The sequence below is a fragment of the Castanea sativa genome, chromosome 9 (genome assembly GCF_040712315.1).
Source record: "Castanea sativa cultivar Marrone di Chiusa Pesio chromosome 9, ASM4071231v1".
NCBI classification, from domain to species: Eukaryota; Viridiplantae; Streptophyta; class Magnoliopsida; order Fagales; family Fagaceae; genus Castanea; species Castanea sativa.
In genome coordinates this window covers 9,784,171-9,905,947 of record NC_134021.1, presented here as the reverse complement: position 1 = coordinate 9,905,947, position 121,777 = coordinate 9,784,171, and the positions used below count along the sequence as shown (strand labels likewise).

The following is a 121,777-nucleotide window of genomic DNA, read 5'->3' as shown; positions in this document are numbered from 1 at the left end:
TAAGGGCTCGGCCTCAACCCATTTAGTGAAATAGTCTGTCCCCACGAGAAGCCATCTTTTGTTTCTTGTAGCTCTCGGAAATGGCCCCACTATATCCAATCCCCACTGCGCAAGAGGCCAAGGGCTGGAGAGAGGGTTAAGAACCCCTCAAGGTTGATGAATATTATGAGCGAACCTCTGGCATTGATCACATTTTCTGGCATAGTCCTGAGCCTCTCTCTGCATATTGGGCCACCAATAACCCTGAGTCAGGGCTCTATGGGCTAAGGACCTTCCCCCAGTGTGGCTTCCACAAATTCCCTCATGTAGTTCCTCCAGAAATGCTTCCGTTGATTCAGGATGCACACACAACAACTACGGTCCTGAGAAGGATCGTTTATACAATTTCTGGTCCTCGGACAACCAGAAGCGTGGCGCCTTTCGACGTATCTTATCCGCTTCAGATTTGTCCTGAGGAAGGATGTCATTCTTAAGAAAAGATATAACCATGTCAATCCAACTAGGTCCCGGCCTTATCAGATGAATGCGAACTGCGCTAACAATGGTAAGAGTTGGCTCTAGCAAATTCTCCACGAGGATAATCCTGGGCAAACCCTGAGCCGAGGACGTTGCTAACGTAGCCAAAGAATCTGCATGGGTGTTTCCACTCCTAGAAATATGAGCTAAGACGAAGGAGTCAAATTCAGCTTGCTGACGCTTGACCTGGGCCAAATATTCCTGCATTCTGGGGTTTCTAGCCTCCATGGTCCCCATGACTTGGCCGACCACTAACTGAGAGTCCGAGAACACATGGATTTCCTTTCCACCCATCCTACGTACCATATTCATGGCCACCAAGACTGCTTCATACTCGCCCTCATTATTAGTAGCCGAGAACGTCAATCTTAAAGATTTTTCGAAGACAATTCCCTCAGGGGACATTAGGACAAGTCCAACACCAGACCCTCTCTGATTAGCTGCCCCATCCACATACACTTTCCAAGTCGGAGGTATTGCAGCTGTGATCACACCAACAGGTTTTTCATCCATGTGTGCCTCTTTCAGGGTTTCTTCTAGCAATGGTTCGGTAAACTCTGCCACCAAGTCAGCGAGGACCTAGCCCTTCACCGAGGTGCGAGGATTATATTTAACATCAAAGGCTCCCAAAATGGTTCCCCATTTTGCCACCCTGTCAGAGTAATCGGCACTGCGTAACACCGCCTTAAGAGGTAATTGGATCAGGACCACCACAGTGTGAGACTGGAAATAATGAGGAAGCTTGCGCATGGCATGAACTATGGCCAGAAGCGCTTTCTCCAAGAGCAGATAGTGCACCTCGGCCTCATTCAAAGACTTACTAACGTAGTAGACCGGTCGTTGCACCCCACTTTCATTCCTTATAAGGACCAGGCTGACTGCGTGGGCGGCCACTGCTAGATAAGCAAACAAGACCTCGTCCGCCTCGGGGCGAGACAAAATGGGTGGCCGAGAAAGATATTGCTTAAGCTGTTGGAAAGCTAGCACGCAATCCTTGGTCCATTGAAACCCTTTCCACTTATTCAACAATTGGAAGAAAGGATGACATCGGTCGGCTGACCGAGAGATAAACCTATTCAATGCAGCAATCATTCCGGTCAATTTCTAGATCTCTTTTGGGTTCCGAGGCGGCTGCAAATCCTGAATAGCCCTGACCTGCACTGGATTCACCTCTATGCCTCTGTGAGTAATCATGTATCCCAAGAACTTTCCGGACCCCATGCCAAAAGAGCACTTTGAGGTGTTAAGGCGCAACTTGTACTTTCTTAGCACCTGAAAGGTGTCGGCCAGATCTTTCACGTGTGAAGATATTGTTTTACTCTTCACCACCATATCATCCACATATACCTCAATGGTCTTCCCTAGTTGCTGTTCAAACATTCTGGTCATCATTCTTTGGTAGGTAGCCCCTGCATTCTTCAACCTAAATGGCATGACCTTATAATGGTAGTTCCCTGTTGGATTAATAAAAGCAGTCTTCTCTTGATCCTCCAATATTAATGGGATCTGATGGTAACCCTGGAAGGCATCCAAAAAGCTCATTCGAGGATATCCGACAGTGGCATCCACCAGTTGATCAATACGCGGCATTGGGAATGAATCCTTGGGGCAGGCCTTGTTTAAATCCGTAAAGTCCACACATACTCTCCACGTTCCATTCTTCTTTTTTACCATAACTGTATGCGCCAACCACTCGGGGTAGAAAACTTCTTTAATGGCCACAGCCCTCTTGAGTTTGAGCACCTCTTCCTTCACAGCCTCGGAATGTTCTTTGGAAGAACGCCGAGGTGGCTGCCTTCTCAGGACAATGGCAGGGTTGACGTTCAAACGATGACAAATGAAGCTCGGATCTACACCCGGAGCCTCATAAGGATCCCACGCAAAAACATCGATATTGTCTTTCAGAAACTCCAACAACTCTATCCTCTCTTGGTGCGGTAAGCGTATGCCGACCTGGAAGAACCTCTCTAGGTCATCTGCTATTAAAAACTTCTCTAACTCCTCACAAACAGTCTCATCTCCTGTCACCGCTCCAGGTGCATCCGGAGCTGTTAATTGCTATGACTCTTGGATGAGAAAAGCTGATAACTCGGCTTCTGACTGATGAAGCACTGCGGCCGATATGCATTGCTTGGCCACTGATTGGCTGCCGAGGATTTCCTCAACATACTCCTCCGAGGGGAACTTAACCTTAACATGCAAGGTAGAGGAGACAGCTCCCAAAGCGTTCAGCCATGGCCTGGCGAGGATGGCTGTATATGGGGAGTACGCATCGACCACAATGAAATCCACCTCAACCGTTTCTGAGCCGGATTGGACGGAAAAACGAATCTGTCCCTTCGGCACAACGGCCCTTCCTTCGAAGCTTATGAGTGGCGAGTCATAAGGAGTAAGATCTTCCAACTTCAGCCTTAACCCCTTAAATAAATCAGGGTATATGATATCTGCACCGCTGCCCTGATCAATCATAACTCTCTTGACATCATAACTCCCTATCCTGAGAGTGACCACAAGAGCATCGTCATGGGGTTGAATGGTACCAACCTTATCTTCCTCCGAAAATCCCAAGACGGGTAAGGTCACCTTCAACCTCTTCGGCCTGCAGCCTGGTTCCTCAGCCTGAGAATGGGAAACCGCCATCACCCTAGTGGGACTTGAGCCAATCCTGCCAGGTGCAGCGAAGATAACATTAATCGTTCCCAATGCGGGCCGAGATGGATTATTCTTCTGATTGTTCGAGCCAGATTGACTGCCCTGTCCAACAGGTTGACACAAGTACAGCTTTAGTTTCCCTTCACTGACCAGCTGCTCCAAGTGGTTCCAAAGGGTCCGACAGTTCTCGGTAGTGTGGCCCACATCCTGGTGGTACTGACAAAAGAGGTTTTGATTCCTCTTCGCAGGGTCTCCTGCCATCTTACCAGGCCATCTGAAGAAGGGCTCCTTACGAACTTTCTCCAGCAACTGATGTACTGGTTCTCGGAACACAGTGTTCACGGCCTGAGGTGCTGCCGAGCCGGACTGCCCAACATATTCTCTCCTCGGCTTGTTGTTGTGGTATCTGTCCAACCTGAAATCCCTTCTCTCCTGCGGGATAACCTTCTCCTTACCCTTTCCTTGTTGCTGGTCTTCCTCCACTCTCTTGTACTCGTCAATACGGTCCATGAGGCGACGTACGCTGCGGACGGGCTTTTTAGTCAAAGACTTCCTCAAGTCATGATCAGTAGGAAGGCCTACCTTAAAAGTATTGAGCGCTACCTCATCAAAGTCTCCATCTATTTCATTAAACATTTCCCAGTACCGGTCAGAATATGCTTTCAACGTCTCCCCTTCCCTCATGGTCATGGATAGCAGCAAATCCAATGGCCGAGGTACTCTGCTACACATAATGAACCGCGAAGCGAATGCTCTAGTGAGCTCCCCAAACGAACCTATAGACCCCGATTTAAGGCCGTTGAACCACCTCATAGCAACAGGTCCCAAGCTAGAGGGGAAAAATTTACACATCAGGGTCTCGTTGTGAGAGTGCACCGCCATCCTCTGGTTAAAGTGACTCACATGCTCCACTGGATCAGTCCGGCCATTGTAGATGGTAAAGGTGGGCTGGGTAAACCTCCTGGGAAGTCTCCCCTTCTCAATCCTCCGTGAAAACGGAGATTTGGAGAGTTGGTGCAACGCCCGACTCATAGCATCGTTCCCTAAGCCCCTTGAAGGAAGCTTCTTATGTCTACGAGCTGGCTGGTCGTCCTCCTCACCAGAGGACATTGCACTGGGGGGTGAGCATGACCTTGAGCTGTAGCTACCTCCCTGTACCTCCTCTGAGGAAGGACTAGATGAGGACGGTGAAGACCTGCATCTGGCGCGGCGTAACTTCCTCTTCAAACGATTAATCTCCTTCTGCATGGCTTTAGCACCATCCTCATGGGTGGTACCACCCCCACCATAAGTATGGCTAGCCCCGGGGTATTCTGTATGGACACTCCCCTCACGATCCCTTCGACGCTCAAAACGCTCAAAAAGATCCTCCGGTTGTGATCCCTGTGACTCTGCATGGTGAGAACCCAGGCCTGCCATAGTATCCCAACTCCTTCTAGACTAGATTTCCCACAGACGGCGCCAATTGTAAGTGCACAATTGCACCTGAACCCAAAGAAGGTTATGGGCTTAGGCCCAATGAGCCTTAAACAATGAAATTTGTAGAGTGTGTGTTCGGAATCTAGATTAAAGGTATTGAGAACTTGATAACGGGCTTTTATAAGCAAACACTTGTAAATAATGAATGATAATTGCAAATGAGTCTCCTCGGGCTTGAGCCGAGGACTATTTCTTTACTATCTCTCTTCCTTCCTTAAAGATTACAATTCTTAATTTTCTTTCTTAATTTTTGATCCCCCCTCTCTTTGGCCTTCACCCCCCTTAAATAATTCCTTCCCTGATACTTTTTGGAAAGTGACTAGAAGTTTCAGCCCTACTGTTCAGGGGTCACTTCCCCATTAATGTGGCCAGGGAGGTAGGTGCAGAGCCTTTAATGCGGAGGTAGCAGCCTTTGCTCTTGATATTCTCTTTAACACTGGTGCATCTAGGAGGTTCAGGGTGTCCCCCTTTAACCATTAGTCTTTCCAGAGTTGTGCCTTGACCTTCATAATGAAGTTTTGAGTTCTCCTGGGCCTATCCGAGGAGAAACTTACCCTCGGACGTGTCCTCGGATCCTCGGCGTATGGGCCAATTCGTAGAGTTTAATTTTGGAGCAGGTCGGCCCTCCATGCTACAGTCCAAAGGCCCATATGCCGACCTGGGTCATTTTACTCCCCACAACAAGCAAACTACAAAAATGATGGTCAGTTGAAATTTTGGACAATGGTTAGTTTTAGTTGTGTTGTGTACTAAACTTCAAAAAAAATTATTTTAAACTTACAAATATGTTGGAAAAGTATCACATTTTTCATGTTAACATGGGTAAATAAGAACTTAATTAAGGAAGAAAAAAAAACTTAAATTTCATGAGCTATAAAGTAACAAGTGAATATATGTGTGTGTGGGCGCGCGCTTGCGCACAAGGGTATGGGTTAGGTCAGGACTTGGTTGTTTAAAAAAACTCAATCTACCACATAACCCAACCTTCCACCTTAATAATTAAACTTGTCTAAACCGCTTGAAAATAAAATTCATATTCATACAACGTAGTGCGAAACGGAGCAAGTCAGGCAATTCGGGCTAGTTTTTGCACAGGCCCACATGCAACAAAATATGATTTTATCTCTTTTATTTTGTCTTTTTAATGAAAGTTTTGTTTTATAAATATAAAATTTGATCATTACGATATTTAATAAAAAGGTATTTATTATAATTGTGTTTTTATATGGAATTATTATATATATAATAGAATTTAATTAATAGATATTTATTGTGATTTTATTTGTATATTGAGCTATCTATTCTATCATTTAATTGAGGGTTTAAATATTGAATAGAATTTAAGTCCAATTAAAAAATATATATTAAAACATTCATGTGTAAAATTGTGAGAACATCAAGTATAGTGACAAAATATTATGAAATCAACCAAAAGTTAAATTTCTTTAACTTTGCTGACTCTAGGCTTTGCTTGTGTTATGTTAACTTATTCTACGAACTGACACGTGTCCATATCTAAGATGATTTGATTTGAACACGACTCCACATTGCACAAATTAAATGTCAACTTCTCTAATTATCTACCCATAATTATCCACATTTATTTGACTATTACAATTTGAGATACATCTTATCTTACCTTTTTACTTATTTATTTTTAGGATTTGCCTCTTAACATCCAAATTATTTAATATGGTTATAGCATACTTTTTTTTTTCGTTTTTAAAAACCCAACATATTCCCTAACAAACTGACACACCATACATATCCATCATAAAATTAACATCAATTTCATTCTTAATAATGATAAGAGGAAACGGAGGATGGTGGAGGATTATTTTACATTCTCCCCTGAAACAGGTATGGAACAAGTTTCCTATTCCCTGCCCTATCTTACTTCTGCTTTAGGGTGGGGTTTCTTCCCCGCCTTGTTCTAGCGAGTACCCGCAAGTACCCTTCTCCCCCCTCCACACTCAATTTTGTTTATGCATAATTTATTTTAGGGTAAACTACGTATTTGGTCCTTATCCTATACACCATATTTCAATTTGATCCCTAACCTTTTAATTGTGTCAATTTGATCCCTAACCTTTCTTTATCATGTCAATTTAATCCTTACAGTTATCTTTTGGATGAAAATTAATGACATGTCTAATGGCCAAAATAAAAAATTGGCTTCTGTTGATGTGATAATAAACTAAAATTTTATTTTGGCTATTTGCTATGTAAACAATTTTCATCTAATATATAATGGCAAAGACTAAATTGACACGACATTAAAAGGTTAAAGACCAAATTGACACAATTGAAAGGTTAAAGACCAAATTGAAATATGGTGTAAAGGCTAGGGACTAAATATGTAGTTTACCTTTTATTTTAAATCTGATTATATCATTCATTAAATTAAAACTCATAAAACATCTAAAAACAAGTTCTAATATTACAAAACATTTTCAAAGCATAACAATACAACAATTCAAGTATTAAAAAACACAAAATTAATTTAAGTATAACAATACAAGTATACAACATTTGAAAAATATAAACAATTTGAACAAGATTTCAGTACAGTACTCAAGTGTTGTTATTTAGGTTCTCTTTTTAAAATTCTGTCATGTGGATTTTTTCTTATGGAATGGAAGTGTATTTTTTAATTAAATAGCTACATGGCTGAATCTTAAGAGTGGAACCTAAAGAACAGCACCTAAGATACTGTATCTAAGTTTTGTCCAAACAATTTATTTCTTGAAACATAAAAATATGAATTTCTTATAAAAAAATCAAAACACCAAAAAACATCATAAATTCAAAATTTGAAAGCTAAAGCACATATATTTCATATTTTAAAATAATAATAATAATAATAATTTTAAAAATATATATATAAACGGGGTGAATGCGGGCAAAAAGTTAGCACCGGTTATTTATTTAGAGTAAACAAATTTCTTTGTGTTATTTTACACCTACTTGTCAAATTGATCTTCTCAAAAAAAAAAAAAATAATCTAATCGAGAAATTATTAATTCACAATTTAAAAAGCCTTTTCAGCTTCAACGTGTTTCTCCTCACCAACGAGCTCTACCTTTCCCTCTAATTTCCAGACTAGTCTCCTTCAGATAACATGGACTTACCCGGGCTTCAAGCACAGCGAAAGGACTCGGTCTAATCCGAGATAACATGGACTTGCCTGGGCTTCAAGCACAGCGAAAGGACTCGGTCTAATCCGAGATAACATGGACTTGGTCTATTCATGTTTGACGAGGTAATTGCATATTCTTAGTATTCTATCCCTCCTTTTTTTTGGGGGGGGGGGAGGGGGGGGATGGCTAAATCTTACTTTGTTTTTGTATAATAATAATAATAATCTGATAAAAAAAAAATAATAATTGGTGTGCTTATGCTAGAGTGAGAAAATTTTGCATTTTTGATTTTTTTAAATAGCTATGACAAGATTTGAATCGCACTATATATAATAATTGTCTTTTATTATTAAGCCTAAATAATAGATATCAATTGATTTTTAGTGTAAACATAATTTAAGCCTATATTCATTTATTCGATGACAAGAGACATTATAATTAAACCGATTAAAACCCACTTTTTTGTTTTGATTGATTGTTGAGTCAACAATTTTGTTCTTAAAACATGTAGCATACTACTTTTATTAGGTTCAAATTTTAATTTTAGGCAAATTGTATTTTCTCACCTTCAATTATGGTGCACTTTTTACATCCAAGTTTCAAATTTTGATTTTCCTCAAAAAGAAAAAAAAAACGTTTTAAATTTCGATTCTCAAAAAAAAAATATATATATATATATATATATATCAAATCAAATTTTAATGAAAACATTCAAATTTTTGTTATACATGTTTCTTTTTTAAAGTTTTTACTTTTTGAAGAATTTGACTTGACGAAAACCTAATGGTGGAGTAAAGACTTAAAAGTACGTAATTATTGCTAATAGTCAAGAGTGAACATTGATCAGTAATTAGCTTTTTCTACGAGGAGAATATGAAGTGTTATTGAACTAAGAGATTCTTGACAATAATATTTATTAAACGCAACAAAAAACATTGTGATGATAGAAAAATGACAAAATGATTTTGGGTGCGTTTGAATATCGCTTATTTTGCTGAAAACTGAAAACAATAAAAAAATTATTTTCAGTTACTATTCACACTAAAAAACTTCATAATGCACTGTTCATGTCCAATAAACAGTGCACCAAGCGCTAGTCCAAAAAAAAAAGGTTGAAACGCAAAACGCTAAAACGTGGACGTGATCCAGACAGTCACTTCCTTTTTTTTAGTGTGTTTTCTTCTTGAACTTTGTCTTTTGGTGTAGTAATTTGGGGAAGATGGTTGCAAAAAATATTTGTCAAGCTAGTAGAGCAGTTGTCTCAAACAAATTATTTGCAAGGTATGTTGGACTAATTTTTTTCTCATATTCAAGTAGGGCTATAAATGAACCAAACTGTTTATAAACAACTAGAGCTCGACCCAAGAAAAAAGTTTGATTATGTTCGCTTGTTTAGTAAACAAGCCAAGCTCAAACCCAACTTTAGGCTCGATTATTAAACAAGCCAAATTCAAACATAATAATGTGTTCATGAACAGACACGAGAACATGAGGGCCCAAATTAACTATAGTACTATATATAATACTCGGCTCGGCTCGTTTACAATATCCTATATTTAAGCTTTGCAAGATGCAAACAATCCCAAATTTGTCGCGGAAATAATCCCTACATTCTGTAATGACATGTAAAGGAGCATAATGGAATTGAGCATATATATGTAATCCTTCAGCTTTAGATGCTATTTTATGTTGTTTCCATTTAAATCTTTCATTTTGTGTAGATTCTGTATTTTTTTTTTTTTTTTTATAGGAAGTAGATTCTGTATTTTGATTATGAGTTTGTGATCTACTTGCAGGGTTCAACAATATGTGGATTTTAGCCAGCTAAATGGTTTTGTGTACCATCTGAAAGGAAGTTGCTCTAGGTCGTAAAATGCAGGTTCATTTCCTTATTAATTGTAGATAATAGCCTTTTGCATAATCTGCTCATGTAATTCTTGCAGCAACTTTTTTCATGAGGTCCACCGTCCACCCCAAGAATGCTAGATTAGGTAATAGGCTTCCTTCCTGTTGAAATTAGATCAGACATTATATGCTAGTAACTTATTTCCTTTCAAAGTTTGATTCTAGTCATGTGTACTATATTACTAACAAATTAACATCTACACTAAGAAATACACACATGCATCCTAAAATTTCTAATGCGTACATACTAAATGTACATATCAGATACAGAAATTTTGAAAACATTTTTATATGTACGTGTCCTTAATATATATATCCGAGGGAAAAAAAAAAATGATTTTCTCTTATTTTAAAATTTAACCTGATTTTTAGATATATATATATATATATATGTTTTTAACATTTTTTATAATAGTTATTTATTTTGAAAGATTAAAATAAACATAAAATTAATTAATTAATTAATTGTCTATGTATATAGAATTTTTCATGATGCTGTATCTCATTTAATGTCTGTATCAATGTTTCTTAGATGACAATCAATAATATGTTTTTGATGTGCTTTCAATGTAATTTCTATTACAGGTGATTGCAGGCCTTAGACAGAATCACACACCAACGTTGTCTTTTGCGTAGCAAATTCCAAGTCCTAAAAATAAAGATACTTTGTAAGACGTGATTATTTTTAGTCTTAATAAAAAAAAAAATTCTGGGTGTCATTTCTGTGTCTAGTGACTCTAGTTCTTGCAAAGTTACATATATTGGTCTAACCAACTTTTACATTTGTTTCCTTGTTGGCCTTTGGCGTGCTATTGGAGAAAAAAAAAAATCTTTGCCATTGCGACCCAAGAGCAATAAATAGATGGCCAGTATTTTTTATAATAGAGTTTTAACTTTGAACTTATGGTGTCTGCTCCTAATAATTATATTTTTTTATCATCAAATTAATATACTAATTGGTTTTTGGTGTAAACAGGAATTGAATCTCAAATATTTTATTAAAAAACTAACAACTGGCCACTATAGTCATAGTCAACATGAAGTTTTAGATCATGGGTTACCACCATCTTTGATAATCAGTAATTCATTTCATTTATTTTTTCCCCTTTGTTTTTTCTTATTTTTGGTGAAAAAGTGTATTGATGAGTAAAGAAAAATCATTAAGGTCATCCATTGATATGGACAACCTTGTGTCATTAGTAGACCAAAAGATGTAACCGCTTAAGCACATTCAACACATTAATGGCAACTGTTACTCATCGGTCTTAAATACCTATCAATACGATAACTGTTATACATGGAAAATAATCACCTCCAATTATGTACAACAGCTATCCAAATCACCTATAAAAGGGAAAGTCCGTCTCACTTGTGGAGGTAAGTCAAAAACCATTGCAAAATGCTATCTATATACAAAAGATATGGGCTGATACTAACTTAAGCATCGGAGGCTCTCCCACCAGGCACAATCCGGTGGTCTCTTCGATCAACCCTCTTTATCTCGTAGGTCCTACAAGATCGACAAGAGCTTTGGATTGGACGAATGACCCAACTGACGACTTTGGCTTCATCACGTATGTTTCCTAAATTCAGGATTTTTTTTTTTCATAGCAAGTGTTCATGAATGAGGAAATGGATGATTCTTTCTCTTTCATTTATCAATAAATCTAGAGACAAAACTTTTTGCAATTTTTTTTTTCACAACTGTTGCATTGGTTAATGTGAAAAATGATGTTACTTAAAGACTGGTAGCCAAATTTGCTTATTATCATCATTGTCGCCCTGTTATTATAACTGCTTGATATCTTCGCAGTACACAATATACAAAGACAATTGACAACCTAACTAGTGCGATCAGGAACAAATAAACAGGACGATCAAGATGATTCAAGAGGAGAAGTAGAGCAAGATCTTTGGCTATAAAACACATTTTTATTATTATTTGGGCAGCATTTTTAGGTAAGGGAGTCTGATTTTGACATTGTCAAAACATTAACAGCATTTCCATTTCCATTAATGGCCATAATCTTCCTTAATTGGAACCTTCATTCGCCTTCTTATCTACAAACAAGCAATGCTCAAACCATGCCGTCGGGCAATTATAAGAGATGACATTTAAGCAAAAAAGAAGTTGGGTTTGAGGGTCAATGGATTGTGTTTACATGTTCTATTCCTTGTAAAAAGTTGGATTTTCTCTAAGTATTCAATTAATTTCTAAAATAAAGTACTACAACTCACATAATATACCTAAATTATATTGCAAATTTTCAAATTTATCAAAACTAATTCTTAATATACCAAACTAAATCAAACTAAAAAGTTAAAAATAAAGGATATAAAATAAATATATGTACATGCATTGGGTTGGGTTGGGTCAAATGGGTTGAAGAAACTATCCACCTAAAACCAACATAATCCAAAATTCAAAATAAAATACCAACCCAACCAACAAAAACAATTTGAGGTATCAGATTGGGTTGGGTTAGTTTTGTTGGATTGATTTCTTATAGATAACAAACAAATAATGCAAAGAAAAAAGATAAGATCCATGTGTAAATATGACTTGTTTGCTAGGGGCTAGAGCTTATGCTTAACTTTTTAAAATTTTACTTTTTCTGGATACAATTGTACTTTTGTCTAATTTATATTTTATATATAAATTTTTGGGTGAAATATATATATATATGATACATCATACATGAAATAATTATTGGGTGAGAAGAAATAGTTACCTGGACTCCAGCAAGGTTTACCCCATGTTCTCTTAGAAAGGATAAAAAGCGCTCAAGGCTGTCATCTCCAGGCTGGTAATGTCCACTATTTCTAGAGATGAGCTGAAAATGTTAGAGCAATAGATAATTAGACGCCACAAAAAAGCACAAATACATAATCGGGCAGCATTAATTACACACCATTTTGCACACCCATCAGTATACAATGCTCTTTGAATTGAAATCGTGTCTTCAACTCACGAGTGTGCAAAATGGTGTGTGTAACACTGTAACAGGTTTTACGTGCAATACATTACAAACCAGATCAACAACATAATTGCCAGTGGCCAAGCCCAGCCCAACAACTTTTCCCATGTAACAATCCCCCTATAAAACTGTACCTTAACAAATCCATGTTCTGCCTCTAGGCTTCCAGCAGCTATTGTAGCTCCTCCAGCCAAGAAGCTAGAAACTTTCCTTTCTCTTTCTGCAAGGTATTAATAGTGTGTTAATTAGTTGTAAAAGACAACTATAGAAGCATGGAAATATGAGAAACTTGTCAAAAAAGAACCAAATACGTTTCTGCTTGTTTAGTCTCTTACTCTTACCTTACCGATATAGAGTCTCCATGAGGGACTCATAACAAATATCCACTTTGTCTTGGGCCCTTCCGATCCTTCAATTGTATGAAGATCATGTCTACTTTCATTGTGAACAATTTTCCCCTCAGCAACCACATATTCGTATTGGTTTCTCTCTATCTAATTAATTTCACCAAATAACATATTCACCAGAAAAAGAAGGGCCTTAATTTGCAATTTCAGTTATAATGCAACAATATGCATAATAGTTAATACTCAATTTCAGTCCAATAAATGTTCTGAATTTGATTTATTGAAGCACATACCGGTCATAGATACTTAACGCATTGTTTCTTAAGATTTTCTCTAGGGCATTCTATGAGGTCAATCTCTTTATCAGCTCCATGATCCAACCTGCATTGTAAAAATACCAAAACTTCAAGCAACAAAAACTAATCTCAATCCTTACTAAAATAATTGCTCCAATACTTTATTGAGCATAACCATTGTCTATTACCTGTTAAATATATTTGTTAAAATTATGGTTTTAATTATTAAATTTATTTTTGTCTATTATTTTTTTGGGACAAATAATAATTTATGATAATGTCAAGTAAATGATCCTTTTTTTTTAAGAAAAAGGACCATGCTGTTTATATTAAGAATTTGGGAAATCAGAAACAAAAAAATGTAAAACATCTTGAGGAACAGATTCTGTCCAAAGTAACAAAGGAAAAGAAAACGTAACTCTCTTAGCCAATATTTCTTATCCAAATGTTAACATTTCTCAAGAAATTCATGAGACCCATATTATTTGTCAGATATATGGCATATATGAAGATCCTATCTGATATGATTTAACTCCACTTTCCTAATAAAGCAAGTTGCAACCATTAATAATGTTGAACTACCATTCAATTCCTACTAGCTAAAGCTTAATAGTTCCACTTACAAAAAAGGGGAAATAAAAGGATATACACAAACTGTCCTAAACATCATTTCTTGTCTTCACGTATGATACATCAATGGTGGACTCGAATCAAATCACCAACCACTCTAGCTAGTAGTAATTGAAATTATTGAATGGTATTTAGACTTTTAAGTTTTAAAAACTCATTTTTTCAAGTCCATTTCATATCTAAAACCTAGACCAAGTGTTTAGTCTTTTATGATTTTGTGATTCGAATTTTTTGGTGAAGCAAAGCATCCAAATCCTTAGCCCACAATTTATTTTTTTTCAAAGTACTCTAAAAGTCTCAATACCCAAAGTTTTAAAGTCAATTTTTTTTTAAATATTTGTGGTACGAAAAGTTCATTTTAAGTCCTTTTTCACCTAAAAGTAAAACCTAGACCAAGTATTAAGACCAATGATTTTGTGATTTAAATTTTTCAGTGAAGCAATGGCAAAGCTTCTAAATCCTTAGCCCACATTTATTTTTTCAATGTACTCTCAAATCTCAATATCCAAAGTTCTAAAGTCAAACTTTTTCTTCTTAATTTCTATATTTGTAGTGCTAAAAGTTCCTTTGAGCATAATTTGCTTACCAATAAAAAAATGGCTGACTAGCATTTGATCTATACCACTGGGTGAAGTACAAACGTAAGCAACTCCCATATCGATGCCGTGGATCAATCTATGTGGTTCAAAATACAATGAAGAGTAAAGTTAAAGATAAAATGATAAGAAATAAATAAAAGGATACAGTTAAAACTAGCAAAAAAAAAATCAAATTAACATGATCTATTATTAAGCAGAGAGGGTTTGGAGAAGAAGCTAGTACTGCTTCAATCCAATGCTAAAAAGCCAATATTTGTGCTTCGTCATCTTCTGAGAAACCTCTGCCTACCTGCCCAAGAAGTTAAATTTTTCATGTTAGTAAATGCTAATTATATTTTTCATGACGATTATTTGTTATTTGTGGAAAGTTGATAAAAGTATAGTTGTATTTAGAAAAAAAAAAAAAAAAAAAAGAAGAAGAAGAAGAAGAAGAAGAAGAAGAAGAAGAAAAAGTAGAATAAGTTTAAAAAGTTGTTTATAAACAAATAAAATAACAAGAAAAAAAAAAGCCATCTAAACACATTTTAAATCAGTTTGAGTTCGAAAATAAAATATGCGCATTTTAAATTAAGACATCTTGAAATCCATTATGAACTGTACCATATATGAGTATTAAAATTTTCATTATTTGATCAATTTTCACATAATTTTCTGATAATTTTATGACTCTCTACCCTATATAATAATTAAGAAAGACTGAAAAAGTTTACTTCAAATTCAAAGAAGGGTACTGTTTCAAAATATATCACTTCCTATACTATAAAATATAAATTCAAAAGAAAGTGCTTCTCTGTGAAAGCTTCCCTCCATGTAATGAGTTATTATTTGAATTATGAAAAGAAAAAAAGCGGAATTAGAATTTCCGACTAAACAAATAAGTCTAAGAATGATTAAGATAAACTTCTAATAAATGTTGTGGTTATGATTGAAAAAATGACTACATAGACAAGAGTAATTCTTAGGTACTTCCCAAGTATAGAGAATGGTGCTCCCTCCTCTCACATTCATGGTGAGGTCCACTCATTAAATTTATGGTAGGGTCCACCATGAATGTAAGAGGAGGGAATATCATTTCTCCATGTTCCAGGAGTACCTAAGAATTTTCCCATAGACAAGACAAAAAAGTTAAGTTATCATTATAATATTGTTTTGGATCAGGTTGACCTTGTTAAGTCTTTATGTTATTGGCAGGCCCCCTTTGTTTTCTCTCTTCCTCTTTTTTTTTAGGCTCTTCATTGTTAAAAGGAAAATGTACTTTTGTTTTTTCGGTGCATTTGCAATATTTCCTCAACTTCAAAAGTGAACAATGACCATATGCCCTTAGTCGCAATAATCAATTCATAAGTATAAGTTCGTGTAAGGTACAAGGAAGGAGTAAGAAGGGCCAAAATTTAAGTCTTTAAAAGCATCCACATTGGTGGAGCTATAAATTTAGCAATATAGTTCTACAAAAAAAATTATTTTATCTACTTTACCTTCTCACTTTACAAAATACCGAACATAAGTGGTTTTATTTTAGATTTCAACACAATAAAATAATATAAACAATACAATAAAATAATATTTCTACTATAAGGTTGACCTTGTTAAGTCTTAATGATATTGGTAGGCCCCTTTTGTTTTCTCTTTCTTCTTTTTTTTTTTTTTGGGCTCTTCATTGTTAAAAGGAAAATGTACTTTTGTTTTTTGGTGCATTTGCAATATTTTCTCAACTTCAAAAGTGAACAATGACCACACACCCTTGGTCGCAATAGTCAATTTATAAGTATAAGTTTTTGTAAGGTCGAAGGAATGAGTAAGAAGGACCAAAATTTAAGTTTTTAAAAGCATCCACATTGGTGGAGCTATAAATTTAGCAATATAGCTCTACGAAAAACTATTTTATCTATTTTACCTTCTTACTTTACAAAATACCGAACATAAGTAGTTTTATTTTAGATTTCAACACAATAAAATAATATAAAAAACATAATAAAATAATATATTCACTACAATAAAATAATATATTTGATATAAAGTAGTGTGAATACATAATTTAATAATACTTGTTTTTTTACCTAGGAGTTACGGTGCACAGCCACATAGGTTTCAATGCAATAAAATAAGATAAATAACACAGTAAAATAATATATTTACTACAAAGCAATGTGAATACATAAATAAAATAATATATTTAATATAAAGTAGTGTTAACACATAATTTAATAATAATTTTTTTTAACCTATGAGTTACTTAGCAGTGTAGATGTGGAGCCAAATTATTTGGCTTCAGCTTCACCAATGTAAGCATAAATTTGTATTTGGCGGTGTGGTGTTAAAAATAGCAATATAACTTTTTAGCACTACCAATACTAATGCGGAGAGAGTTTCACATACATATACACTTAGTTTATGCTTAGAGTAGAATTCTATATTAGATAAGGAAAAAAAAAAGTGTGAACAATGACCTCCATAACTATTGACAATAAGTATTTGGCGTCTGTAGAATTTCAAAATAAACTAAAAATTTATTTTTCTATTAGATACCTTTTTGGGAAAACATTTATGTTAAATTTGACACTTCTAACAATATAAAGTGTTTTTTAGCAACAATTAAAGGAGGATATTACCAAATTTTAAACTTTAGGGAGGATATTTAATTTGTACCATAATTGAAGGAAGAAAATGTAATCAAACCTTTCTACAAATAACCTTACCCACTTCACATAGCTAGATGGGTTGAATTAGCTTATGACATGTTTGGCAACCCCTCTCATCTAAATACGTATTTTGACGATAGTACCTCTCATATTTAGTTTTCCTTCGTCTCAGTAAAAAATAAAATAAAAAATAAAAAAGACTTCACAACGGATAAAGATCTAATAAAAACCAACTTATTTAATAGTATGCTCTTTGCACATTTTATATATGAAAGAAAGACTCTTATTTCTTATCCAATTAAAATATCACTCGTTTTAACCAAATGTACTTGTAAGGACAATTAAAGTTGCTCAAGCATCCAATCCACTCATCCAAATCGGGCCAATCCATTCTATTTTGGGCTATTTCAATCAATGGTTTGGTTAATATTGGTTGAATATTAGGTTTAGGTAAGAGAACTTAGAGACCCGACTGACCAATCATGATTATGGTTGAAGGAGGCCAAAAATCTATTGAGATACATCCATGGGAGGCCAGATCAAGCAACCATTCTCCCCTTCTTGCCATCTCCTCCTTGCCATTGACTATGATGTTTGGTCAACATTTCCCCTTTCTCTCATTGTTTATTGAGTTGTTATTGTTAAGTTAATATCAAATCTGAACAACCACTCAAGAAAATCTATTAGACCCGAAAAGTAACTATGATTTGCTCTTTTGTACTTCTAATGGTAGTATCTTACCCCTCACAATAGGTGAACCCATAGGTGGATAGGGTTCACGTGCTATGAGGGAACCACAAGATGGTTATAAATTTTTTGTTCTTCAAATCCTAACCAGAAAAATTAAAATCAAAATAATAATCACAATATTCAATCAAGAATTTAAAGGTTATGTTACGTCAACAACCTAATTGGTATCGGTTTGCGGTAGGTGTAGTTTTTTAAACTCATCGATGTTCTCGAATCGAGTGATGAGTTGAGTATCAACTTAAACTTGCCTAATTGCCTGCCACTTGATGGATCCATGAATACCCTCCCCTACTTCTCAAAAAGGGAGGTGAGGGAAAAGACAATAAAAAATCCTAAGAAAATCAAATCTCAAAAATAACAAGAAAATTCATTAAATCCCAAAAGTAATTATAACTTATTTTTCTTCTCTCCAATACTTTTTTAACCAAAAAAAAAAAAAGTAAAATCAAAACGATAAGCACAATAATAAAAGAAAGATTTCCAAGAATTGATAATCAAACCATAGAAGCATTAAAGCCAATCCGAGTCCAGCGAGTATTGGAACTTCTCTCATTCAAGCACTCGAAGAAGAAAGTCGTACTGATATTCAGTATAGCAAAGTCTATCGCGTGCCCCTTCATAATCATCACCATATTTTCAATCCAACATTCAAGTAAAAAACCAAATAGCAAGATAAACAATAAGCAAGGATATTCCAAGAACATATACATATAGAGAGAGAGAGAGAGAGAGAGAGAGAGAGAGAGAGAGAGAAATACCAGAGCTCGGCTATGGGGGTGTCGGCTATCTTGCGCGTTGCGCCGGTCACGAAAACTCCGATACATGTTCTGCAACTTCACAGCTGCGTGAGTTTTAGCCTGCAGAGAATCAATGGCCATTTTGTGTCGCTGAGAGTTGAGACTTTGACTTGAGAGTTGAGGGAGCTAAGTACTTTGGTTCAGTTGTGGCTTTAGTGGGAAATCTAACATGTCAATTTATAGTATGAGAAAACATACTATAAATTTATTGATTCCTTAGTTTTCACGTGGTCCACTTCCAAAGCACATTCTCACTAGTATCCTTCGCGGCAACAGCCAGTGTATTGTGAGTGACCAAAGAGGAATCTTTAGCTTCAAATGGTAAAAGAACAAAGAAATATTCAACTGCCTTTATCATTGATACATACATACCTAAGGAAAAAAATTAAAAAAGGGCTAGAATCTGAATTTATAAAAGAAGAATAATGTAGTCAGTGTCAGTCACATCAAAAAAATTGAAAAAAAAAAATTAGACATCTCTAAGGACATAAGATTTAAGGGTGGACAATTACAAAACTTGATCATCAGTTAGGAACAATGTATCCTCTTTTTTAATATTTTTAATTTGGTAAAATAAGTTTAGATCCAACCTAAATTTGTTTCATGGTTTCTCAAATGAAACACCCCCTCAATATCCTTAAGTTTTTGTATGCAATTTGATTATTGAAGATAAATGTGGATCTCTTTAGGTTCGTTTATTTTGCCGAAACTGAAATTTTTTTGCTTAAAGTACAGTAGATAAAAGTAAAAATTAGTTGAAATAGTATAGTAAGACCCATTAATAGTATCAAAAAGTGTAGTGGAACCCATAAATAGTAGCAAAAATAAACTGAATAGTAAAATAAGTTGACAAAATTAATCATGTCAAACGAACATATAATGTAATTATCTTAAAATTATTCCGTGTATTTAATGTATTATGCTCTTGTTTTATATAAATGTGGATCTTATCTGCAGATTCCACACATGTGACTCACACTTTATGTGAGAGAATAAGATAGGATATACTGAGAGTATGAAATAATATTTTGATGAACTTTCGAGTTTTGGACCCTCCTAAGCAAAACTATTAAAATGAGAACGGGTGGACTTGCCCCTTCAAAGTCGTGTTTGTGAATAAGTGGAATTCCTCCTTCAAAGTCTTCTTTGTGTTTTTGGTTATAGAAGCACATAGAGTTGACTAACGCTTAGTCTTGTCCAGTAGCCCTTGTGGTTTTTGGTCGTTGTCTCTATCCACACACACACAGCATAGCATAATAAAATACAACGTGTTAAGTGAGGAAGGCCACCTGTAGATGAGAGCATCAAGAATTTAACAATGCTTCTTTTCTAAATGAGAATTCAGTTATATTGATTTTCTTAATAGCATTTTTTCAGTTAGTTATTAAATTCATATTTTATGAACAATTAAAATATTGTAACCCTTCATAAGTGGATTTCTATTTTCAATCCTAACCCAACCTTATACTATAATGAATTGGGTTAGGGTTTGTTAAGGATAAAGCTGCCATCCAAAATAGTGGTGTCGTATAGCTGTGATGTAGCTGCGGAATTTCAAATGCCGTGTAGCTGTAGCTGCATAATTAAATGAAATTATGCAGCTACAGCTACACGGCATTTGAAATTCTGCAGCTACATCACAGCTATACGGCACCACTATTTTGGCTGTTAAGGTAAGGCTGCCAGCCAAAATAGTGGTGCCGTATAGCTGTGATGTAGCTGCAGAATTTCAAATGACGTATAGCTGTAGCTGCATAATTTCAAGTTGAAATCAGATCCATGTGACCAACTGTATATAGATATTTCAGTTCTTGATTTAAATTGTAACAAAGTTCTAGTTTGAGATATGATAAGATAGGATAGGGTAGAGTTATTTGTATTTTGAATTTCCTTTGTATTTGAATTTGTATAGTTGTATAACTCTATAAATGATAAGTCCCAAATCAGATTGGATTGGGTTTTGCAAAATATATCAGATAATATTGCTCTTACATGGTATTAGAGTTGTTTGTAACTCACGTTTAATTTTTTTTCCCTCATGTCCTCTTCCTCAACATCTACTACCTCAACCCTAAACACAATGACTACACCTTCTCCCACCACACTCACTCCTATTCATCACCTCATTACCATCAATTTAACCCGTGAGAACTACCTATTATGGAAAGCTCAAATTGTTCCATATCTCAAGAGGCAACATCTCGATGGCTATCTCGATGGAAGCATTCTTGCTTCACCTCAAGCTCTCACTATTGAAGCCGATGGTGACATACAAGTCATCCAAAATCCGAACTTCGATCACTGGTATTTACTAGACCAGATGATCCTCAGTGTCATAATCTCCTCCCTCTCTGAGCGAATTTTGACTCGTGGTCAAATTCAACACATCAAGGGACGTGTGGCAAGCCTTAGAGAAAATGTTTACCTCTTACTCAAGGACTCGAACAATGCAAATCTACTATCAACTCGCCACTTTGAAGAAAGGCAATTCCTCCATTGCTGATATTTTCACCAAGCCGCTTTCTTCTTCTCGGTTTGCTATGCTTCGGACCAATCTCAACATTCTTCCAGCACGGTTGAGCTTGTGGGGGAGTGTTAAGGATAAGGCTGCCAGCCAAAATAGTGGTGCCATATAGCTGTGATGTAGCTGCAGAATTTCAAATGCCGTGTAGCTGTAGCTGCATAATTTCAAATTGAAATCAGATCCATGTGACCAGCTGTAGATAGATATTTCAGTTCTTGATTTAAATTGTAACAAAGTTCTAGTTTGAGATATGATAAGATAGGATAGGTTAGAGTTATCTATATTTTGAACTTCCTTTGTATTTGAATTTGTATAGTTGTATAACTCTATAAATGATAAGTCCCAAATCAGATTGGATTGGGTTTTGCAAATTATATAAGATAATATTGCTCTTACAGGGTTGACATAATAAAAATGAAAATAAATTGGCCAAGGGATAGTCAAATTGGCACCTCCTCATGCACTAAGTGCTTTTTTTCAAGTTTTGAGGTTAGCAGTATATTATAATTATCTCTAAAAAAAATGGGTATGAATTGGACTAATGTGTTTAGGTTGGATGTTGCCACCACATGGGAGTGAATTGGACTAATTTGTTTGGGTTGAATGTTGCCACCACTTTTCTTTCTCTTCAAAAGCAACCATGACCCTGCTATGCCGTTTGGAGTTAGGACTATCCTACAAATTCTATACCCATAATGATTTTGATTTTACAAACAACCAACCTTTAGTTCAAAAATTTTGAAGTTAGTTATAGCTCTTCACTTTTTTGTCATTCTATTCTATTCAAAATCATAGACGGTTGATTTTACCAAAATAAAATAATTTCATCTTCACCGTTTTGATGTTTTATCTGCTCGTGTTTGCCATGTGCTATACACAATCTAGGAAAGTCAAGATGTGACAAAATATACTTATACACAATCTAGGATGTCAAGATGTGACGAAATAGGCCAAGCGAGATAATTCACATGATGAGAAAGCACGGGAAGGAACACCTTCAACGTATGGCTAAGATAAAAGGGCACGTTTTCTCTTTCCATGGGCAATGAACTCTTAAATATAGTAGTTGGATTCAACAGGAGATTATACAGCTTCTAGCCTCTACAATTTGCCTCAAATTTTTTGTAAAGTTGTAATTTACAACTATTTTGTTTTGGCTTTAATTCCGTGCCAAATTTTATTGTAATTTTGTTTAATCTTTTGTACCCTCTAATTTATGTGGGATTTATTTGTAAGGGTTGTGTGTGAGAGAAAGTGTGAAGACTCAAGGCATCTTTGAAGACAAAAGAAGTTTTCGCGGGTAGTTCGCAACTGGCCATCCCACGAAATGAAGTATGTGCTCATTACATGACTGGAATGCGAAGAATCAAGACAAATAGTCACAGCTGGTTTTCGCGAGTGTCTGGCGGGTAAGGCCTTCCCGCGAGATACCCGCGAAACAGTCTATTTTGCTATTTTGTCATATCTGCTCCACTACATCCTCATACACACTATATATACCATCATTACCCACATATTGAGTAGAGAGCATTTTCAGAGATAAAACCCTAGCCACAAACTCTTGAGAGTGTGAGATTGTCATACCCACAATTCTCTACATCATCCATTGTGGTTTTCCTCTACTCCTACCTCTCTATTTCCAAATCATTGAGAGGTTGATAGTCCAAACAATTACCACACTCATACTGAGTGTCAAGTGAGGTTTTGGTGCTGCTGGGAAGTATTGGAAGAAGCCAAGCTAAGCTTTGGCGGATGCAATCGGGCGCATTGCAGGTTTCGGAAAGCTAGACAAGACACGATTCCAAAAAGCCTTATTGAAGTAGAAACTTGGAGGGCTTAGGTACACTGGATAGATTAGGCTTGGAGGGTCTCTTGCTATTCATGTATCCCAACTTATTGTCTAGTGGATCGATTTACCGCTTGTATGGCGGTTGAGAGGTTTTTCGTCGAATTCTTTGGTTTCCTCTTCGATAACACATCCGCGTGTTCAGGGACGGAACTAGGATTCGAAGTTGAGGGGGGCAAATATAATTTTTCTTGGACTTATTTTCTAAAATCTTAAATATATACCTACTATTTAATATTTCAAAAAAATTTGGAGGGGGCCACAGCCCCCCTCAACTTGTACACCGTTCCGTCTCTGCGCATGTTATTTTGTGTTTGCATCTCTCTTCTCTACTCTTTTAGCTTTCATTTACTGCTGTGATTTGTTGAATATGACTTAGAGTAGTTTTATTATTTGTTCGTTCGCATTTACTCTATTTCGTACTTAGTTTGAGTTAGAGTAAAATCAACTGAGCCGTAATTTATTAATTTTGGGTCTAAACAGCTCTTGTATTTTTAACACAAGTCCGAACTTTCATTTTTTACCACCAATTGGAATTCCAATATAGTGGGTCAAACAGAAAATAAGTACAGATTATGGAACATGCTTAGACCTAAAAAGCATTATTCTCTTTTTAGGTAACATAAAGAATAGATACGTACACTAAGCATTCGTTAGGCAGAATGCAAAAACTAAGTGATATATGAATTTAATCAGCAGAGGTCCCATCACCATTACTGATATCCGACTCGTTGTGACTTGTGAGGTATAGATGATGCAGTAGGTGATGCAAGACCAGCCATTCGCCTGAACGCTGATGGTGTGGGTAGAGTTCTTGGAGACAGGTTAACAAACTCCAAGGCATGTTGCCACAGTACTTCGGGGTAGTCAGCAACACAACCAATTCTTGGTCCAGCTCCACTTGACCACTTGCATGAGAGCTGATTGCCTAATTGGTATGATTTTGCTCCCTTTTTGGAATTGATTCGTGGCAATATTGCAGTCTTGGGAATCTCAGCTCTCGGGCTTTGGAGACCACCAGACAGTGTCCTTTCGTAAATGGTTTTGGTTTCAGTTTGAGGAAATTCAGTTGATTCTGGGGATGGGGGTTTCTCTTCTTCATCTGGAATATCGAGTTCTTGAGTTTTTGATGTCATCGACCCTTCAACTGAAGTCCCATTCCCATTGAGTTTGCCCTCGTCATAGGCATCCGAATCTTCATTGGCTTTGCATACCTGAAAACAAGGTTGCAAAAGTTTGTCAGGCAATTACAGAAGGCATTTTAACTTTGAAATAACCAGACCACAGACAAGTAATGTGATCAGAAAAGACACTCCGGTTCTAGTACGGTTGTAGCTCAATCCGCACCTCCTGGTTTTTCCAAAAGAGACGTTCAGGGTTCAAACCCTCCCTCCCCATTGTAACAATCTAATCATCAAAATAAAAAAACCAATCCATTTGACTGCTCTGTAATCTGAAGTTTAACAACGCAGAACTCTCAGCCCATTGAAATGCCATGTTTTTTGCATCGTTTTAGAAAATCTTCTTTCCTGATATTAGGTTGATTTGATTTTTTACCCCCCCCCCCCCCGCCCCATTCTTTTACACTATCCAAACTTTTCTTTGCCAAGTAAGCACCAAGCTTTTTTAGAATGACAATTATGAGCAATGTGGTCAGACAAATGAACAATTACCTGAATTTCATCAAGGTTCAGCCCATTTTCCTTGAGAAGGGATAAAAAGCTGTGAAGGCTGTCATCTGTTGGTCGGTAATGTCCACTGTAGGAGATACGGACTGAAAATTAAAGCAAAAGATCAGATGCAAGATGAGCGCATCTTACCAGAACCAGAACTTTGATTTGGCATTCTAACATGTAACTTTTGTGCGCATGTGCGTAGGAAAAGAAGAAGACAACAAGACAACCATCTACTATCGCTCTGTTTGTTTCAGTATTAACGTTATCTGAAAAATGGTTCATTTTCCAAAGAGTATTTTCTAGAAAACTATATCATTTTCCAGTGTTTGGTAACGACCTTGAAAATGAGCTTGAGAATGTTTTTTGGTGTTTGGTATGCAAATTTTAATTTTAATTTTTTATATTTCTTGTGTAATTTAAAACATGCGTATTATGTAAACTAACTAATGTAATCAATATTAAAAAAAAAAAAAAAAAAACCAAGAATGAATTTAGTTTTCATACTAAAATTTTGACAATAGATATAATAAAAATTAGTTGTCAAATTTTCATGATCTCTACCACTCATCTTGCTCATATATATAGACAGAAACGTCCACACACACACACACACACATATATATATATATATCAATTATTTGTCTATATACATAAAATTGACAGTGGAATACATCTTTAATAAGTACAAAATAACAATAACTTTTCATTGTCTACTTTTTTTGCTGGTACACTAATTGTCTACTATGGTCAACCAAAAGTCTTTAATATTACTCAAAATTATGTATTTATATAATGTATTTACATAATATATCATTACTACATGAAATCTGCATAATGTATCTATCAACAAAAAAGATTATCTTATGTAAAAGCAATTTAGAGCCATATAGGCATTATGTTTAAAGCTTTCGTCTTTTACTTCATTCATTCCATATTTCTTCTTTTTTATTTTTTATTTTATTTTTCTAGCACTTTTATGTGAAAAAAAAACTTATACATGGAATCCATCAAACCAAAAGTTTCTTAGAGAAAAGAATAAAATCAAGTTTGTAATTCAAAATAAAGAATTGGGATTTTGGTAGAGAGGAATGAATAATTACTGCTGCAAATATATTCTCTTTCAAGTTAGTAGAGAGGAATGAAATAATTACTGAGCAATGAGGGAAAAAAAATTTACTCAAAGAACTGTGTTATAAAGGAGAAGAGAAATATGGAGAGAGAGTGAGGGAGAGAGATCTATGGAAGATGAGAGACTAGAGTGAGTGACAATGAGGGTGTGAGGAAAGAAAAAGAAAAGGGAAAAGAGAAAGAGTGAGAGTGAGAGAGAGATTGTTTTCCAAAAAAATATTTTAGAAAACAAGCTATAAAAAACAAGCCTTCTTTTTATTAGGATTTTCCATTGACTAAAGATAGTTTTCCGTTGACCAGTTTTTTTTTGTGCTACCAAACACTGAAAAATGTGGAAAACTATCTTTACAGAAAGTTTTCCAGCAAAACAAACAGAGCGTATATCCAACAACGCATCAGTGTACAGTGTACAGTTATTATGAATGGGATTTACTAACGGATATACATTAGTAAACTATCTTTAAGAAACATGAAAAAACAAAAATGTAATTAATTGTTTTAACAGTTTTTTTAATTTTTTATAAAAAAAATTTAAAAAATAAATAGTTAATGTGTGCCTTAAACAACAAATATGAGCACTTGGTTTAGAATTTCTGAACATCACAGCCACAGTTCAAATATAAAAATTAAGCATATTATCAATGAGTAGAGCCATGTGTAAGCTTTAAAAAAGGACACCTGGAGCAGTCTTGCCAAACACCCCATAACCTTTTTAAATATGTATTGTGTTGTATTGTTTAAATACGAAAGTTGTTGCTTAAATATTATTGCCAAACACCCCGTCACCTTTTTAAAAACTCATTTATTTATTGTATAGATATACTCTTATCTAATTTTCATTTAAATAAAATTAATTAATTAAAATAATTAATTATTCCTAACGTACGCATAGTACAACACTACAACGCAGACTTGGGTTCCAAAAGTCGTGAGTGATATCAAGGACAAATCAATTGCACTTTTTCTTTTTTGTGGAGAACAAAAAACTATGGAGTCAATTGTGGAGACTGCAAGGTGTTATCTGGTTCTACAAAATAAATGGTGTTTTATTATTATTTTTAAGAAGTTGAAAAAAAAAAAAAAACACACACACACACACGCAAACATTTTCACATTTGAGTTTATTTAGAAATTTGTTTTAAAATACCTAATTTGAATATGAAATACACCTTTTTTCGGTTTAGCTATTATTCTCTATTCTAAGAAAATTACTTTTTTTTATAAAAAAAATTTACACGGGTCACTTTAGTAACTGTGCAGGTCTGACTTGATGGAATTTAACAGTTGATGACTGATGAGTCCTTTAGTCATTTATAAGAAATTAGTGAACATGTCACTTCACTCGTTTTGACTAAGACCCATTCGTTTGGAGTAAAAATAAGAAGAAATGAAAATTAAGGGAGGAAAATAGGCATTTTTTATTGTTCGCTTGGAGAGAAAACATAAGAAAAACGGAAAACCGGGAGGAAAATTTTCCTCCCTGGCCCACAAATATTTTCCTCCCAAATTGGGAGGAACATGGTGGGAGAAAACATTGGGATGGGGGCTTTTACTAAAAAGCCCCCATCCCACCTGATGCTTCTCATCACTTTTTTTTTTCCCTTCTTCAACGTTACGTTCTGTTCATTTTTCTTCTTCTTTTTCTTTTTCTTCTTCAACGTTACTGAACGTTTTTTTTTTTTCAACATTACCTGAACATTTTTTTTTCAACTTGACCTAATCAAATTTTTACATTATAATAATAAAAATAATAATAATTTATATATATTGTAAGTGCACAATTGTACCCGGACCCAAAAACGAGTGATGAGCTCAGGCCTAATGAGCCTTATACAATGAAATTTGTAGAGTATGGGTTTGAAACCTAGGTTTGGGATGTTGGAAGTTGATTAACAGGCTAGAGTGTCATAATCTATGCAAGTGATAAACAAATATGACAAAGAAACCTCATCGGACGTAAGTCGATGACGATTTGTATAGTACTTCTCTTTCTATGCCAAAGTTTACAATTCTTAGTTCTTTTTTAGCTAAGAAGCAGGTACCTCTTTCTTTCCTCTCTTGTCTTCTTATATACTTCTTCTTCTTCCATGTTTCATCCACGTGTCACACAAATCTTCCTTTTAGATACTTATCCCGTCTACCACCTTCTTGAAGTCTTCAAATAGTGGCAGGAAGGTTGAATTCTACTGTTCAGAGGTCATTTCTCCATTAATGCGACCAGGGAGGTAGATGTATGGCCTTTAATGTGGTGGTAGCAGCTTTTTCCTCAGATATTTCTCACATGCTTCTGCTTCTAAAGGTTGCTTGGATCACACTTTTACCCACCAGTTCTTCCAGAATTCTGCCTCTAACCCGTTTAGCAAGTCCCAGGGCCATTGCTGGGCCTGTCCGATGATATACTCCTCCTCGGACTACTGTAGTGCGGACTGACCTGTGGGCCTATGGACCCTGACCAATCAAACTTGCATCAACCAATCAGGCCCAAAGCCCAAACATCTATTCAAGCACTTTTACCCCCCACAGATATGATGTGATAAATTTTATATTATGTAATGAGTACAAATAAATCTATTTCTTACATATGATGTAACAAGGGTATAATAGTCAATCTATATAAATTACATTTTCCACCCTCCCACTTTTCCACCCCTCCAACCGGACACACAAGAGGGAAAACTAAATATTTTCGATCCTCCCACTTTTCCATCCTCCCACAATTTTCCATCCTCCCACTTTTCCACTTTTCCAACCGAACAAACCTTAAGGGTCCATCCGTTTGGAGATGAAAATAAGGAGGATGGAAAATATAGAGAGAAAAATAAGGTGAAAAATGTTATTTTTTACTGTTCATTTGGGGAAGGAAAATAGGAATGAGAGAAAACTCGGGAGAAAGTTTTCTCTCCAGACCCACATTTTTTTTCCTCCCGATTCGGGAGGAAAATGTGGGGAGAAAAGTGTTATAGTAGCACTTTTACAAAAATGCCCTCTTCCCACTTTTTTTTTTCAACTTTTTTTTTTTCAACGTGACCTGATCTATTTTTTTTTCAACATTCTCGTCTTTTTTTTTTTCAACATGACCTGATTTTGTAACCACCTTTTTACTAATTAAATTTATATGTACACTATTATAATTTTTACATTATAATAATATAAATTTATATATATGATGTGATAAATTTTATATTATGTAATGAATACAAATAAATCTATTTCTTACATATTATGTAATAAGGGTATAATAGTCAATTTATATAAATTACATTTTCCATCCTTCCCTTTTTCTCTCCAACTAAACAAAAGAGTTTTCCACCTTTCCACTTTTCCACCCCTCCAACCGAATACACAAGAGGGAAAACTAAATATTTTACATCCTTCTACTTTTCCATCCTCCCACAATTTTCCATCCTCCCACTTTTCCACTCCTCTAACCGAACGGACCCTTAGGGTGTGTTCGTTTGGGGTGAAAATAGAGAGGATGGAAAATAGAGAGGGGAAAATAGGGTGAAAAATATTGTTTTACACTGTTCGGTTGGGGAAGGAAAATAAGAAGGAGAGAAAACCCGGGAGAAAGTTTTCTCTCCGAACCCACATTTTTTTTCCTCCCAAATTGGGAGGTAAATCTAGGGAGAAAAGTGCTAGTATAGCACTTTTACAAAAATGCCCTCAAACTTATTTTACTTTTTTTCCTCCCAGGTTCTTTTCTCTCTCTTTTTTTTTTTCCTTTTTTTTTTCAACGTGATGATCTCTTCTCTCTCTTTTTTTCAACGTGACGTTCTCTTCTCTCTGTTTTTTTTCTTTTTTTTTAACGTGACGTTCTCTTCTTTCTTTCTTTTTTTTTTTTTTTCAACGTGACCTGATCTATTGTCCTCATTAATCTTTTTTTTTCTTATTGATTTTTTGTTTTTTTTTTTCATATGACATTAATTTTTACATTATAATAATAAAAATTTATATATATATATATATATGATATGGTAAATTTTATATTATTTATGTAATAAGGGTATAATAGTCAATTTATATAAATTACATTTTCTATCCTTCACTTTTTTCTCTCCAACCAAACAAAAGAGTTTTCCACCCTCCTACTTTTCCACCCTTCCAACCAAACACACAAGAGGGAAAACTAAATATTTTTCATCCACCTACTTAGAGATGGCAATTTTGCCTTGCCCCGCTTAACCCGCCCCTCCCTACTTCGCTCCGTGCAGTTTTTCTCCACCCTGCAAAGGTGGTGGGGCGGGAATGGGGCAAGATTTTAGTCCCACACCACAGGGCGGGGTGGGGATGGGTTTAGACTTTTTAGACCCGTCCCGCCCCTCCCCATCCCCACCCTATCCCGCCCCGTGTTATAATTGTAAATTTTTCATACCCTAAACTCCTACTATTTAAACAAATATATTAATATTAACTTATTTTATTCTACCCAATGTGATTCTTTGCCTTTATTTTGTTATGTGTTATACTATGAGATTTTTTTTTTTTTGTGTGATTGTCTTGTTAAACACTTGGATATTTTATTCAATCTTTTCTAAAAATTGATTTGATTTGATGGGATAAATTTAGTTATAATTTCAAGTATATTTTAATTAATGAAATATGTTTCATTAAAAAAATTGTACTAGTCGTAGGGAAAATTAACAAAAGGTAGAGTTTTACGGGGCAAGGCGGGGCCCCAAGGGGCAAGGATGGGGTGAGAAAGTTTTCCCTGTCATGCGGGGCAGGGCAGGGATAGGGCAAGACAAAATCATGCGGGCCGGGGACGAAGACTCCATCTTTCAGCCCCGCCTCGCCCCATTGTCATCCCTACTTCCACTTTTCCACTCCTCTAACCGAATGGACCCTAAATGAAAACGTAGAAATATAAATTCATATTTTTTTTTGAATTCAAATCTAAAAAGCAAAACAAAAATAAAACAAAAATAAAAAGGAATTCAAAGAATATGTAATATGCATCCCTCCTTCGAAGTCCCCGACTTTGGAGTTCGAAGTTTATTCAAAGACGGTGAAAATGAAGTCAAAGTCATATAATCTGTGTTGAAAACAAAAGCAAAATTTGTTTGGTCATAGCTAGCACTTTGAGACCACTTTTTGTTTGTCAGATTCTTTAATTGTATCTGAAGAAAATAAGGATAAAGTTGTTTTAGTAATATTATTTATATTTTCGCTCTATTTGTTTCAACGGAAAATATTTTCAAATGTAAAACATTTTACATATAAATATTTTACTTGTAAAACATTTGCAAGTGTTTGAAAGTGTTGTGACATAAATATTGAAAATATAAATCAGCCGTCATCAGCCACTACATACCCAGCCACCACCAACCATTGCAAAAACACACCCTGTAATCCCATCCCATCGGCCACCATCATCCACCTACCCAAACACCCACTAGCCACTACAATCACCACCAACCACCAAATCACTACCAACCACTCAAAAAACAACCATCAAAACCACCACCAAAGATTCAAAAAACTGCCCCCAACTACCAAAAAAAACAACCACCAACCACTCAAAAAACAACCACCAACAACCCAAAAATCCATATCAGAAAGGCAAAACCACCCACAAATCCAGATCAAAGACCTGAAAAGAAAACCCACGAACAAAGAATCTAATCTGAAAATCCAACAACCCAGCAAAAAAAATGCAACAACCCAGCAAATCTAGCAGCGGCGAGATCAAAACAGTCACCAGCAAGATCAAAACAACCACCAAAAACCCAATCTGCCGCTCAGTAGTCAGATCTGATTCCGTGAGAAAGGCAAGAGGAGGGAGGAGGTGTGGAGTCGGTCTGTGGGTGGCGCCGGTCGAGGGGTGATGCCAATCGACGGGTGGCGCTGGTTGGTGGATGGTGCTACAGGTAGGTTTTGAGTGAGATGGATTAAGAGGTGAGAGGAGGAACGTTGGGTTGTGAGTTGTGACTGTGAGAGAACTGAGAGTCTGAGAGGGAGGGAGGGTGAGAGTTATCAGAAGGAGAGCTAGTTAGCAAATGTAAAATGTTTTACCAAAATTTTAAGTGTAAAATATTTTACACAAATTTGCTTAAATTGATTTGGTTGACTGAAGATAATTTACTTTTGACTAAATATTTTACTGCAAAACAAACATTGTAAAATAACAAAATATTTTTCTGCAAATATTTTACACTGAAACAAATGAAGTGTTTTTGAAAATAAGTATGGATGAAAAAGTGTATAGAAATACGTGTAATGTTGTTTAAAAATTAAAAACTATTGTTTGAAATGTCATACCAAACAGCTCCTAAATTTTTTGCGAACTGTTTTTTTCAAAGAGCATGAAGAAGACTTTAAAAAGTTTAAACATGATAACTCTGTTTTTGTTGTGATTTTACATTTTTCTTTTACCAAAAAACAAAAACACAATTTAGTATGCATTTGGATACTCCCTGCATCTGGTTTTTTTTTTTTTGCGTTTTCAGCTTTTTTTTTTCTTTTTTTTTGGGACCAACGCCTGGTGCACTGTTCATGGGACATGAACAGTGCACCAAGGCATATGAACAGTAATCACAAAGTGATCAGTAACTTTTTTATAATTTTTTTATTGTTTTCAGCAAAATAAGCGGTATCCAATCAAATCCTTATTAAGATAATATTTTCAATGGTTTTTCCTTTTTTCTTAAAAAAGCCTCATCTTAAAACAGAGTACTCTAAAAATTAATGCTTTCATATACGGATAAGGGTAAGTACGTGTTTTACTTACATTTGCATTTGAATAGCAAAAAAACTTTGCATTTGCATTTGACCTTTCAAAACTAAGAAAGACTCAGAAAGAGTGTCATTTGAGTATGCTATGCACTTTTTGAATCAATCAACGGTGTTCATGAGGAAGATATAAAGGCTATTTTATTTAATCTTTAATGCTTTCCTCTGATCTTTTTTTCAAAAAATAAAAAATGATTTGCTCTGATAGATTGTTTTAAACTTTAATCAACCTCCTCTAGGCTTTTTTTTTTTTTTTTCTTTTTTGGGTAAACCTCTCATCAAGTATTTTTAGTACCACATAAAATGCCACAATTTTTTTCACAGCTATTCTACATGTTAGATTATGATTGGTTACCCGCTATTTTCACATAAACCTTTTTCTCCACTACTCACAATCTATTATAATTGTAGCATTTTATGCGACATTAAAATTTTTGGGCGAGAAAATTGCGGTGACAAACCATTTGAGTGGATATATGATATACAGGGACGGTCCTAGGATTTCAAGCTGGGGGGCCGGAGATAAGTGAAAATAAAAATTCAAATACGTATCCATATAGTATTAATAAACTATCAACCAAGACAAATACCCAAAAATCATTGTTTCTTAATATATTAAGATGCAGTCATCTACCAACAAAAACAAAATACACAAAACACTATTATTTCTTAATACAATCATCTATGAAAAGGGAACTTGACACTGTTTCAAATCATCTATGATTCATTGAATCCAAACTAAATGTCGAAGCAATATCCTTTTCAATGTATAATATCAAAGAGTCCATCAAAAAATCATTTTCCATTTTGTTTCGAAAGTTAGTTTTGACAACTTTCATAGCTGAAAATGCTCGCTCTGTAGTATCAGTAGAAACTGGAAGAGTAAGCACAAGTCTCACAATTCTATAAACAAGTTTGTAGTATTGACAACTTTCATAGCTGAAAATGCTCGCTCTGTAGTATCAGTAGAAACTGGAAGAGTAAGCACAAGTCTCACAATTCTATAAACAAGTTTGTAGTATTGACAACTTTCATAGCTGAAAATGCTCGCTCTGAGTTTTCAGTTTTCACTAACCATTGACACAACTCAGATAAACTGTTCAATTTTTTGAACTCTGGATCCTGGACTACATTATGCTCAAAATGATCTCCTTCTCCAACACTTGTTTGTCATAATCTGTAAAATCTTGAGGATAGAAATTATTTACTAACAAACAAAAATCACTACAGATTTTAATGCGTCTCGAGGTTCTAAATTTGAGCTAAGCTTAAGTAACTCCATTCTATTTCCACATTATCGCTCGTATAAAAAAAAATTTTAAAAAGTAAATAAGAAAAAGAAAAGAAGAATAGGAAGCATTATTTTGCATGATGTGGTATAATAAAAGGAAGCTTGTAATTTCCAACAAATCCGATGTCTCTCTTATTCGAGCCATTGTCATAAAAACTAATCACACAGGAGTCTTGTGTGATTAGTTTTTTTTTCTTTTTTCTTTTTTGAAAGTTTTAGCTACTAAATTTTTTTTATTTTTGGGCCCGGGGGCTTGGCCCCCCCTTAGGCCCCCACCTAGGTCCATCCCTAATGATATAAATGGCATCAATTACACTTGGTTACATTGATAATAATGCAATAATGATGGAAAAACGACAAAAAAATAATAATAATAATAATAGAGAGGTGGCCGACGTGCCCATAGTTAATTGAAAAATAGTACATCAATTATAGTAAAAGTCTTTTATGTGCTTGAATGGATAATTACTTTACCAAGAATATCTCTCTTTTTTCCCCCTAAATAAGAATACCGCATTAGAAATCAAAGAAAAAAGAAACCAAAAAATAAAGACCAATTCACAGGGAACTAGCCTAGCTTCCTTACCTCTAACAAAGACCCGATAGGACATGAAAGGAATAACTAATAAGATTAGGTCACTTTGATATGAGAAGAAGCTTCCCGGGTAGCTACGTTGTGGACAATAGAGAATATATGTTAGGATTTGAATCTCCATTTCATGATATATGGTTTTTGTTGTATAAGACAAACTGTTTTCAAAGTGATAGAGAATTTCCTATAATAGTGATTGATTGATCCAGCTAGTGTCGACCATATCATGATGGTCCCTACATATACTTTGAAATAATCTTTGGGTCATTATTATTATTATTTTTTATTAATCCTAAATCTCAAGTTACCAACCCCTCCACATGCTCCCTACTTTCTCTCTCTATCATCTTTATTTTTCTCTACCTTCCATTAAAAAAATTGTTTTAACTTGAAATAGAATATGAAACTCATTTCCCATTAGAAGGTATGAAGAGGCATCAAAAGGACTAAAAACGTGCATGCTTGTAGTAATTGTTAAGGTCAATACTTAATTTGTCCTTGTGTTGACAAAAATAAAATTGCAAAGATGTACAAAGTAAAGATAGTTCATTGTAAATGGCACATAAGTAATGAGTTATTTACCTTTTTTTCTCTACATTAAGAGTTTTATTGGGTTGATGGATAGAACCCTAGACGTCCCCTATGGAGATGTTTGGAGGTACCACTCAAATCGAATTGTTCAAAGGTGATTATTTATTTCCTCCTCCGATAGATATAATGATATATACCTTCATAACTAAAGCATGTTGCCTCAATAAAAGGGAGGTCTAGAGTCTAAACTCAATTCAAGCCTACATTCCATAGCCAAGGGCTGTTTCAAATGCTTCTTCCTAGTTTTTTTTTTTTTTGGTTAACATAAGTATTTAGAACTCTTAGAATACCCAACTATTTTCCTAGGTGTGTATATAGTTCCCCCGTCGGCACGTACACTATGCAAGTAACTTTAAATATATGATCTCATGAACCTATATCATGAGAGTAACTTTAAATATATGATCTCATGGACCTATATCATGAGACCCTAAAAGGTAAAAGCTACTAGGATAATCTCATGGAATTGCTTTTTGGTAATATTATTATGAATAACTTCCAACAGCCCACTTGAATTGAGGGTGAACTTCCAAATTAATGATGAAGGATACCATGGACCATAAGATTGTGTAGTTAGTGAGTAGTCAATTGTAATTAGTAAAATTTCTTGTCACTGAACAAAAGACAAGGTATGAAAATTCCAACTACATTAAAAATAAGTCGGTGATTTGATTATAAAAAAAAAAAAAAAAAAGTGATACGTCCACAATATTTTCACAACAAATCATAGGTATTTAGTTGTTATTGGTTCAAATTTGAACCTAACACTAAATTTACTTCTTTACCCCAACAATAACAACCAGTAACAACCTGCCACTTAAAATTTGTTGTAAAAATGTTGTGAAAATGTTATGGACATATCATTTCTTAAAAAAATATATCATCATAAAACGGTTTTAACTTTTAAGGTAGCTATAACTTTTTAACACTTAAACTAATAATTCTATAATAGGGAATATCTACTATAATTGAACACAAACTCTGACCTAGTCAGGAATGCAAATTCTCTCAGAACCTTTTCTTCAATTAGTGGCAAAAATTAGTCTTCCGATTGTTATTAATTGGCGCTATAGTGGTAGTTTTAGTCATTACCTTTATCTTTTTTGTAAGTTTCACAATATTTTCCTCACATTTAAAAAATATAACCAATTTATTTCTTGAAACTTAAACATATAAATTTCTCATAATAAACAAAACACCAAAAAACATCATAAATTCAAAATTTGAAAGCTAAAGCACATATATTTCATATTTAAAAAATATATATAATAATAATTTTTTAAATATAAACAAGGCGAATGCGGGCGAAAAGTTAGCACCAATTATTTATTTCTATAAGAAGACCTAGCAATTTTATTGCAACATGAACTGAAATTTGGGAATACTTACAGTCACATGGCAGTGAACGCATGTACCTAACTCCTGTTTTTTTTTTGAGGGCAATGTAACTCCTGTTCTTTAGAGTAAACAAATTTCTTTGTGATATATCACACCTACTTGTCTAATTGATCTTCTCAAAAAAAATTACTTAGTCTAATTGAGAAATTATTCATTCACAATTTAAAAAGCCTTTTCAGCTTCAACGTGTTTCTCCTCACCAACGAGCTCTACCTTTTCCCTCCAATTTTCAGTCTAGTCTCCTTGAAATAACATGGACTTACCTGGGCTTCAAGCACAGAGCAAGGACTTGGTCTAATCCAAGATAACATGGACTTACCTGGGCTTCAGGCACAGTGCAAGGACTTGGTCTAATCCATGTTTGACGAGGTAATTGTATATTCTTAGTGTAAGTTTGGACAGCACTGATAAATGGGACGTTTGGCATTTAGTATTTTTTTTTTTCTGGGTCTCATGTAGTGTTTACAGGACCCGCAAGTACAGAAAAACACAAATTTTGCTTTAAACTGGGTCCCACGGCACTATTCACACATTTAAAATTATTTTGCTACAGTTTTTTCAGCAGTAAGCGGTATCTAAACAGAACTTTAGTATTCTATCCCCCCATTTTTTTTGGGTATGGCTAAATCTTACTTTTTATAATAATAATAATAATAATTGGTGTGCTTATGATAGAGTTAGAAAATTTTTTATTTTGATTTTTTTAAAATAGCTATGATAAGATTTGAATCGCACCATATATAATAATTGTCTTTTATTATAAGGCCTAAATAATAGATATTAATTGAATTTTAGTGTTGTAGGGATGGAGGGCCCAAATATAGGTATTGGGCCGTGGGCCGTGCTCGAGGACATCAGATAGCCCGAGGACAGGTAAATACTAATGAAGGCATACAGGTTAATGGGTCGTGGAAGAAGTCTGGTCGTAAGGAGTTGGAAATGTTGTCCAAGGAGAAGTACCTCCTCGGCTAAACAGAATAAAGGTCAAAGGTCCGACCCTTCATCAAGAACAAGGCAATAGGCAATCGTGTTGGCAAGGATAAACATCAGATAGGGATAAGACAAAGGAGAGTTGGGAAATATATGAGAAGAAAGCTGCTACCACTGTATTGAATGATCTGCAGCTAACACCCTGGCCGCATTAATGTGGAGGTAATACCTAAACAGTAACATTCAGCCTTACAGCTACCCACAAAGATTTCAGGAATGTGCTGATAGGACAAGTATCAAAGCCAGCAATCTGATCTACACGTGAAGGGCTGAGATGAAGGAAGGAAGAGGAATATAAAGGAGAAAAACCCCATTGCACAAGGGGATCATCAGAAAATCTAAGGAAAAATTATTGTAGACTCAAGAATTGTAATTTTGTATAAGCTTAAAAGAGATATATAAGAACAAACCCTCCTCGGACTTGGCCGATGAGAACTTTTCTTGATCAAAACTATTGTTTTATTCTTTCGAACAATAACTGGCCTACTGTGATTACTATCCACCTAACTCATTGAAAGTTCATCTTTAAGCCCACTCTCTAACAAATTCATTATTTCGAGCTCTTTGGGCCATTGACCCTTCATTTGGGTTTTAGGAGCAAATCGTGTCCTTACAATTGGCGCCGCCTGTAGGAAATTTGAACATTCTTGAGTTCATCCAACCATGGTAGGTTTAGGGTCAAACCGTGAAGAATCTGTGGGATTCCAATGTCAAGATCAATTTTTTAATCTTGAACGAATGAGAGACCATAGGGTTAGTGTGCACACAACTCATCACAGCAGAAGTCATTCCAAGAGTGGGAGCCATGTATCTCATGGAGAAGATACCAAGCACATGCCGCTAGATATTGCTCATTTAAGAAGAAAGTTGCACCGTAGGCAAAGGAGAGAGACTCCTTCCAGCTCGGGGTCTTAGTCTAATGACCATGATAGTTGCAAACCCAATTGGGAAAGGCTATAACGCATCACTTCTGTGGCTGGTGTAGGTGCTTGCTTTTTGGAAGATTTAGATGAAAATATTGTATCACGTCCATGGAATATAAATAACCTACGAATGTACTCTTATTAATGAAAGGCAATCCTGCCATATTTTCTTTCTATCGTTATATACTGTGTTTCTTATTCATCCAAGTGTTAAACAGAACCTTGGTCGTGCCTGATTCCTCAAACCACATACCTTAGGTAAATTAATACTTCTTATTCATCCAAGTGTTAAACAGAACCTTGGTCGTGCCTGATTCCTCGGACCACATACTTTGGGTAAATTAATACTTCTTATTCATCCAAATGTTAAACAGAACCTTGGTCATGCCTAATTCTTCGGACCACATACCTTGGGTAAATTAATACTTCTTATTCATCCAAGTGTTAAACAGAATCTTGGTCATGCCTGGTTTCTCAGACCACATACCATGAGTAAATTAATACTTCTTATTCATCTAAGTATTAAACAGAACATTGGTCATGTCTGGTTCCTCGGACCACATACCTTGGGTAAATTAATACTTCTTAAACAGAACGTTGGTCATGTCTAGTTCCTCGAACCACATACCTTGGGTAAATTAATGTTTTTCTACTATGCTAAGTACTAAACAAAACCTCTGTCAAGCCTGATTCTTTGGACCACGTACCTTCGATAAATTAGTACCTGATCTATCTACAATGGATAACCAAGACACTTGTTGTAATAACTTGACCGAAGAAATGCCCCTGAGCATCACTTAAAGCATTTGCAAGTATATCCATGATATGTTCTTAGGTAATAAGCCTGATTTCGTGAGGTCGTGCTCTTTGGACTAGATGCCTTGGATAAATCAATGCTTCACATCTACTGGAAGTCATTAATGGAGCTTTAAACCACACATAATCTTTTTAGCCATACATCTCAGGTACGCAAGGTGTGTTTTTAAGTTAAATTGCAACATGTTAAGCGTTAGTTGCCTAAAGGGTTAACATTACATTACCAATTGCATGAAATATAATGGTTAGATTGCAAGTTGTATGGACATCTGTCAAGGTCAAGGGTAAGTTATATTTTAATCAAAGGAAGTTACAAGTTATGTCTACATCAATTAAACAGTGATCATGGATAAAATAATGTTTTGTTTCATGTAAACAAGATAAAGAATAAAGGAACTTAATAACTCTTCATTAGACAAAGCCTCGAAAAGGCGAAGAAAGTACATGTTTGAAAACATAAAATAATAAATACATGTAAAAAGAACACTTAAAAAAGAAAATTATTACAAGGTCTAAATAGAATCCTTAGTGGACTTGGGAGAAGGATTGGCCTTTGCCACAATTCGGGAAGTAGCCTTGGACGCCGTTGCTTGGGCCACACCCTTACTCTTAGGGTCTTCCCTAGTAGTGAAGGGGAGCATAGCCAGTACCAGTATCTGGCCCTAGGATGCCCCATTTTCCTTGGAAGAGTCCTTAGCTGGTTCTTTAGCTGGCTCTTTGTCAGGAACTTTGTCTTTGGTTGTTTCTTTGCCTTTGTCCACATCCTTGGCTTGGTTGGTCTCCTTGGAAGGGACAGAAGACAACCTAACTAGGTTCAGGTGTTAGAGGAGCAATTTCAGCTTGGGAACTGGAAGGGCCTGCCACATGGAGTGCTAGGGGTAATAGGCATTTTCTGCCCTCCTTAGTGGGGAAAAAGTGTCTACCTCAGCTTAGTTTAGCACTTCATTCCATACTTGAAGGCAATAACTTCTACAGACCCTAGTGACCTGGGCCCTAAGGGTATCCTCAATTTCTATTACCCCAATATCATACCCCTTTTGCTTGGCCTTGGCAACAACTTCCTCAGCCTTTTCCAGCTTCTTCTTCAGAGCTCCTATTTGCTCTTTGGCTATGGCAAGCTAATCCTCGGTCTGGCGCAGTTGCTGGCACTAACTCTCTACTTGCCTCTCAACCCCTTCCAGAGCTGCCTCGGCACTCTTCCTCTCCCGATTTGCCTCAGTCAGCTTGATGTTGAGGTCTTTAATCCTCTACTCTGCCAAGTTAAAGGCGTCAACAATAGCTATGCGTCACGCCTCATCCTATTTCATGTGCTTGTGGGCATCATCTACCCACTCCTTGGTGAGATGCGCCGCCTGGATCGCCTTCAAAAAAGGAAAGAAAGAAGGAAAGTTAAATTCTTCAAGGGCAGGAATAGTATAACTACTATGCAAAAAAAAAAAAAAAAAAAAAGAAATGAAAAAAGACTTACCAGGGCTAAATCCTTTTTCAAGGTTAGAAACAATTCATGTTTCTTAAATGTCCTCAAGTCGGCCATGTCCTGAGGTAGTAGTAGTGGTTGCTCCAAAGCATTGGCCACATAGCCTGCCTTCCCCTTTTGGAAGTCCCTTATGGAGGAGTTTAAGGGAAGAGGGGCTCCATTGAGTATCAAGGGAGGATCCCAGACCTGGACCCTGGGACGACGGACACGTCCTCTCTCTATAAGTGCCCCCTCACTTAAGGATCTCGTCTGTGCTTTTTTAGCTATTTTGGCCCCTTTTTGGAGTTCAGACTCCTTGAAGGGGATGACCTCCCCTTCCTCCACCACGTTCTTGCCTTTCCCATCTCGTTTTCTTTTTTTGTCTGCATTTTCAAGATGGGAAGTGTGGGTAAGAAGAGGGGTAGAGGGCCGGTGTTGGATAGCCACATCAAGGATCAAACCTCCTGCATAAGTCTTGAGGAGGGCGAGCAGGTTTGGCTTCAGCTTCCTCTATAGCACCATTGCATCGGTATATCAGGGGTTTCCTCGACACTACTAACTTGCGTAGGGGGAAGTTGGTTGAAGGTAGCGCCTAAAGGCTCTGGAGAGTAGGGCTGGTCAAAAACTTGGAAATCCTCCTTAGAATCTGAAACCTCCACTACTCTGGCTACTTCTTCAGGATTCAGATGGGAGGAAGTTGCCTCTTCCTCGGCGCTGTGCTGGGAAGGTAATTCTACTGGATGAGTACCTTCAGAAGGAGGACCAAATAGGAAACTGGGCACAACGATATTGATTTGGTGCAGTTGGTGATCCTTCACCTTAATCACGTACGTAGGGGCTTGGAAACTGGTGGATATTGGTGTGTGGCCGAAGATGACGTGAGCCACCCGTAGTTGTCCATCGATATGGACGAAAATTTCAGACTTTAGTATCCTCGTCAAGTTGGGCTCATTGACACGATTGAGGTTTGGAGCTGTAGAGTATTTATCTGCAAAATCCGCCATGACCAAAGATATGGTTAAATATAGGACATTGTTAAATAAAGAAAAACAAGTCACAAATTAGGAAAGGAGAAGGGAGACTGTTAGTGAGAAAATTGGTAGTGTTAAAATAGTAAGCCTAAACCTAAGCACCCCACCTGGTGTCCCGTCTCATGTTGGGCAATGAAGTCCATCATGTCATTCCCTCGAGACAATTAGGAAGTCTTTGTCCATGCCTTTGTTAGTATCAGGGAGGCACGATATTAGCCTAACTTCAGGGACTCTAGTTTTCAAGTTGTAACCCTGACCTTTTAGTTTCTGACAATTGTAAACCCAGTTAACGTCATGATGGGTGAGGTTCACATCCATCTTCTCGTTAAGGGCATCTACGCTATCTAGTATCCTAAACACATTAGGCGCGCACTAGGTCGGACAAAGCCTGTGGGCAATTAGGTAATCCCTAGTTACTCTACCCATAGGAACTCTCATCCCTCCCTATATAAAAGCAATCATGGGGATTACTACCTCCCCTTCTGATCTCAAAGCATGTCATTTCCCTTAACGGCAATACTAAATCGAAATCCCAGCCGGAATGTGGTAACGGACCTTAAAGTTCTCTATGCCCTCCAGGGTGTCTACTAACTTAGCGAATCTACCCATTAAAGGTGTAAGTGTGGGGGATTTGAAAGGGTAAGGTGTAAAAGGAAAGGCCGAGGAAGAAAATGTCCTAAAATTAAGAAGAAATACTAAAGGTAAATTGCGAAAGTATGGAAGGGCTCCTCGGACTGATTCTTGAGAGTTGAAGATGCAAAAAGTGGAACAGCCAAAGTCTTCGAACCATAAATATAGGAATGGGAAAAGTAAGCGGGAGAATTCCCACCTAAATCCCCATGAAACTTCTCCACCGTAGGATCTTCATCATACCGTAGAACGTGGGGGACAGGGTGCCATATAAAATAAATGCTAAAGCATCTCGGATACTGAAACATTAGGAGCGTACCTCTTTGCAGTTGAAAAGACACCTGCACAAAAAGAAGTGACATAAGAATGGGAAGGGTGGTTGCCAAAAAATCAAAATCCCCCTTTTTCCCAAGGAGTAAAATAGTGAAATTTCTAGGGACTATTGTAGGGATGGAAGGCCCAGATATAGGTATTAGGTCGTGAGTCGTGCCCGAGGACATCAAATAGCCTAAGAACAAGTAAATACTAATGAAGACATACAAGTTAATGGGCCGTGGAAGAAGTCTGGTCGTAAGGAGCTGGAAATGTTGTCCGAGGAGAAGTACCTCCTTGGCTAAACAAAGTAGAGGTCAAAGGTCCGACCATTCATCAAGAACAAGGCAATAGGCAATCGTGCTGGCAAGAATAAACATCAGATAGAAATAAGACAAAGGAGAGTTGGGAAAAATCTGAGAAGATAACTGCTACCACTGCATTGAATGCTCTATAGCTAACCCCCTGGTTGCATTAATGTGGAGGTGATACCTGAACAATAACATCCAGCCTTACAACTACTCACAAAGACTTTAGGAAAGTGCTGATGGGACAAGTATCAAAGTCAGCAATCTGATCTACACGTGGAGGGCTGAGATGAAGGAAGAAAAGGGAATATAAAGGAGAAAACCCCATCGCACAAGGAGATCATCTGAAAATTTAAGGAAAAATCACTGTATACTCAAGAACTGTAATTTTGTATAAGCTTAAGAGAGATATATAAGAACAAACCCTCCTCGGCCAAGGCCGAGGAGAACTTTTCTTAATCAAAACTGTTGTTTTATTCTTTCGAACAATAACTGACCTACTGTGATTACTATCCATCTAACTCATTGAAAGTTTATCTTTAAACCCACTCTCTTTAGGAGCAAATCGTGTCCTTACAAGTGTAAACATGATTTAAGCCTATATTCATTTATTTGATGACAAGAGACATTATTAATTAAACTGATTGAAACCCACTTTTTAGTTTTGATTGATTGTTGAGTCGACAATTTTGTTCTTAAAACATGTAGCGCACTACTTTTATTGGGTTCAAATTTTAATTTTAGGCAAACTGTATTTTCTCACCTTCAATTATGGTGTAGTTGTAACATCTAAGTTTCAAATTTTGATTTTCCTCAAAAAAAAAATTAAAATTTGATTCTCAAAAAAAAATATATATATATATATATATATATATCAAATTAAATTTTAATGAAAACATTTATACACGTTTCTTTTTGAAATTTTTTACTTTTTAAAGTATTAAACTTGACAAAAACCTAATAGTAGAGAGTAAAGACTTAAAGTACGTAATTATTGCTAGTCCATTTGGATACTGCTTATTTTTGCTGAAAATTGAAAATAATAATAAAATAATAATAAAAAAGTTAATGTTCACAAAATTTTTACTGTTCATAAGCCTAAATGCACTGTTCATGGACAATGAACAGTGCAAGAGGCGCTGGATTAAAAAACAAAAAACAAAAAACGCAAACGCAAGAGATTTCATCCATATCCAAACCAACACTAATAGTCAAGAGTGAACATTGATCAGTAATTAGCTTTATCTATGAGGAGAATATGAAGTGTTATTGAACTAAGAGACTCTTGACAATAATATTTATTATTTTAAAGCAACAAAAAATATAGTGATGATAGAAAAATGACAAAATGACTTCCTTTTTTTTAGTGTGTTTTCTTCTTGAACTTCGTCTTTTGGTGTAGTAATTTGGGGAAGATGGTTGCAAAAAATATTTGTCAAGCTAGTAGAGCAGTTGTCTCAAACAAATTATTTGCAAGGTATGTTGGACTAATTTTTTGCTCTTATTCAAGTAGAGTTATAAATGAACCAAACCATTTATAAACAACTCTAGCTTGACCTGAGAAAAAAAGCTTGATTATGTTTGCTTGTTTAGTAAACAAGTCAAGCTCAAACCCAACCTTAGACTCGATTATTAAACGAGCCAAACTCAAACATAATAATGTGTTCATGAACAAACACGTGAACATTAGGGCTCAAATTAACTATAATACTATATATAATACTCGGCTGGGCTCGGCTCGTTTACAATTAAGCTACACAAGATGCAAACAATCCCAAATTTGTCACGGAAATGATCACTACATTCTGTAATGACGTGGAAAGGAGCATAATGGAATTGAACAAATATTTGTAATCCTTCAGCTTAAGCTGCTATTTTATGTTGTTTCCATTTAAATCTTTCATTTTGTGTAGATTTTGTATTTTGATTAATTATGAGTTTATGATCTACTTGCAGGGTTCAACAATATGTGGATTTTAGCCAGCTAAATGGTTTTGTGTACCATCTGAAAGGAAGTAGCTCTAGGTAAAATGCAGGTTCATTTCCTTATTAATTGTAGATTATAGCCTTTTGCATAATCTGCTCATGTAATTCTTGCAGCAACTTTTTTTCATGTGGCCCACCCCAAAAATGTTAGATTAGGTAATAGGCTTCCTACTCGTTGAAATTAGATCAGACATTATATTCTAGTAACTTATTTCCTTTCAAAGTTTGATTCTGGTCTTTTCTTTTCTTTTTCTTTTTTTGAGGGGGAAGTTTGATTCTAGTCATGTGTACTAAATTACTAACGAATTAACGTCTACATTAAGAAATATACACATGCATCCTAAAATTTCTAACGAGCACATATAATTTGAAATGTTCAAAACATTTTTATATGTATGTGTCCTTAATATATATATATATATATATATATATATATATATATATATATATATATATATATATATATATATATATATCTGAGGAAAAAATTATATGATTTTCTCTTATTTTAAAAACTTAATTTGACATGTGTGTGTGTGTGTTTTTAACAATTTTTATAATAGTTATTTTTTTTTGAAAGATTAACATAAAATTAATTAATTAATTGTCTATGTATGTAGAATTTTCATGATGCTGTTATCTCATTTAATGTCTGTATCAATTAATGTTTCTTAGATGATAATAATATGTTTTTGATGTGCTTTCAATGTAATTTCTATTACAGGTGCTTGCAGGCCTTAGACAGAATCACACACCAACTTTATCTCTTGCGTAGCAAATTCCAAGTCCTAAAAATAAAGGTAATTTGTAAGACGTGATTATTTTTAGTCTTAATAAATTTTTTTTTCTGGGTGTCATTTCTGTGTCGAGTTCTTGCAAAGTTACGTATATTGGTCTAACCAGCTTTTAAATTGTTTCCTTTGTAGGCCTTTGGCGTGCAGCTGGAGATATAAAAATCTTTGCCATTGCGACCCAAGAGCAATAAATAGATTGCCTGTAATTTTTGTGGGGAGTGAAAGAACCTAAGTGAGTATTTGGGCCTTGAGCTTTATTCATGGGCGCTAGTTCGTTCTTGACTAAAGGCTTTTAGGGCTGCGAGTTGGCTCACAAGCCGAGGGCCCGAGGATTCATCCGAGGAAGAGTCTCTCCTCGGACAGACCCGTGATTACTTGGAGATTCACTAGAAAGATCAAGGTAGAGTTCTGGAAAAACTGTAGGTTAAAGAGGGGATCCAAATACCCTCTAGACATGGCGGTGTAAGAGAAATATCTCAGAAAAAAGGCTGCTGTCTCCACATTAAAGACCCTGCACCTACCTCCCTGACCGCATTAATGGGGAAGTGACCCCTGAACAGTAGAATTCAGCCTTCTAGCTAGTATTTAAAGATTTCAAGAAGGTGGTGGAAGGAGATTTTGGGTGACACATGGATAAAAGGAGAAGGAAATGAAGTATTTAAAGAGAGAAGGGGGTAGAAGAGAGGGAGAGAGGCCTTTTTGAAAAGAACTTGAGAAGGACTAGAAGCTGTAACCTTTAAAAGGAAAAAAAGAAATAATATACAAAGGGTCTTCGGCCTACGTCCGAGGAAGTTCATTTTGCCCTATTTGTCCATTGTTTATAAATACTGTAATATTCTGGCCCATTCATCAAGTTTCGAGCACCATCGAATTAGATTGCGAACCCACATTCTACAAATTTAATTGTTTAAGGCTCATTGGGCCTGAACTCACGTATGTTTTTGGGTCCAGGTGCAATTGTGCACTTACAATTTTTTTTTAATAAAGTTTTAACTTTGAACTTATAGTGTCCGCTTCTGATAATTATATTTTTTATCATCAAATCAAGATACTAATCAGTTTTAAGTGTAGACATGAATTGAAACTTAAATCTCTTATTCAACAATAAAAAACTAACAACTGGCCAGTATAGTGATGAGCCAACATGAAGTTTTAGAGCATGGATTACCAACTTACCACCATCTTTGATAATCAGCCATTCATTTCTTTTATTTTTCCCCTTTGTTTTTCTTCTTTTTGGTGAAAAAGTGTATTTTCTAAACTCAGGATTTTTTTTTTTCACAGCAGTGTTCATGAACGAGGAAATGGATGATTCTTTCTCTTTTATTTATCAGTAAATCTAGAGACAAAACATTTTGTAATTTTTCTTTTCACAACTGTCGTATTGGTTAATGTGAAAAATGATGTTACTTAAAAGACTGGGAGCCAAATTTGCTTATTATCATCATTGTCACCCTGTTATTATAATTGCGTGATATCTTCGCAGTACACAATACACAAACACAACTGACAACCTAACTAGTGCGATCAAGAACAAATAAACAGGACGATCAAGATGATTCAGGAGGAGAAGTAGAGCAAGATCTTTGGCTATAAAGCACATTTTTATTATTATTTGGGCAGCATTTTTAGGTAAGGGAGTTTAATTTTGACATTGTCAAAACATTAACGGCGTTTCTATTTCCATTAATAGCCATAATCTTCCTTAATCAGAATCTTCATTCGCCTTTCTTATCTGCAAACAAGCAATGCGCAGACCATGCCGTCAGGCAACTACAAGAGATGACATTTAAGCAAAAAAGAAGAGGGTTTGAGGCAGGGACGGAGCTACAGTTTGGCATTGGGGGGCCATTGCCCCCCCGAGATTTTGAAAAACCAACAGCCATATATATGCAATAGGCTTGAGTTACAATTTAGGCCCAAGAAGAATTAAACCTGCCCCCCATCTCCAAACTCTTGGCCCCTTAAAAAAAAAAAAGTCTAAGCAACACAACAAACCAACCCAAATAATAAGACAGATCAGCCCAAACAATTTAGTGTACGTGAATAGCAAACATTTCTTTTCACTTCTTCCATGCCCATTTATGTATTTTGTTTATCTCTTGGAATCTCCCTCCATACCCATTTATGTTATTTGTGTCTTTGTTTGTGATTGCATTGTTGTTGTTTTTTTTTTAATTTTATTTTAAATTTTTCTTTGTGAAATATGTTGCAAAACTATGAAGTGTTGAGTGTGTGTGAGCGTGACCTATTATAACTTATAAAGAGAATAGATTGAGTGAGTAATTACTAAAAAGTTACTTAGTAAAGTTAAAGAAACTTATTAAAAAAAGAAGTATAGTTAAAGAAAAAAATAATTGTACAGTTAATAAAAACATTTGGTTGGCTATTGGGTTGTTGAGGGAAATGTGTTAACTATAACAAGCTAATAAATTTATAAATTGAAAACTAAATTATGAATTGATAAGAAATAAATTTATAATTAATTTCTTATGCATACTATCCGCATTCTTATATTTTTTTTTTATTTAGTAATAATAATTAGTCCTTTTGTTCTTATAAAAAAATAAAAATGAGTCCTTTTGTGAGATTCAATCTTAGAAGAATTTTGCCCCCCCTAACTCGAAGTTCTGGCTCCGTCCCTGGTTTGAGGGTCAATGGGTTGTGCTTGCATGTTCTATTTCTTGTAAAAAGTTGGATTTTCTCCAAGTATTTAATTACTTTTTAAAATAAAGTACTACAACTCACGTAATATACCTAAATTATATTTCAAATTTTCAAATTTATCAAAACTAATTCTTAATATACCAAAATAAATCAAACTAAAAAGTTAAAAATAAAGGATATAAAATAAATTTATGTACATGCATTGGGTTGGGTTGGGTCAAATGGGTTGAAAAAACTATCAACCTAAAACCAACATAATCCAAGACTCAAAATAAAATACCAACCCAACCAACGAAAACAATTAGAGGTATCAGATTGGGTTAGGTCGGTTTTGTTGGATTAATGGGTTTGATGCACAGTTCTTATAGATAACAAACAAATAATGCAAAGAAAAAAAAGATAAGATTCATATGTAAATATGACTTGTTTGCTAGAGTTTATGCTTAACTTTTAAAAAAAATTCCTTTTCTAGATACAACTGTACTTTTATCTAATTTATATATTTGATACGTCATACATGAAATAATTATTGGGTGAGAAGAAATAGTTACCTGGACTCCGGCAAGGTTTATCCCATGTTCTCTTAGAAAGGATAAAAAGCGTTCAAGGCTGTCATCTCCGGGCTGGTAATGTCCACTATTTCTAGAGATGAGCTGAAAATGTTAGAGCAATAGATAATTAGACGCCACAAAAAAGCACAAATACATAATCGGGCAGCATTAATTACACACCATTTTGCACACCCATCTATATACAATGTGCTTTGAATTGAAATCGTGTTTTAAACTCACAAGTGTGCAAAATGGTGCGTGTAAGAGCATCTCCAATGATGTAGCTAAAGGCAAAATATTCTCTATAATAGAGAATGGGACCATAAAAATGGTCTCCAATGGGTTCTCTATACCTGAAATTTTTTTTTGCTCATGAACAATAGCTCATCAAATCTGATGGGCTACTGTACATTAGCAATTACATTTTTTGGATTAAAAAATTATACAAGCTTTCTCTCTCCTCCGGATTTCTTTCTCATTCTCTCTGTTGCTTCTTTTTTTCTCTCATCTCCGTTGCTTCTTTTTTTCTCTCATCTCCGTTGCTTCTTTTCTTTTTTTCTCTAATCTCCATTGCTTCTTTTCTTTTTTTCTCTCATCTTTGTTGCTTCTTTTTTTATCTCATTCTCTTCGTTGCTTCTCAAAGAGAGAGAGAGAGAGAGAGAGCTAGCTGGAGAAAAAAAAAAAGAGAATGAGCTGCTGGATCTCGAATGATCTTGAATGTGAGGGAGAAAAAGGAAAAAGAAGAAAGGGTGGGGTGGGTGGAGATAGGTGGACACGTGTGTGGAGGAGAAAAACAAGAAAAAAGAAAAAGAAATAAAGAAATAAAAACGTGGGTGGATGAGAATGAATTGAATGAAAGGAAAAATAATATAAAAAATCTTAATTGAGAAATGCTACCATAATATTTTCATAATAAATTTTAAGTAATAGATTGTTATTAGTTAATATTGGTGAGTAAAAAAATAATTTCAGCAGTGGGTTCAAATTAGAACTAATAACAATTTTTCACATAAGATTTTGATGTAATTTTTGTGAAAATATTGCGAAAAATATTGTGAATATAACATTTTTCATTGAAAAATATAATCGTTGGGAATGAAGATAGGAAAAATAAATGATGATAAAAAAAAAAGAATAAAAAATGAATGAAGAAATAATATTTAAATGAGATAGAGAATGGGATAAAGAATCTGTTGGAAAGTGTATTTGAAAAAGTGGGTAGTTAAAATGTAAAAGTCATTGTTCATTCTCCAAACATTACAAAAATTTGATGAATCTGCTGGTGATGCTTTAACACTTAAACAGGTTTTACATGCAGTACATTACAAACCAGATCAACAACATAATTGCCAGTGGCCAAGCCCAGCCCAACAACTTTTCCCATGTAACAATCCCCCTATAAAACTGTACCTTAACAAATCCATGTTCTGCCTCTAGGCTTCCAGCAGCTATTGTAGCTCCTCCAGCCAAGAAGCTTGAATGATGGAACTTTCCTTTCTCTTTCTACAAGGTATTAACAGTGTGTTAATTAGTTGTAAAAGACAACTATAGAAGCATGGAAATATGAGAAACTTGTCAAAAAAGAACCAAATACGTTTCTGCTTGTTCAGTCTCTTACTCTTACCTTACCAATATAGAGTCTCCCCGAGGGACTCATAACAAATATCCACTTTGTCTTGGACCCTTCAGATCCTTCAATTGTATGAAGCTCATGTCTACTTTGATTGTGAACAATTTTCCCCTCAGCAACCACATATTCGTATTGGTTTCTCTCTATCTAATTAATTTCACCATATAACATATTCACCAGAAAAAAGAAGGGCCTTAATTTGCAATTTCATTTATAATGCAACAATATGCATAATAGTTAATTCTCAATTTCAGTCCAATAAATGTTCTGAATTTATTTTATAGAAGCACATACCGGTCCAAGATACTTCACGCATTGTTTTTTAAGCTTTTTTCTTGGGCATTCTGTGAGGTCAATCTCTTTGCCAGCTCCATGATCCAACCTAAATTGTAAAAATAACAAAACTTCAAGCAACAAAAACTAACCTGAATCCTTACTAGAATAATTACTCCAAAACTTGATTGAGCATAACAATTGTCTATTACCTGTTAAATATGTTTGTTAAAATTATGGTTAAATTATTAAATTTATTATTGTCTATTAATTTTTTGGAACAAATAATAATTTATGATAATGTCAAGCTTTTTAAAAAAAAAAAAAAAGGACCATGCTGTTTATATTAAAAATTTGGGAAATCATAAACAAGGAAATGTAAAACATCTTGAGGAACGGATTCTATCCAAATAACAAAGGAAAAGAAAACCTAACTCTCCTAGCCAATATTTCTTATCCAAATGTTAATATTTTTCAAGAAATTCATGAGACCCATATTATTTGTCAAATATATGGCATATATGAAGATCCTATGTGATTTGATTTAACTCCACTTTCCTAATAAAGCAAGTTGCAACCATTAATAATGTTGAACTACCATTCAATTCCTACTAGCTAAAGTTCAACAGTTCCACTTACAAAAAAGGGGGAAAAAAAAGGATATACACAAACTGTCCTAAACATCATTTCTTGTCTTCACGTATGATACATCAATGGTGGACTCGAATCAAATCACCAACCACTCTAGCTAGTAGGAATTGAAATTATTGAATGGTATTTAGACTTTTAAGTTTTAAAAACTCATTTTTTTCAAGTCCATTTTAGATCTAAAACCTAGACCAAGTGTTAAGTTTTTTATGATTTTGTGATTCGAATTTTTCGGTGAAGCAAAGCTTCCAAATCCTTAGCCCACAATTTTTTTTTTCAAAGTACTCTAAAAGTCTCAATATCCAAAGTTCTAAAGTCAAACATTTTTTTATTAATATTTGTGGTGCGAAAAGTTCATTTTTTAAGTCCTTTTTCATCTAAAAGTAAAACCTAGACCAAGTATTAAGACTTTAATGATTTTGTGATTTAAATTTTTCAGTGAAGCAATGGCAAAGCTTCTAAATCCTTAGCCCACATTTTTTTTTTCAAAGCACTCTCAATATCCAAAGTTCTAAAGCCAAACTTTTTCTTCTTTAATTTCTATATTTGTAGCGCTAAAAGTTCCTTTGAGCATAATTTGCTTACCAATAAAAAAATGGCTGACCAGCATTTGATCTATACCACTGGTTGAAGTACAAACGTAAGCAACTCCCATATCGATGCCGTGGATCAATCTATGTGGTTCAAAATACAATGAAGAGTAAAGTTAAAGATAAAATGATAATAAATAAATAAAACGATACAGTTAAAATTAGCAAAAAAAATCAAATTAACAAGATATATTATTAAGCAGAAAGGGTTTGGAGAAGAAGCTAGTACTGCTTCAATCCAATGCTGAAAAGCCAATATTTGTGCTTCGTCATCTTCTGAGAAACCTCTGCCTACCTGCCCAAGAAGTTAAATTTTTCATGTTAGTAAAAGCTAATTATATTTTTCATGACGATTATTTGTTATTTGCGGAAAGTTGATAAAATATAGTTGTATTTAGAAAGGAAAAAAAAAAAAAAAAAAAAGCCATCTAAACACATTTTAAATCAGTTTGCGTTCGAAAATAAAATATGCGCATTTTAAATTAAGACATCTTGAAATCCATTATGAACTGTATCATGTATGAGTTTTAAAATTTTCATTAGCTGATCAACTTTCACATAATTTTCTGATAATTTTATGACTCTCTACCCTATATAATAATTAAGAAAGACTGAAAAAGTCTACTTCAAATTCAAAGAAGAATACTGTTTCAAAATATATCACTTCTTATACTATAAAATATAAATTCAAAGAAAGTGCTTCTCTGTGAAAGCTTCCCTCCATGTAATGAGTTATTATTTGAATTATGAAAAGAAAAAAAGCGGAAGAAGAATTTCCGACTAAACAAATAAGTCTAAGAATGATTAAGATAAACTTCTAATAAATGTTGTGGTTATGATTTAAAAAATGACTACATAGACTAGACAAAAAAGTTATGTTATCATTATAATGTTGTTTTGGATCAGGTTGACCTTGTGAAGCCTTAATGATATTGGTAGGCCCCTTTGTTTTCTCTTTCTTCGTTTTTTTTTTTTAGAGGGGGGCGGGGGGTCCTTTTCATTGTTAAAAGGAAAATGTACTTTTGTTTTTGGGTGCATTTGCAATATTTCCTTCACTTCAAAAGTAAACAATGACCACGCACCCTTAGTCGCAATAGTCACTTCATAAATATAAATTCTTGTAAGGTAGAAAGAAGGATTAAGAAGGGTCAAGATTTAAGTTTTTAAAAGCATCCACATTGGTGAAGCTATAAATTTAGCAATATAGCTCTACAAAAAAATATTTTATCTATTTTACATTCTCACTTTACAAAATACCGAATATAAGTGCTTCTATTTTAAATTTCAACACAATAAAATAATCTAAACAACATAATAAAATAATATATTTAATATAAAGTAGTGTGAACACATAATTTAATAATACTTTTTTTTTTACCTATGAGTTACGGTGCATAGTCACTTAGGTCTCAATGCAATAAAATAATATAAATAACACAGTAAAATAATATATTCATTACAATAAAATAATATATTTACTACAAAGCAGTGTGAACACATAAATAAAATAATATAATTAATATAAAGTAAGTGGAGCCAAATTATTTGGCTTTAGCTTCACCAATGTAAGCATAAATTTGTATTTGATGGTATTAAAAATAGCAATATAACTTTTTAGCACTACCAATATTAATTCGAAGGGAGTTTCACATATATGTATATTTAGTTTATACTTAGAGTAGAATTCTATATTAGATAAGGGAAAAAAAAAAAAAGTGTGAACAATGACCTCCATAACTATTGACAATAAGTTTTTGGCATCCGTAGAATTTCAAAATAAACTAAAAATTTATTTTTCTATTAGATACCTTTTTTTTTTTTTGAGAGAATTTTAACTTATGGCATCCACTCCTAATGATAGCTTTTTATCATCAGACCAAGACACCAATTAGTTTTTGGTGTAGGCGGGGATTAATCCCCAGATCTCTTATACAACCATCAGAGACTTTACCAGTTGAACTAACTAGAACTCACCTATTAGATACCTTTTTGGGAAAACATTTATGTTAAATTTGACACTTCTAACAATATAAAGTGTTTATTAGCAACAATTAAAGGAGGATATTACCAAATTTTAAACTTTAGGGAGGATATTTAATTTGCACCATAATTGAAGGAAGAAAATGTAATCAAACCTTTCTACAAATAACCTTACCCACTTCACATAGCTAGATGGGTTGAATTACCTTATGACATGTTTTGCAACCCCTCTCATCTAAATATGTATTTTGACGATAGTACCTCTCATATTTAAGTTTCCTTAGTCTCCGTAAATAAATAAAAAATAAATAAAAAAAGAGAGAGAGAGACTTCACAACGGATAAAAATCTAATAAAAACCAACTTATTTAATAGTATACCCTCTGCACATTATATATATATATATATATATATATATGAGAGAAAGACTCTTATTTCTTATCCAATTAAAATATCACTCGTTTTAGCTAAATGTACTTGTAAGGACAATTAGGGTTGCCCAAGCATCCAAATCGGGCCAATCCATTCTATTTTGGGCTATTTCAATCAATGGTTTGGTTAATATTGGATTACTTCTCATCAAACAATCCAATTTGGTCGAATATCAGGTTTAGATAAGAGAACTTAGAGACCCGACTGACCAATCATGATTATTTTATGGTTGAAGGAGGCCAAAAATCTATTGAGATACATCCATGGGAGGCCAGATCAAGCATCCATTCTCCCCTTCTTGCCGTCCCCTCCTTGCCATTGACTATGATGTTTGGTCAACATTTTCCCTTTCTGTCATTGTTTATTGAGTTGTTATTATTAAGTTAATATCAAATCTTAACAACCACTCAAGAAAATCTATTAAACCCGAAAAGTAACCATGATTTGCTCTTTTGTACTTCTAAAGGTAGTATCTTACCCCTCACAATAGGTGAACCCATAGGTGGTAGGGTTCACGTGCTGTGAGGGAGCCACAAGATGGTTATAAATTTTTTGTTCTTCAAATCCTAACCAAAAAATTTAAAATAAAAATAATAATCACAATATTCAATCAAGAACTTAAATGTTATGTTAGGTCAACAACCTATCCAAAAAAAAAAACCTAATTGGTATTGGTTTGTGGTAGGGGTAGTTTTTTAAACTCATCGATGTTCTCGAATCGAGTAGTGAGTTGAGTATTAACTCAAACTTGCCTAACCGCCTGCCACTTAATGGACCCACGAATACCCTTCCGGCTTCCACACTTCTCAAAAAGGGAGTGAGGGGGAAGACAATAAAAAATCCTAAGAAAATCAAATCCCAAAAATAACACAACAAAATCCATTAAACCCCAAAAGTAACTATGACTTATTTTTCTTCTCGAAATAAAAACTCAGTCTTTCACCATAGGTGAAAACCCGTAAATGGATAGGGCCCACATTTATTATTCCCTAGGACTGGCTTTGGGTAACGAAATCTTACTCGAATCAAAGAGATGATATATACAAATAGTTAAATATGGTTTACTTCCAGTACTTTTTTAACAAAAAAAAAAAAAAAATCAAAACAATAAGCACAATAATAAAAGAAAGATTTCCAAGAATTGATAATCAAACCATAGAAGCATTAAAGCCAATCCGAGTCCAGCGAGTATTGGAACTCCTCTCATTCAAGCACTCGAAGAAGAAAGTCGTACTGATATTCAGTATAGCAAAGTCTATCGCGTGCCCCCTTCATAATCATCACCATATTTTCAGTCCAACATTCAAGTAAAAAACCAAAAGGCAAGATAAACAATAAGCAAAGATATTCCAAGAACATATACATAGAGAGAGAGAGAGAGAGAGAGAGAGAGAGAGAGAGAGAAATACCAGAGCTCGGCTATAATGGTGTCGGCTAACTTGCGCCGGTCACGAAAACTCCGATACATGTTCTGCAACTTCACAGCTGCGTGAGTTGCAGCCTGCAGAGAATCAATGGCCATTTTGTGCCGCTGAGAGTTGAGACTTTGACTTGAGAGTCGAGAGAGCTAAGTACTTTGGTTCAGTTGTGGCTTTAGCGGATAATCTGACATGTCAATTTATAGTATGAGAAAACATACTATAAATTTATTTATTCCTTAGTTTTCACGTGGTCCACTTCCAAAGCACATTCTCACTAGTATCCTTCGCGGCAAGACCCAGTGGATTGTGAGTGACCAAAGAGGAATCTTTAGCTTCAAATGGTAAAAGAACAAAGAAATATTCAACTGCCTTTATCATTGATACATACCTAAGGAAAAAAATTAAAAAAGGGCTAGAATCTGAATTTATAAAAGAAGAATAATGTAGTCAGTGTCAGTCACATCAAAAAATTTGAAAAAGAAAAAAAAAATAGACATCTCTAATGACATAAGATTTAAGGGTGGACAAAACTTGATCAGTTAGGAACAATGTATCCTGTTTTTTAATATTATTAATTTGGTAAAATAAGTTTAGATCCAAACTAAATTTATTTCATGGTTTCTCAAATGAAACACCCCCTCAATATCCATAGGTGTACATGACTGTACATTCTCAAATGAAATACCCCCTCAATATACATAGATATGAATTAAGTTTTTGTATGCAATTTGATTATTGAAGATAAATGTGGGTCTGTTTAGATCTGTTTATTTTGCTGAAATTGAAAATTTTTTGCTGAAAATACCGTAAATAAAGGTAAAAATTAGTTAAAATAATATAGTGGAACCCATTAATAGTACCAAAAAGTGCAGTTAGACCCATAAATAGTAACAAAAATAAGTTAAATAGTAAAATAAATTGATAAAATTAATCATGTCAAACAGATATATAATATGATTATCTTAAAATTATTCTGTGTATTCAATGTATTATGCTCTTGTTTTATTGTTTTATATAAATGTGGATCTTATCTGCAGATTCGACACATGTGACTCACACTTTATGTGAGAGAATAAGATAGGATATACTAGGAGTATGAAATAATATTTTGATTAACTTTCGAGTTTTGAACCCTCCTAAGCAAAACTATTAAAATGAGAATGGGTGGACTTGCCCCTTCAAAGTCGTGTTTGTGAATAAGTGGAATTCCTCCTTCAAAGTCATCTTTGTGTTTTTGGTTATAGAAGCACATAGAGTTGACTAACGCTTAGTCTTGTCCAGTAGTCCTTGTGGCTTTTATTCGTTGTCTCTATCCACACACACAACATTACATAATAAAATACAACGTGTTAAGTGAGGAAGGCCACTTGTAGATGAGAGCATCAAGAATTTAACAATGCTTCTTTTCTAAACGAGAACTCAGTTATATTGATTTTCTTAATAGCATTTTTTCAGTTAGTTATTAAATTCATATTTTATGAACAATTAAAATCATTGTAACCCTTCATAAGTGGATTTCTAGTTTCAATCCTAACCCAACCTTATACTATAATGAATTGGGTTAGGGTTGACATAATAAGAATGGGTATAAATTGGCCAAGGGGTAGTCGAATTGGCACCTCCTCATGCACTAAGTGCTCGTTCTTCAAGTTTTGAGGTTAGCAATATATTATAATTATCTCTAAAAAAAAAAATGGTTATGAATTGGACTAATCTATTTGGGTTGAATGTTGCCACCACATGGGAATGAATTGGACTAATCTGTTTGGGTTGAATGTTGCCACCACTTTTCTTTCTCTTCAAAAGCAACCACGACCTTGCTATGCCGTTAGGAGTTTTTTTTTTTTTTTTTTTTTTGATAAGCTTCAATCTATTGCTGGAAAAAAAACGAGGAACAAAGTTGGGACTCTTCCTTACAAACTGCAGAAATCGCTGGGGAAAGATAATCCTTGAAGAAAAGGAAAGACAAATAAGAACTTGAAGCAAATTTAGCAGCTACATGTGCTGCAGCATTACAGCACCTCCTAACCCAAACAAACGAACAACTAGCCAAAGACTTTGCTAACTCAGCCACGTTGGAGATGGTGGTACGAATGGACCACTCCAGTTAGGACTATCCTACAAATTCTGTACCCATAATGATTTTGATTTTACAAACAACCAACCCACATAAAAATAAATAAAAAAACAAACAAACAACCAACCAACCAACCTTTAGTTCAAAAATTTGGAGTCAATTATAAATCTTCACTTTTTTGTCATTCTATTCTATCCAAAATCATAGTCAGTTGATTTTACAAAAATAAAATAATTTCATCATCACCGTTTTGATGTTTTATCTGCTCGTGTTTGCCATGTGCTATACACAATCTAGGAAAGTCAAGATGTGACAAAATATACTTATAAACAATCTAGGATGTCAAGATGTGACGAAATAGGCCAAGCGAGATAATTCACAAGACGAGAAGCACTAGAAGGAACACCTTCAACGTATGGCTAAGATAAAAGGGCACGTTTTCTCTTTCCATGGGCAGTGAACTGTTGAATATAGTAGTTGGATTCAACAGGAGATTATACTGCTTCTAGCCTCTACGATTTGCCTCAAATTTTTGACCACCAATTGGAATTCCAATATAGTGGGTTAAACAGAAAATAAGTAGAGATTATGGAACATGATTAGACCTAAAAAGCATTATTCTCTAACCATTCAAAAGAGTTTTAGGTGACATAAAGAACAGATATGTACACTAAGCATTCCTTAGGCATGATGCAAAAACTAAGTGATATATGAATTTAATCAGCAGAGGTCCCATCACCATTACCGATATCCGACTCGTGGTGAGGTATAGATGATGCAGTAGGTGATGCAAGACCAGCCATTCGCCTGAAGGCTGATGGTGTGGGTGGAGTTCTTGGAGACAGGTTAACAAACTCCAAGGCATGTTGCCTCAGTACTTCGGGGTAGTCAGCAACACAACCAATTCTTGGTCCAGCTCCACTTGACCACTTGCATGAGAGCTGATTGCCTAATTGGTATGATTTTGCTGCCTTTTTGGAATTGATTCGTTGCAATATTGCAGTCTTGGGAACCTCAGCTCTCGGGCTTTGAAGACCACCAGACAGTGTCCTTTCGTAACTGGTTCTGGTTTTGGTTTCAGTTTGAGGAAATTCAGTTGATTCTGGGGATGGGGGTCTCTCTTCTTCATCTGGAATTTCAAGTTCTTGAGTTTTTGATTTCATCGAACCTTCAACTGAAGTCCCATTTCTATTGAGTTTGCCCTCATCATAAGCATCCTGATCTTCATTGGCTTTGCATACCTGAAAACAAGGTTGCAAAAGTTTTGTCAGGCAATTACAGAAGGCATTTTAACTTTGAAATAACCAGACCACAGACAAGTAATGATCAGAAAAGACACTCCGGTTCTAGTACGGATGTAGCTCAATCCACACCTCCTGGTGTTTCCAAAAGAGACATTCGAGGTTTAAACCCTCCCTCCCCCATTGTAAACAATCTAATTATCAAAAATAAAAAACCAATCCACTTGATTGCTCTGTAATCTGAAGTTTAACAACGCAGAACACTCAGCCCATTGAAATGCCATGTTTTTTGCATCGTTTTAGAAAATCTTCTTTCCTGGTATTAGGTTGATTTAATTTTTCTTATCCCCCCCCCCCCCCGCAGCGGCTCCAATCTTTTACACTATCCAAACTTTTCTTTGCCAAGTAAGCACCAAGCTTTTTTAGAATGACAATTATGAGTAATGCGGTCAGACAGATGAACAATTACCTGAATTTCATCAAGGTTCAGCCCATTTTCCTTGAGAAGAGATAAAAAGCTGTCAAGGCTGTCATCTGTTGGTCGGTAATGTCCACTGTATGGAGATACGGACTGAAAATTAAAGCAAAAGATCAGATGCAAGATGAGCGCATCTCACCAGAACCAGAACTTTGATTTGGCATTTTAACATGTAACTTTTGTGTGCATGTGTGTAGGAAAAGAAGAAGACAGCCATCTACTATATCCAACAATGCATCAGTGTACAGTTATTATGAATTACACTGTTTTCCAGGTATAAACAACAAATATGAGCACTTTGGTTTAGAATTTCTGAATATCACAGCCACAGTTCAAATATAAAAATTAAGCATACTATCAATGAGTAGAGCCATGCATAAGCTCTAAAAAAGGACACCTGGAGCAGTCTTCCAAAGGAATCCCTATGTAGACAACTACTGCTCAGAATTTTGTTGTAAAAATCATTACCCATTCCAGTACTGACAACTTATGCCATGTATAAATCTGTAGGATATTTACCTTAAGAATTCCTTGCTCTGCCACTAGCCTTCCAGCAGCTAACGTAGCTCCTCCAGCTAAGAAGCTAGAATGATGGAATACTCCTTTCTTTTTCTGTAGAGGATTAACAATGTATTAGTTTGTTCTGGAATTTTATCAGAGCAATGGAAGTATATAAATTATAGAAATAGGTTCCCAGTTTTTTAAATCTCTTACCTGACCAACATACAGTTTCTTGGAGGTGCTCATGACGAATATCCACTTGGCTGATTGTGAATCTTGGGTAGTATCAAGGAGATCTCCAGTTTGCTTGTGAATTATTTTCCTTTCAATAATGATGTATTCATAATGTTCCCTCTCTTGCTAATTTCAGCAAATAAAAGCCACCAGGAGAAAGGCAGAAAAATTATAAGGGGAAGGAAGGAGAAACAATTAAAAATAAAACAAAACAAAACAAAACAAAAAATGCTAGATCCTTAACAATCTCAGTTATTATGCAGCAAATCACTTCTAATTTAATTCAATTCATGCAAACACATACAGGTCCAAGATACTTGATGCATTGTTGTCGCAGCTTTGATCTTGAGCATTCTTTGAGATCAAGCTCTTTGCCTTCTCCAGCATCCAACCTGCAGAGAGTTAAAATAATAAAACTTTCAGCAACTATTTGCCTTTACAACTAGTAAAAGACAGTTTTTTGGCATATGAAGGCTGTATCAAGAACAAGAAGTCAACAACAGGCAAAAAGTAATTCCTCACCCACACATTTTGTAAGTTTTCTAATACACCCCCCCCCCCCTCTCCCTTTTCCCCCAAATTTTCCCTTATGTAACTCTATAAAAGCTCTATTTATCTATCATCTCTAGAACATTTTAAGGGAATATGTGACTTTCAGATCATATGAAACATATATGGCATGGAGATACTGTATGACCATATCCTTCTAATTGAATATAATACTACTTGAGCAATAAACCAGAAACCAATATCAACAAAATGGATGAAGAACCTTTCCATGATGTTGAGCCGTCATTACATATAATAGATAAATGAGAGACGCAAAACTCACAAGACTACCATCAATTAATTTCATAGTTTGTGATAACTGAAAAGCACCTTATCAATATCTAGCACAATCGAACATAAAAATAAAATATTTTCTGAGAAAAATATTCTTTTTTTAAGGTACATAAAATATTCTTGCCATATCCACGCCATTCGTTACAAAGGCATCAGAAACATTATATACCCAGAATTGCATACTAGGACAAATTTGTCCATGTAAGACAACTCGCCTCATAAAGCTTGAGGAATCTGTTTCACTTCTAAGAATTATGCTCATTTTGATTCAAAGTATCAATATCATGAATCTCAATACCATAAAAGAATAACTTTTTGCAATGCCAACTTATTTTGGAGCAAAATATTGCTTACCAGTAGAAAAATGGCTGACCAGCATCGGCTTTGCACCACTCTTCATAGTAATAATGCAAGCTATGCCCATATCGATGCCTCGGGTCAATCTACAATTTCAAGTAATAACATTAACATAAGTGAATACAAATTATAAAACAAAAACAAAACTCTAATTATCAGATAAATTGCAAAGGCTTTAGAGAGAAGAAAGTAAATAGTACTTACAGCTTCAATCCAATGCTGAAAAGCTAATTTTTGGGCTCTGGCATCTTTGGACAAACCCTTGCCAACCTGCCCAATAAAAGTCCAAATGTTAACTAAATTGAACTCACTTCATTCACACCCAACTCGTCTTTATCCCAAATTACTATCAAGCACATGCCAAGTATTCCCTACAGTAACTAAAAAACTTTATCTTTTCTGATCCAATAAGAAAACTTAAAAAAAAAACCTTTATTCAAAATAAATAAATAAATAAATTACCCTTGCAGCATTCAAACTGATCCGATTCCACTTGGAAGCCAAACTTTCTGGCTTGGAGAAATTAAAAAATGATATCGTATTGTGGCTCTGTCTAGCAAAGTCTATCACTTGCCACCTACACACACAGTTTACACACAATCACACTCTCATAATAGTCTCATGATCCTTCAGTCAAATATTCAATTCAACAACAACAAAAAATAGCACAGAGATACGGTGCACCCACCAGAGCTCTTCAGCGACAACAGCGGAGTCCGCTAACCTACGCCTCGTACGGTAACTCCGGTACACTTTCTGCAACCTCACCGCCGCGTCCGACGCGGGACACGCGCTTCCCGGCGCGTGAGCCTCAGACCCCTCCTCCTCCTCCTCCTCCCCCACCACTGCGAGCGTGGACTCCACGTCAGACATCGTCTTCTTCTTCTTCTTCTTCTTCGGTGACTCGTCGGTGGTGGAGGAGGGTGGTGTGTCAGATGGGTCGGAGCTCCGAGAGTCCGAGTGAATGAGACCCGAAGACGACGAAGATGACACACCCATTTCGCCGAAAGAGTAAGGAAATGAAGAAGAAGAAGAAGAAGAAGAAGGAGCTGGCTTTGACTGAAGCTCCAAGCTTTGAACTTGAACCTTCATTTCAAAACCCAAAGACTGCGTCAAGATAATGAGCTCTGAAGAGTCTCTGATTATATGCTATAAACAAAGACCAAACAAGAACGCAAAGAGAGAGAGAACCTCAAATTCTTGGGAATCAAATGAAAAATAATTTTTCAGAGAGGCAAAGCATTGAGCTTTGGAGTTTCGATACTATATATATGGTTTTACCGGGAAACACCTACCTGTCAATTTAATATTTATGTAAGTAGCGGTTTTGCTACGCGCTTTTTTTGTAGAGCTAAGGCTACTCGCTGTTGCAGACAGAATCGACTTGTTGAGTCGAAACCCTGAGAAATTTTATTTTATTGCGGCAACAGTACAGAAATTCGTAGTATATTTTAGTATAAAAACCTATTTTATTTTTTCTGTTTTATCCTATTTTTGCTGTTTTATCTTTTATGCAAACTATTTTTTAAAATTATCCGTATTAAATTATCTATTTTACATTTTAATTTAGGCGTAAATGCACTTTTAGTCTTTATATTTTGACCCGATTTCTATTTTGGTCTCTACATTTTATTTTTACTATTTTTAGTCCCTAAATCAATTAACGCATGACGTTTAAGTTATTACCGTCACCAACTAACAGAAAATGCTGACGTAGCTAACGGTACAGTAAAATAATAATTAAAAAATCTATTTTGGCATTAAAAAATTGTCACGTCAACATCTAAATTAAAAAATTAATTAATTAATTTTAACTAAATGAGAAAAATTAAAAACAAAAAATCACATGAATTGAGATCTAAGAGTGCCTTGAACAAGAACAACAAGAATACAATCTCAGACCTAAGAACACAAACCCAGAAATTTATAAAATAAAAAAAAATAAAAAAATAAAAAAACAACAACAACAACAAAAAAACAACATTCAAGACCGAATTCTCCAGCAAATCACTAATCCACATGATCAAGAATGTAATTACATTCACATTCTCATTCTCATTATTTGATTCTAAGATCCCAATCAAATACGAGTAAAAAAAAATGTCAGCTTCCCAAACCCTAGGCGGTCCATCCAGGAGCGGGCATGTGATAGGGCCATCATTAGACAAGATCATCAAAAATGCGGCGTGGCACAAGCACTCTCAGCTTGTCTCCGTCTGCAAATTTGTCTTGGGTTTTTCTTTCCGATCTGGGTAGTCTCGGATCGAGCGATTACTTCAGCAAAACCAGCAACAACCCAATTCGCTTACCCAACAACTCAAAGATTCAAGATTGTTATTGATTACCCAACAGCCACCTCTTGCATTTGCCTCCAAATCCGCTCCGCATCGACTCGAAGAAGCTCCGGCTCCTACAAGTTTTTGTATCAAAATTTTCTCACACAATAAAACAAAAGCAGAGAGAGAGAGAGAGAGAAAACCAAAACCTTTTGGAGACAATCGAGTTTGAAGGAGAGGAGCTCGGAGAAGTAAGGTTGTTGAGCGGAGGAGGAGAAGGCAGAAGTGAAGGCGAGAGAGATGAGGCTCGATAGCGACGACAGCGTTGTTTCCTCTGCCGCATTTTTCGAGTCCATTTCCAAAGAAGACCTGCTCCGATCGATGAGCTCTGAGAATTGGATATGCCTTTTAATATTTGAGAATCGGATTTGCTCAAATTGGCGTCGTGCACCTCTTTGGATTTGTGTTTGTGTTTTTTGGGTTGTTGCTAGTTTTGCTGAAGATGGATTGATGAGTTTGTGTTTGTATTCTTGCTGGATTTCTCAGCATCTGTGTTTGTGTTTGTGTTGGTGTTCTTACTGGATTTGTGTTTTTGTTCTTGCCTAATCTTCTGTTTACTTTCTAAGAAAAAAAAAAAAGAGAAAACGTCAAATAAAGGAAAATGTTCTTATTGGTTTTTGTTCAAGGCATTTTGTTCATGTTCTTAATGGATTTGTGTTTGTGTTCTTATTGTTTTTGTTGAAGGCATTTTTAGATCTCAATTCATGTGATTTTTTTTACTTAGTTAAAATTAATTATTTATTTATTTTTAATTTAGATGCTGATGTGGCAATTTTTTAATACCAAAATAGATTTTTTAATTATTATTTTACTGTACCGTTAGCCACGTCAGCATTTTCTGTTAGTTAGGTGATGGTAAGAACTTAAACGTCACGCATTAATTGGTTTAGGGACTAAAAGTGGTAAAAATAAAATGTAGAGACCAAAATAGAAATCGGATCAAAATGTAGGGACTAAAAGTGCATTTACGCCTTTATTTTAATTCAATAATTATTTTTCATTCTTTATTTATTATTATCTTCTTAAAGCGAAAAAGAAAGTAGAAAACATAAAAATTTGATAAGATAAGAGGTGAAAGAAAAAAATTAAAATAATAATATAAGAAGTTACAATAATTATGTATGGCGCCGTCTATGGAAAATCTTTGTGTTTTAATGAGTTTAACGCCCAGTTATGGTAGGTTGAGGTCCATACCAGGCGTAGTTTATGGGGTCCCAACGTCAAGATCATTCCCTTAGTCTTAAACAAAAAAGGGACCGGGAGGGGACTGTGCACCACACCCATACTGGCACGAGCCAATCTCAGGGTGGAAGTTGTTGGATAAGTACATGTTTGTATCACATACAATATACGTAGCAGAAAATTAACGAATCTACTTCATTCGCAATTGATAACATGCACTATGTAAGTTTCAGAATTTAAGAACAAGAGAGTATACCTTAGTGTGGTAAATTTCAAAACAAAGATCAAAAACACTTGGGAACACTTTTAATCTTTACTCCAATTCCACTAACACCCAAGAAGTGTGGTCTCTCAATCAGTTCAAGGGAGAATAAGAGATAGTGGTTTACACTCACACATACACCATTTCACAAGAGTGTTTATCCTTCATAAAAATTTTGTATGTTTCACCCTTTGTATCAAATTGATTATTTAATTGGGCTAACTTTTTTGGCATTTTCAATTGGGTTTAAGTGTGTGACTTGAAGTAGAACCAATAAGACACTAGTTTCAATGGGCCTTGGGATTTTTTATCAATTCTTGACAAGTCTAAAGTTACTATTAACTATATTTAAGGCGTAAATGCACTTTTAGGGTCCGTTTGGATACAGCTAAAAACTGAAAACACTGTAGCAATATAATTTTTAAATGTGTAAATAATACCGTGGGACCCACTTTTAATTAAAAAATTGCTGAAAAGTACGTGAACAGTGCGTGCACTGTGCACGCACAGTGACTTTTGTCTCCTAAAGGACAGATGCGGCAGTGAAAAAAAAACAAAAAAACAAAAAAACAAAGAAAAGAAGGGAATGCTGAACACTGGACGCATTCAGCGTTACCCAAACGAACGCTTAGTCCCTACATTTTGGTTTTTTTCCATTTTAGTCTTTACATTTTAATTTTACCACTTTTAGTCCCTAAATCAATTACCGCATTTTATTTTGGTTATTTCCATTAGCCCACCAACGAAAATTGCTTAGATGGCAAACGGATGCTGACGTGGCCAATTAAAAAATAATAAAAAAATTTAATTAGCATTAAAAAAATTCCATGTCAGCTTCTATATAAAAAAAATTATTAATCCATTTTAACAAAATTAAAAAACAAAAAACAAAATTAAAAACAATAAAAAACATCAACGCAAATCTAATTAATTTTGACTAAGTACATAATCACAAATTTAAACACCAACGCAAGAAGATGAAGCACAAACCCAGAACAAAACAAAAAAAACACAAACATTAACGCAAGATCACAAACACAAATAACACAATAACAAACATAAACTCTTCTCCCTTCTCTTTCATCATCCACATTTCCACACTCTCTCTTTCTCTCCCAATCTACTCTCTCTTTCTCTTTAATTTTCGGTTCTTTTTTTTGGGTTTGATGTGATGAAGAAGATGGAAGGGGTTGTTGCTATGGAGTCTTCTCTATAAGCTGCGTGTGAGGACCCAAGAACCAGGTTGAGGCATCAGAATCTCTTACAGAAGGTAATTTCTTTTGTGGGTTTTCATGGATTTGTAATTTCTTTTGTGGGTTTCACCAGATATTTTGATTATTTGATCCTCTGGAGGTATGTATTTTTTTTTTCAGCGGTTTTATGGATCTGTAATATGTGATTTTTTGGTGTCTGGTTGCTTAAAAAACTGATTTTGGATCAAACCCAAGACGCTTTCACAAAGTCCACACAAAACCCACATCTCCAACCAACTAATGTTCCCAAAAACAAAACATCTTCAGTTCTCTCAGTCAATTTATCAAACACGCATTTGAAACTCGAGCTTGGTACTACCAAATCAGATTTGATATGGCTTTGAATTAGAGATCCAAAACTGAGAGCAAGCTATAACTGACGATGATGATGAAATTCTGGTGGCTGTGGAGGAGGAGTTCATGCTGACCACAACGATGGCCATATTGAACATATAACAACATGCCACCGCACAACATTTTGACAACATTTTGTTGGTTGTGATATGGGTTTGAACTTTGTTGTGGTCAGATTAGTGGGTGGGTACGGCGTTGGCGTTCTGGGTTAGTGTTATGGGTTCATGGGTACGGTGGTGCGTTTGGCCATGCTTGATGGTGTGGCAGAGGGTCTCAAGTGAGGTTTCGTGGGTTGCAGATGGTGCGGCCGTGGGTTTCAGGTGCAACTCAGAATACAGGATTCATGGTGGTTGAGGTTTTATGGCGTTCTGGGTTTGTGCTTTCTTGCTTTGGTGTTTAAATTTGTGATTGTGTTCTTGGTCAAAATTAATTAGATCTACATTGATGTTTTTTACTGTTTTTAATTTTGTTAAAATGGATTAATAAATTTTTTTTTATATAGAAGCTGACATGGCATTTTTTTAATGCTAATTAAATTTTTTTATTATTTTTTAATTGGCCACGTTAGTATCCGTTTGCCAACTAAGTAATTTTCGTTGGTGAGCTAACAGAAATGATCAAAATGAAACACGTTAATTGATTTAGGAACTAAAAGTGGTAAAATTAAAATGCAAGGACTAAAATGAAAAAAAGCCAAACTGTAAGGACTAAAAGTGCATTTATGCCTATATTTAATACCACTATATAAATATAGTTGCACTCTAGGCCTTATTTATAAATTATATTCCAAGATTTTATTGTACATGCAACTCTTTCATAAAATATTCATAGTAATACAAAATCATGAATATAGACTGTTACTTTGAAAATTACTACATCTTAATTCCTTGAGTACCTGGTTTAATTTTTTAAGTTATTCATCATATATTTATGAAAACTAATTCCATAAATATATACTTTAGTAATTCTTTACTGAAGTGGTTAAGCCTAACACTTTGAATAACCAATCCCATTAAACTTATCTCAAGGGAATATTTTGTATCTCCGTTAAGAGATTATGAATTCCATCTTAAGAATATATGTTCCATCAACACTAAATGTAGTTGCCCAACATACTGAGGTTTTGATCGTATCTTTAGACCTCACTCATGATATATCAAAGTAATCTACACTTCATGATCATGTCCATTATCCTCTTAAGATTGAGAGTTTATGTAAATAGAAGTCGCGAGTTTGTTATTTATTTAACAGTCATTAGGAGAATAATAAAATGTCAAATGAATAATAAATTTCACAGCGATCCAGTTCAATATGTCTTAACTCGTAAAACATATCAACATACCAATTAGAAATCTTCATTTCTATGATCAAGACAAATCATCTTAGTTACTATGTTATAGTCTTCGCAAACGAAATGCCCAATTTCATCACCGACTACGAACTAAAATTCTGAGTTTACAAAAAACTTGTGATTTATATCTTCTGTGACTAAATCACATAAATCACATACTATGCATCTCATGGACTATAGATAATGTCTCAATATTCATGTTACCATTATTTTAGATAATAATAAAACAACTTTATTAATCACGACATAATGTTATACAAAATGTCATACACAGTATTATACAATAGGATTTAAGGGCACACATCCTAACAGAAGTCATGTCTCTCATAAGAATAGTGCTAAGGACATGCAATTGGAGATTGATCATTTGAAGAGGAAGTTGCGCCACGAACGACGAAAGCGAACTCTTTCCATTTCTGACCCTTCTTTTGATGATAGTGGGGATAGCAATTACAGGCTCAGGTCAAGGACTCCCCCTAGTGAGTCTTTCTCGTATAAAGAGGACAATCCTCATGGCCGCAGGAATAGGAATTCGTTTTGCAGAGGCCTAACCTATTTTTTCTATTTTATCCAAACTGTTTTTTAAAATTATTCACATCAAATTATCTATTTTACATTTTATTTTAATCAAATAATCATTTTTTATTTTCTATTTATTATTATTTTCACAAAGCAAAAAAGAAAGTAACCATTTTTAAAAAATTATTCACATTAAATTATTAATTTTACATTTTATTTTAATCAAATAATCATTTTTCATTCTTTATTTATTATCATCTTCATAAAGTGAAAAAGAAAGTAAGAGATAGAGAAATTCGATAAGATAAGAGGTGAGAGGAAAAAAAGAAAATAATAATATACAAAGTTACAATAAACTGTGTGTATTTACATAATTACTATAGTAATTTTGCAAATTTACGCATTTTAACTTCATTGACGTGGGTAATTTTGGGACTTAATTGTAAAAGTTACATTTTTTTTTTCTATTACACACGATACAAATGCTTTGTAAAATATAAAGGCGACATTTTTGTCGTGTTAAAAGAATGGAAATGGTTAAGAAGCTAGAAGGGAGACTTGAATGAAAGAACTAGTTTGACAAGTTGGTGTTTTGCGAAGAATGAAAGCCAAATGAGAAAGACTTTGACTTTGTACGTGCTTGTCGTGGTACACTAGTGAGAGTAAAAACATTATTGGGGTTGGGAGGTCATTGGTTTGGCTTTTCCAAGGCGTGAGCCATGCGGAAGTGTGAGAACCATGAACTACTGGCCAAGATTGAAATTTTTAATGATAAAAATAGAAACAAATTAGTAGAAAAAACTGATTTAGTATTAAGAAGGTAATATTGGGTTTGATTACATTCAAGGAGGTTAAGATGTGGCCCTGGATTTTAGTTTAAGAACTACTTAAGTGCTTGCCTCATGTTTTAGCCTTTTAGGTACAATTTGTATCTTTTGCAATGAAAGTAGATTCTTTTTCCCATGAGTTAAGCTGAGGATTACCGAGAGTTCTGTAAATGAATTGGCTCTTCCTTATATATAAAGTATTTAGAGATTTAGAGAGAGAAAAAATTTGAACAAAAAAATTAGTAGTATATTGTAATTAGAGTAATTCTTAAGTACTCCTAAAGCATGGAGAATGATGCTCACTCCTCTCATATTTATGATAGGGTCTGCTCATTAAATTCATGGTAGAATCCACTATAAATACGAGAAGAAAGAGCACCATTTTACTATACTCCGATACTACTTTAGAATTTTTCTTGTAATTATCTCTAAAAATAAAGAATTAAGCTGAAAATTAGCACGATAATTTTTCTTTTTGTTTTCTTTACGGAGAGTTCATCACTTCATTGACAATATTGTCGTGCTGTTCAAGAGTTGTTCACATGCCAGAAAAAGCTGATTGTCGGTCTAAATCAGAAGTACATGAGTACTTACCCATTATCATCTAGTTATTATATATGCTGGAGACCTACCTCCACTAGTTTAAATCCTATTTCGCTACCTTCACTCATTTTACATGGAGTCAAAGTGTTGAAATAATCAAATAACTACGATGATAAAAAAAAAATTATAATTATTTTGTTGACTCAATGTCACACAATTAGTTCACAAAAAGAATGCTCCTGTACATTTTCTGTAACCAGGCTTATAGTTGAAAACTACTCAAGAATTCTGCTGATTAGCAGTAGAGATAATTGTATTAGATGATGCACTAGGGCACTCTTTTTTTCCTTCTCTTTTTTTTTTTTTTTTTTTAGGAAGACTATAAATTTCATTCAGATAAGAAGTGCTTGTTCTACACTAGGGCTCTCTTATGTTTACTATGTTTGATAATTGCCAATAAAAATAACGAAGGACGCTTTATATAATATTTTTTTTAAAGATAACATTTTTTGCTTTTTTTAAAATACACTAATTTTCTTAGAGGAACATTATGCTTAGAATGTGTTCGGTTTGATATCCGTAAATGCATACGGTATCAAAAAGATTGTACAATATGTATATATCATCAAAAGGAAAATATAAAGTGATATTTTTCTTACCAATCACAACAAATAGGAAAAGATAATTCAAGATTGAATTAAAAAACTCTTGACATTATATATTTTTAGTTTCTCGTGTAAAGGGATCATCATTTAAATGAACCCATCTAATAAAGATTTATTTGTCACACCATCTTACCTTGTTAATGTTTAAACTTTAAACCTCAACATCCTTATGAGTTTGAGAAATACTTTAAACTTAAACATCCTTTTGAGCTTTGATAAGCGCATAACTTCAAATGGCATTCAAAAGGATTTATAAAGCAGGGATAAAATTATGCATGGCCCATGGATTCAACAGTTGACTTCTTAGTCAAATGTTGGGGTTCACCTTCAAATTTTAAAATGAGATAAAATTAGTGTTCTGTATTCAACTATTCATCAAGGTATGGGGTGAAGTACTTATCCGTATCAATTTATACGCATTGACCGAATCAAAAGCTAGCCACATCCACATGCACCGAATAGGCAAAGACGCATATTAATAAATTACTCCCTTCAACCTTTTCAATAGAAAATCCCATGTATTTTCATTTTCATAAAAAGTTATTTTTAAAATATACGAGACTGTTCAGTAATATTATTTTATTAACATTATTTTAGTATTGTAAAAATATATGCGAATAAAAAAATATTACGAAAATATATATTATATTATTTAAATAAAGGAGTTGTTGATTAAATACCACTGCCAAAAGTAGGTAACCTTTCAAAACTCATTTATTTATTGTACAGACATACTTTTATCTAATTTTCTTTTTAAATAAAATAAATCAATAATAAAAATAACTAATTGTTCCTAACGTACGCATAGTACAACACTACAGCGCACAGCTGGGTTCCAAAAGTCATGAGTGATATCGAGGACAAATCAATTGCACTTTTTCTTTTTTGTGGATAACAAAAAACTATGGAGTCAAATCAATTGTGGAGACTGCAAGGTGATATTTGGTTCTACAAAATAAATAGTGTTTTATTATTCTTTTTAAGAAGTTGAATATAGGGAAAAAAAAACACATTTTCACATTTGAGTTTATTTAGAAATTTGTTTTAAATACCTAATTTGAGTATGAAATACACTTTTTTCGGTTTAGCTATTATTCTCTATTTTAAGAAAATTATATTTTTTTAAATTTACACGGGTCACTTTAGTAACTGTGCAGGTCTGACTTGATGGAATTTAATAGTGGATGACTTGATGTGTCCTAGTCATTTTTAAGAAATTAGTGAACATGTCACTTCACTCGTTTTCACTATAAATGAAAACGCAGAATTTTTTTTTTTTTTTTTTTGTATTCAAACCTAAAAAGAAAAAACAAACAAAAATAAAAAGGAATTCAAAGATTATGTAATATGCATCCCTCCTTCTTCGAAGTCCCAGACTTTGCAGTTCGGAGTTTACCCAAAGACCGTAAAAACGAAGTCAAAGTCATATAATCTGTGTTGAAAACAAAAGCAAAATTTGTTTGGTCATAGCTGGCACTTTGAGACCACTTTTTGTTTGTCAGATTTTTTGCAAACTGTTTTTTTCAAAGAGCATGAAGAAGACTTTAAAAAATTTAAACATGATAACTCCGTTTTTGTTGTGATTTTACATTTTTCTTTTACCCAGAAAACAAAAACACAATTTATTAAGATAATATTTTCAATGGTTTTTTTTCTTAAAAAAGCCTCATCTTAAAACAGAGTACTCTAAAAATTAATGCTTTCATGCAAGGATAAGGGTAAGTACGTGTTTCACTTAGATTTGCATTTGAACAACAAAAAAACTTTGCATTGGCATTTGACCTTTCCAAATTAAAGGTAAATTTGAATACCGCTTATTTGTTGAAAATTAAAAATTTATTGTTAAAAATACTGTAAAAAAAATAATTTTTAAATGTATAAATAATATTGTGGGACTTAAATTTATATTGAAATCTGTATTTAAATATTTTTGTGGATTTGTAAACAATATCTATGGGAACGCACAAAGCAAGGATTGGGCAAAATGCCCAATCCAAACGCATGCTAAGAAAGACTTAGAAAGAGCATCATTTGAGTATGCTATGCACTTTTTGAATCAATCAACGGTGTTCATGAGGAAGATATAAAGGCTCTTTTATTTAATCTTTAATGCTTTCCTCTGATTTTGTTTCAAAAAATAAAAATGATTTGCTCTGATAGATTGCTTTAAACTTTAAACAACCTCCTCTAGGCAATTTTTTTTTTCTTTTTTCGGGAAAACTATCCTCAAGTATTTTTAGTATCACATAAAATGTCACAATGTTTCTCACAACTATTCTAGATGTTAGATTATGATTGGCTACCCATTAATTTCACATAAACCAACCAATTTTTCTTTACCACTCACAATCTATTATAATTGTAGCATTTTATGCGACATTAGAATTTTTGGGCAAGAAAAATTGCGGTGATAAACCATTTGAGTGGATATATGATATAAATGGCATCAATTACACTTGGTTACATTGAAAATAATGCAATAAAGATAGAAAAACAACAACAACAACAACAACAACAAAAAAATAGAGAGGTGGCCGGCGTGCCCACAGTTAATTGAAAAAAAGTACATCAATTATAGTAAAAGTTTTTTATGTGCTTGAATGGATAATTACTTTACCAAGAATATCTCTCTTTTTTCCCCCTAAATAAGAATACTTCATTAGAAATCAAAGGAAAACAATCCAAAAAACAAAGACCAATTCACAGGGAACTAGCCTAGCTTCCTTACCTCTAACAAAGACCCGAAAGGACATGAAAGGAATAACATATAAGATTAGGTCACTTTATATGAGAAGAAGCTTCCCATGTAGCCACGTTATGGACGATAGAGAATATATATTGGGATTTGAATCTCCGTTTCATGATAACTGGTTTTTATTGTATAAGACAAACTGTTTTCAAAGTGATAGAGAATTTCCTATCACAGTGATTGATTGATCCAGCTAGTGTCAACCATATCATGATGTTCCCTACATATACTTGAAATAATCTTTGGGTCATTATTATTATTATTATTATTTTATTAATATATCCTAAATCTCAAGTTACCAACCCTCCACATGCTCCCTATTTTCTCTCTCTATCATCTTTATTTTTCTCTACCTTCCATTAAAAAATTGTTTTAACTTGAAATAGAATATGAAACTCATTTCCCATTAGAAGGTATGAAGAGGCATCAAAAGGACTAAAAACGTGCATGCTTGTAGTAATTGTTAAGGTCAATACTTAATTAGTCCTTGTGTTGACAAAAATAAAATTTCGAAGATGTACAAAGTAAAGATAGTTCATTGTAAATGGCACATAATAATGAGTTATTCACCTTTTTTTTTTCTCTACATTAAGAGTTTTTTTGGGTTGATCGATAGAACCCTAGACGTCCTCTATGGAGATGTTTGGAGGTACCACTCAAATCGAATTATTCAAAGGTGATTATTTATTTCCTCCCCCGATAGATATAATGATATATACCTTCATAACTAAACCATGTTGCCTCAATAAAAGGGAGGTTTAGATTCTAGAGTCTAAACTCAATTCAAGCCTACATTCCATAGCCAAGGGCTATTTCAAACGCTTCTTCCTAGTTTCTTTTTTTCTTTTATTTTTGTTTTTGTTTTTGTTTTTGTTTTTTGTTTTTTTTGTTAACATAAGTATGTAGAGCTCTTAGAATACCCAACTATTTTACTAGGTGTGTATATAGTTCCCCGTCGCACGTACACTATGCAAATAACTTTAAATATATGATCTCATGGACCTATATCATGAGACCTTAAAAGGTAAAAGCTACTAGGATAATCTCTTGGAATTGGTTTTTGGTAATATTATTATGAATATCCTCCAACAGCCCACTTGAATTAAGGGTGAACTTCCAAATTAACGATGAAGGATACCACCCATAAGGTTGTGTAGTTAGTGAGAAGTCAATTGTAATTAGTAAATTTTTTTGTAAAATTTCTTGTCAATGAATAAAAGACATAGGATTCAAAAATTCTAACTACACATCAAATATAAATCGGAGATTTGATTAAATATATCATCATAAAACGGTTTTAACTTTTAAGGTAGCTTTAATTTTTTAACACTTAGGGTCTGTTTGGGATTCCCTTATTTTGCTGAAACTGAAAATTTTTTGCTAAAATTACTATAGATAAAGGTAAAAGTTAACTAAAATAATATGGTGTGACTTATAAATAGTACCAAAAAGTACAATAGGGTCCATAAATAGTAACAAAAATAAACTGAATAGTAAAATAAGTTGACAAAAATAAGTGTTGCCAAACATACACAAAAAAGTGCAGTGAGTCATAAATAGCAACAAAAATAAGTTAAATAATAAAATAAGCCAATAAATTTTATCATGCCAAACACACACATAAACTAATAATTCTATATAGGGAATATCTACTCTAATTGAACACAAACTCTGACCTAGTCAGGAATGCAAATTCTCTCAGAACCTTTTCTTCAATTAGGTGCGGTTTGGATACAGATTATCCTGCGTCTGCGTCTGCTGCTGCTGCGTTTTTTTTTTTTTTTTTTTTTATTTCTGCTGATGCACGGGTCAAGGGGACAGCGGCTACTGTTCATGCACTGTGCATGAACAGTAACCCGCTTTTGCTGACTTTTCAGCACATTTGTGGGTCCCGTGTACTGTTCATGGGACCCACAACTTCACTTTTCAGATTTTTTAAAATTAAAAATGGGACCCACAGCACTATTCACACATTTAAAAATTATTTTGGTACAGTGTTTTCAGTTTTCAGTTTTCAGTTTTCAGCAATAAGCTGTATCCAAACGGACCCTTAGTGGCAAAAATTAGTCTTCCGGTTATTAATTGGCGCTATAGTGGTAGTTTTAGCCATTACCTTTATCTTTTTGTAAGTTTCACAATATTTTCCTCACTGGCATTGTTAAGACTTTTAGGGACAGTGATGGGATCACCGATCACGTGTTTAGGATTTGTTGACCTGAATGGTAGTATATGGATGAGTACATACATCCATAATTCCAATGAAATAATAATCTTATTGTTTATATATATATATATATTTTACAATAAAATTTTAATTTATTACGTCCGTTTTTGATAAGCTCTTTTTATCATCAATTGAAATAGTGCAACAAGTCAACTTACTTTGTCTTTTATATATATAAACCTTCTCTGTTTGTTTTTGTTACCATGAAAGTCTGAGGAAATAAAAGCAATATTTTATTTTTATTTTTTAAAAGGGAATAATCACCACCTACCCACCTGCCGAAGACCCAACCTCACACCCAAAGGTTTTTTATTTTTTATTTTTTTAAAAGACCTCACGCCAAAGTTATTAAAATGTAATAATCCAACCATAACTCTGATCAGCAAGTGGCAGAAGACCCAACCTCACACCCAAAGGTTTTTATTTTTATTTTTTTATAAGACCTCACGCCAAAGTCATTAAAATGTAATAATCCAACCCATAACTCTAATCAGCAAGTGGATGTACCTAATCCTAAAGACAAGAGTAATGTTAATCACACAGCAAATCACAATTTATTGAAATAGCAACTAATTATGAATAGTAATATAATATCACTTTCACTTGAATCTAATTTTAATATTATTTTATTATACACTATTTATAAATATTTATATGTGATTTTTTTAACAAAACATTATTATAATATCATCTAAGCATTGCACAGGACATTAGTATCAGAAATTAATTATATTTGTGGGACAACATGACTTTACGAAGCAACTTATACCAAAATAATAATAATAATAATAATAATAATAATAATATCACTACACAAAATATATAACAATAATATTTCCTCTTATTGTTTTTAATTTTTTTTTATAAATTTTCCCTGTTTTGTTACCAAAAAAAGAGTCTAAGGAAATAAATGTATTAATTTTTTTTTTTTTAAAGGAATAATCACAACTTGACAACCGCCCAAAGACCCAATCTCACAAGTCACACCCAAAGTTAAAAAGTAATAACCGCGCCCCGTAACTCAACTCTGACCAACAAGTGGACACACCTAATCCTAAAAATAAGAATAATGTTAATCCCACATAAAATCATAATTTATTGAGATAGCAACTATAATCAGTATATAATTATAAAAAATAAAAAAAATTTAAAAAGTTGTATCATTCGAATTATTCAAAAGATAACACATCTTGATGCTGCTTTTGCTCACTTAATATACTGTGCATGTGTCTTATCTTCCTCTCTTTTTGAAGGGATGACAAAAACCTTACAAATGTGGGCTTCTAAGTTATGAATAAAATTGAGAAAGATAGACAAGGACAAGTCAAGCTAAAGAAATTGAAGATTCCAGGACTAATGCATATTTTTTATAAGTGACAATTAAAGCGGGCCCAAGATGCAACAGATAGATTATGATTTTTATGAATTAAGATCACTTTACAATATTCAGAACCATGCAAGACAAATATTCTTAATAGTTCCACCCATAATTAATTAGATTTCTGAACTGACTTTTAGCTTCTTAAATATTGTATTTACTCACATGTTTTCATTTAATATATTATTCGGATCATATACCTCCCCAAAAATTGTCCCAGTTTCACTATAATTATTGTTGCATAAACGTCATGACTCTCGTGTCAGTGGCATGTGGGAAAACCTAGTAGTCCAAAAGAGTGGGTGTGACAATTTGTTATCATATAGATAAAAAAATTAAAAAATTTAACTTACAGCATTACTTTATAATTGATTTATTGTTCTTATCGCATCAAGATATCAATTATTTTATATGATAATTACGGGTTGAATATTAAATTTTTATTTAATAATAAGAGATTTTATTAGAATCTACGGACAGAATAAAACTTTACTTGCTTCCTAAAGATAATTTAATTTAGAGCATCAACAATGAATGTGCTATATATTAAATGTAGGCTTATTTTGCAATTGAGGCCCAAAATGCCACTCCATCGAATGATGAGTTTTGTAACAATTGTAAAAAAAAAAAAAAAAATACAATAAAGCTACAATGCAATTCTAAACATAGAATCGCACTGTAGCTCAATGGTAAAAATAAAAATGATTTTTTATTCCGTTTTTGACTCCCTTCTCTCCCTCTCTCTTTCCTCATTTTCTCTTTTCTTTATTTTTTCTCTCCATCTCCCTCTTCTCTATATGTTGGCGTGGGGGGTTGTCTGTCATAGGTGATGGATTTTTAGATCGGCATGATGGAGACCAGCATTAGAGACCGGCATTTGGCTCCAATAGTCACGTTCTAGTCAGTTGCTTTGAATCGGTGTGGTGGCGAGGTTGGTGGCACGACTGAGATGGGTGTGGTGGCTGGAGGTCAATGCGGTGGAGACGACGTGGAGATCGGCATAGAGACCGGTGTTTGGTGGGTTTGGTGGTGTTGACATGGTGGCCAGTTTCTAGGTTTGGTGGCCGGCGTTTGGTTAATTGGGTTGCTATGGGTTTGCTTGGTTTTTAGTGGATACTTGGTGGGTTTTTTTTTTTGATTTTTGATTTTTGATTTTGGGTTTTTGGTTCCGGTGGGATTTTGTTGGGCAGGGGGTGGTGGTGGCGTGGTGGGCGTTCCAGTGGCGTGGTGGGCATGGTGGTGGCGCAGTGGTGATTGTTTGTTTAGTTGTGGCCGGTGCTAGAGGTTGAGGGAGAAAAAGAAGAAAAGGAAGAGAAAAAAAAAATAGTAAAAAAAAGGAATAAAAAAGAATATTTAAATAAAATGGGAAAAAAATAGAGAGAGTTTTAGAGATTGGATGTATATGGTATAATTGATAAAGTAAGTTTTTAGGATGATAAAATAGGATAGAATTAGAAAAATTAATGCTGATACTCTTACTTTAGTAATGAAATTTTTTTTTTTTTAATTTTGAAAAAAAATCATGAGACCATTTTTTGTTGTGAAGTGGACAACTAAAACCAATGCCAATTGTTCAAAGTGTTTTTACATTTGCATGGTACAGAGCTTTCTGTTCCACCACGTCATGTTTCAAAACCCCGTCAGATAAAGATGGCTCAAGGACCCTACAAGTCAATCAGACACCTCAAAAGCCGTATACATAATAATCCTTACACCACTAAGAGATTTTTATCAAACAAATAGTGTCACCAACAAAAAAGAAGAAGAAGACAACAAATTTAGATCGATTCAAAGACCTAATAATGGAGAAATGAGCTCAAAAACTTCACAAAGTACTTCACCGTATAGGTTGTGTTCGTTTGTTGGTGTATGAGAGGATTGTAATTTTAATCTATTTGATGTGATTACAGGTGGCTCAATGCTCTTATGTTGAACTTCAATTTATTCAATTAAGGACTCAGATAATTATTTGGCTTTGTGTTTAAAGGAATGTTGGTTCAGCATTGTCTCCCATTAATTCAAAGCAGAGGCGGCTCAATCATTAGACCATTTAGGCAATAGCACCCAATAAAAAGAGTTTCTTTTAAAATAGAATATACTAATAATTATTCGTCTTGTAATATTACCAAAAAATATTAAAAAAAGTAGTTAAAAACATGATCATAAAAAAAAAGTAAGGTCTTATATAATTGGAGTATTTTTTTTCCAAGTAAATATGATTGGACTGTGAAAACCTTATAATACCTCACTATAACAGAAACCTAGATTGTTTTCTTTCTCCCCCTTAAAATAATAAGACATGATATCTCAACAATTTAAGGAGCCAAAAATTTTAATTTTTTGATATTTCAATACTTACAATAATGGGATCTGGGAATTTAAATCCTAGACGTTTCTAATAAAAACGTTAAAACGTATTAGTTGAGCTATAAGACTCTTGATCTAAAAACTTAAACTTAAAAGAATCAAAAACCTTACCAATAAAATAGGCTCTTAGAGAAAAACTTGTGGCTTCATTGGTCTGTGCCCTTGCTTTATTAGGATTTCCCCTTCCCCGATATTATAACAGTTAACAGGCCTGAGTCCAGTAGCTACATAGCTTTAGCACATGGTAATGAGGTCCAGTAAAGATTGTGGGCTTTGGCTGACATGAATTTTTGTCCAAATTGCGACCACTCCATGCCCACCTATGACTTTTGATATAAACAGAGGCAAAGAACAAACCCTGTATGTTATAATGAGTCATTCTCACACAGTTCTACGTAGTTATGGATGTAGTTATACTATCTCATACATTTTCATAATCTTGATGTGAATAACCTACTCGTTTATTCAGTTGGCCTTGTACCCTTGTACTGCTGTGCATCGATTTTTCTATGAAGAAAAAGAAAATCGTGACATTCATGATAGCTCCTTTTCATGAGCTATCTTGAGATTTCCCCAAAAGTGGTAGTACTAACCACAGTTTCCCAATTAATTAATGCATGGATTAATTATAATTATATATGAAATGAAGAAAAATTATATATAAAATAAATAAAACCTTCTACTCATATAATTGAAACTATTTTAATAAGAGATGTACTACGTCCACAACATGTTTACAACATTTTCACAATAAATCATAAGTAATTAGTTGTTATTAGTTCAAGTTTGAACTTAACACTAAGATTACTTCTTTGCCTCAACAATAACAACCAGTAACAACCTGCCACTTAAGATTTGTTGTAAAAATATTGTAGACATATCATTTTTCTTTTAATAATTACTATACGATTTGTTTTACAACACAACAAATTAATGAAATTATCACAATATTTTCACAACAGCTAAGATGTCAATCTCTCATATGTCAAAATAAAATTAAATAGAATATAAAATATTAGACCTGGACCACCTCAACTGAAAATAAGGATATTATGAAGTTGTTGCAATATTTTGTTGTGTCTTTAAACTTTCTTTTATTATACACTAAAAACTTTAATTGAGTTCCCAAAGTCCCATAAGATTCTAGATTCAAAATTCCTAACCAACATATTAAGGCCACTCCTAAAAAATTTCTCATCATAATTACTTGCATATGAGAAACAGGAAACTACACAAGAAACTACCAGATAATATTCGAAGAGTTATGGATACCAACACTAGGAAAATTAAAAATAAAAGGTTAAAAAATAAATTATATATACATGTGGTTCTAAGAAAGACTAAGAGGTGTGAGTAAAGGAAGTTTAAAACTTATACTGTGTATCAAAGAGTTACTTTTATATATACACCACTATAAGTTTTTTTTTAAAAACAACCTTCTCTCCAAAAATATTTAGTATTCTAAATTTTTTTTTTTTTTTTTTTTAAACTAAGAGATCACAAGATAGGCCTGCATGCTAAGCCCAGACCCGATTTGGAATTTGAACCCGAACCAAACAGGCACGTTTCTTGTACTCCACGTCCTACTACAAAAGCCCTAGTGTAAAACCCTCTTTCTCAACCTTTATTTTGTTGCCTCTAAAAATTTGGATTGCTAGGGTTAATTGTGAGTTGTTGAGTAGAGAAAGATGAAGGTGGTCGCTGCGTATTTGCTTGCTGTGTTGGGAGGGAACACCACCCCTTCTGCCGAAGACATCAAGAACATTCTCGGCTCTGGTTATTTTTTCACACTCAAAAAAAAAAAAAAAAAACCTTCTTTTTTTTTTACTTGTTTACTTGTACAAACATGTTTGTTTTGTATAGATCTATGTATGAGTGGTTTTTTGTTATACATTACTCATGTTTTCTTGGTTTTAGGATAAATTGCAAAAAGGGATTTACAATTTTATATTTTTAATATATATATATATATATATATATGTTTTGTCTATGTGTAGAATTTTATTATTATTAGTGTAAAATATTATTTTGGTCTCTAAACTCTAACAAAAGTTTATATTTTGTTCCTAAACTCTAAAAAGTTATTTTTTCATCCATAAACTTTGTGAAGAATTTTTTCAATAGTTTAGAAAAAAAAATTTTCAATAATTAGAAACAAAATAGGGATGCAAAAAGAACATTTTTTTCAATAGTTTAGGTATGAAAAATAAAGTTTTAAGGATATAAAAAAAAATTAAAAAAAAAAAAAAAACTTCAATAGCTTAGGGAAGAAATATAAAATTTTCAATAGTTTAAAGACGAAAATTGGACTTCTTCAAATATGAGGATGAGAAAAAAAACTTTAGGTAAAGTTTAGGGATTAAAATAGTATTTTACCCTTATTATTATTATTATTATTTTTTTTTTTGTTTCTTATTTTGGAGAGAGAAAAATATTATTGACCCATCTTTTGGCTTGGGAGTTGGGAGTGCCATTGTTTCAATTCAATATAATGTGACTTATGTTAACTAGTGTGGGAATGGGAGTTGTGAATAATGTGACTTCTTATTATTAGAGACCATACATAAGACTGTTAATAAGATATTCATTGTGTTACCGTTAGATTCTATAATGCCGATTTTGGATTATCTGTTTGCTTAGTTTTGTTGGGTATTTACTATTTTTCATAAATTCAATGTGGCCTATGAATAACATTTGTGGGAATTTTGGAGACGAGCCTTGTAGCACAAGTTGTTAATTTGTTTTTCTCTATTATGGAAATCCCCCTTGCATTAATGTACCACAATTGGCTGAGACTTCTTTATTGTTTCATGGTTTACAGTTGGTGCTGAAGCTGATGATGACAAGATTGAGCTTCTTCTGTCACAAGTTAAGGGAAAAGACATAACAGAACTTCTTGCTGCTGGGCGAGAGAAGCTGGCCTCAGTGCCTTCTGGTGGTGGTGCTGCAGTTGCAGTGGCAGTTGCAGGTGGTGCTGATACTGCTGCCGCTGCCGCTGCTCCTGCTGCTGTTGAGTCTAAGAAAGAGGAAAAAGAGGAGTCAGAGGAGGAAGATGTAAGCCTTTCTTGACATAATCCTTTTGGAACTAGTACATTAATTTTGCACCACTCATATTTTGAAAATTGCCCAAATCATAGTCTGCACTTTTTTGCATGAAGATTTCAGTTGAAAGTTGCATATTGCAAATCATAAAACTATTTCTTGCCCATGTTGTGAGAAGGAGTTGTACATGCTTTATTAACATGCATTATCATTTGAGTCATTTGTGTGGTGCATATGCCAATATGCTGCGTGTAAGGATCATATCATAACATGCCTTTCTGAAACCATCATATCATACTACTTATGTTTGCAGGTACTGAAAAAAAAAATTATATAGATGTATCTGAACTGTTGGATCTTATCTAATTGTTTTCTCTTTTACTTGAACTTGTTGCAGGGTGGTCTCTTTGGTCTCTTTGATTAAGGGGGTGATTGTTTTTCTCTCCGTTCGCAGCCTTTCTCAAATTCAGAGTTCCTAATTAGATGTTGAATTTTACTCGTGGAGTAACCTAGTTTCAGTGAACATTAGGTAGAAAAGACGCCTTATGAGTGTAGCTATGCTGATTTTAATTTATCAGAATATGCGAATTTGGTTTGTTATGTTATGGATATCATGTCTGTCTTTTTTCTTGCAATGGGTGGATTTGCTATAATCTTCAAGGAGTTGCTCTCACACCTAAATATTTGTGAAGCAAACAGAGACCAAGTAAATTGTTTGACTTGCAGTAATCTTCAGTACTGCTTCACAAACAATTTACTATATACATACACTTCAATCTGTCTTCGATACTGCTTCACAAACAATTTACTATATAAATACATTTCAATCTTGTCATCAATTCACAAAAAATTAGTAAATACACATACATTTTAACCAATTTATAAGGGACATGAGAAGATTTGATAACATAACCTTAATCCTAGAATCTTTTCATAGTTGGATGTCTTTGTTGCAAACACCAGGTTACAAGCAGTGCCAATTGAGCCACGAGTCTTGGCCAACCTTAGTCCCAAAATTATGGGTGGTTATACTCAAAAGCTATTCACGACCGATTTAAGGATGAAAAGTTTTACAATGGATATTATGTTTCTGCAGTTGCACACTATTGGAAATTTAAGCACCTAATATATGACAGTTTGGACCTAAATAACGAGCAGTAAACGTAACAAATTATTAAATTCAAAGCAACAAGATGGACGAGTATCTGTAGCCCATAATTCATAATTTACCAAATCAAACCATAAGAGATTAAGAATAACATTACAACAGAAGGAAAACAAAAGCCAACAGCTTTCATGTAATCTACATAGACAAGAAGTAGCATCAAAAGCTATCCATCCTCCCCCCTATGGAAGAGAGTTTTCATATCTTGCAAGCAAAGGAAAGACCCTCCTTTGATAGCACATCCAAATTCTGAACAGGAGGTTGCACCCTTGCAACTTTGGCAATAGCCTTGTTTTCCTCAGGAGTCCCACCCTCCAGGAAAGCTCCGAAGACCTTCCCATCTTTGATCCAGTATGATCCAAACTTGGGCTTCGGTGATTCTGGGTTATTGTCTCCAAATATCACTGTGTCACCAACATTGTCGCCATAGAATTGCCATGACAGATCAAATGAGCGAGAATAGAAGAATGGAAGGTAGTCATACTCCTCAGTTGTTTTCCCCTCCTCACTTGCCTTGATGGCCTGCAAAAACAGGATGCAATTTTATTTTATTTTTATAAAAGTACAATAAATGTAATTATGAGAGAGCCATCTACAAAAAAGAGAATTTCAAAGAAAGGAAGAGCAAGTGAGACGATTTAGCAGGAGGCACAGAAACAAAAATTACAAAATTGGAAATTATCCCCAATGGTCCGTTCTTTAATGATCTTAACATGCATTCTTGTTGTGGAAAAAAGAAATTTTATGGGTGATCCAATTTCAGAAAGAAGCATTTAGATGGGCTCATAATCTGTGAAGATGAGACAATTGAGAAGGTGCACACCTTCACAGCCTGCTCAGCAGATTTGCGTGAATGGTCAACATGTTCAACTCTTCTCAACTCCTTGTACAATTTCAAAGGGAAAGTGGCCACATCGCCTACAGCATATACATTAGGAACGCTCGTTTTGAAGAATGCGTCAGTCTGCAATCAACAAGTTGTGTCATAAGCTAAAATTTCAAAATTACCATCTGACACATACCAGGTAATTATAAGTCAAGACAGCAACACTGATCAGGGATTCCAGAGTAAGATAACAAAAACAGTCATCAGCAACACTAATCATATGTCACAATTACCTTAATGCCACCTTTCTCCTCTTCAACCTGACCTTTGAATAATGTCGTAAGAGGCCTTCCCCCAACACCAACAACAACAATGTCAGCTTTTAGCACCCTGCCATCCTTAAGCTTCACTTCCTTTACCTGAAAGATATGTAAAAAATTTCCATAAAACTTTCGGCCTCATAGATAATGTGAACATTTACCTCTCCATTTAAGTACTTACCTCTCCATTTGAATCAGCAGTAAACCCAACAGCAACTGTTCCCTTGATAATTTCAATTCCTTTGTTTTTATAAAAACCCTCATAGAAAGCAGCTATACCAGCAGTGAAAAGCCGAGGCACTGCAAAAACACAGCCTGAATTAGGAAACAAAGCATCTACCAATAAAATCCAAGAATGAATAGATACTTTCAAGAATTAGATAGTCAAATTAATAATACAAAATAATGCCTTATATTAGTCTCCACTTACTGCACCACGGTTCAGGGTAAACCATGCTGACATCCAAATTGTTGATTTTCATAACCGCACTAAGCTCAAGACCGATGTAGCCTCCTCCAACAATCACAACCTTCCCATTCTTCTTTGCTTTGATAGCTTCTATAAGCTTATCAGCATCATCAATTTCTCTCAAGTAGTAGATGTTTTTGGCATCAGCTCCTTGTACACCAAAATCTGTCAACCTGATAACCTGCAAAATAGCAAAATAAATAAATAAATAATTACACAGTGCAAACAAGATGGGAAAGGCATGCAAGAGTGGTTTCTGAAAATCCTCAGTAATACTTACAGATGAACCAGTTGCAATAATCAAAATCTGATAATTGAAAGTTTCTCCAGCAGCACTAATCAGAGTTTTGGCAGCAAGATCTGCTTTAACTATTTCTGTGCTGAGGATCAATTCTATTCCTGCAACCATCAATCAAATTTCAATGAGAACATGTTAACTAAGCCATTCTCCACTGGACATCTATAAATTATGAACAAAACTTAAATACAGTACTTAGGTGTTGTTCCTTAGGTTCCTCTTTTAAGATTCAGCCATGTGACTTTTTTCTCATAAGATGGAAGTGTATTTTTAGTTAAGTGCAGCCATATGGCTGAATCTTAAGAGGGGAACCTAAGAAACAACAATTAAGTATTGTATCTAAATTTTGCCTATAAATTATAAGCTACCAAAACACAAAAATAAGCAATGACTACTTCCTTAGTATAGAAACTTCTTGTGAATTGATACTAAATTAGAAGTGAAATTTAATGCTTGAAGCATAACCTTTCTCTTTGTACCACTCTGGAAGCAATCTCTCTCCTCCACTTCCAACACAGACATGGAACCCAGGGAGTCTGGCAGGAGCTGCGAAATACATGGAACAAGACCAAGTTAATGATCAATGGTATAGTGGGTTGTAAGTAAAAGGCCAGCGGTACAACACTCTAGCTGAGATCTAAATTCAGTCAAACAAACTAAGTATACAAATAATACTACTCACACTCAGGAAATAGGTAGGCCTTGCTAAGTGCAGGACGTTCATAAGGTGCCACCTGAATGGGAAAGCATAAATCAGGGAACATGCAATAGAAGTTTATTACAGGAGGTAACAAAAGCATAATCCTTGAACTGCTGTAACAGAAGAAAATTTTCAATCACTTAAGTAGCATACAGATGAAAGTTTTTGTTGTATTGGTGACTTTTAATATTAAATATATCCAGTATTGTTTAGTGGTTAAATTTGGGGGTCGTGCAATTTACTTCCAAGTGGGATGAAACATCTTAAATTCATAGTGGATCACATAATTGAATACTACAATTTTCTAACATATTCAATTTTTGCAACTATGTTATTTTCTCTATCGATTAATGTACTTTACTTCACACAACATCTCACATGACAAAAGTTCTGCAACTAGGCTCCATGAGACCTTAGTGCTTTTGATGCAAAGGCTGGTTAGGCCCACAGCTGATGCTGAATGACACAGTGGAAAAATTTGCGAAATAAGATCAGCAATACAACTCATCTGCTTTATGAGTTGTCAAGCCAGGATCAAGACGAAGAGAATGAGATATAAGAGTGCTAGAGCATATAAATAATATGATAACGAAACAAACAATTCTTTCTTCTTAGATCCCCTACACCCCTTTTTATGATAAAACTTCACCTACCATAGACTTCTAACAAATCTAAGAAACATAACAAAGATAGGTATAATAGGAAAGAAAATAAATCTAAAATCCTCATTCAAAATTCAAATGGAAATCCTAAGTCGCCTAGGATTCAATAAGGAAACATTAGTGAAAGTCTTTTTTTTTTTTTTTGTAAGTCAATTATAAAACATATTAACTCTACCCTATGTATGTGCTTACTGCTGAGTGTCATATATTAATTATTATATTCATAACCAATCCTGTCTGGAAAGAGAAAGGTTGCGGCAGGTTGACGGTTAGCATAAAATTTAGTCACTCTATTATGCATGCAAAAAATGAGTACCTCTAAAATATATTTAGTTTATTAAGGATATGTATGATGGAGCTATAACTAGTGTGAGAAAAAGTGTAGGCATCTCAAGTGAGTTTCCTATCACTATATGTTTGCATCAAGAATCAACGTTAAGCCCAAATCTCTTTTGCTTTAGTGATGAATCAGCTCACTAAATTGATTCCAAAGGAAGTCCCATGATGAATGATTTTTGGAGATGATATAGTTTTGGTTAAATAGGACTACAGCAGAGTACATATAATGTAAATTTAGTAAAACTAAACACAAACATGAAGAGGTTGTAAGACTACGGTCAAGAGATGCAAAGAGCAAGAGTTTTCAAAATCTTGGATCCAAAATTCAAAAATATTGATAGATTGAAGAGGATGTGAATCATAAGATAAAAGTAATGCGGATGCTGTGGAAAAGCATTTCAGGAGTATTGTATGATCCTATAATACCTATTAATTTAAAGGAGAAATTTTGTAAGACTAGTATAATATCAGCTACACTCTATGGTACTGAATTTTATTAAGAAGAAGCCTATACATAAATTGAGTGTAGCGGTTCTCAAAATAAAATAAAAAATTGCGTAGCTGAAATGAGAATATTAAGATGGATAAGTACAAATACAAAGAAAGATGGGAATCAAAATGAGGAAATTCGCTTAAATATAAGGATGATCCCTATTGATGAAAAGATGAGGAAGAATTGCTTGAAATGATTTGGTCATATTTAGAGGAGGGGGATTAATGCTCCAGTGATAAATAATGAGTTGATTCATGTTGAGGGAATAAAAAAATATCGATTACGACAAAAGAAAAAAAACCATTAATAGAAGTAGTAAAAAATGACATATCAATTAAAGAAGTGACAAAAAGTATTCGGATAGAATAAGAAATAAAAAATTATATATGATCAACCTTGACTAGACTATTGAAGATTCACAAAATTCTTGGTATTAAGACTTAATTTTTGTTTTAGCGGTTGTAATCATAAACCATAATTCTTGTTTTTTTTTTTTTTTTCTGCCTACAAATTGTATAAAAATTGTATAAAAATATCTCGTTTGTGAAAGTAAATAAAGAAAGCTAGTATTATCTCAATTAAACCATGAGCAATACAATGTGGAAATAATGAAGTCAGGAACATCATGAGTTCTAACACCGACTAGATGAACTTGACCAGATGAACCTCACCGTTAGCAAATGAAGTGCCCTGGCATAAATTTTTTTTTTTTTTTTTATAAGTATGTCCTGGCATATTATTATGCATTTGTACCCAAATTTTAATTTTTTTTTTTTTTGGGTAGAAAGGGAAATGTATTAAACTAAATAGCAATTACAGAGCGCTCATAAACCATCCCAGCAGAGTCCAGACTAAGTAAAAAGGCAACATCCGTTGGGGGTTCTAAGAAAACAACAAAATCTTGTGGGAGTAAGGCCCCCCCTCCTAGCAAGCGCGTCGGCACATTTATTTGCCTCACGATAACAATGTTGAATTTGAACCAAAGGATTTCTCTCAGACCTGACTTGCAGTCACTCACTAAGGCATCAATTCTATTTTGATTACAATCTTCCTTTTGCATTAATTCCACAGTAAGCTTGGCATCAAGCTCAAGAATCACAGCAGGAAGTTTAAGGGAAATGCATAACCTGATACCATCTCTAAGTGCCCAAAGCTCCGCTGCAACACTGGTTGTGTGCTCAACAGCCCCCATGTAACCTCTAATCCATTCCCCTTTGTTGTTACGGATTAGTCCTCTAACACCAGCTCTTCCGGGATTTCCAAGAGACGAACCATGTGAATTAAGCTTGTACCAATTCAAAGGAGGCTTGAGCCAAGGCACTCAAATAATCCGACGGGTAGCAGTCAGATTGCCATTGATTCCAATATAAGCAAATTCATTTGCTTTAGCTAAGACTTCATGCTTAAGATCCCGCTGACTTCTATCATTCCGAAACCAAATTCCATTCCGATGGGTCCATAAGGTCCAAATTCCAAATGCAAAAATAATAACCCAAGTTATATCCTATGAAGCACGGGTGCATTTCCGGATTCAGGTGCAAGTGTGAGACTTGGCAATTTTTTAAAAAGTAGGGTGCGGGTGCAGTTAAAAAAATATTTATTTATATATTCTATATATTTTTACAATTAAAATATTCTTAAAAAACACATTATATGTCCTTGGTTCACATATAAACTACTTTGCGCCATTGTGACGAGAATTCGTGACCCCTACAGAATAAACTACTTTTTTTAATTATTTTGTAAACAGTATAAATTTTTAATTTTACTAGTAGCAGTGTTCTGAATGCTAAAATAACATTTTAACATATTAGCTATTAATGTGTCTGTCTCTATCTGATTTGGGTGGCCTTGTCAAAGGGGGATAAGGCGACATCATTCTGCTGCTACAGCTGCAAAGTTCAAACTTTGTTGTTTTCCCAGTTATGATGAGGGTTTTGGGGTTTATCAACAACAGCTTCAATGGCCTCCAAAAACACAAAGGTATTGCCAAAATCAAATTCAAAGCAAACCCACTTGGGTTCAATCAATTTCAAAGCAGAGGCTTATCAGACTACAAGTTTTCCGGCATGATTCAAGGCTGATTTCGGCTGTTTCGGCCGCCAGCCGATAAGATCCGATTTGCCCGACACGACTCGATTCTGGCCGAATCGGCCCGGTTGGGCTCGAATCGAAGCTGAGTCAGTGCGAATCGAAGCCGAGTCGGTGCAAATCCGTAAATTTATAAAATAAAATAAAAATAAAAAAAACAGACGCGGCAGCGGCGTTGCCACGTCGGACGTGAGTGCGGCGCCCATTTTGCCGCGTCTGTACATCGTAGGTTATATCCGAAGAAGCCAAAGTTTTGGTGCTACAACAATCAAGCCGAAGCCAGTCAATGAACTACAAACTGTAGGACAAAGCAGGTAGAGGCAAAGATAAGGCAGCCCAAAGGTTTTGGGCAACATGGCAATCTCTTAGAACATGAATGATTGTTTCTGTACCTGAGTTACAAAGCCAACAAACAGTAGGGACATCCATTCCCCTGGCTGCAAGTAATGAGCTAACAGGGATGCTTTTGTGGTAGCATTGCCATAAAAGCATTTGATTTTGGGGATAGATGTCACCCTCCAAATCCACTCTCCATCAAAACTATCATTACAAATATCATCCTCCTCCAATCTAGTCAACCTATACACTTCCTTCAATTCAAAACTTCCACTTGGAGAAGAGGACCACGTAATGCGGTCAGAAATTTGGGCAAAAAAGGATACAGGGGTGGCTTTCATTTCCAACATCAACCTCTCAGGAAACACAAAGGAACAATTCTGCCAATTCCAACCCGAGAAGCTAACCACTTCCTTCAACTTCATATCCTCCTCCCCCCTGTTGAGAGGCCCTACAATCAAGCTCCGAAGAGGCCCTCAGTCCAAAGAGATAATTGGCTATTCTTGCCAACAATCCATTTTGTACCTTCTAGGAACACTAATTCACCTTTGCAGATGGCAGCCCAGATAGAAGAGTAAGATCCTCAAACATTGCTCGGATTAGCTGCTCTCCTTTGAGATCGATATTTTTGAGCAGGGACTCTGGGCCCATAAGGATGAGGATTCTGTTTGAAGGCGCCAATTTAACTTGGCTAGGCTTGCAATATTTTTTTCCCTTGCTGCCTGAATACCCAGCGCCCCCCCCCCCCCTCTCTCTCTCTCTCTCTCTCTCTCTTTGGCTTAGTAATCTTCTTCCAACTAACCAAATTGATTTTTTTTTTTTTTTTTGCTTTCCAAAGAACCCCACAAAAAGTTACAGCTCAATCTATCAATGCCACTTAAAATTTTAACCGTAAGTGCAGCACATTGCATAGCATAATTCGGAATGGTGCTGGTCACCGCTTGAGTAAGAACAAGTCCTCCGGCAAATGAAAGCAAATTCGATTTCCACCCTGCAAGCTTGCAAACCCGCTCTATAATATAGCCAAAGTCTTGAGTCCCTGCCAAGTGTTTAATTGGAATTCCCAAGTATTTTCCAAGAGAAGGGGTCAAGTGAAATCCCAAAATATCACACATCTCAGCCCTCTCATCAGCTGATACATTAGGGGAGAAATAAACCCGAGATTTATCTTGACTTACCTTCTAACCGGAGATACTGCAAAAGGAATCAAGCACCTCCCTGACAGCCACACAATTTTTCCGATCTGCTTTCACAAACAGTACAAGGTTGTTCGCGAAGAACAAATGGGAAACCTTATTAGGATCCCAACAATTTGAATTGCATTTCTCTGAAATAAAGGCTCCCAAAACTTCTATACGCAAGATGAATAAATACGAGGAGAGAGGATCCCCTTGCCTAATTCCTCTAGATGGAAGGAAAGGATCTAAGGCACCCCCATTAAAGAGAATGGAAATAGATGAGGAGGATACACAACTAATAATCAACTTAATCAGGTGGCTTGGGAATCGAAAGAGAGAGAGGGAATCTCTGATAAAACTCCATTTGAGCTGGTCATAAGCTTTCTCCAAATCTATCTTAATTTTCGTACACCCGCTCCTCCCCTTTTTTTTTTGGACATAAAGTGGATAATCTCCTGCACTATAATGGCATTATCAATACCTTTCCAGCCTGGAACAAAAGCAGTTTGATAAGAAGATACCAAACCAGGCAGCAGGGGTCTTAAGTCTTCCAACAACAATCTTTGAAACGACCTTATACACCGTATTACACAGACTGATTGGCCGATAGTGATTGAAGGACTCTGGATTTTTACATTTGGGAACCAGTGTGATGAGAGTGTGGTTAAAGTACTCCGGAATCATACCTGAAGAGAATATGTCTTTCACTTCTTTCACAGAATCACCCACCAAAAGCCAAAATCACTGGAAAAAAAAACCCCGCATGGAGACCGTCAGGGCCTGGGGCTTTAAAAGCCTTAAAGGACCATAGACCGGTTTTAATATCCTCATCAGAGACCGGGCGACTCAGATTTGCTATCTCCTCCTCATTTAAAAAATTGTGCCAACAAGGAGGATTCCAATTTGATATGATGGAATAGGTATGGGTGGAAGAAAATAGCTTGATGTTCCCATTCTGAATGAACTCAGCAATTTCTCTATCTCCTGGAATCCAATTGCCTACCATATCCTTCAGACAAGACATGCAGTTTTTCCTTCGACGAACCAGCACTAACGTATGATAAAATCCAATATTTCTATCCCCTTCTTCTTCTTTTTTGATAAGTAAGAATGATATATATACGAAGGTTACTCTATGCCTGAAAAACAACCCAGAAATACAAGAAAAAGAAAACAAAGAGAAACAAGAGAGAAAACCAAACAACAAAGAAATTACACTAGGAGAAGGGAACAAAGAAAAGAGGGGAGGAAATCACTAGACGTGAGTCCCCACGCCCGAGACCAATCAAATAGAGTTCCACAAAAAGAAGCAAGCAACTGATCACTAGAGCTATCCAAGTCCTCAAAAGTCCTCCGGTTCCGCTCCTTCCAAATACACCAAAGGATGCACAACGGCACTAAATTCCAGATCTGAGATGAATTCTTCCCCAGCCAATTCCACCATCCAAAAAGCAAGTCTGGAATCGAACTAGGCATAACCCAAGCCAAGCCAAAAGTTATAAAAACAAAGCTCCATAACCGATAGGCCACCTCACAATGAAGAAGAAAGTGATCTACCGTCTCTCCACAATGACGGCACATAATGCACCAATCCACAAAAACCAATCTCCTCAATCTCAAATTGTCTCCCGTTAGGATCTTATTCCAAGCTACACACCAAACAAAAAAAGAAACTCGCCTAGGGGCCTTTACTCTCCAAATAGCTTTCCAAGGAAAGATAGTTGAAGGAGAATTTCTTAATTTGTTATAGTACAACCGGATTTCAAAAGCCCCATTAGGCTTCAATTTCCAACTCATCCGGTCTCCAACATCCATAGGAGGGATTATAGCACCCAACATACGAAGAAACCGCAGCCCTTCATCCATCTCCCAATCATTAAAAAATCTACTAAACCGAACATTCCAAAATCTTCTATCCTCCGCCCCCTGCCTATGCAAAGAAGCTTCAACAGAAGCCTCCTTATCAATGGCAATTCCATACAGCCTAGGAAATGTCTATCCCCTTCAACCAGCCATGTAATTCAAGATTTCATAGCCCAAAACTCTTCTTCAATTTTGGAAATGTCATGAAATTCCGATCTAAGCTACCTTTCTAATTCCGCCAGAAAGCTCTTTGGGTGAGTGGAGAGGGCTACTTGAATACCCCAGAGTCTTGCAAGCAGCCTCTTCTTCCGTTGGAAGAGATTCCCAAATATATTTTTATTCCAAATTTTCGCCTTATCTGCAAAAATGGCAACTACACTAGATAAACCAGTCAGGCCGGACCAATCTTCTCTGACGATACTCGGGAACGTAGGATGGGACAGCCACATAGGTTGGAATCTAAAAGGCCAAGGCATTTTAACATCATGATTCTTGTCCAAGCATAGCAGAATAGGGCAGTGATCGGAATGAGCCCTTTCAAGGTGTTGGACCAATGCATCAGGGTAGAGGAAATTCCATTTCGCATTAATAAACACCCGGTCGATCCTTTCTTGGATCAGATGATTTAAGAGTCGGTGGTTAGACCAAGTGAACCAGGCTCCAGAATAACCAATATCAATCATCTGGCAGGTATCTAAGTACTCATGGAAGATAAAGGCCCTGTTGATGTTAACAGAATGACCCCCAAATTTATCCTCACCCATCAGGACCTCACCGAAGTCCTCTGCAATCACCCAAGGAAGGGAATGTAGACCCGACACTGCAATAAGATTTTCCCAGAGGAGGCGTCTTTCTGCAAACCTTGGGCTAGCATAGGCAGCAGATAATAACCAAGTGGAATTAGAGCAGGTTGGGGTAACCACCGCATGGATTTCTTGCACTGTTGAGGCAAGCTCCATGACTTCCACCCGGGAGGGGTTCCAGAGCACCCATAACCCACCAATCAAGCCGATAGTATTGGCAAAAATTGCCCCATCAAACAGAAGCTTACTAATAATTCTTTTCGCCCTTTCTCCACAAGTTTTAGTTTCGGTTAGAATTAAAATTGCAGGAGAATGAATGCGAACTAAATCAGACACATTATTGCAAGAATTGGGGTTAAGAGACCCCCTACAATTCCAGATAATTAAATTCATGGTAACAAGGAAAAGGAGAGAGCAGAAATCAGGAGGATAAAGGCACATCACCTCCTTCTTCCAATTGCATATGCCCTGGTGTTTCAATTACCATTTGATTGCCATCACACGGGTCATCTAGGCAAGCACGATCAGCCTCATCAATATGTCCCAGCTTCCCTTGACGAAGAGAAGGATCAATTCTTTGCAGTATGTATTTAGCAATACTTTCCAAGGCTACCTTAACAGATGATTGTGGGCCTTCATCTTGGGTCAGCTGGGTTAAGTTCTCCATTGAAGGAGTTGTTGGTGGGTCTGGGTGTAAGTTAGTCTCCATACCCACCTTCTCCACCTCTTCCCTCATTTGCAACTCCAACTCCTGCACCTTCCGGATTGCCTTGCTACTCATATCTTGATTCTCATTGGCTGAAGTGTAGCTAGCAAGCTTTGCCGAGGGAGACATGGAGCCCCCCGCTCTGAACTCTCTGACTTTGGCCAAAGTAAAGTCTGAAGTTTCTAAAGAATTCAGCTTAATGCCCTTCTCAGAAGTGGGACCAAAAGGATTGAACACCACTTGTTTCCAAATGGGTGAAATTTTCCTGCTTTTTCCTTTCTTACTCAGGTTCTCGGGCCTTAATTTTCGGCTTTAAGCCTAGACCGAAGGTCTTTTCCCCAATTGATGGTATCACATGTTTGAGGTTGTCTAAGGGAATGGGCTCTTCTACACGCTCCTCTCTACTTAGGCTACTATAAATGGGCTTATTGGGCTTTCGCTTTCCTACGCTACTGCCCTCCACAGCTTTACCTGAGCCCAACGCTGACCTGGACATACTATGAGCAGACAAGCTCCTTGGACTTTGGTTAAAAGAGGAACACTGAACATGGTCTTTCAACCCCTTCCTACTGAGTTGCTTTTTCCGTGATACCAAAACCCACGGCCCGAAGGCATCTTGCGCTACCTCTGATGAGGTTTGTCTCGGTTCTTCTTGGCTTTTTCCTGCATCGTGCTTCTCTGCTTCACAGACTCCCTCTTCTCTCACCAAAGCTTGAACTTGGTAATGGCATTGCTCCGCCTTGTGACCCACACGTCCACATGCAAAGCACAAAGAAGTAACTCCCTCATACTGAACCGGTTGGTCAATCCCTCCCATCTTTAGGAGTTTGGTGATCGGCTCATTGAAGTTAACCTGAACGCAAAGTCTAGCAAATCTGCCTCGGGACTCAGCCGTCGTATGTGTGTCAATTCTTAGCACCAGACCAATCACTTCCCCAATCTCCCTAAGAGCTAAAGGTTCATAATATTCTATAGGTAACTCGGGCAGCCTCACCCAAACTGCCACAGATGATAAACTAGCCGTAGACGGCTTAAAGTTAGGCTCCCAACGTCAGATGGAGAGGTAGTGCCCACCAATAAACCCTAAACCCTAAATTTTAAAATTGTACCATACTAAGTACACAAACACATTGTGACAGAACACAATAATTCTTGAAAAAGACATGACATGTTAGGGATAATTAATTAATATATCATTTTAGATATATTTTATTTATTTTTAGACATACTTTATGTTTATTTCAAGTTTTGAAAATAAATAACAACAATCAAAATCTATTAAAACACATCTAAAATCAAAAGTAATTTTTTTAAATAAAAAAAAAACTATAGTTTTTTCTTCCATCCTAATGTGTGACACGCCAATGATTTGGGGGTGTCCATGCTTCTTTTAGATACCATATCTTTCAATGTAAAATAGATTATAAAAATTATTTTAAAAAAAAAAAAAAAACCAGTGATACAACAATTTAAAACCTAGGAAGCATAGACACGGCATGGACACATACACGAATACAGGTATGACACGGAAATAAGGGCAATTTCTAAAAAATTATAACATGACACAGCTGATACGACCCCAAATGAAGTTTAAGTTCTTCCTAGTTTAAAACCTTTGCAGTCAACATAACAAAACAATGACCGGAATGCCAGACACCACAATCGCATAATATATGTAACTGAGTCTACAATGGCATAGAAAAACACACCGCCTCTTTGGAAATGATTGCCAGCTCTCCTGGCTTAACACCCTGTTTGGCAAATTCCCTAGCCGCATATCCCTATTACGTCAACAACATTTAATTCAGAATAAGAAAACAAAAATCCATCTACACAAAAATTATTAGAAAAACAACACCTCTCTACACACAATCTATAGCATATACAACACCGACATTTTATACATGCAATATTGTGTTACTTTCTAATAAATCAAAATCCGAAAATAATTTGATCTTTTTGTTTTAATTCCGGCCAGAAAAACCTAATTCACTTCGCTAATTTCCAAAACACAACAGAGATTCAATGAAACGCTTAGTGAATTATGTTTAATCCTCAATTATTTGAATATAGTTCATAGTGTTGACTGAAAACGCTAAGCAAATGAAAATTCGAAAAAAGCATATAGATCTGTGTTCTGTGTAATATTCAGATTAACAATTCAAAACCGAAAACCGAAAATCATCAGCGATCCAAATAAATCAAACAAATAGCAACTAGAAACTGCAAAATTTACAAGGACAAAAGTCAAGGTATCTGATCGTGAAAATGAAAATGAAGTCACAGAGCAAATGATCGAGAAAACTCACGGCTGAGACTCCGCCACCGACGATCACGTACTTGAAACTCTTGGCCGCCATTGATGATGATGATCGAAATGGAGCTTTTGTGCCTCTTTTGCTTTTGCTATGAACTGAGAGACTTTTGTGTGTGTGTGTGTGTGTTTTTAACTGATAGAAGAGGAAAAATTCAATTTTTTTTTTTTTTTTTTTTTTTGAGAATCAGGAAAAATTCAATGTGATTAGGTGTGAATGTGCGAGATATGCGACAGGTCAGATATTTAATAGTGCGATTCTATGCCTATTGGCGGACTATATATATATATAAAAAAAAAAAGAGAAAGTGGGTGCTTATTTTTAGAATACACCGATCGTCCACGGGGCAGTATTTTGACCGTCCACTCTGCTGACTCTGCATCCTCCCGACATCCCATTGCAGATCTTTTTCTTTTTTCTTTTTCTTTTTGGATAAAAACTGATCGTCTTATTTGTTCGAAGATAATTTTTGTTGTTTTTTTATTTGACCATGTATTTTTTTTGCTTTAATTTTTTGGGAAAATAAAATACGGCTGAGAGAGTATACTTAAGACCTGGCTTTATAATTTTGAACAAAAATATGATCTTTGATCATTAGAGGGGGGAAAATTTGAAATATTCATGGTCAAAGAAAAAAATTGGAATTTAGAAATATACTAAAATCCCCTATAATATATAATTTTAGTATATATAATTATATATCCTAAAATTATGGATCTAGAGATGAGAGCTGTTGTGTAATGCAAAATTGCAACCCATTTTGACTTTTTATCATGTTTTGAAACAAATAAACTCCTAGCTTCTTGTTATATGTCTAGAATGTAGAATTACCCAAACCAAGACCAGGTTCAAATTCAAACCCCCACTCTCTCTTATAATCATTTTATTTTCTTTTTCTTTCAAAAAACCCATATCTATTCTAGCCTAAAAACCTACTTTTTCTATATTACACAACCATTTCCAAAATTAGCCATAGTCTGATTATTTATTCTACCTTCTAAAAAAAATTATTTTTTTTACTTTTTCTATTTTACACAACCACTTTTAAAAAATATCCATAATCAAATTATTTATTCAACCTTCTAAAAAAATATTATGAATTCTACATAATATTTTATTTAGATAATTATTTTTCATTATTTTTTATTATTATCTATATATATATATATATAGAGAGAGAGAGAGAGAGAGAATTTGATGAGAAATGAGAGCAAGAAAAGGGAGAAAATAAAATAAATTATTGAAATACAATATGAATAGTGCTTGTATATATATTTATAGTTATCATAACAGCTTTTTACAAACTTTTGCATGATCATTGTTTGATGTGAATAATTTTTGAGTTTGATTGATTAAAATGTAGCCCTTATTATATATACTAACCTCATCATATGAAGTTTTTTTATTTTGGTCTAGTGTCATAATTTTCCTTTAAAAAAAATGGATAGCTTTGTTTTGAAGACATGGATTAGTGGAAGAGTATCATATTATGTAGGCATTTTAAATGGAGTTGGAGATATATTTTTATCGGGTTGTCCTCAAGTTTTTTTCTTGTTAAACGTAAGGTTTAGGGATATTTATGAATCACATAAAAATCCAATACAAAGAGGGAAATTCTCTTATATATATACTAGCCTCGTTACACACATTTTGTGGGTGCGATGAGGATTTTTTTTTTTTTTTCTTGTCTACTATACGTGGTGTTGAAGCCTTGAAGGTAATATCAAAGTGAATTGATAAGTTTTTTTTTTTAATTTTAATTTTTAGATAAGTTTGTTTTGAATGTATGGATTAGTAGAAGAATGTCCTATTTTGTAGGCATTTTACGTGGTGTTGGAGATATATTTTTATCATGTTGTCCTCAACTTTTGTCTCTATTAAACATAAGGTTTAGTGATATTTATGAACCACATAAAAATTCAATTGAAATAGAGGAATTCTCTCTCTCTCTCTCTCTCTCTCTCTCTCTCTCTCTCTCTCTCTCTCTCTCTCTCTCTCTCTCTCTCTCTCTCTCTCTCTCTCTCTCTCTCTCTCTCTCTCTCTTTGATACTATGTTTGTCACGCCCCAAACTTGATACTTGGATTTGTAACCATGATTGTCATGCCAATATCAAGCTTGAACCTAATATTAACAAGAACCAACTAAACTTTTTCACAAAAGATTTTCTTTCATTCTTATTTCTTTACTTTCTTTATATAATTTCTCTCATTTGATGTTCAAAGCATCTACACTGTACTCAAAGAATAACATAATTCACCAGTCATTCAAATTGCACACTTTCACATAATACATCTTTGATTACACTAAAATACAACTCTAATCAGCAAATCATAAAATACACAATACTACAGAGCTAAACATCAAACTGCCAAAAGGGGCTAAACTTTTAAAACTAAAACGTAGCTCCTCCCAAAACTCGACTAAGACTCCCTCGACTCCAAAATAAAATCTGTTGACTGAAAGAGTGGAAGGGGTGAGTTACACAGCTCAGTAAGAATAAGTTACATGAAAATTGAATAAAAATGCACATAAATAAAATCATTTCATTTCATAAATATCCAAATAGGAGAACATCTTTTCACATATAGTATTTTATACTATTTATAATAATAACTTATACATTCTTCCTAGAAAAATAATTGTTCTCTTTTTACTTATCAAAATAATATTACAAAACTTTTTAGACAGAATTTATTTCATTTTTTTACAAAGTCACCAAACTTGATAACATAAATTAGTGTTTATATATATATAAATTAGAATCTTAGATGATTGTGGCTTGGGGTGTGAAATTCAGAGAAGGAATTTCAAAGGCGGCGACTGCTAAGGCACACGTAGTTATGTACTCACGGTTGTAGCAGAACATAATTTTCTACGTATTTTTTGCGTTGTGACGTCACTGATGAGTCATGAATCTCCTGACCATTAATTAGGATGATCTAGAAGGTTTGAATCCGCTGGAACGATCTCAAAAAAAAAAAAAAAAGGTTTCATAGTTTCGTATAAAAGAGACTAAAAAGGTGTAAAATTTGAGCTCACAACCACAAGTCTGACCACGTCATCATTTGTTGATCACGTGCGTACATTGGGCCAATAAACTAAGAGAACTTTTGATGAAAGGCCACTGTCCACACTTGTTAAGAATCTTGGAACAAGTTCACCGTTCACACCTAAAAATAGTACAATGGCAACATTGTAATTGTGATCGTACACAAAGTTCCAGCTTCCAAAGTCATCTTTCTTTGACAATATTTTTTGTTTTTAGTTTTTCTTGAGTGATTCTTAAACTTCAATTATCAAATTTTTTTTAAAAAAAATTTAAGGGAATCAATATGTTCTTTTGAGTTGTGATTAGGTTACGAATCACATATTGCATAATAAATACACCAATGTGACAACATGACAATTCACATAATTTAAAGAATGCAATTTAAATTTTAACCAAAAAATTAATTGAAACTTTATATTGTGTCTAAAAATTGTATCAAAATGTTCCTAAATTCGTCTATTAACAAATATCTTAAGTACGCTCGTTAATTGGACACACACATACATATTCTCCCTTTTGAGGGTCATTATGTTAGTTTAGATTTTCAAGGATGGAAGGAGAGAAAAATTGTACTTTCAAGAATGCCAAACCTTTTTAACAAGTTTTATTTCTTTAAACCAAAATGCAAAGTGCACTCTCTACTTTTGTTCAATTGAGTTTTCTAAATTTCGAGTTTATTTAATTCAAGACTTTTGTCAAATTTCGTTAAAAATTGCCTTAAAAATTTATTTTCGCTTAAAAAAATCTAAAAATTTAATAAAAATATTTTATAGTTTTTTATGTAAAATTAATAATAAAAAAATTCCATTGGTTAATTTCATAGTTAGCAAAAAAAATTTTAACAAAATTTGACAAAATGTCTAAAAATTAAATAAATTTGAAACTTATAGGATTGAATTGAGCGAAAGTAAAGTTAGAGAATTGAAATAAATTTCAGTTAAATTTAAAGAGTGCAATTTGCATTTTAACTTTCATTTTTTAATCATATAAGGAACAATTAAACAAGTTTAATATACAAGTAGGACCTCCTATAATACCAATATGGGCAATAAGAGAAGTGTTTTCTCCTATCCCTGTTTAAGAGCAACCACATTGATGTTTTAAAACCACATAAAAGTTATTTTAGCAACGCAAATCACAAAAAAAAAAAAAAAAAAAAATATTTGCTACATTGATGCTACTATATCTAATAAAATTTACCAATTTGCTATAGTGAACTGCTATTTTAGCATCTTTAGCAATCCACTGTAGCAAGTTGCTACTTGATTTTATTACTATTATTTTTTTATTCCAACTCTCTCTTAACCTCTCATTCTCTCTCCAACTTGTTGTTTGTGAAAAGAAATTGTTTATATTATTTAATGTGTTGTAGGGTAAAATTTAACAATTGATTTTGGATGTATTGTAAAGTAAGGTGTTAAAATAAATTAAATAGGTTTTTAAGTGGCTAAAAACTAAAATTTTTAGCACCACTACTATGAATGCTCTTAGAGCATCAGTATGCAACATGCTAAAACTCTAAATATGCTAAAATTTAGCACCAAACCCCATAAATCTTGCATTACCCACACTTCCAATTCTAAAAAATTATACAATTGAGCTACAGTACGCCAGTACCATCCTACTTTTATGTTTGTACCGCAGCAAGATGGTATTTTTAAAAAATAATATTTTATTAAGTTGTAGGTTTTTATTTGAGTATTGGGTTATGTGGGGTATAGCAATTTGGTAAAGTAGTATTGCCACGTGTCATACCAAGCGCCGAGGAGGCTAGGGCAATTTCGAGGAGATCCCACCCTCGGATTGGGGGGGGGGGGGGCATGTTAGTGGTACACCACCCAAGAAAGACAACTGCAAGAGAAATGTGTTAGGAGGAGTAAAGGTTAGCCCTTACGCACTGAGGGGATGGTGACTGCCACCCCATTTAATGCATCCCACCTAATCTCTTGACCGCATTTATATGGAGAAGACCCTTGAACAGTACTACCTTGGTTGCTGCTCCTCACAGGGGTTAGGGGAATGTGACGGATGGGACTAGCACTTGAGTAGTGCCCTGCACGATCAACAAATAAAAGGTCAGGATCATCTAAAAGAGTCTATATAAGATAAAGGGTCCCCTAGAGAGAGGGGATCAAAGAAATAGCAGAGAAAAACACTGTAACACAAAAAAACTAAAACTATATAAAAACTCCATAGTGATATATCCAAGAACAAACCTCCTCGGAATCAACCGAGGAGAATTATCCTTCTTAATACTGTGATTATCTTCTATTTTTCCTTGTCTCTTTGTTATTCTTGGCCTACGGTAAGCGCTATCTCGCTCATAAAAGCCTAGTTTTGGAGCCCATTCTCTAACAAATTCATTGTGTTTGGGCTATTTAGCCCTGGGTCCTTCAGTCGTTTGGGCTCAGGAGTCACATTCAGTCGTGCCAAGTGAGGTTTAAACCCATTTGCTCATTGAGAGAGTCTACGCTGCCTAAAACTCTAAATAGGTTAGGAGCACACTGGTGGGGCAAATCCTATGGGCTCTCAGATGGTCCCTCGTTACCTTCCCCATGGGTATCCTCATCCCACCTTCTATAAAGGCAATTATGGGGATGACTAATTCTCCTTCCCTCCTAAGGTCGATCCATCTACCCAGGGGCAGTACCACAAGGAAACGCTTCGGGGGAATCTGGTACAAAGCCCTAAACCCCTTCATACCCGCGGTAGAGTCAACGAAATGAGTGAACCTACCCACCCATCGTGACAGACTAAAGGAAAATGTAGGAGAAACTTGCTACAAAGAAGTAAAGAAAAGAAGGCCGAGGAGAATATAGCCTATAAAGCAATGAACTTACTAAAAATAAGGACAGGGGATGCCTCAAGAACTTCTTGAGAATCATAAGGTTTGGGGAAATCTTGGGAGCTTGAGAATAGGGAAGCCTTGGAAGTTCGAAGATTTGCAAAGTGGGAAAAAGGACTCTCCAAGTGCCTTTTATAGGAGGCAAAATTGGGTTGAAGTTGTCCCGCCCTAAATTTTGAGGAAAGATACTAGCCGTAGGATCTCCATCTCACCGTTGGACATGGGAACAGGGCGCCGCTTAGAGCATTTAATGAAGCGTTGCGGACTCTAAAGCGTCAAGAGTGATTACAAGACAGGCGAAACGACATTCTCACATGGGAAAGCAGGGAAATGTGTAGGATCTACCACCTCAGCTTAAAACCCCATTCTTTCTCCTTAAACACGAGGGAAACACTGGAGTTTTGAAGGGCTATTGTGGGGTGCAACAATCTAGTAAAGTAGCATTGCCATGTGTCATACCAAGCGCTGAGGAGGCCAGGGCAATTCCAAGGGGATCTTACCCTCGGATGGGGGGGGGGGCACGTTAGTCGTACGCCACCCAAGAAAGACGTACGACAAGAGAAATGGGCTAGGAGTGAGGGTTAGCCCTGACGGACTGAGGGGATGGTGGCTGCCACCCCATTTAATGCACCCCACCTAACCTCATGGCCGCATTTATGTGAAGAAGACCCTTAAACAATGTTGTCTTGATTGCCACCCCTCACAAGGGTTAGGGGAAGGTGTCGGATGAGATTAGCACTTGAGTAGTAGCTTGCACAATCAACAAATGGAAGGTCAAGATCATCTGAGAGGTTCTATGTAAGATAAAGCCCCCCCTAAAGAAAGGGGATCGGAGAAATAGCAGAGAAAAACATTGTAGCACAAAGAACTGAAACTGTAATAAAACTTCGTAGTGATATATCCAAGAACAAATCTCCTCGGAATTAACTGAGGAGAATTATCCTTCTCAATACTGTGATTGCCTTATGTTTTTCCTTGTCTCTTTGTTATTCTTGGCCCATGGTAAGCGCTATCTCACACATAAAAGCCTAGTTTTGGAGCTCATTTTCTAACAAATTAATTGTGTTGGGCTATTTGAGCCTGGGTCCTTCAGTCTTTTAGACTCAGGAGTCAAATCTAGTCCTTACAGGTTATATTATTTTATAGTATAGATATATTATTTTAATGTGTTATATGGTAAAATAAAAATTGAGATGTTGGGTGTATTGTAAATAATATTAAATAATAGATAAAATAACTTTTAAAATAATAAAATGGGATATTTTTTAGAAACTTAGTGTGCGTTTAGTATTGATGAAAGTTGCCAGTTTATTTTACTATTTAGCTTATTTTTGTTACTATTTATGGGCCTCAATCCCCATTGTATTTTTTAGTACTATTTATGGGTCACACTGTACTATTTCAATTAACTTTTACTATTATTTACCATATTTTTAGTAAAAAAAATTTAATTTTAATAAAATAAATAAATTTCAAACAGAGCCTTAACCATAGCCCTAAGATAATCAATTGTCTACTCTCGCACAATCATGCCCACATGGCCATAGCACGTTAACCCACAAGTTGGTAAAGTGAATCTTGACCCGACCCCAACAATCTTTGCATCTCCCCCATTAAAACCGTGAAAAGCGAGTACCATTAACCAGGATCGCAATTTGCTATAGTGTTTGATTGATTGCCCAAGTTGTAGTTGGCATTTGTGTGTAGTGGCGGAGCTAGGATTTTAGTCTAGAGGGGGCAAAATTAAAAAAAACGATATTAAAAGTGAAATTTATCTAAAAAATATTAATCAACAATAATAAAAAAATAAATAAACAATTGTAAGCAAATATGAATATATTTCATATTATTAAAATAAATAAACAAAAATAAACAATTCATAGCTACTAAAAAATGTACATACTGATGGAGTAAAAAAATGATTAGTGTTACTTAAGAAATATAATGACTAAATGTTTGAAATTATTTTTTGTGATTGGTGACATGTCAATTTGTAAGACATAAGTAGTAAAATTTGTAATATCTCTAGCATTATTCAAAAATAAAATGTTATGAAAAGTATCATAAATAATAAAAATGGTATAAATAATGATATAAAATAAAAAAAATAGTGAAATAGGAGCAAGTTGCATGTAGGACAAGATAAAAGCAATGATTTGATCACTTTCAACAAGTAGAAATTTTTTTTTTTTCCCTCCATGTGACTAATAATACAACAAAAAAAAAAAATTTAGGAGTCAGGGGAAAAGGTGCCCCCCTGGCTCCGCCGGTGTTTGTGTGTTATGGCAAAGACAGAAGAGTATGTCAAAACTAACCATCTCTTTTGAGAAAATGTGGCGGGCCAGGCCCATGTGAAACATTGAATGTGATGGATCCAGTACTGTCTTCATCAAAATAATGTCATTATTTATAGACAGTTTTGCTCCAGAACTATAAAATTATTATTATTTTTCGTTACTACCCCAAAAAAATATATTTAATTAAGCGAACAAGATTACAAGAGTCCTTAAACAGGGACAAGCGGACAGATTCTGATTCATGAGGAAACTCCACAGGACAAATAGACCTGACAGATTACAGGAGATCCAAGTCCATTTAGCAAAAGAATGGACATTCTCATTACAGAATCTATTCACCCAATTAAACAAGAAGTCACCCCAAAAAACACTAACTTTAAAAAAACAAAAAAAAATTATAGAGATTGGACCTACAAGGCCATGACATTATAACATTAGGGCATGTTTGATAATATTGTTTAAATAATAATTTTTAGTGTTTAAACAGGTCTCAAGACTCTCTTACTAAATATATATTTTCATACACTTTTTCACTCACATGTATTTTTACAAAACAACAACAATATTATTATAAATCTTTTACCCAAATAGGCTCTAGAACTTTAAAGCATAAAAAAAGTCTTCAACATTTTAGGTTTTTTTTTTTTATTTATAAATTTTATTTAAAGGATTGCTATGGAAATATTAACGTTTTCATGTTCACATAAATTTTGACTTATTTAGTTATTTTCGTATGTTTTCTTAAAAATTAAAAATAAAAACTGTGACAAGGAGATTGGTGGTTGTCATGTTCTCCACTAGAAAAGTTTGCTTATTCTTTTTTTAATAAATAGATAATGGGTGAAGAGAATATGAGATTAAAACCACAAATATAATACATTACAAAAAAAAAAAAAAAAAAACTATCATTAGGGCATGTTTAGTAGACTGTAATAAGCTATCCTTTAAAATGAAGAATAATCATTCATCTCTAAAACTAAAAATGTTGTAATAGCTATTTCTTAGTAGGTGTAATAATTTTTTTTAATTAATATGTTTCCAAATAAACAAGTTTTTCATCTACACATAACAAATATAAAAATAAAAATTCATAAAAAATAAATCATTTCTCTCTCAAATTAAATTTTTTTTAAAGAAATATAATTGTAGGAAAGATTTTCCTAAAATAAATCTTAAATTTTATTCTAATGTTACAAGTCATAACTAATGAATAAATTTAGTTATTCCATTATAATACATTTGTTACCAGTAATAAAAATTATCATTCATGTTATAATCCTCATTCAATGTATCAAATATGCCCTAAGAGCACTAGCATCTGGAGGTGTAAAACCCCCCAAAAATGTTATTTTAGAACTCCTAAATACCAAAAACCATCAACATCTAGATGTCTATAGCTAAAGTTTTTTACAACTTTACTACAATAAATTCTTACTTACTATTGCAAGTTTTAGTGCTTTTTTTTATTATTAGTTTTTACTCTCTCTCTCTCTCTCTCTCTCTCTCTCTCTCAACTTGTCGAATCTATAGCTTTTGTTGGATTTGTTGGGACTTGTGGGTTTTTTTCGTAGTGGTGGTGGTATTTGGTTGCATTGGTGGTGGGTTGCATTGGTGGTGGGTTGCAATTTGTGGTGGTTAGGGGTTGTGATTTATGGGATTGGGTGACGTGGATTTCCTGAGTAGTGAAGGGTGTGAGTGATGTGGATTTATTGAGTAGTGGGTGCAGGTGATGTGGATGTTTTAGACGGCAGTAGGTGTGACCAATGTGGGTTTGGTGGTGTTGCAATAGTGGGTTTGGTGGTTGTTGGTGGTGGTGAAAGGGGTTGTAAGGTTGCTTCAAAGAGAGAGAGAGAGAGATGAATAAATAAATGAATAGGGTTTAGCTAGATGTGATCAATAAGATATGGGATATAGGGTGAATTGTATAATAATATATGGGATATAGGATGAGTTGTAAAATTATGTGTTAAAAATTAAAATAGATAAAATAGTTTTTTAAAGTGTAAAGTGATAAATCTGTTAGAGACTTGAATGCTAATACTCGAAGGTATTATTTGAATCCTCTCTAAAAAAAAGGGTATTATTTGAATCTCAATTTTTTTTTATTGATAAGAAAACAACATGTGTATGAGTTTCAATTAATTCAACTAGTAAAAACTTTTACTTCTCGAATAAGAGATACGAGATTCAAATTTCGTCTATACCAAAATCCAATTGGTATATTGGTTTGTTAAAAAAGAGCAATCATCATAAAATAAACGTATTATATATATATATGAACACCATAAATGTCTCACATAACCCCCACTCCCCTCCCAATAAAGAAAAAAAGAAAGCCACTACACTGTAAAATATAATATAATATATGAAAAATGGTTTTCTAACTTTTATATACGGTGTGTTGCAAATATGTATCCAATGCCTACTTATGTAAAAATTACAAGTATCTATTTGACAATAGTTTTTTCTTTTTAACTTTTAAATTATTATTTATATATATAATTTTAAAAGTTCATATTTTTTAATGTACAATTATACTTTAGTAAAAATTTTAGAAAAAAGAAGAAGAAGAAGACTAAAGTCTACAACAAGGCCCTCTAAATCATATCATATATACTCATGAAACATATAAAGGTTTGAAAGCTAACGTGTGTAGCCGACAGGCAAGAGCATTGTGGCTTTAATTGGTTAGCACATTTTAGTGTGTCAATCACATTCATAGTTTAAATCTCTTTTCCTCAATATAATTATCAAATTAAAAAATAAAAAAAGAACACTATGCGGAGCTCGTTATATTAAAATTTTGGTCATTCTCTCTCTTTCATAATCAATCATGACATAATGCTATATTCTTTTCCTAGAGTCATCAACTCATCATAATGTTATATTCAATTGAATGAATATAGAATTTTGGGATAACATTGTTAGTTGAAAGGTGAAACCCACCGTAAATTCTTCTCTCTCTTTCTTTCATCATCAATCATGACATAATGTAATATTCTTTTCTTAGAGCAATAATTGTAGAATTTTGGGATAACATTATTAGTTGAAAGGTGAAACCCACCGTAAATTCTAGCAAAATCACGATTTTGGGCCATAATTTTTGTCATAACTCTCAATTTCACGTGCAAAATTGTGATTAACCACTTATCACTTTCGCTTGGATTGATCGTGCTTTTTTTCTTTATTACTCACAATCTACTACATGATTTCTTTATTACTCACAATCTACTACATGATTGTGACCAAAATCATGTCACAAAAATTGTCCCTAGTTTTATCATCAACAATATTGTCCAAAAAAAAATATACAATAATGAATGGAGTCCGAGTTTTGTAAGGACGTGATCACATGGGTTTTACATCATGATGTAAAACTCATGTTTTACGGCATCTAATAACAAATTGCCATATTAACTTTTTACTTAAAATTTAGTACATCCTATCACACTTAATAGCATCTCAATTAAGTCGGATTTTCATATAGGTATTAGAATTAGAGATTAAATTCTATAAGGATGTGGTAAAAACTCAAGTTTTACACCCTCTAATCCCAACGTTCCACATCATCTTGTCACATATTAAAGAGTAGGCATAATTACTCTCAAACAATTCTAATTCTCATTTGAAAGTTTGATCTAATTGAAAGTTTATTGGGATGTTATTAGGTGTGGTAGGATGTATTTTAAGTAAAAAGTTGATGTGACAATCTTTTATTGGATTGTGTAATTGTATCTATTTTTTTTTAATATAGATTACATTCTATAAGAATGTGGTGTAAAACCTAAGTATTACACATCCAATTCTAACATGCCACATCATCATAGTAGATATTAAAGAATAGACACAACTACACCTAATGAATTCTAATACCCATCTATAGGAAGCAAAATTTTAAGCCAATTATAAAATGCCACATCAAAATTTAGTGGCAAATTCTAAATTAATGCCATTAAATTGATTAAATTAGATGATGCATGTGTCATCCAAATTGACATCACATTGACATATCAAAATTTGCCACGTGTCATTTGGCCTACAAGATAAAGATAAATTTCCTATTCAAAATTTATGGATAATTATCTTTATTAAAATTAAAAAAAAAAAAGATAAATTTTCTATTCAAAATTGATAGATAATTATCTTTATTAAAATAAATTAAATAGAGATAATTATTTATCTTTGTTGATTATTGTGGGGTCGTGAATTTTGGGATTTGGTCGAGAAGCATGGGTGGTCCGAGTCTGAGGAGTACTATCTCCTTGGATAAAGCCAAACGCAAATCTGGTATAGATCCTAATGATCAAGGATGACCTTCTAGGAAGTTCTAATGATAGCAACGAGCATCATGAACGTACAAGAGGGATAAGGATTCAAAAATATCTAAAGAAAAACTGTTACCACCGCATTAATGAGGAAGTGACCTCTGAACAGTATTATGGCAGCCTTACAGCCACACTAGAAGACTTTTAGAGGGGGCTGATGGGACAACCATCAACTGTCCACATGTGGTCCACGTGTAGGGTAAGGATGAAGGGAGAGATGTAATATAAATAAGGGTAGAGATCCCAGAAAAGGGGGATGAAAAAATGAGAAGAGAAAGCACTATAACAATCTCAACAACTCCTGTAACCATTGTCATCCAATATATGCTAGAACAGAGCTCCTCGGACTGTGCTGAGAACCAACTTTCACGATCGCACAAACCGGGTTCAATTCTTGTTGGCTCATCATCCGAAACCATATTAACTGTTATCCAAGCACTAAAACCTAGCTCTTTGACCCACTTTCTACAAATTTATTGTACTGGGTTCACTGGGCCAAAATCCCTTACATTTTTGGCTTGGTCTGAAAATTGTGTCCCCACAATTATTATCTTTCTCAAAATATGATATTTATCAAAATAGATAAATAGAGATAATTATCTCTAAGAAGAATTTGGACCACTAAAAAATTTACTACATACTTTCAAGTATATCAATTCGAAGTGGAGCTTATCCTCTAAAATCACTATAAATAGAGGACATCTCCTCTCATTTTCAACCAAGTTTTCAAGAGGCCTAAGCTCTGGAGAAATTCTATCTCAAGAATTTTTGAAGAACTTGAAGAACATTTGAAGGGCTTGAAGAACAATAAATCTCTAATAAGCTTAAAGCTAGAGATTTATTGTGAAGACCGATCAATCCATCTTCCAATTAAAGTCAAGAAGATTTCTTGTTCGAGTCAAGGTTCAAAGAAAATAGAATTAGAGGAGCACTTTTTGTAAAAGTGTCAAATCAGAGATTGTACTCACTACTTGATTAATACAAAAAATATATTTGTTGAACACATTTTTCAATTGTTTGATTTTCTTCAATTGAGAAATTTTGTGTTTACACCATCTAAAATTAAACCTAACTAGGATTAAAAGTTTATTAAGATATTAGGTGGGTTCTAAAAAAAAAAGTTCAATATGTGATAAGATGATATGAAACCATATCCTTATGAAATTTAATCTCTAATCAAAAACCCTAACTACAGATGCAACTACAATACAAATTGCAAGTAGCACATCCCCTAGGTTATGCTTTCCACATTCACCGGCCGATCCCAACTTCCAGTAATGGGACAAAAAACCTCTCACCATGGCCACAACCACCATCACCACTATTGCAACATCTTCACAACCCTCTCACCCCTCATCCCCGTTACTACAACCACAACCACCATCCTCAACTCCAACCCCATCACCAATCCCTCAAGTGCTCTTTAATTTTAATGCTTCTCACGTTAGGCTTTTATTCTATTTTTATTTATATTTAAATTGAATTTTCCTGTAGAAGGTATAAATTGTAATTTAGGATAGGCGAAATAGGCACGAAAAAGTTGAAATCTTTTTGCTTGGGTTTTTTTTTTCCAAATATAAAGGTTAAACAAGTTATTTAATGAAACATGTATTAAAGAATTCAAAGAATTTTCCATATAGAGGTTAGACAACCCCTTACGTTATCTTGAATTAGTGTGTAATCCCGTGCATATGCACTAGTACAATTAAAAATAATCACAATTATACGGCTCAAATTATACATGTTATTAACTTATATTTTTTTTTTTAAACCATACATTTTTAAAACTAGCTTGTAACCCCATATATATGCATGGATACACTAAAAGATATATAATAAATTACATAATATAATTCTTATATATATAATTTAAATACTATTGATAGTCGTTTTTATATTTTGTTAACTTTTTAAAAAAAATTTGTAAGGATAGTATTAGATATAAAATGTAACTTGTCCATTTAAAAAAAAAAAAATATTGTGAAGCATTTTTTTTTTTTTTTTACGATTCATTTATTCTAGACTTTTTGTATTTTGTATTTAATAACTCACTTGAATGAATATTTATAATGTGACCCCACATTTGATTTTAAAATTAAGAAATAAAACTTTTTAAGAATAAATAATTTAGGACATATGGCGCAAAATTGAAACTCTAATTTGGAATTCTAATTTTAGTCTCTCTCAACTTCATCTATTATTATATATATAGATTGTCCATTTAAAAAAAAAAAATTATTGTGAAGCACTTTTTTTTTTAACCATTAATTTATTCTAGACTCTTTGAGTTTTGTACTTAATAACTCACTTGAATGAATATTTATGATGTGGTCCTACATTTTATTATAAAATTAAGAAATAAAACTCTTTAAGAATAAATAATTTCGGACACATGACCAAAATTGGAACTCTAATTTAGAATTCTAATTTGAGTTTCTCTTAGTTTCACCTATTATTATATATATAGATATAGATATGTAATGATTTCTTATTATACACACGCGCGCACGATTTATAATTTAATTGATTTTAGACTTTTCGATTTTTGCACCCAATAATTGATTACTTGCCGCAAAAATTAAAAACTTATATGGACACATGGCGGAAAATTGGATTCTAATTGAAATCCAATTTAGAATTTAATTGGATTTGGACTTTTCGATCCTTACATTCAATTAAAATCTAATTGGGTTTTCTTTGAGCTTTGGCTCGCTCGCTCTCTCTCTCTCTCTCTCTCTCTCTCTCTACACACACACACACACACACACACACACACACACACTAGTATGTAATCCGTGCTTATGCATAGGAATTATGAATTGTAGTAGTGCTATTGATGTTAGTTTGAGTTGTTAAATATTTAGAACATTAGTTTGACCAAGACATTTAGATGTAATAAAATGATTTTTCTTTACAATTTTAATGATATTGGTTACGCCAAGTTTTTCATTACATTGCTGTTGTGTATATAATTTTGAAAATCATTATTGGACACTACATATACAATATCATTGTTCATAAATTCTACTAAATATAACATATGATAAAAAAATAAATTAGTTTAATAGTATCTCCCAAATTAAATGGGGATAGGTGCATGAAATCGTTTAGCTCAATTACAGTTTGTTACATTCAAGATCTTGACATACAAAATATCTAAACATAGACAATATAAAAAAAAATATATAGTCATTAGTTTAGAAAAAAAATAACAGCAAAAATCTAAACAATTTAATTTGTATGAAAAGCTAACAAAGAAAAAATCTAATTTTGATTCTAATAAAATTTTCTCTAAGCGGCTATAGCCCTCAGCCTAATAAAATTTTCTCTAAGCGGCTAATAAAATTTTCTCTAATTTTAAAAACGCGGCTATAGCCCTCAGCCTATGACCGCGTTAATAAGCGCGGCTCAAGCGGGTCTATAGCTGCGTTTTTCTGAAACGCGGCTATAGACCCGAAGCCTATAGCCATGGTTCAAAAACGCGGCTTCAAGCTTAGGCTTTAGCCGCGGTTATAAAAACGCGGCTACAGACCCGCAGGGTCTGTTGCTGCGCCGCTTAGGCGTGGGTTGTAAACGCGGCCATAGAAAACGCGGCTATAGGTTATAGCCGTGTTTTTGGGGTCTATAGCCGCGTTTTTGAAACGCGGCTATAGACCCCATTTTTTGTAGTGTGGTTATATTTATATAGAACCTAGGTTTATTTATATTAAACACCTCGTTTTTTACACTGAATTAACTCACTTGACACAATTTTTTTTTAAAAGAAAGAGATTAAATGAAACACGTGACACAAAATTAAACTCTAATTAAAATCCAATTTTTACACTAAGTAAACTCACTTGACATAAAAATTTAATTATTTTGATATGAGACACATAACATAAAATTAGATTCTAATTAAATTTTAATTTAAAATCTAATTAATTTTTCACTCAGCTTTATATATATAAAACTTGGTCAACCTTTAACCTCTCTTGGTATTTGTATCTCCCCATTCATCCGCCTTATGTATAGTGGTTACTATCATACCATGCACAATGTTGTAATATATACTCTTAATTTGTTGCAATGAATAGTAGCTGGGGATCAGTGTTAAAGGGCTTCTGCATCGGAATGATCCTTAGATATTCATTGGAGCAAGGCATTGCTTATCATTTTTTGCAATTGAAAACAACAAGGATCTCTTCTTTTTTTTTTGATACCATTCATAGGGAGACAACACAGTTTACAAAAAGGCTAGGTTAAACCAGCATTGGTATTTTAGTTGCCATATTGACTAAAGTCCTAACTGAGCTAACAACTGTTCTAGGTACTAAGATTAGCTTCCAAACTAGCCCATTCTGATTCAGGTGGTTTAGATCAACAACCATTATTTTCATCTGCCAATCTATAGCCTACTTTTTGTCAAAAATTTGGGCTAATTTTCTGCTGTCACTTAGAAACAAAATTTGCTGGAAGTTATGATTTCCTGCTCTGATGGCTGCTTCCACCATGGCTTCCAGCAGTGCTCCACAAAAGGTATTGGCTGAGCTACTTACTGCATCGAAGGAAATACTATCTCCCTGCACATTTACAGCTTCATAGGCAAAAGCACTCCTTTTTGTTCTCTTCACCTTGCTCCTGCAATTTTGATGATTAAGTCCTAGTTTCTAGCTGCTGATTGGTGTTCTGCAAGTGTCCTTTCTTGGCTGTCTGGTGGTGCTGCATGATTGATTGAGGAAAGCTTCCTTATATACTTGCAAGACACAGATTGAGTAGTTAGGATAACCTCCATAGGGTTTGGGTTTTTTCCTTCATGTACCACCATATTTCTGTGGTTCCAGATAGTCCACAGATTGACAAAGATTGCCCGTAGGTACTCCGTTGAATCAGCCACATCAACAAGGATCTCCAACAAACTGATAATTTACTCAAAGCTCTTAGTGTCTTATGTAGTTTTTAAATTTATTTTTAAATGTTGAATTGAGAATTGCTTATTTTTTTTATAGTTTATTTGTATAACGTGATATAAAAGATTAAAAAACTAACTTTTAATTGGTTGACAAATACACACTATCATATATGTAATTTATGAGATGTTGTCATCTATACACACTATCTTATGTGCAATTTATGAGGTGTTTATCAAAAATTTTGTTTATTTGTTTTATTTAATTTTTTTTATACAAATTCCACCATCTCCTTCCTCGGTCGATGGGCCTCCTCTTAAGAGGCACCTGAACGTAGTAAGTTTATATAGAAAATTACTGCACCTTGGGGTCCACTTCCTTGTGGAAAGAAGGGAGTATACTCTCAAAGTGTACGATCATAAACCAATTTAGGTTATGTTTGGTAACAGTTTTTGTTTTCCATTTTCAAAAACTTGTTTTTAAGAATATAAAGAAAAAACAATTTTTTTGTATTTTTTAAATCAAAAACATGTTTGGTTAGTTGAAATTAAAAAAGATAGTTTTTTGAAGAAAAAAATAGAAAATATTAAAATATGTTGTTATTAGGATTTGTAACTTTAATGTTAACTTATTAAATGAGATAGATTTATTAAATTAAATGCGTGTTTTCATTGACTTTTAAAAATTAGAAACTGAAAATAGCCTTTTGCATGTTTTCAGTTTCCTTCACAAATTGAGTTTTGAAAACAGTTTTTGTTTTCTGCCAATTTTGAGTTACCAAACAAGTTTTTTTGTTTCAAAAATAGAAAATTGTTTTTAAAAACAGAAAATAAGGGGGAAAAACAGTTATCAAACATACCTCCCATTACTTTTCCTATTCCTTTGAGTTTTTAGCTTTAGCAGTGGGGCACGTCGGAGCTATCAAAGTTCTAAAGAAAGAGAGGTTCGAATTTTGAAGGCAGAAAGGATGGTGGTGTATAAAAAAGCTGAAGCAACCATGAAGGATGAAGTGGAGAGAATCTGCACTTCCTTTGTGGATAACTTTAAGAAGGCCCTTCAAGAAAATAAATTAGTTTAATGAATAAATGTTTTGGGGTGCAATGTTTTTTTTTTTTCTAATCAAACTATGATTTTTCTGATGGTATCATACGATGTGATTAGTGGTAATTAATTTCCTTGATCATATTGCTTGATATCATAGCCAATTCTTTTATTTACTAAGAACTAGAACTGGTGGTTATGTGTTTGGAAATAGTTAGTAAAATTGTCTTTTTGGTAAGTGCCTTGCTTACACTGGCCAGGATTTGCGTGGTACTTCTTCATGAATTTTTGCATGTCCAAGATGTTGCTTGAGTTGAACCATAACAAAGAAAATTTGAAAAGGCAGCGATTTGGAATTAGATCAATAAGGACTGTGAGAATCTTAATTTGTTAATCCAAATCCATGAAGCTAGGTTCTCCAAATCTTATCTCATTAGTTGAGTGGATGCAAGAGTCCTTCACTCCCTTGTGGCAAGAAACTATAACCCGTAACTTGCTGTAAGATTACACAAATTTCTTTCCCTTCTTTCTGTTGATTATTGGGGTCATGGGTGTTCTCAAAGTTTATTCAAAATCGTGAATGCACCAGAACGGGAAAAGGCCTTGACTAATTTGGACAATAGTTGCTTGGTGACCATATCAAACAAAAACTTTAGTGCAAACCCATGTCCAAGCATATTAAAAAAAATATCAGTGGAACATCTAATCTGCCCCGGCAGATACTACAAGTACAACTGCCATACCCAATTCAAGGGTTTGACCAATTATATTCATTTCCACATAAATTTGCAGCGTTCGAAGCAGCAACAAATTGTTGCCAACAATAGTACATTATTATAGGTCAAAGACTCAAAGATACATACTTGTGAGAGAAATTCAACAAAGCAAAGCAAAGGAAACCTTAGCAATAAAGTCCACGCTGATCACCAAGAACCCAACACAATTGTATGAATTTAACAAAGAAGATGTAAATTGTCAAGGTGGAGTAAGGAATTTTTGTTTGTGGGGCCAAGTTACGGCGGCACTAATACATTTATCAAGATAACCCCCAACACACACACTTATATATACACACACGTTTTCATATTATATATACACACACATATATACACACTTTTTTATTTGATAAGTTATATATATACACACACCCAACAAAAAAAAAAGTTTAGTATTTTTAATCAAAATTATGTTTAATAGCGATCTTTCATAAAATAAAATTTATTTTTTCCATTTTCATAGTGAAATTCTTAAAAAGTTTCATTTTAAATACAAATTATCAAATTTTATATTAAAGTAAGTAAAAATATTTCAATTGAACTAATGAAATTTTCAAAAAATACGAATGATCCAAAACTTGGATGAATAAGTTAGGCTCTAAAGATACATTTCATGTGTAGTTTTAGTGATAATATTTTTTTTATAAGTCAATGACTTGTTAATCACCACATAACGGGTGAAAATGATAGACTTAAACATTTTTTTATGTCAAAATTTATTAAATATTTAACAAATATAAGTGCATATTTTACAATAAAAAATAGAATTACGAAACATTAAGTTATATCTCTATATCTATTAGACTAATTATTATTTTTTAATAGTATTATTGGACTAATTCAAATATTTGGGGCTCATTCTTATTTTTATAAACTATATTTTAAAAACATTAAAAAAATTTCAAAAAGGGGGGCCATGTTCCCCCACCCTTGCAAATCTTGAAATCTGTGACAACATGAGGCAAAAAAAACAAAAGATTACATATGGGATCGCATGCCAAAAGAAATTCTACACACAAGGCACATGCAAAAAATAATAGGAGGAGGATGGTCTTGTGGGTAAGGTAAGGAAACCAAGGGTAGAAAATAATTTGAATTATCGCAAAAGAAAACCAAGGGTGGCCTCCCTACTTTGAGCCATTTAAAATAAAATTAAAAAAAGCTAGATGAAGACAAACCTTTTGCGAGAGAGAAACCCAAACCACGAAATGAAAGAGAAATGGGTTTGATGGAGTGAGAAATAGGCAAAGCATGGAAAGACATGTAAGGAATTATTTGAGTATCTTCAAGAATGGACTGTTAAATTAGTTCAAGTGAGGAAGGCTTCAAAGTTTCTAACGAAGAAAACAATCTAAGCATATGAAACGATCAAGACAGTTTAAATGGTTTATCAGAATGTGGAAAACGGCAGGCATCTGATACAGTTCATTTATTTTACCATGTTTTAAGAGTCTCAATTGTAAAGCTGTCATTTTTTCCATGTCGTTTGTTGGCTTAATTAATTTATTCTGTCAATTTTTGTGTAATTACATGCAATTCTTTTCTTGTATTTCACTATTTTGTGAGTTTTTATTGTAATTGGGTTGGGTTAGAAATTCATGAATAGTAGTTAGATAATGCAACTCGCGAGATGACTCGCAAGACCAAATAACCTGCTAGTGGACGTGTGGATGGCACATGTTGATTCAAATTTCAGTTAGAGCAAAGCAACTCGAGAGATGCTTGCAAGTTCAAGCAAACTCGCAAGTGGCTCAGTATTGAAGAAAATTTTGTTATTTTGGATCACCTGCTGAGTGAATAGAGTGTGAGAATTATGCCTTTTATTGTGAGAGTCAAACACTTTAATTTCTTTATACCTTTTCTTTCTCACAATTAAAATTTGGGGGTCTAAATCAACACCTAAATAATTAGGTTTGCACTTTCAGCCTCCAATCATTGGTTTTGAAGGTGTGATTGATCTCCTATATCTAATTTATTTTATCTTTAATTAACTAAAGGATTCCCTAAAGGTTCATATGCTCAAAGGAATGAAAATATCTTGAACCAACGACGTCTAATTTTCACTATCTAAGTGGTTGCAATTAGGTTTTGAAAACATTTTGAGAGTGAAGTATACGTGCATATTTACTAGGAAAGATAAATTGCATTCTTGAATTAAAATATCGCTTACCTCACTCCTTTAAAAGTATAGCAAGTTTACATTTAGGAATTTATTCTCCATGCAACTCTCATACAAAAAAGTCAGCAAAGCAAATGGTTAAACTTGGGGAGGGGGACTTTGTTCGCTTGATTTTGGTGTCGATGAGGCCAATTAATGTTAGCCATAGATAAAGTGTATTTTTTATTTGTTTTAGAAATCATATTGGAAAAGGGGTTTTGATGGAAAAAAAGTTTTTGAAGAAGGAAAGTTCATGTCTTTTTTAAGTTTTTGGAAAATAAATTTTTTATGGAATATTCTGGAGAATGGGAGAATTCCAAGAGGTTTGAGAAAACATTTTTTTAAAAAGGAAAAATTCCATGTGTTTTAGAAAATCATTTTTCAATGGTAGAGTTTCAAATCCTTTGGAAAATCATTTTCAAATAAAATTTTCTTGTTGGAAAATCCCATAGGTTTTGGAAAACAATTTTTTTTTTTTCAAAGAGAGGACCTCATGGATTTTTGGAAAACTCCAACAATTTTCAAAGGAAATGGATTCTCATCGATTTTGGAAAGCACTTTTTCAAAAAGAAAATTTCAAAAATTTCTCGGAAAACATTTTTCAAGGGGGAATTATATGTGGGCTTGTTGGAAAACTTTTTCAATGATGTGAAATCCCACGATTTAAAAAAAAAAATTCATAGTGTAAAATTTCATGTTCTTGGGAGGCTAATTTGAAAAATAGTTTTAGTTTTTGAAAACAAGTTTGTACACCATTTTTAAATCAAACCATTTTGATGTTGGAGCAATGGAATTTACAATAATAGCTAGCAAGCTAGTGTGTAAAGTTGTAAACCCATGAACAAAACTAAAAATCAATCCTGCCACGAAGGACTACATGTATAGCACTCCCTTGTAAGTTGTACCTACCAATTAAAAAATATTTATCTCGAAAAATGCAAAATTATATACTAAATTAGGTGAATGTCATGTTTATCTAGAGATACGCAAAGTTATTTAGTTAACTCCAGAATCAAGATATATGATATAAATATTGCTTAATTAAAAGTCAATCAATTATCAATGGCTAGAAAGATGGTCAGTGTTTGAGTTCTTTCATTATACGCATTTCTAAACCCCAAATATAAGATACCCAAAAAAAAAAAAAAAATTCTTTTGGGATAATATAAACATTAGTAGTTAAGGAAGAAGGTAGAGCTTAGTCAACATTTTATATGCATTTGCATAGGATTCTCAAGCAATCTATTTAAAAGTTTAATCTAAGCTCATCCAGATTAACAACTGCTTCACAAAAAATTGTAGTTAGAATAATATTTATTTTTTTGGCATTTATATTCGCATAAATTATTGTTTAGTAAAGTAACCTGATGTTCTCGGTTGCTTAACCTTATATTAAATAATAATTAATGGGAGAATCATCTAAATTAGCCATTAAAATAGGAGAGGTTTAGATCTTGAAGATGGTTTAAAAAGGTAAAACAAAAAGTTGCTGTGGGGGTTGAATAAATATTTAATCTTATAAGATATTGAAGACTTGTATATTTTTTTTAATAAGATTGTAGACTTGTAATTGTACTGTGGATGTTTGGTGTATGAGTTAATACTGAGTTTACATTGAATCCATATTAAATTTGACTTTTCAATAATTTATCAAAATTTTATTTTCGATCTGGAAAGATATTTGCACTGCTTTACTGGGGACATGGCATTAGGAACAAGCCAAAAATGGTCAGAAAATTTGTGTTTCCAAAGTTACGCAGTACACAATATCCTACTCTCACTGATATTGTGTTCAACAACAACAATTATTTCCACAGAAGGGAAAAAAAAGAAAAAAAGAAGAAGCAATTATTGCTTCTTGGCAGTTAATTCTGTAATAATATCAAAAAGCATGATTATTACTGATGTGGGGTCCTTTGAATAATAGAGCTAATTTATATGTGTGTGGTAGGACCTAGGCAGAGCTCATTCATAGCTCGTTTCTCATGTTGTACCATGTGCCGAATAATAGGCTGTATTACCTTTTTTTTTTTTTAAAAAAAATTGTATTAGCATGTAATTGACATTTTGTGCTTTTTTCTTTGGATAAATTGTGTGCTGCATATTTTAAAAAATTATTTTGTGTATTTTTAATCATATGACTTATTTGAAATATTACACAGATAATTTATAATTTTTTTTATCATTTACAATTGATGGTTTCGCTTCAAAATTATTAGCCCTATCACCAAATCAAAGCATTAATGATTTTCTTTTTAGTGTAGACAAGATTGAAACTAAGATTCTTTATTCAATGATAAGACATTTTACCAATTAATCTATTTAGAACTCACAAAATTGTAACATAACATGTTAAAAATTAATACAATTAATTTAAAAAAATTACTTGTGAAAAAAGAAATACATTGTTGACTAATTTTTTTGTTAAAGTCCATTGTAAATCTACTATTATAAGTTAACCATTTTTTTGAAGCATTATAAGTTAATCCTTTTAATGGTTAAATCGGTAATTTAGTGATTTGTGATCAATGAAAGATGAAATTTGACTCGGCCATGATTAACGATTTAGGTGGCCAGAAATGAATCATACGGTTGGTATAATGTGATGTTTGGTGTATCATTATGTGGTTAGGCGGAGCAATTGGAATGTATTGACTATTGACAATGATGAAAACCATTTAATTGATAGTAAAAGAGTTTGGACATTACGCATTCCATTGCAGTGGGTGGGTTTCGAGAGTAATGCAAATTTATTTATTTTTGGGTCTTTCGTTTTACTTCGAGATTCATGAATATGTGTGGGTTCTAGTTATCTTAACTGGTAAAGTCTCTGATGATTATATAAGAGATTTGGGGTTCAATCTCAGCCTACACCAAAAACTGATTTGTGTCTTGGTTTGATGATAAAGAGCAATCATTAAGAGCAGACGCCATAAGTTCAAACTCTCTAAAAAAAAAAAAAAAATCATGAATATGTGAGTTTCACTTAGTTGGATTAGCTAAATTTATTGTCTTTCAAACAATAGGCTAGAGTAAAAATTCAATAGTGTATAAAAAAAGTTTTTATATCACTGCATACCCTTAGTGCGATGGTCATTCTATAAATATA

The 121,777-nt window shown here is 34.2% G+C and overlaps 4 protein-coding genes across 4 annotated transcripts; 1 reads left to right on the top strand and 3 right to left on the bottom strand.

Moving 5' to 3' along the window:
• Positions 1-23,811: 23,811 nt before the first annotated feature.
• On the bottom strand, positions 23,812-56,267 carry LOC142608721 (IQ domain-containing protein IQM3-like). Its single transcript, XM_075780411.1, has 9 exons — positions 55,929-56,267; positions 55,674-55,788; positions 52,338-52,403; positions 52,104-52,192; positions 50,892-50,979; positions 50,592-50,744; positions 50,378-50,470; positions 48,968-49,069; positions 23,812-24,312 (listed from the first exon to the last, which is right to left on the bottom strand). Exons 1-9 carry the CDS (start codon positions 56,039-56,041, stop codon positions 23,812-23,814), a joined length of 1,320 nt encoding a protein of 439 aa, XP_075636526.1. The 5' UTR covers positions 56,042-56,267.
• Positions 56,268-58,616: 2,349 nt separating this feature from the next.
• LOC142611093 (IQ domain-containing protein IQM3-like) lies at positions 58,617-62,967 on the bottom strand. The gene is made up of 9 exons (XM_075783125.1): positions 62,360-62,967; positions 62,134-62,248; positions 61,876-61,941; positions 61,669-61,757; positions 60,776-60,863; positions 60,451-60,597; positions 60,256-60,348; positions 59,728-59,829; positions 58,617-59,258 (listed from the first exon to the last, which is right to left on the bottom strand). Exons 1-9 carry the CDS (start codon positions 62,761-62,763, stop codon positions 58,734-58,736), a joined length of 1,629 nt encoding a protein of 542 aa, XP_075639240.1. The 5' UTR covers positions 62,764-62,967; the 3' UTR covers positions 58,617-58,733.
• An 18,333-nt stretch (positions 62,968-81,300) lies between these two features.
• On the top strand, positions 81,301-83,358 carry LOC142611311 (large ribosomal subunit protein P2-like). The gene is made up of 3 exons (XM_075783419.1): positions 81,301-81,457; positions 82,503-82,735; positions 83,121-83,358. Exons 1-3 carry the CDS (start codon positions 81,370-81,372, stop codon positions 83,145-83,147), a joined length of 348 nt encoding a protein of 115 aa, XP_075639534.1. The 5' UTR covers positions 81,301-81,369; the 3' UTR covers positions 83,148-83,358.
• Positions 83,359-83,871: 513 nt separating this feature from the next.
• On the bottom strand, positions 83,872-97,510 carry LOC142610715 (monodehydroascorbate reductase). The gene is made up of 10 exons (XM_075782632.1): positions 97,282-97,510; positions 96,682-96,753; positions 86,484-86,535; positions 86,267-86,347; positions 85,784-85,902; positions 85,465-85,684; positions 85,216-85,334; positions 85,008-85,133; positions 84,712-84,852; positions 83,872-84,410 (listed from the first exon to the last, which is right to left on the bottom strand). Exons 1-10 carry the CDS (start codon positions 97,330-97,332, stop codon positions 84,087-84,089), a joined length of 1,305 nt encoding a protein of 434 aa, XP_075638747.1. The 5' UTR covers positions 97,333-97,510; the 3' UTR covers positions 83,872-84,086.
• Between the last annotated feature and the right edge of the window lie 24,267 nt (positions 97,511-121,777).

Bases quoted from the DNA above. Each gene is read 5' to 3' on its own strand.
- LOC142611311 (XM_075783419.1), top strand. From the start codon at position 81,370: ATGAAGGTGGTCGCTGCGTATTTGCTTGCTGTGTTGGGAGGGAACACC. The intron at 81,458-82,502 runs GTTATTTTTTCA...CATGGTTTACAG, and splicing joins CAAGAACATTCTCGGCTCTG to TTGGTGCTGAAGCTGATGAT. The intron at 82,736-83,120 runs GTAAGCCTTTCT...AACTTGTTGCAG, and splicing joins AGGAGTCAGAGGAGGAAGAT to GGTGGTCTCTTTGGTCTCTT.
- LOC142610715 (XM_075782632.1), bottom strand. From the start codon at position 97,332: ATGGCGGCCAAGAGTTTCAAGTACGTGATCGTCGGTGGCGGAGTCTCA. The intron at 85,685-85,783 runs GTAAGTATTACT...GCTATTTTGCAG, and splicing joins TTATTGCAACTGGTTCATCT to GTTATCAGGTTGACAGATTT. The intron at 84,411-84,711 runs GTGTGCACCTTC...CTGTTTTTGCAG, and splicing joins CTGCTGAGCAGGCTGTGAAG to GCCATCAAGGCAAGTGAGGA.
- LOC142611093 (XM_075783125.1), bottom strand. From the start codon at position 62,763: ATGAAGGTTCAAGTTCAAAGCTTGGAGCTTCAGTCAAAGCCAGCTCCT. The intron at 62,249-62,359 runs GTGGGTGCACCG...CTGTGTGTGTAG, and splicing joins GTTGTCGCTGAAGAGCTCTG to GTGGCAAGTGATAGACTTTG. The intron at 61,758-61,875 runs GTAAGTACTATT...TTGAAATTGTAG, and splicing joins TTCAGCATTGGATTGAAGCT to ATTGACCCGAGGCATCGATA.
- LOC142608721 (XM_075780411.1), bottom strand. From the start codon at position 56,041: ATGGCCATTGATTCTCTGCAGGCTGCAACTCACGCAGCTGTGAAGTTG. The intron at 50,980-52,103 runs GTAAGCAAATTA...TTTACAATTTAG, and splicing joins GGTCAGCCATTTTTTTATTG to GTTGGATCATGGAGCTGGCA. The intron at 49,070-50,377 runs GTACAGTTTTAT...TAACATTTTCAG, and splicing joins CAGAACATGGATTTGTTAAG to CTCATCTCTAGAAATAGTGG.